Below are 144,179 nucleotides of genomic sequence, written 5' to 3' on the forward strand. Positions count from 1 at the left end.
CCTACACTGCAAACCCCTCAGCCCCAGCCCAGAGCCTGCACCCCCTCCTGAACCCCAGCCCACTACCCCACCTAGTGAAAGTGAGTGAGGGTGGAGTAGAGCGAGCGATGGAGGGGTGTGTGTGTGTGTGAAGTGGGCAGGGATTTGGGGAAGAGGTGGGGCCTAGAAGTGGGGGTAGATTCTGGGTTACCCTTAAATTCAAAAAGTGATCTTGGGCATAGAAAGGTTGGGGGTTAACTTAGACAAACCTACTATAAGGTGGGTGCACAATTGGAGGGAAAACTGTACTGAATCACAATCAAGCTGAATGATAGCATAGAGAGTACATTTATCAAGTTTGTGGATACCAGGCTGGGAGGTGTTTTAAGCACTTTGAAGGACAGGATTAGAATTCAAAATGATCTTGACAAACTAGAAAAATCAATTGGTAAGGATCAGGCAGAAAAAGGTGCCGTGCGTTATAGGAACGGGGATGGAAGAAACTTGAGACCTAGTACAAGCCCCTTACTCCTATCCACCTTGCACACTGGCATGGGTACAGGACCATGCAACAGCCAGAGGCATGTATTTACCCACACCCCTCAGACATGGTAGCTTACTCACCCACTACTCACTTTCAGCCACAGGCTTGTGGGATTTAGGTGTGGTCACAAGGGGGGTTATAGTACAACACATGTACAGCCATAAGTGTAGCCTGACCCGTTGAATTTAAAATCAAAGTATTTTTTTTTAATCAGGGGCCAGACTCTCAGCTGTATGACCTTGTGATGACAGTGAAGTGTCACCAATTCACACCACCTGAGTAGCTGGCTTCTGGTATGTTAAAAGTGCATAAATACTCAAATATCTATCCCACAGCTGCAGATGTAGAAGAAGGGGAATGAACAGCAGGCTGATTCTTTGGCTGACACAGACATATTGGCTTAAGCTGAAGCCACGTAGACATTCTGGGGCACGGGGCAGAGGAGAGGAATCTGTAACAAGTACATAAGAACATAAGAACGGCCGTACTGGGTCAGACCAAAGGTCCATCCAGCCCAGTATCCTGTTTACCAGCAGTGGCCAATGCCAGGTGCCCCAGAGGGAGAGAACCTAACAGATAATGATCAAGTGATCTCTCTCCTGCCGTCCATCACCACCCTCTGCCAAACAGAGGCTAGGGACACCATTCCTTACCCATCCTGGCTAATAGCCATTAATGGACTTAACCTCCATGAATTTATCCAGTTCTCTTTTAAACCCTGTTATAGTCCTAGCCTTCAAAACTTCCTCAGGCAAGGAGTTCCACAAGTAAAGTTGTTTGCAAGTGTGTTGAGTAGAACTTAGACAAAAACTAGATCACTTTATAGCCCCAGAACAGTATCATTTTCAAAGGGGCGTGTAGTGGGATATACAAACCTCACACTGGCTGGGAAAGGTTAATAAGCTGATGTGTGCTCAATCAGCCCCACTCTGCTATGCCCTGCAAGTAGTGTCAGGCTTGGAAGGAGAGATTACAAGGGGAGAGCCCAGGTCAGTTGAGGGTGCTGGTTGGGAGGGTGAGCAGACCTCATTCTGTGAGAGGAGCCTGGCTGGGGCCTACCCGTGCCTTGCTCGTAATGCTCGAGGCATTGCAGCCTACCCGTGCCTTGCTCGTAAGCATTGAGCACTACTGCTGAAGGTGGTGCTGTGCCTGAAGGGGGTGATAGCTAAAATAAAACCCATTAGTCCTGTGCACCCGACCAAGGAGTCAGCTGTGGTTGGCCACGAACCTAGACGCGACCCTGTCATTGGGCACAGTCAGCTTCTCTGGACCCTAAATGAAGGTTTGAGATAAGAAAGGGGTTTTGTGTAACTCCGTATGAAGAGCAAATGTTCATCTTATTAATTTAAAGAACACTTTTTGGGGGGTGGAAGGGCATGACTTGAATCCCTCACCGTTGTATTGCTTCATAAACACAACAGCCTGGCGCGAGGGCCAGCAGAAACTGAAAGGCATTTTAAGTGACAGAAAAATCCATCCAAATGGAATGCAAGTGGCAAAGTTAACATCTAAGATAAACTGGAGAACAAGTCGTGTTTTCTCTGAATAAGTCTTCTAGTGTTAACCCTCTAAGGGGGGGGATCTGAATCAGTATTTTACCTAGCACAATGAATTCTGGGTCTGTGACTGGGGCTTCTAGATCCAACCGCAAAATAAATAATAAAAGAACAAGCTGATTTTTAAGTTGTTAGTGGGCATGCAACATGGCAGCAATTTATGCGGAAACCTTTGGAAAAGAGAAGAGAGGTAGTTATAGCAATTTGTGGACAGTAAATCATGTTCCAACTTGGGCCACCACTGCACCATTTTATAAGGGGCAGTCGTGCATCTTATTTGTCTATAGGAATTCAGGTAGCACCTTGTATAATATATCCATTATTAATCCTATGGATTTAGGAGACTCAGAATTTAATGTGTCTAGATATCCCTCTTTTATCAGGGATGAGTGACTTCATTTACCCTGGGGAAAGGTAATGAACATAGTGAAGTACCTGGATGTGTATCTAGATCAGGGGGTTTAATCGTTTTTCATTTGTGGACCCCTAACAAATTTTGAATGGAGGTGTGGACCCTTTTGGAAATCTTAGACATAGTCTGTGGACCCCAAGGGGTCTGTGGACCACAGGTTGAAAACCACTGATTTAGATGAAGGGGAAAAAATCAAATTTCAGTTCTGTGCACTGTCAACTCCCTGCAGGGGGTGTGCTGACTTGAGCAGAACCAGTTCCAAACTGTGCATTGGAAAGACTGTGAATATTTCAGGAGCTGTCTGTAGGGCAGGAATAATTGGCATGTGTGCTGCTCTGTCTGCAGCATATTCATATCTGCTGCCAAACGTCCCAGGGTTTACACTTCTTGTCGTGGTATGTTTATTATCTTTTGCAGACTGAGCTTCATTCCTTGCACTGGGTGACTCATACCCTCAAAAGAAAGTAGTCTCGGCACATGTAAATATGTGCTGGGATGTTGGCAAAGCAACAAGGGAGTTATGCCAGTCATCTTAACCAAAGGCCAAGAAACCCCCTCTATACCTTCCTCCACCACCACCACATTCTGTTTTACCTAACAGCTGCTTGAATCCTTTCACTAGCACTGTGGTTTTTTTGTACATCTCCTTTTGTAAAGTGTGATTACCTTGAGTCGTGCTCTACAAGGCTCAGAGGGGGAGGCCCTATAACCCATACATTACAACTGCCAAAAATATGTAAAATAGCTTTCCTCCACCTAGCTGTACGGTGGTGATTTTAAGGCCTGGGACCTGCCAGATCTATAAGCAGATGCAAAATTTTCATAAGTGGCTGCTTAACATTAGTCACTTCAATCCATATTTACACTCCTATATAAACAGGCCAATTTTCACTAATGCTGCCTGAGCCGACTGGACTTCCCATTGTTTTCAGTAGGACTTGTGACTGGGCCTCACCTCGGAAAATCAGGCCACATAAGTGTGTAAACACAGCCACCCGGGGCAGGCTTACAAATGTTAGCCCCTAGGTCTGGCTCTAGCAGATCAACTGAGCACATGCAGTATATCCTGTAGTGGTCATTTCGGCGGATTCCCTGAAAACAGAGTTGTCATGCCAGCCCATGTTTATTGACATGAAAGATCCCACAACACTCCCTGTATAAGAGAGAAGGGTTTGCACCGATATCCTTGGCCAAAACTTCACTTTGCCATGCAACATGATGCACTAATTCCTCCCCAAGCTTAGCTGGTAGATGTGTGTTATACCAATTAAATCAGACCAGTAAAAACCAGCAGGATCTTATTGAAGGGGACAAGACAAAGATGCCACATTTATTATAACAATTTGATTTATGACTAATAACTGATATCTTAATTCTTATACACACACATTATACCTAATACCTATACACACACACACATTCACATACACACACACACACACATCCATCAGATGTTCTGCAGCTGCTGCATAGTTACCAGTCCTGAAGATAGCTTAAGTTCATAGCTTGATTTTGTAGCTTGGGTTCATAGCTTGTGGCGGCTAACTGGCCAGGAAAGCCAGGCACAAGGACAAGCTGGATCTCTGTTGGACAGGCACTGATGTCCTTCCATGTTGGCAGCAGAATGTTACCCAGAGTCTCTCATCTCACCCTTCTTTTTATAGGCTTTTAGTTTGGATTCAAAGTCTATAGGTCTTGCTGTGTCACGCTGCCTCTGGGTTTAGATTGCAGGCGTGACTTTCAGCCTTGGACCTGGCTTTGATCTTCCTTCTGTTGTTCTGTTGTCCTTTTCTTTTTAGGGTGGATGCTTCTTACTTTGTTTAGGGCTGTTGTCTAGGTCTTCAGCCGTTGGTATTTGAACTTTATCTCATCAGGACAGGCTGGGGGTGGAGGTTGATTCCGTCATTCATACATACCTCATTCACACATCTAAACTAAACTAATAAGATTACAGCAGGGTTTGCAAAAATGAAGGTTGGAGGAAGCTTTTACAAAATGGGGTGAGTGTTTTAAAATGGGGTTTGAATTACAATATGGAACAGAAGTTACAGTGTAGGCAAGTGTAGTGAATGGTGAACAGAAGTTAAATTAATAAAGTGAACAATTAAAAACAATTTCATTTATCAGTTCTACATGTGTAGTTCGTCAAGTGCTCTCAAATGAGCCACAGTGGCAGCGGTGATGAGGCAAACCCTGCATCTTGGCAGGGGGTAGATTTGATGACCCTTGCGGGCCCTTCTAACTCCTTTTGGAGCCACAGTAGAGTTAACTGCAAGAGGAGGCTGACTTTGCTCCAAGTCTATCCAGGTGCTAGAAGGCTGGGAGGGAAGATGGGCTGGGGACAGCTTCTGAGAAATGGCTTTTTGTAGTTTAACAAGCTGGAGGATTGCGCAAAACTTTATCTGTGGGAGGGGTGATGCATTTGAGATTAAACCCGAGATAGTTCTGAGGTGGAGCCCCTTGGGTGCCAAACAGGGGCAAAGAGTAATTAGTTTTGCAGCAAGTAATGTTAACCTGAGAGGGAAGTTCTTGGTTTTTCGACATTGGCACTTGTAGTTGAGCTGTGACACATCCTGTTGCCCCTCAGAGTGAATCATGCTCTGTTTGCCATACCAATAGCCTCTGTCATTGAGGGCTTGTCTACATCAGAAAGTTGCAGCGCTGGTGAGGGAGTTACAGCGCTGCAACTTTGAAGGTGTACACATCTGCAGGGCATCACCAGCGCTGCAACTCCCTGTTTGCAGCGCTGGCCGTACTCCCGTTTTGTCTCGGGTGTAGAGGATCCAGCGCTGGTGATCCAGCGCTGGTAATCCAATGTAGACACTTACCAGCGCTTTTCTTGACCTCCGTGGAAGGAGGAAGCCTCTGGTAATCAAGCTGGTCTCCTTTCCCGGTTTGCTCTCTCGGTCCCGGAGCCACCCAGCAAACCGCAGGGAAGGAGACCTGCTTGCTCGGGGTTCCGGGACCGAGAGAGCAAACCGGGAAAGGAAACCAGCTTCGCCGCGGTTTGCTCTCGCGTTCCCGGAGCCACCCAGCAAACCGCAGGGAAGGAGACCTGCTTGCTCGGGGTTCCGGGACCGAGAGAGCAAACCGGGAAAGGAGACCAGCTTCGCCGCGGTTTGCTCTCGCGTTCCCGGAGCCAGCCAGCAAACCGCAGGGAAGGAGACCTGCTTGCTCGGGGTTCCGGGACCGAGAGAGCAAACCGGGAAAGGAAACCAGCTTCGCCGCGGTTTGCTCTCTCGGTCCCGGAACCCCGAGCAAGCAGGTCTCCTTCCCTGCGGTTTGCTGGCTGGCTCCGGGACCGAGAGAGCAAACCGCGGCGTTCCCGGTTTGCTCTCGGCGAAGCTGGTTTCCTTTCCCGGTTTGCTCTCTCGTCCCGGAACCCCCCTTGAAGCCGCCCAACAGCGCTGCAGTGTGGCCACATCTAACACCACTTGCAGCGCTGGTTGCTGTAAGTGTGGCCACTCTGCAGCGCTGGCCCTATACAGCTGTACTAATACAGCTGTAACAACCAGCGCTGCAAAATTTTAGATGTAGACATGGCCAGAGTCTGTTATTCACCACTGTGCAGTAGAATCACTTTACCCAGCAGCTCGCCCAGGGTAATATGCTTTCCGTATCCTGGAGGCATGTGAATGAGGCATGTAGCAATCTAGCAGCCAATAAGAGAAGCAGCTGCTGCACAGTGGATAACCTTACAGAACTGAATCCTTAAACTGCTAGCATTCTCCACCCCATCCCCACCCTCTCCAAACCTCTGAGAGGAATCCAAATGACTGCTTAGGAGGACGGTGTCATAAGCACACGGATCTAAAAATGTTCAAAGGACTAGGCAAGCCTGCTGGAGTAAAGGGTTGTGCCCGTTTATACTGGCTGAGACGTATTTCTGTTGTGTAGAGGGGATTGCATCAGGTTGGGCGATCAAGGAGAGGATTGCTGCAGCTGGAAATCTGGCTGTGTGAAAATGTCACCCACTTTCTCAAGGGATCAACTTAGGCATCAGCAGAGGCCTTAGCATTTCACTCCCAGCCACTCGGATTCCTGTGCAATTTTGTTGCCTCGGAACTAATAGTGGGAGCGGTTTTGTAACCCCACAAAATAAAAACAGCCCTTTGAAACCGTTAAACAGACGTGGCAGGCGCTGTCCCTGTAGAGCAGTGGTTCCCAAACTTTAACAGCCCGCGAACCCCTTTCACTAAATTGTGAAATCTTGTCAACCACCCTCCTAAAAATGAATATTTCCAGGATTTAAGTTAAAATTTCCTCAGTGTGATGGATGTGCTTTCTTTGCTCTGCATAGGTCTTGGAAGCACTGGAGAAAGATAAAGTCTCAGGTCTTGGTCTGGCATCAAGTCTGTTTCTGCATTTGGTTTTCAGATGTGCCTACAAGGAAGATGCTTTCTCACATAAGTATGTTGTTGAAAATGGTGACAACACTGCAGCAGCTTTTTCTGCCGGAAGGGGGTACTCGTTTCTTAAACTCAGCCAAAAGTTGATCAATGACAGATTTCTGATACTCCTTTTCAGTTCATAATCACAGGAGATCTCGATCAATTTCTCGTTTTCCTCAGTGTTCAATATCTGTGTTGAGAAAATAGTATCATCAAAAAGGTTGTGAATCCAGTCATTATCGCCTGGCATAGCTGGAGAGTATTCCCTGAAAGTTGTGCAAAGTCCTTTTAGGTGTGCAGTTATATTGGTTTTAGTGCACTGATCCATCTGAAGTTTAGGTTCTGCCAGGAAGTCTTGAAGATTACTGAAACACTCCGTTTGGTTGTTTTCCAAACAACTTTCCCAGAACTGCAACTTCTTTATCATGGATTCAGCTCGCTCTTGCACATTGAACACTGTTATACTGAGGCCTTGAAGAGATAAATTTAGGTAATTAATTCTTAAGAAAATATCTGCTAAATAAGTTAGGCTCTGGAGCCAGATATTATTTGCCATACAGCTAGCAAGGTGGAGAGGGTGGCTGTTGAAAAAATCTAGGATTTCCATTCTAAGCTCAAACTAGCGCACAAGGATTTTGTCCCCTGAGAGCCATCTAACTTCGGTATGGGTCAACAGACAATTATGTACAATACCCATTTCTTCACAAAGTACGTGAAATATTCTGGAATTTGTTGGCCATGAATTTATGAAATTCACAATTTTCACTGCATCATCCAGCACTTCCTTCAGTCCCTCAGGCGTGTGTTTTGTTGAGAGGCCTTGTCTATGGATGCTGCAATGAGTCCAAGAGGCTTTTGATGCAGCCTTTTTTGTTCAAGCTGCAAATCCAGTATACTTCCCCGTCATTGATGTGGCCCCATCAGTGCAAATGCCTAAGCAATGAGACCAATCTATTTCCTTTTCTTGAAAATATGCATTAGTCAGATTGAAGGTATCTTCTCCAGTTGTACGTTCTTCCAATGGTCGGCAAAACAACAAGTCTTCTTCAACCATCCCTTCATTCACATAACGTACAAACAGAGGCAAAATAGCTGGATTAGCTACATTAGTTGATTCATCCAACTGTATAGCATAATATGGACTGTTTTTCACTCTATGTACAACTGAGGTCTCTACATTATTTGACATTAATTCTTTGTGACAACATATTATTGGACAAAGGTACCATGTCAATCCTTTTTGCAGCCTTTTCTCCCAGCATGCAATGAACTAACGTCTTTTATACATGGACCAATCAAGCTGTCTGCTGTGGTATGGGCTTCTGATGCTTTTGCTATTCGGTAGCTCACACGGTATGATGCTTGAAGTGCATTTTCATTGTAAGTACTTGCTTTGGATATAAAACTGGTAATGTCACTTTTCCTCTCAGCTTATTTTCATTTGAAAAAATCAGCAGGGTTGTCGAGTTGTGCAGGATGCCTTGTGTCTAAATGGCGCCGAAGTAGAGAAGGTTTGAGGTTGCTGTTTGCTAGAACATCACCACAAATCACACACAATGGTTTTGGACGTTCTTGAACAATTCATGTAAAGCCATATTTCATGCATCTGAGGAAGTGGGTATTCACCCACGAAAGCTCATGCTCCAAAACGTCTGTTAGTCTATAAGGTGCCACAGGAGTCTCTGCTGCTTTTACATATTTTATATAATCATTGTCATATTTTCTTTTCTTTGTAAGTGACTTTCCAGGACCATCATGATCATTAGACTTAGATTTTCCACAGTATGGACTTGAGGAAACACTAGCTGATTCTTGCGTCTTTATACTTTCCTTTTTCAGCCACTTATCCATTGAACTTGTGTACAAAAGTTCTAATAAAAGTAACACAGAAAGACTGCTAACAACCAACAAACTAGAAAATGAGAAGATTCACTCAAGTCTCATTGAAGCAAAACAGCACTCCAGAGAGAATGACAATTACTGAGGCACCTTAACACTGCTATACGGGCTACAACGTGCTTCCGGTTGGTTTGGCTCGCAAATAGCTTTTCTTCCACCATGAGGTCTGTCCCTAGGAGGGTGTCCTGCGAGTGACAAATTAGCTTGGACCACCCCCCACGTGGCTCCTCTCACTCTGCTCTTGATACCAACTTCCTCTGTCTGACAAGGACAGGGATCTGAGCTGCCACCTGCACATCTGGGGTCTCAGCTGCCGCCCTGCCCACCACAGAGCTCAGGCTACTGGCCCCGTGCCAGGGTCTGGGCTGCCGGCTCTGCACTCCGTGGGGCTCAGGCTGCTGGACCCTGTTGACCGCCTTGGTCAACTTAGCTCCACTAAGCTCGGGCTGCCGTCCCCAACTGCCCGGCCCCCTCTTCCTGGGGCTCGGGCTGCCAGCCCCGTGCAGAGTGCTGGGGTTTGGACTGCCGGCTCCCACGTTGATGGGGGGCAGGGCTCGGGCTGCCAGCCCAAACTGCCCGGCCCTGCTCTCCCTGGGCTGTCTGCCCCACAACCGGGTCCCACCTGCTGCCTCCCATGCCCAGGGTCCTCTGGCTGCCATTAGGGAAATTTTTCTGGTGAACCCCCCGTAACATTCTGCAAACCCCCAGGGGTTCACGAACCCAGGTTTGGGAACCACTGCTGTAGAGCGATGTTAGATCTCCAGTAACTCAAGCAATTTAAACTCATGTAAAAGCTCATTTTGACAGGGCTGCAGGCAGTTCCCAGGAACAATAGATTTAATTCTATCCTATTCTTAATCATTAAACCCAATTGCTCCCTTTTCCTTAACATTTAATGTGATTTCAGCATTTTATGCAGTTATGACTCCACGAATGTTACTAAACCAGGGGGTGGCTTCTATTTTTTTCTTTTAAGCAGCTCAGGCTACCAAGAAAGAGCTAAAGGCTTTTCATTTGAGAATTCTTAGACCATCAGGATTCAAAGATTTAATGCCATAGAAAGGTACTAACAAGGCATTACATGTAACAAGCTCTAGACCAGGGGTGGGCAAACATTTTGGCCCGAGGGCCACATCGGCATTGAGAAACTGTACAGAGTAGCTGGGTAGTGAAGGCTATGCCTGGCCCCTGCCCCCTCCCACTTCCCGCCCCCTGACTGCCTCATGGCGGGCCATGAACACTCACCAAATTAACAATTCAGAGGTATTCAAATAAACTCTATTTAATAAAGACACATTTCAGTGGAAATAAACATAAAACCATACTTATTATAAATATACCATCATAACAATGTATTACAATAATTAAACAAAATTTAACCCCTTTCCACACCCTCTTTGATTAATGTGAACAATGCAGCTGGTCACCCTTTTTTACAATGGCATCAAAGTCCGAGTAATTCTTGTTGTGGAAATCCACGATACCGAGCTGAAATGCTGATCAGTTAACTGGGATCTGTAGTGAGATTTGTTGTAATTCACCAGGGAAAATGTTTGTTCACAAACATAGGTGGAACCAAACAAAACAAGGATTTTCTGTGCCACCTTGCGGATATTTGGGAACTTTGTTTCACTCAAGGAGGCATAAAACTCATCCAATTATTCCTTCAAGGTGGAATCGCACTGGAGATCAATGAGCTCCGGTTGTAATTCTTGTGGGGCTTTGTTGTTGTCAAGTGACAGTGGGCATGACACCAGCTCCAGTGTCTTTTCTATCTTCTCAAAGTCAGAGAATCGATGAGAAAATTCTCTGTGCAAGTCACTCAAAATTTTGCTGTACTTTTCTCTCTGCTCTGGTGACACTTCCAAGTATTTCAGAGTTGTAAAGCGAGCAAACACTTTGTCCTTCATTTGTTTTGAAAACAAGACTAACTTGGCTTTGAAAGCTGTCACACTAGAATACAAAATGTGTACAAACATATTCTTTGCTTGCAGGTTTACATTAAATTCATTTAAATGTGCCAAGATATCCACACCAAAAGCGAGGTCGCACACCCAGTCTGAATTCTTTAATTCAAGGAAATCATTTTCTTTCCACTGCATCTCCAGAAAAGTGTGAATTTCATCTCTGAGCTCCCACACTCACTTCAATACCTTTTCTAGGCTGAGCCAGCAGCCATTTGTGTGATAAAGTAAGTCCTGGTGTTCGGCGTCAGTGTCTTCAAGAAGGGAAATGAATTGCTGATGATTAAGTCCCCTTGCTCATATGTAGTTCACTATTTTCACTACTGTGCAAACAACATGATCAATTCCCAGGACATTTTTGCAGAGGGCCTCCTGAGAAAAATCACCTCTTTATCAGGGTTGTCTTCTTTTACTTTGTCCTGAATTCTTTTTAAAAGTCCTACATTTTTCCCTGTTAAATTTGGTGATCCATCTGTGGTTATGTTTGCCAGTTTACTCCAGGGGAGCTTCAGATGTTCAAGGCACCCAGACACCCTCTCATATAAATCCAGTCCCTTAATTGTGCCTTTCATTGATTCCATTGATAAAAATTCCTCTGTGATTTCAAATTTGTCGTTAATTCCTCTGACAAAAATCAGTCACTGTGCTGTGTCCTTAATGTCAGTGTGGTCATAGAGAGCTAATGAGAACAATGGAAAGGCCTGTGCTTTCTTGTTCAGCTCAGAAGCCAAATGTTCATCAATCACTTCTACACAGTGAGTAACAGTTCTTCGTGACAAAGTAATGTTCTCAAACTTGTTTGGTATTCCGAGCACAGCATGCCAGAAACATTAACCGTGCATTCTTTAAAAAACTCCCCTTCAGCGAAAGGCTTATTTTGTTTAGAGATTTTAAAGACCAGAACGTAACTTGCCTTAGTAGTGGTTTCCTGAATTGCAGACTGTTGCACATAAATATTTTGCTGAGTTTTTAAGTTTGTGGCAAGTTGCTCAGCTTTTCTTGCCCTTTCCTCAGTTGTTAAATTGCTGCCATAATTAGGATGTTTCATTGAAAAATGGTGATTCAAGTTGTACTCCTTGAACACTGCAATGCTCTCCTGATAAATCAGGCATACAGCCTTTGAGTTCATGTTTGTGAAAAAAATATTTTGTATTCCATTCTTTGTTGAAAACCCGACACTCATTGTCCACATTTTTGTTTTGTTTTGTTTTTGTTGCAGCACTCATTTCTGAAAGGGAAAAGAAAATCTTAACTGCTGCCCTTATTTCAAACTGCTGTTTTACAAGATGGCAGCACTGTGAAAAAACTGGGCCCTCTCTCTAGCCTGGATTTGTCGGGCATCAGTGCCCCTGACAATTCTGAGCCATGTCACTCTATCCCAGAATCCATGTAGACAAGAAGAGACAGGTGTAAACTCATCTGTAACTTTATGCCCCAGCCTCCCCCCAAAAAAGTTCTTACTGTTGTACTTTGAGTTCTGTTTGCACTGTTGTGTTCATTAAAAGCTTGTATATAATAAAGGATTTTACTACGGTGTGGCGAGAGGATTCATGAGGGGTGGCGCGCGGGGGGCTTCACAGGGTGGTACCAGGAACTCCTATAGGCCCTGCTGGCAGTGTGACGCCAAGACAGCTGTGCCACATGCAGAAGAACCCAGATGGGAGCAGCTACAGCCCTGGGTGGTTTCCCTCTACTCAAGGCTCTCGAGGGTGGAGCCACAGGAAACAGGGATTTGGCACACTGCTGCTGTGTAGGGGTGGTGAGGTCATATCTGAGGAATGTGGCATTTTGCATGCAGAATCTTCCCTGAAGATGGTGCTGAAAATGACTGCACATCACTGAGGAGCGTCGGGCAGAGCACAGCAAGCCCCCGCTCCCACTCCATCGGAGCCCTGGGCGAAGAGCAGCAAACGCCTGGCCCCACTCTCCTGGCTGGAGCGTGGTGAAATCCCCAGCCCTGCTCCCACAGCCAGAGTGCCAGGCGGAGCTGGACAGAGCTCACGGGCAGGATAAAAAGGGCCGGCGGGCCGCAGTTTGCCCACCCCTGCTCTAGACAGCCTGGGACCTGCCTAAGTGCAAAATGTCTCTCTCCCTCTGTGCCATACCGCGGAAGATGCCAACACCTGTTGCTCATTTTGGAAGTAACGCTTGGTTTGAAATAGGCAAGGCGCCTTGGCTGGGTGTTCTCCATCGGGACCCTCAATCTTGGAGTTAACCCTTTCCACCCCCCCACCCCCATACTGTAAGCGCCAGTGTGAAAAGCAGGGTGTCGCTCCGTGAGTTTGTCATGTAGGGGTTGCTTCTGGCAGGCTTGCCTGTTTATTACTGTCTTGTATAGTCATGTGTGTGCATGTTAATACATGAAGACCATAGTGCTTTGGATGAGGCATGTTGTGGCAAATCAAGAGAAAGACGGTAAGTAATTACATGTGTCTAGGTCAGAGATGGGCAAACTATAGCCCGCGAGCCACATCCAGCCCGTGGGACCGTCCTGCCTGGCCCCTGAGCTCCCAGCTGGGGAGGTGCGCCCCCAGCCCCTCGCCTGCTGCTTCCCCTCCCCCGCAGCCTCAGCTCGCCATGCTGCCAGCGCTCTGGGTGGCGTGGCTGGCTCTGGCTACGCCACGCAGCTTTGAGCTCCTGCTGAGCGGCTGGTAAGGGGGTGGGGAGCGGGGGGGTTGGATAAGGGGCAGGGGATTCCGGGGGGCAGTCAGGAGACAGGGAGCAGGAGGCGATTGGATGGCGTGGTTTGGGGGGGGCGGTCAGGGGATGGGGAACAGGGGGGCATTGGATAGGCATAGGAGTCCAAGGGAACCTGTCAGGGGGCAGGAGTGTGGATAGGTGTCGGGGCAATTGGGGGGATGAGGGGGTTGATGGGAGTGGGGTCCTGGGGGGGTGGTTAGTGGTGGGGGGTCCCGGAAGGGGGTGGTCAGTGGACACAGAGCAGGGGGGTTGGATGGGTTGGGGAGTTCTGAGGGGGGCAGTCAGGATGGAAAGTGTGTGGGGGCAGATAGGAGGCAGGAGCCAGGCTGTTTGAGGAGGCACAGCCTTCCCTGCCCGGCCCTCCATACAGTTTTGCCACCCCGATGTGGCCCTCGGACCAAAAAGTTTGCCCACCCCTGGTCTAGCTGGTTTAGGTTCCGATCCCAAAAGATTCATAGATTCATAGACTCTAGGACTTGAAGGGACCTCGAGAGGTCATAGAGTCTAGTCCCCTGCCCTCATGGCAGGACCCAATACTGTCTAGACCATCCCTGATAGACATTTATCTAACCTACTCTTAAATATCTCCAGAGATGGAGATTCCACAACCTCCCTAGGCAATTTATTCCAGTGTTTAACTACCCTGACAGTTAGAAACTTTTTCCTAATGTCCAACCTAAATCTCCCTTGCTGCAGTTTAAGCCCATTGCTTCTTGTTCTATCATTAGAGGCTAAGGTGAACAAATTTTCTCCCTCCTCCTGATGACACCCTTTTAAATACCTGAAAACTGCTATCATGTCCCCTCTCAGTCTTCTCTTTTCCAAACTAAATAAACCCAATTCTTTCAGCCTTCCTTCATAGGTCATGTTCTCAAGACCTTTAATCATTCTAGTTGCTCTTCTCTGGACCCTCTCCAATTTCTCCACATCTTTCTTGAAATGCGGTGCCCAGAACTGGACACAATTGAGGCCTAACCAGCCCAGAGTAGAGCGGAGGAATGACTTCTCGTGTCTTGTTTACAACACACCTGTTAATGCATCCCAGAATCACGTTTGCTTTTTTTGAACACTATCACACTGTTGACTCATATTTAGCTTGTGGTCCACTATGACCCCTAGATCTCTTTCTGCCATACTCCTTCCCAGACAGTCGCTTCTCATTTTGTATGTGTGAAACTGATTGTGTTCCTTCCTAAGTGGAGCACTTTGCATTTGTCTTTATTGAACTTCATCCGGTTTACCTCAGACCATTTCTCCAATTTGTCCAAGAGGCTCTGTCCTGCGAGGTGCTGAGTACCTACAGTGCTTTGTGAGGCTCTTGGCACTTTGTAGGATCAAACCCCTTAGGGTTTGTCTACAGTGAGGCTTGGAGTGAACCTCTCAGCACGGGTTCAAAAACTAGTGCTAATGGGACTTGTGCCAGTGTGCTAAAAAGAGCTGTGCAGGCGTTGTGACTTGGTCTGGAGCTCAGGTTCTCAAGCCGGGGTGGGGAGGGATGGGATTTGAGAGTCCGAGATTCAGCCTGAGTTGCAATGTCCGCACGCTAGCAGGAGCCATCCGTGAACCCAGGCTGGGTGGGGCTCACTCCCAAAGGTAGTGTAGACATACGGAAAGAGACACAGGGGGGTGTCTTCAATTACAGATGGACCTGAACCAAAACTCCAGAGCCCAACGCTGGGAATGCTTTGCAACTGTGAACCCGTTTCTTGTTAGAATAATTAATTCAATCTTAAAGCTAAGCCAAAATGGCCTTGCTGTGGTTTATAGGCAATGCGCTCTAAACCCCTAGCGCTGGTGATTAATTACTGTCCCTAAAATGGTCCTATAGGACAGACATCACTTGTGGCTGGTACCTTTGTGTGTTCATATAGCACCTCGCACAATGGGACCCTGGGCCATGACTGGCACTCCCAGGTATTACAGCAATACAAGTGAATAATAATAATCTGTGATATTGTATTTGTAGAGTGTCATAACTATAAAGAGAAGGGCACAGCCCTCCTGTGTACAATACTATAAAATCCCTCCTGGCTAGAGACACCAAAATGCATTTACCTGTAAAGGGTTAAGAAGCTCAGGTAACCTGGCTGACACCTGACCCAAAGGACCAATAAGAGGACAAGATACTTTCAGATCTTGGTGGAGGGAAGTCTTTGTTTGTGCTCTTTGTTTTGGGGGTGGTTCGCTCTTGGGACTAAGAGGGACCAGACATCAATCCAGGCTCTCCAAATCTTTCTGAACCAGTCTCTCATATTTCAAACTTGTAAGTAACAGCCAAGCAAGGCGTGTTAGGTTTATCTTTGTTTTCTCAACTTGTAAATGTTCCTTTTTGCTAAGAGGATTTACCTCTGTTTGCTGCAACTTTGAACCTAAGGCTAGAGGGGATTCCTCTGGGCTCTATGAATCTGATTACCAGTTATTTTCCATCCTGATTTTAAAGAGATGATTTTTAACTTTCTTTAATTAAAAGCCTTCTTTTTTAAGACCCTGATTGATTTGTCCTTGTTTTAAGATCCAAGGGGGTTGGATCTGCACTCACCAGGAACTGGTCTGGGGAAAGGAAGGGGAATGGTTAATTTCTCCTTGTTTTAAGATCCAAGGGTTTGGATTGGTGTTCAGCAAGAAATTGGTGGAGAAGTCTCTTAAGGCTACCCAGGGAAGGGTTATAGTACTTGGGAGGGAGATATTCTAGTGGGGAGGTAGACAGAGTTTCCCAAATAACTCTTAAATGGTTTGGGTGGTGGCAGAAAAACCAAATCTAAGCTGGTAATTGTTCTCATGCAGGTTCCCCTCATCTGTACCCTAGAGTTCAGAGCGGGGAAGGAACCTTGACATAGGGCACTTATGGCCTTGGTACTGTATCAAAGCTCAAAAACATTCATACAGCAAAATTATCTCAGAATTACAGTCGCCCCCCCCCCAACCCACTTGGAATCTCTTCAGTTCACAAGTCATTCCTGCCTAGCCTACTGGATAAAGGGTTAAAAAAAAACACCCCAAGATTGTGCCTATTGTGCTACTTTATGGTGTATAAAGGAGGGTTGAAAATTGTCTTTTGTTCGTTTTTCCTTCTCGCACCCCAAAATTGCCATTTACTTAGTACAGCGGTTCTCAAACTGTGAGGTAAATCCTCTTAGCAAAAAGGAACATTTACAAAGTAGGCTGGTGTATTGAGACTCTATTACTTTTAGCTATTCCTGGAGACTGTCTTCCTTGATCCGGATTAATAATTTCTCTATCTGCGAGTGTGCATGGCATAAAGGGACCCATGGACTCAGCTCTGTGCACTGATTAACCCCAAACATGTGCTTCTGAGCCCTCTCCCCCATTTGACTATACCACTATTTACAAACTCCCCAGCCCGTACGCCAGCTAGTCTTACTAGAGATGTTGAAAAAGGTACAAGGTGGCAGAGACTGTCTATAAAAATATTTATTAGATTCAGTGGTGCAAAGCAATGTGTTAATGTATTGTACAGTATGAGGGATTGGCTGAGGACTAGTCCAAGGTGGAGTAGGGGGCTATTTGAAAAGGAGCCCCCCAGAATATAGGTACGTGCTCTGCCTGGGAGGGAAAACGGCAATGTAAAATATTTCCATTACAATGGCCATTGTGTAACATCTGTAAAAGTGCTATGCTGCTGGTGCGGGTGTGGTCCAAAGGACATCTGTCTCTTGTCTTCTGGATGCACCTGGAACTTGCAAGCATCTGGGATCAGATTCTAACGTGTTTCTGCAAGATTCCTGAGCAAATGATCATGGCTGACCCCAAAATAGTTAGATGTGAGTTTTCGGATTCTCAGACTTGCTCTTTACTCAGGATTTTGCTGGTAGCAGCAGGAAAACAAGCTGTGTTCTTCGCTTGATGGCTTTGTAGGTAAATGCCGTCTGAAAGAGAATGGATAACAGAGGTCATGGAACTGAGAAAAGGAAAGACTGTAGGGTGTGTGTTCAGTCACTGCTGGATGAAGTTAAAATGTGCTTTAATAAATTATTTAGGTCCATGCACATTGACACATGCAGGGAACAATATGTCTTGTGTAATATTGTGGGGCAGCTCCAGAGTCAGGTGGGGATTGCTGTGGGGTGAGATGCATGAAGGTTTGGGCAGGCAGCTGGAGGAGAGAACACTGGACATGCTTGTGTGATTGTATGTCTATGCTATGAAATTAGGTCGGATTTATAGAAGTCGGTTCTTTAGAAATTGTTTTTATACAGTCGATTGTGTGTGTCCCCACACAAAATGCTCTAAGTACATTAAGTTGGTGGACTGCGTCCATAGTACCGAGGCGAGCGCCGACTTCCGGAGCGTCACACTGAGGGTAGCTGTGAGTAACTATCCCACAGTTCCCGCAGTCTCCGCTGCCCATTGGGATTCTGGGTTGAAATCCCAATGCCTGATGGGGCCAAAACAGTGTCGCAGGTGGTTCTGGGTAAAGGTCGTCAGACCCCTCTCTCCCTCTGTGAAAACAACGGCAGACAATCGTTTCACGCCTTTTTTCCTGAGTTACCTGAACAGACGCCATACCATGGCAAGCATGGAGCCCACTCAGCTCACCGTCACCGTACGTTTCCTGGGTGCTGGCAGACGTGGGACTGCATTGTTACACAGCAGCAGCTCATCGCCTTTTGGCAGCAGACAGTGCATTACGATTGGTAGCCACTGTCGTCATATTTCTGGGTGCTTTTTTAATCGACCTCAGTGAGAACAGTTGGGGCGCCTGGGCTCAGCCAGGTCATTCCCATCTTCTGCCGAGCACCCTGGAGATGATGATGGCTAGCAATCGTAATGCAGCATCTTCTGCTGAGCACCCAGGAGCTGACGATGGTTAGCACACTGCACCCATCTGCTGCCACCCTAAAGATGTAAAAAATAGATGGAGTGGATCAAAACAAGGAATAGACCCGATTTGTTTTGTATTCATTTGCTTCCTCCCTCTTGCTGTGAAATCAATGGCCTGCTAAACCCAGGGTTTTGAGTTTGATCCTTGATGGGGCCATTCTGTGTGTTACAGTTGTTTGTGTTTCTCCTTGATGCAAAGCCACCCCCTTTGTGGACTGTAATTCCCTGTAAGCCATGTCGTCAGTCGCCCCTCCCTCCATCAGAGCAGACAATCGTTTCGCGCCTTTTTTCAGCCCAGATGCCATAGCACTGGGATCCTGGAGCCCACTCAGATCACCACGGCAATTATGAGCACTGTAAACACCACGCGCAGTATCCTGGAGTATATACAGAACCAGAACCTGCCAAAGCAAAACCAGGTGAGGTGACGGCAGCATGGTAATGAGAGTGATGAGGACATAGACATGGACATTGACTTCTCGCAAAGTACGGGCCCCGGCAATGTGCACATCATGGTGTTAATGGGGCAGGTTCATGCCATGGAACATCAATTTTGGGCCCGGGAAACAAGCACAGACTGGTGGGACCGCATAGTGTTGCAGGTCTGGGATGATTCCCAGTGACTGTGAAACTTTTGCATGCATAAGGGCCACTTTCATTGAACTTTGTGACTTGCTTTCCTCTGCCCTGAAGCGCCAGAATACCAAGATGAGAGCAGCCCTCACAGTTCACAAGCGAGTGGCAATAGCCCTGTGGAAGCTTGCAACGCCAGACAGCTACCGGTCAGTCAGGCATCAATTTGGAGTGGGCAAATCTTCTGTGGAGGCTGCTGTGATCCAAGTAGCCCATGCAATTAAAGATCTGCTGATATCAAGGGTAGTGACTCTGGGAAACGTGCAGGTCATAGTCGATGACTTTGCTTCAATGGGATTCCCTAACTGTGGTGGGGCGATAGATGGAACCCATATCCCTATCTTGGCACCGGAGCACCAAGCCAGCAAGTACATAAACCGAAAGGGGTACTTTTCAATGCTGCTGCAAGCACTGGTGGATAACAAGGGACATTTCACCAACACCAACGTGGGATGGCCAGGAAAGATACATGACGCTCTCATCTTCAGGAAGTCTGGTCTGTTTCAAAAGCTGCAGGAAGGGACTTTCTTCCCAGACCAGAAAATAACCATTGGGGATGTTGAAATGCCTGTAGTTATCCTTGGGGACCCAGCCTACCCCTTAATGCCATGGCTCATGAAGCCATACACAGGCAGCCTGGACAGTAGTCAGGAGCTGTTCAACTACAGGCTGAGCAAGTGCAGAATGGTGGTAGAATGTGCATTTGGACGTTTAAAAGCGCGCTGGCATAGTTTACTGACTCAGATAGATCTTAGCGAAACCAATATTCCCATTGTTATTACTGCTTGTTGTGCGCTCCACAATATCTGTGAGAGTAAGGGGGAAGATGTTTATGGCGGGGTGGGAGGTTGAGGCAAATTGCTTGGCCGCTGATTATGCGCAGCCAGACACCAGGGCAGTTAGAAGAGCACAGCAGGACGCGCTGTGCATCGAGAAGCTTTGAAAACCAGCTTCTAACTGGCCAGGCTACGGTGTGAAAGTTCTGTTTGTTTCTCCTAGATGAACCCTCCCCCCCTTGGTTCACTCTACTTCCCTGTAAGCTAAACACCCTCCCCTCCCTCCTTTGATCACAGTTTGCAAAGGCAATAAAGTCATTGTTGCTTCACATTCATGCATTCTTTATTAATTCATCACACAAATAGGGGGATAACTGCCAAGGTAGCCCGGGGGGTGGTGGTGGAGGGAAGCGCTGGGTGGGGTGGGGGAGGAGGGAAGGACAAGACTACACCACACTTTAAAAGTTAAACTTAAAAACTTTAAAACTTATTGAAGGCCAGCCTTCTGTTGCTTGGGCAATCCTCTAGGGTGGAGTGACTGGGTAGCTGGAGGCTCCCCCACCGCGTTCTTGGGCATCTGGGTGAAGAGGTTGGTTGGTTACACAGGGGCTGTCACAGTGGCGGTCTGTGCTCCTACTGCTTTCCTGCAGCTCAGCCATACGCTGGAGCATATCAGTTTGATGGTCCAGCAGTCAGAGCATTGACTCTTGCCTTCTGTTAGCAAGCTGACGCCACCTATCCTCTTCAGCCCGCCACCTCTCCTCGCGTTCCTGTTGTGCTTTCCTGCACTTCGACATCGTCTGCCTCCACGCATTCTGGCGTGCTCTGTCAGTGTGGGAGGACAGCAGTAGCTCTGAGAACCTCTCATCCCGAGTTCATTTTTTTCACCTTCTAATCTTCGCTAGCCTCTGCGAAGGAGAAACATTTGCAGCTGGTGGAGGAAAAAGGAGACTGGTAGTAAAAAAGACACATTTTAGAGAACAATAGGATCACTCTTTCCCATTAAACCTTGCTGTTCACATGACACAGCACATGTGCTTTTGTTACAAGGTAGCAATTTGCCTCTTATATTGAGGGCCTGCCGGTGTGGTGTGAGAGGTCACTCATGCAGTGCCAGGCAACAGAATTCGGCTTGCAGGCAGCCATAGTAAGCCACAGTCTTTTGTCTTCCTTAACCTTCACAACATGTGGGAATGGTTTCAAACAGCAGCGCCCTCGTTTCCCACACCAAGCGGCCGTTGGGTTGGCCATTTAAAATGGGTTTGCAATTTAAAAGGAGGGGCTGCGGTTTGCGGGTTAGCGTGCGGCACAAACCCAAATACGCTCTCATGCACATGCTATTCTCTGGGATGATCACTTCACCCCCCCGCACACACCGTGCGGCTAACAGCGGGAAACATTTCTGTTCAGCCACAGGCAAACAGCCCAGCAGGAACGGGCACCTCTGAATGTCCCCTTAATAAAAGCACCCAATTTCAACCAGGTGACCACGAATGATATCACTCTTCTGAAGATAACACAGAGAGATAAGGAATGAATGTTTTCTGAATGCCAGCAAACACCAGGATTTCTGCTCCATCCCCATGTAGCTGTACTGGCCACGAATGCCAGGGCAGATGAATCATTAAACACGCTTGCTTTTACACCGTGTGTAATATTTACAAATGTACGCTCACTAGAGGTCCCTTCTCCGCCTACAGAGGCCTTGGGTGGGTTCAGGGGGTACTGGCTCCAAGTCCAGGGTGAAAAGCACATCTTGGCTGTTGGGGAAATTGGTTTCACCACTTCCTTGCTGTAAGCTATCTTCAATCTCTTCATCATCTTCCTCATCCCCAAAACCCACTTCCTTGTTGCACCGTTCTCCATTGATAGAGTCAAAGCACAGGGTTGGGGTAGTGGTGGTTGCACCCCCTAGCATGGCATGCAGCTCAGCATAGAAGCGGCATGTCTGTGGCTCTGCTCCGGATCTTCCGTTTGCCTCTCTGGTTTTGTGGTAGGCTTGCCTTAGCTCCTTAATTTTCACGTGGCACTGCTGTGCCTCCCTGTTATGGCCTGTGTCCTTCATGCCCTTTGAGACTTTTGCTAATGTTTTGGCATTTTGTTTACTGCAACGGAGTTCAGCTAGCACGGATCCATCTTCCCATATGGCGAGCAGATCCTGTACCTCCCATTCGGTCCATGCTGGAGCTCTTTTGCAATCCTGGGACTCCATCATGGTCACCTCTGCTGATGAGATCTGCACTCACTTGCACCTTGCCACGCTGGCCAAACATGAAATGAGATTCAAAAGTTCGCAGGTCTTTTCCTGTCTACCTGGCCAGTGCCTCAGCGCTGTCCACAGCGGTCACAACGGAGCACTCTGGGATAGCTCCAGGAGGCCAACACCATCAAATTGCTTCCACACTACCCCAAATTTGAAGCAAAGCCAATTTCAGCACTAATCCCCTCGTTGGAGGTGGAGTAAAGAAATCGATTTAAAGAGCCCTTTAAGTCGAAAAAAAGGGCTTTGTCGTGTGGACGGGTCCAGGCTTAAATCGAGGTAACACTGCTAAATTCGACCTGAAATCATAGTGTAGAGCAGGCCTTACTCACCGAGCTGCGGGCCTTCGCTGTCCATCTTTCCCAGCAGCACACCCCACCTCACTTTATATGAGACTCACTGTTCAGCCTTAGTACGCCCTACAGCAGGGGTGAGCAAACTTTTTGGCCCGAGGACCATATCTGGGAGGGGAAAATGCATGCAGGGCCATGAATGTAGGGTCGGGGCGGGGGGTAGGGGTGCAGGAAGGTGGGCAGTGTACAGGAAGGGGCTCAGGGCAAGGGGTTGGGGCACAGGATGGGTGCGGTGTGTACAAGGGGGCTCAGGGCAGGGGGTTGGGTGCACGATGTGTGCGGTGTGTACGAGAGGGCTCAGGGCAGGGGGTTGGGGTGCAGGATGGGTGTGGTGTGTACGAGGGGGCTCAGGGTAGGGAGTTGGAGTGCAGGATGGGTGCGGTGTGCAGGAAGGGGCTCAGGGCAAGGGGTTGGGGCGCAGGATGGGTGCGGTGTGTACAAGGGGGCTCAGGGCAGGGGGTTGGGGCGCAGGATGGGTGCGGTGTATAAGAGGGGGCTCAGGGCAGGGGGTTGGGGTGAAGGAGGGGGTACAGAGTGTGGGAGCAGGCTCAGAGCAGGGGGGTAGAGTGCAGGATGGGTGCAGGTGTACAAGGTGGCTCAGGGCAGGGGGTTGGGGTGCGGCAGGGGATTGGGTGTGGGGTACAGGAGGAGTTTGGGGCATATGAGGGGGATCAGGGCAGGGGGCTGGGGCACAGGATGGGTGTGGGATGCACAAGAGGGCTTGGCAGGGGGTTGAAGTGCAGGAGAGGGTGCAGAGTACAGGAGGGGGCTCAGGGCAGGGGGTTGGAGCACAGGATGGGTGCGGTGTATAAGAGGGAGCTCAGGGCAAGGGGTTGGGGCGCAGGATGGGTGTGGTGTGTACGAGGGGGCTCAGGGCAGGTGGTTGGGGTGCAGGATGGGTGCGGTGTGTATGAGGGGGCTGTGGGCAGGGGGTTGGGGCACAGGATGGGTGTGGTGTGTACGAGGGGGCTCAGGGCAGGGGGGTTGGGTGTGGCAGGAGATTGGGGTGTGGGGTACAGGAGGGGCTTGGGGTGTACGAAGGGGCTCAGGGCAGGGGGTTGAGGCAGAGGATGGGTGTGGGATGCACGAGAGGACTTGGCAGGGGTTGGGGTGCAGGAGAGGGTGCAGAGTGCGGGAGGGGGCTCAGCGCAGGGGGTTAGGGTGCAGGAGGGGTGTGGCAGGGGTTTAGGGTGCGAGGTGCAGGAGGAGTTCAGGGTGCGCAGTGGGGCTAAGACAGGCTCCCTGCCTGCCCTGGCCCCGTGCCGCTCCTGGAAGTGCCTGGCACCACATTCCTGAGGCCCCTGAGGGAGGCGGGGGGCAGAGGGCGCCGCGTGCTGCCCTCCCCTGTGGGTACCTCCCCTGAAGCTCCCATTGGCCGTGGTTCCGCATTCCCAGCCAATGGGAGTTGCGGGGGCGGTGCCTGGAGGCGACGGCAGCACACGGAGCCCTCTGCCCCCTACCAGGAGCCGCAGGGACGTGGTGCTGGCTGCTTCCAGCGGGTGGAAATCCTGCAGGCCAGATCCAAAGCCCTGACGGGCCAGATTCAGCCTGTGGGCCATAGTTTGCCCACCTCTGCCCTACAGCACTATCCAAATTATGTTTCAGAATAAGAACTGCTCCAATACCTGGAGCTGCAAACTGGGGTCTGATTTTGCGGGCAAACTGGCTGCACTCAGTTACCTAACAACTGATGGTACCCACAATAACAGAGGCTGGTTTGGGGCCCTCTTCAAAATGAGACCCGAGACATGGAAAAGAAACGATTCACAGAGTCTCTGTATCTAGAAGACTCCAAGATTTGTTATACGATAGGCACGTTCCCTCGATATCAGTGGTACGAAATAAGCTGGGTTGGTGCCCTCAGTAATATTGGATACAGAGGGCTACCAGTGTCCTGCTCCTCTGCATGCAGCATAGTGCTCTGGCAGGAGGTTACAGATAATATTTTTCAGCTACCTGATTGTTTCCTATTTGTTCCCCTGAATAATCCTGCCTGGGGATGGTGCAGCTCAGCTTTTTCCATACTTTGGAAGCTTTTGCCACCAGCTTTACTGTTTGCTGTAGGTTACAGAGGTGAAATACATACTGAAAGAAAAAGAAAGGAACATGAATGCTGCTCTGGTGCAACAGACCAAGGTCCATCAGACTTGGCCCCTGTCTGAGACAGGTACGAACTCCTGGCACTGCAAAGAGAAAGTGTATAATATACCTAACTCTGCATTACTGTGCCATAGGGTAAGAGAGGAACTTCCTTCTGACTGCAACTAGTGATCAGTTTATGTCCCTGAAACACGAGGATGGCTATCCCATATCATGGTCACCCTGTCTAGAGCATCTGCAGGTGCTATGTATACGGAGAGACAGCGCTAATTCTTTTTCCAGTTCTTACTGCGCATTTTTCTTCATCATCAACCCAGGAACTCAGCGAGGAAGGATGGTCTACTGCTTAAGGCACTCATCTGGGACAGGAGAGCACCCGGCTCTGCCACAGACTTCTTATATGATCTTGGGCAAGTCACTTAGTCTTTTGGTGTCTCAGTTCCCCTTCTGTAAAATGGGGGTAATTAGCACTGCCCTACCCCACAGATGGGTTGGGAGAAATATATATATTAAAGATTGTGAGGTGCTCAGATACTACAGATGGTGGGCAAATAAAGTACCTAAGATACACCCAAATCATGTATGACAACAAAGGTTATATCCTTCCATCTGTTTTAAACTTGTGCCTTTGAATTTCATCAAGCTCACTCTTGTTTTGGATTTATATGAAAGGGCCTCAGTGCTTGACTGACCTTCTCTGTTATTTTAAATACCTCCATCATATCTCTTCTTATTCTGCCCCTTTCTAGACTAAGGACTTGTCCTTCTCTCTCTGTGTAGGAAGGCAGCTTCCTCCCCTCTCTATGCTTCCATTAATTTTTTCTTTCCCTTTTCAGGACCCTTCTTCTGTTCCATTTAGAGATAAGGTCACTTAGTTCATCTCTGTTTGGCAGGGCCAGATTGCTCCTAATGCCTTGTGCAGTCTAGTTTCAAATGACTGAACAGTGGGGATTCCAATACATTCATTGGAACGCTATTCTACAGATGAATGGACCTACCACTGTCAGGCACTGGGGCGAATTTCTAAGCTTGCTCAAACTGATTTCAATTTATTTTAGGAGTTTTTTTTTTTTAAAAATCCTTATTTTAAATGTAAAAATAAAACTACTTTTTAAAAATCCAAGTAGATGCAGCAGCACTCACTTAAATAAAATCCCATTAAGTCTGATTTTCAGAAGTTCTGGCCACCCCCAACTTCAAATGACAGCAATGGAAGTTGCAGGATTTCTGGGCATCTGAAAATGAGGCCCAATGTTTGTTTCTTTATGAATTAAGTATATCCAAAAGATGTTTTGCAGCTCACCTTTCTGTTCTCTCTGTCTGGGTCCTAGGTGGTCCTAAGCTGTGTTCTTCACTATCAGATCACCAAATGCTTCTTCTCTGGCATCGTCTTTACACTGCATATAAGAGGCCACCTGAAGTTTTTTCAGAACTTTCCACATGGACGGTTCTCCTTGGGCATTTAAATGCCTGCGTGATTTCTCTTTAGAAAGCAACCATTCATTAAAATAAGAATTAAAAGATATGTCCAAGTTATCTAGACACTCTCTTATGGGTACAGGATGTTCAGCTCAAAGAACAGAGCAGGGATGCAGTAAGGTTTATGAGACCATTCCTATCCTCTCTTTGAAACGATGGTGGGCCAGGAAATCAGATCTTCTGCACACTTGCCACAGCTTAGAAATGAGGCTGTATTTCCAATCTCAAATTGAGTAGCTGACATGTGGTAATTGACAAGTCAGCACCTAATCCAACTGGCCTGTTGGTTTTAGTGAGCAGCAAGGATCCCTTCCCCTTTCAAGTTTAACGGATACATTGATTTCACTAAGTGTTATTGTTCAACCAGTCGATGTCACACAAGATGATATCATCTCTGTCCCTTCACTTGGTTCTTCTGGACCGTTTGAGCCACTGTCTTCTGGTGGTGTTCCATCCCTTTGTTCTGACTCTTCTGTAGTCATGGGAATGGCTATCACAGGTATTGTGTGTTGTCGCCTCATGTGGCTGCAAAAAGAAAAATTCACAGGATCAGCAAATGTTGGAGACTGCACACTAAAGGCATCTGCTATGCAGTCTGTGGGCTAAAATGCTGAGCAGGAGTGCGAAATGTCAGTAGGGAAACACATCAATCACAGACGGTCTCAGTCTTTGATTATTGACTAATTAGATACCAGGACATGCTTCTGGGCTTCTTCGTTACACTAGGGCTTTGTCACAGCTCCAGCAGCATAACGGTGTTTTGAAGTGGATGTAAGTTATGACATTTGTGTGTTGTAAAGGACCCTGAGTGTAAAGGCAAGGGGGGAGGGATAGCTCAGTGGTTTGAGCATTGGTCTGCTACACCCAGGGTTGTGAGCTCCATCCTTGAGGGAGCCATTTGGGGATTTAGCTGGGGACTGGTCCCCCTTTGAGCAGCAGGTTGGACTAGATGACCTCCTGAGGTCCCTTCCAACTCTGACATTCTATGATTCTAAATGAGAATGAAGCCCATAGACATTAAAGATGGGAAAAACCTAGCTGAACAGCTTAATCAGGCCATCTACAATCCCTTCAAGAAAGCACAGATCTCAGTGTACTGTATTTGTGAGTGCTCCACCTTATCTAACCCGGAGCTGTAGGGTGGGTTTCCGCAGGAGCCAGGTGCTCTCCTTCCTTCGGGAGGGTGGGTACTCTGTGGTTTTCCTGCAGGAGACCCACACGGATCCGGCCGCCGAAGCCAGCTGGCGGCTGGAGTCGGGGGACAGGGTCTACTTCAGCCATCTCACAACCCGTCGGGCTGGAGTAGCTACCCTGTTCTCCCCACAACCTATGGCCCGAGGTGCTGAGGGTCACCGAGGCTGTGCCAGGCCGCCTTCGAGGAGCAGTGGGCGCTGTCCAGGGTTCTCTGCTTGGTGTCCCCGTCAGGTTCCCTCCTTATGACCCTTTGACCGCACTCCTGTCCCTGTTCTTTTATTAGTTGTCCCCCAAAATCAGTGGGGTTCTGAAGTCCTGTGAGTCCTCCCCTTAGGCTGGGGGGGATCCTTTAGCAGTGGGCGGGCTTCCGCCCGCCCACTTCCCAGAAACCCAATAGATACAATGACATTCTAGAAAATGTCAATTTCTCTTCATTATTTCTATTTGCCAATAAAGATCAAATACATATGCTCAATGTCTTTCAGCTGAAATCCTTTAACATAAGGAACAAGGTCAGTGTTAAACTAGGGTATTTTTTCTTCCTAAAATGGCATAAAAAATATTCATTGGCATGCAGGAACAAGATGGCCACTCAAAAAAAAAACAAAAAAAACTTTAAATGATTCATGCCACAGGCCTCCTACCACATTCCTTTGGAGGCTATTTCACAATCTCAGTAGTTCAGTAACTTCTTGTGAGCTTCCTGATGCTCTTTTGGCTAAATCTTCCCTTCTAGATATCATCTAGTTTCACCTCTTGTAGCACCTAAATAATTCTCTTCCCTCTGTCATGTTTACACACTACAAATACGTGATGGTTACCATGACAACAGCTAAGCCACTGTTGGCAAGAATTATCTTTTAATGTTTGCATTACAGAACTCTGCTCCAGGTTTCTGTCACTCTAGTAGATGTAGGACTCAATTTTGAAAAGTGACCTCCAATTTTGAGGGCACATTTCACTTACACCTGTGTTGACTTGCCTACATTTGTGACTGGGTTCACAAATTGGACACTTAGCTCTCTCAGTGACAGCGTTTATTGCCGCAGTTAAGTATGGATGCAGCTATTTATAGGCACAAAAATGGAGGCAGGTTAAAGTCCTCTTTAAAAATGGGATCTTTGGCCTTTCATTATTAATGAATACTGACTGCCCCTTAAATAATGATTGCTCTTTTGGACTCTTTCCAAGTGTTCTGCTAAAAACAATGCTGATGCTGTGGTAGGACTCCTTGTAAGTAGGTTCTGTTTTAAAATTTTAAATAATAAAACATAAAAGACTGATGATAAAATAGGAGAATATTTAAAAATACAAGAGATGGCCCCAATGTTCCAGGTATCCTGCAATTTGGAAACTGTCTTCATAGCATCAAGGTGAATTTCACCCATGTGTAGAGGGCTAGTACCGAGCTTGTTCCCTGGTTAAATTCCAGTTAAACCCTATTTTGAGGATGTAAGCAGAATTTAAGAGCTGCATAGGACTTAGGATAACCCTCAGCGCCGAGGGGAATTTCACTCGTCAGTGCTTATTGGCAGCTTAACTGATGTGTCCCCAGTGAAAATTTAGTTGGGGAAACAGATGATGATTGGGATTGTCAAAGCTGCCTAGGGGATTTAGATGCACAGTTTCACAATTCTTGTGTGAGTTAATGGGAGTTGTGCGTCTAACTTCCCTGCATGGTTTTGAAAAATCTCAGGCTGCTGCTTTTCTGCAACTTAGCAATACTGCATCATGATGTAATTACATGATTGGAATACTTACACTCGCTGTCTCCAGACACAACATAATGCAACAGCTACAAAGGTCAGCAACATGGGAAACCCTGCCAGAGAAGAAAACAAAAACTTAATTCTTTTGCATTTAAAATAAAGACCAATGATGTGACAGCTACATCTCAGAACCCTGGGGTCCTGGCCAAATTTGAGTTCTAGTAAATGCCTCTGGTCTTGGGGAAAAAGTGCCAAAAGGATCTTTATTTCATTAACCAGTGAGCTGGTACCTCAATTTACATCTCATTTGCAAGATGACTCTTCCAGTAGATAGTGCCCCTCCCACCCTGGTTGGACCTTGGCTCAGCTATGATATGGAGCTAAGATGACCACCTGTTACCCTGACAGCACTGCTTTCTGCAGCACCCTGGATTTTCTTCCTAGATCAGGGGTGGCCAACCTGTGGCTCTGGAGCCACCTGTAGCTCTTCAGAAGTTAATATGAGCCTCATTGTATAGGCACTGACTCCGGGGCTGGAGCTACAGGTGTCAACTTTCCAATGTGCCGGGGGATGCTCAGTGTTCAACCCCTGGCTCTGCCCCCTCCCCCGAGCCTCCTGCATGCCAGGAAACAGCTGACTGGGAAGTGTGGAGAGGGAGGGGGAGGCGCTGGGAGTGGGATTGGGAGGAGCTTATGGGGGGGTTGCTGACATGTTATTGTGGCTCTTTGGAAATATACATTGGTAAATTCTGGCTCTTTCTCAGGCTCAGGTTGGCCACCCCTGGCCTAGAGGGTCTCCCATCCAGTTATCATGCAGATTTCATGCTGCCTAACCGGAGGGATTAGATGCAATCTCAACCTGCGCTGGATTTGGCTGCTGACATGTAAGAAACAAACCAAACCACAAACCACATGCTCTCAGATTTATAGACTGTAAACCTTAATGTAGCAGAATAGTTCTTACCCACAGAAGAGAGCATAACTCGGGTGGAAACTGTAAAAGAATATGGAAGAATGTATGTTTACAGCTGGATTACCGCTCCACACAAGCAGTGAGCAACACAGTCCTCCTGCCCACATCGCCAGCCCCTCCAAAAGCTGCAGATCAACATTGTAAGCAAAGCAAACCCAAATGCAGCGCTACAGTGACTGCCTGCGTGTGACTCATGGCAGGGGGGTGAGAAGAGAAAGAAGGGGGGCAGCCTTACATTAGTGTGTAATTTCTGAGAGCCTGGAATTAATGGGCTAACGGCCAAATTAGGCCTCGGTGTACGTGGGTGCAACTCCAGTGACTCCAACAAAGTTCTGACCCCGACACTAAGGCTAGATTTCACCTTCTGATTCTGCATTAAGGAACAAATTAAGGCAAATTGTGCCTGGCCCCTACGGAGGTACTCAGAAGACAGAGATGCTGGCAAGAACATTTCCACCCCATTCTTCTGCAGCTCCCCTCCCCTGAGCACAGGAGTCACTTCCTCCTCATGGCCTTGGGCTGCTAGCACCCCAAAGGAGGTTGGGAAGGGGGCAGAGACGTGACAGGCCCTGGCTCCCCCACTGCACTAGTAGGATACAGGACTTCCTGGATCATCAAATCCACCATATAATCCTATCCATAGTAGAACTGGCTGGACAGAGAGGGAGAAGCATGCTGCACCTCTGGAGGGGGGCAACAGAGAATGCACTTGCTCCAGAAGCCATGCAGCTCCTCGCTGGCCCCATTGCAGAGCTTACCAGGCACAATCTACACCTCTGTGAATGCATCCAAACTGCAGATCACTGGGCACAGCACTTCACCTCCTTGCCCAGCATGTAGTGGGGCTCATGCAAAACCTGGGATGAATTCTTCAGGGGATATTTCTATTTTGGTGGTTTTAAAGTCCTGGTAAGGCTATGTACGTAGCTCTCCCCAGAACATTAGAGATTTCCCTTCCCCCCGCACCCCTTTTAAGAATTTCTCTGTGAGTATTACAGCTGTTCAAAATAATCTGTGAATTTCAAAACTGGGAAAAATGTCAATGATTTTTGTGATGTTCCCCCCTGATGTTTTCTGATCACTTTTGTACAGTGAGATGAAATTTTTTAAAACTTTGAGAAATTTTGAAATTTTTTGACCTTTTATTTAAAAAAGGGGAAATATGCCTATTTTTTCAATGACAAAAATGTTTCCCTTTCTTCCTCTACCAGACTGAGGTTGAGAGAATATTTAAATGAAAATTTAGTAATGTCCTCTTTAAAACCATGGTCCAGTGCTGCCTATTTGTTTTATGTTACATTCCATTTATTTTAATATCATTTATATTTTTAATTTCTTCAGCATTAAACTCAAACATGGGGGACCTAAAGATTAGCCTGGAACATATGTACTGTGACAAAGTTCCTCCTCTGTGTTGGTAGGTTCTGCGCTTATTGGTGGATTTGCTCACCTCAGAGATTCACCGCAGCCCTCAGTTTGGCCACTTTTGCTAAGGCCTCAAATCTGCTGTTCACTCAGCTAACCTCATCCCTGGCCGCCATGGGGAAAGGGAGGAGAACAATCCCTGTGGTCTCGGCTGACCCACCTAGTGGGTCCGGGGACAGGGCAGGGACCTTCCCCTCCGGTGGAACCCACAGTCCAGGTCAATTCCTCTTGTATCCAATAGGGAGTTTGCAGGATGGGAGGAACCCGGGCCCGCCATCTACTCCGGGTTCCAGCTCGGGCCCTGAGGATTGCAGCTGTCTACAGTGTTTTCTATAACAGTTGTGTGACAGCTGCAACTCCCTGGGCTACTTCCCCATGGCCTCCTCCCAACACCTTCCATATCCTTACCCCAGGACCTTCCTCCTGATGTCCGATGACGCTTGTACTCCTCAGTCCTCCAGCAGTATGCCTACTCACTCTCAGCTCCTTGCACCCTCTTGCTTCCAGCTCCTCGCATGCACCTCGCTAACTGAAGTGCGGTCCTTTTAAAACCAGGTGCCCAGATTAGCCTACCTGCCATAATTAGTTCCAGCAACTTTCTGATTGTTCTGGAACAGCCCATTATCTTACTCAGGGAAAAGGGACCTGCTTAATCTGGGGCTAATATATCTACCTTCTATCACTCTCCTGTAGCCATCTGGCCTGCCCCTGTCACATATTCCACCCCTCCATCCCCGTGCTCAACCCCACGGGTTGGGCAACTTGGGACATCAGGCAGTGTACCGGCAACAAGCCATCTGCATTGCCATGGTGGCTTCCAGCCCGGTGTCGTATGATGAACTGGAAAGGTTGTAGGAATAGGAACTATCTGGTCACCCTTGCGTTCTTCTCTTCACTTTGCTGCATCCACTGGAGGGGTGCATGATCTGCCACAAGGGTAAACTGTCCTCCCAGTAGGTAATAACGTAGTGTTTCCAGGGCCCATTTCACAGCAAGGCACTCTTTCTCAATCACGGCATACTTCTGCTCTCTCGGGAGCAGTTTTCCGCTGAGGTAGAGGATCGGGTGTTCTTCATCTCCGACCATCTGTGATAGGACAGCTCCCAATCCTACTTCAGGTGCATCTGTTTGTAAAATGAACTCTTTGTTGAAGTCCAGGGCTATAAGCACAGGGTTACTGCAGAGGGCTGTCTGTAGATCCATGAATGCTTTCTCTGCAAAGTCTGTCCACTTCACCATGTCTGGACCCGGGGCTTTTATCAGGTCCATCAGGGGATTTGCTCTGGTGGCAAAATGGGGAATAAATCGCCGGTAGTACCCCACCACACCCAGGAATGCCCAAACTTGCTTTTACCGATTTGGCTGGGGCCAATTTTGGATAGCCTCCAGTTTTTTCAGTTGGGGCTTGACTATGCCTCTTCCTACAGTGTAGCCAAGGTATTAAGCCTCAGCTAGCCCTATAGCACACTTGGTTGGGTTGGCTGTGAGGCCAGCCCATCTTAGCATGTCCAGAACTGCTTTCACCTTTTCCAAGTAGGTCTCCCAGTCAGGGGTGTGAATAATAACATCGTCCAGGTACGCAGCTGCATAATTGGTATGAGGCCCTCAGGCACTTGTCCATAAGACGCTGGAAAGCGGCCCCATGCAGTCTAAAAGGAAGAACAATATATTGAAACAGACCCTCTGGTGTAGAGACTGCCGTTTTTTCTTTTGCATCTTTGTCAAGGGGAATCTGCCAGTATCCCTTTGTTAAATCAAGGGTAGTCAAAAATCGGGCATTGCCCGGGCAGTCAACTAACTCACTGATATGGGGTATGCATTGAAGTTGGATATGTCGGTCAACCAGCGAAAGTCATTACAAAACATAGTGGTGCCATCGGGTTTGGGAAACCAACACAATCAGGCTTGACCATTGACTGTGGGACTCTTTGATGACTCCCAGCTCCAATATCCTTTTTACCTCTGCTTTGATCGCCTCTCTTTTTGCTGCTGGGAGCTAATAGGGCCTTAAAGTTACCTTTGCCCCCAGGGCTATGATAATGTGGTGATACGCGCTTCAGTGGTCCAGCCTGGTTTGGTTGAAAACACGTCCTGGTATCGGTTGATCATCTCAGTTACCTCCTTCTTCTGGTTCAGTGCCAGATCAGTGAATATCCTGATCTGCTCAGGCATGTTATTTCCCTGGATCAGGGTCTCCTGGGCCACTACACATGCCTCTCGCTGGTGCCAAGGCTTTAAGAGGTTAATGTGATAAATCTGTACTTGTTTCTGGCATCCTGGCTGCCACACCTTGTAGGTTACTTCCCCCATGGGTTCAACCACCTCATAGGGCCCCTGCCATTGGGCCAGAAGCTTGCTTGCTGCCCTGGGTACCAGCACCAGCACCCGATCCCCTCCATGGAACTGTCGGACTTTTGCCTGGCAATTGTAATGGGTTCACTGGGCCTCCTGTGGCTTTTCCAAATGTTCCCATAGAATAAGGGTGACACGGGCAATCCGGTCTCACATCTGCAATACATGTTCAATTATACTTCTCCCCTCATTGGGTTCCTCTTCCCAGATCTTTTTGGCGATATCTAGTATACCACAGGGCTGGTGCCCATATAATAACTCAAAGGGGGAAAACCCAGTTGAGGCCTGAGGTACCTCCCGGATGGCAAACATATGGTAAAGTAGTAGGGTGTCCCAATCCTTCCTATCCTGACTTACCACCTTCCTTATCATAGCCTTGAGAGTTCGGTTAAACCTTTCTACCAGCCCATTGGTCTGCGGATGATAGACTGACGTTCTCAGGGTATATATATGGAGCAGAGTACAGAGGTCCTTCATTAGCTTCGACATAAACGGGGTTCCTTGGTCTGTTAATATCTCTTTTGGTAGCCCCACTCAGGCAAAGATCCCCACCAGCTCTTTGACTATCGTTTTAGAGGCCGTGTTCCGCAGGGGGACAGCTTCGAGGTAGCGAGTAGCCTAGTCCAGAACGACACGTATATATTGGTAGCCCCAGGCCATCTTCTCCAGGGGTCCCACTAGGTCCATGGCTATTCACTCGAAGGGGACCTCTATGATGGGAAGGGGAACTAAAGGTGCCCTCAGGTGGGGATGGGGACTGTGCAGCTGACACTCTGGACAGGAGGCACTGTACCTCTGCACTTCTTCATGTACTCTGGGCCAGAAGAACTGTTGTAGGATCCATGCCAGGGTCTTTCCTACCCCCAAATCCTCTCCCCAAAGATGACTATGGGCGAGGCTTAATACAGAGTTCTGGTGTTTTTGAGGTACTAGAAGCTGCTGTGCCTTCTGCCCCTGTACTGGTGTAACCCAGTACAAGACATCCTTTTTCATTATGAAGTAGGGTCCTGGTCCCTGGGTTTTCCCTTCCATGAGGACCTCATCTATTTCTGTCACCTTCTTCCTAATGTTGTCATACCTTGGGTCTTCAGCTTGGTCCCGGCCAACATTTTTTCTTCCGGGACTAATCTGCCTGAGCTCTAGAGGGCCAGTCTCAGTTGCCTCTCCTCGTTCAGAGACATTAGGGTGGGGGTCAGGATTGGGCATTTCCTCCTTTGGGGCAGCCTCCTTTCCAGCTACCCTGGTCCACTTGTCCACAAGGGCAACCCTCTAAGCCTGGGACAGCATCTGGATCCCAAAGGCTTTAGCTGCCCTTCTTTCCCTTTTCGTCTTTCTATCCTGCCTGGGAGTGGAGAACAAATCTGGGGATATTTCAGAGAAGATTGGGGATTGTCAGTCTACTGTGGATGCCTCACTAACTTTAAGGTTTCCCCATTTCTCCAGTCCCCCTACTGGGAGTAAGTCTCCAAATCCTGGGAAGTCCCTCTCTATGAGCATCAGGTATGGGAGTTTAGGGACTACACCTGCTGCTACCTCAGTGGTGTTCCCCTGGACTTCAATTTTTACTGGGATAGTGGGGTAGTAACTAACTGTCCCATGGATGCAGGTCACTCCTGTGCGCTTTGCCTGCAGCAGCTGACTACGCTTCACAAACTTCCCTGAGATAAGTGTGATAGAACTCTCCGAATCAACCAGTGCCATGGTCTCTGCCCCATTTAGTTTCACCAGTCTGGTGTAAATATGTGGGGTTAGTGAGACCCCCACAAGGTGGATTAGGGAGCATGGGTCTGCCCAGTTCCCCAGGTTACACTGCATAGGCTCCTCGGCATTGGGACACTGTGCAGCTACGTGTCCCCACTCCCCGCAGGTGTAACATCTGTATGGGGTCCTAGGTGTTCCCTGGTCTCTCAGTTTGGGCAGTCTAACATCACGATCCTCTCCCCCCTCAGTGCTCCGACTCTTCCTGGCCTCCGATGGGCCTTCAGCCTCTCTCTTTTTCCACCTGTACCCTCCTGGGGGCCCAGTCGCTCAAGCTCTGGGGCTTGTTGCTGCAAATTTAACCCAGAGTGCCTCTTCCTTAACTGGTTGGGTCAGTTCCCTTGCCATCCTTTGCTTCTCTACCAGTGTGACACCCTTGTTGTAGGTGGAGGGTTTGTTCTGGCTTACCCAGGCATGAAGGTCTGGCGGTAGTCCCCTCATGTATCGGTCAATGACCCAGAACCTCTAGTATCTCTTCCGGACTCCGGGACTCAGTTCATATCCACTTTTGTGCAAGATGGATGAGGTCATACAATTGGGAGCATGGGGTTTTGTCTTCTTGGTATCTCCACTCGTGATACCGCTGGGCCCGCACTGCAGTCGTTACCCCAGATCTGGCCAGTATCTCTACTTTCAGCTGGGGGTAGTCAGCTGCAGCCTCTTCAGGCAGATCATGGTAGGCCTTCTGGGCCTCCCCACACAGGAATGAGGCAAGGATGCCAGAGCACTGATGTCGAGGCCAAGCCTCCTGTAGGGCTGTCCTCTCAAAGACCAGGAGGTATGCCTCTACATCACCCTCTCGCGTCGTTTTCTGCAGGCAATTGCTAGCCTGTATGATCCGAATCTCATCATTGCTGTGGTTCAGCTCTGTCAGGGCCTTCACCTGGTTTACCAGTTCCTGCAACACAGAACCGTCTTGAGCGGCTTGGTCCATCAACAGGCAATTGGTCTCCTGCTGCAGCCACCCTGCCTCCTGTTGGGTGGCTGCCTGAACATGGGTAGCCTCCTGCTGGGCAGCCGTGGCTCATATCAGTGTCATCCATTGCGGTGAGGGAAAACAAACAAACAAAAAAAACCCCTCTTCCTTTTTTTAATAACACCCTCCTTCTTCCGCCGTGTTGTGCACACCAAATCCCACTTCTCATATCAGTTGTGACAAAGTTCCTCCTCTACCTTGGTGGGTTCTGCACTTATCGGTGGATTTGCTCACCTCAGAGATTCACCGCAGCCCTCAGTTTGGCCACTATTGCTAGTGGCTCAAACCTGCCGTTCACTCAGCTAACCTCATCACTGGCCGCCATGGGGAAAGGGAGGAGAACAATCCCTTGGTCTCTGCTGATGCACTTAGTGGGTCGGGGGACAGGCCAGGGACCTTCCCCTCTGGTGGGACCCACAGTGCAGGTCAATTCCTCTTGTATCAAATAGGGAGTTGTCCCTCTCTTCCCTCTAGTTCTCTTTTGCACCAGAGAAGATGTTGAATCCCTTATATTCCTGAGTGGAGCTAATGAGACCAGATGGATGGGTTGTCAGGGTGAGTCAGCCAAATAGTTCTGCATCATCATACTGATTCTAAAGCCTGATTCCAGTCACACCATATGTCTGTGCACAACACAATTCATTCCTAGCATGAATGGATTACTATGATTGAAAGAGAAGCAGGGAAGTCTTGTGATGAAACTACTGGACTGAGCCTCAGGAGATCTGGTTTCAGTGGTGCTCAGATACTGTGGTGAGGGGGTCTATATCTGGATCTCCTACGTCTCCTCCATTTGTTTCAGAATAAAAACTAGATCAAACCTCCCCTTGCAGAGCCATATTCTCTGCCTGTTATTCATCCCTTATAAGCTAGGAAAACTGACAGTACTCAGACACATATCAAGGAGACGTGCTGTTTCTGAGACTTATGATTCAGAAGGACTTAGCCCATTTTTCCTGCTGGCTCTACCTAGAGACATACTTTAAAAAACAAGCTGGTGTAGCGATGGGGAGGCCCACAGTGCAATGGGTCAGCACTATGGACAGGTGTCTTTAGATCATAGCTGCTGGACTTGAGTTTAAATCTCATCCAAAGTAACAGATGGACAGGAGTTGTTTTGATGTTTCATCCTAGTCCCCGGGATCTGTTTACAGACCACCTCGGAGTCTGGCAGGCTTGAGAGGGCCGGAGCTGGAATGGCTGCAAGTGTTGCAAGTCAGGAGGGCTGAGATGAACTGGGAGAGTGCCGTGGAATAGCAGGGGAACTGGGGGTTGTGACTGAGGTGAACTGGCAGAGCTGGGGACGTGAGGGAGCAGGATGAAAACAATAGGGGGCACTGCAGATTAGCAAACAGATATGAAGGCGAACAGGTGAATTTATTAATGCGCTGGGTTGGGGCTGAGGTATCTCCACAGGCTTTGTGAGGTAAGATTTAGTGTGCCTCACTCCTACTCAGCTGAGGTGCCCTGAGCCCCCTCCTGCACACCAAACCCCCTAGTCCCAGCCCTACATTCATGGCCCTGTATACAATTTCCCCACCCAGATCTGACCCTCAGGCCAAAAAGTATGCCCACCCCTGATCTAGATCCATATTCAGGTACCTAAGTTAATGGCCTGATTGTCAGAGATGTTCCCATAAAAACAAATGGGACCTACAAGAGGTCCAGCCACTCTGAAAGGAGGCTTCACGTATGCACCCAAGTTTGAAATGCAGCTGCCATGTACCCAGGTTTCATGTGAACGTTTGCATAAGTGCTTTGCATTTAGTTTTGTATTGGTATTACAGAAGCAACAGTAAGAAAGGAAGTGAGCTGGGCTTGGTTTCCTCCTTTGCCTGGTTAGCGGAAGAACAATTATATCCCCGATATAATGGAGCATTCATGCTTTTCTTTAGTGGCTGTATCAATCCCAACAAGGAAGAAGTGGCTGGAACAGAGCTGTCTGCATACAGAAGTTGCATCAGTTTAGTTAACCCGGTGCAAAACCCAGTGATGATATTCTTACTGTGGACTGAGTGGCTTATTTCATTTTAGTGTAATCCAATTTTCTTTTTAACCGATTAAACGAACTGAAATAAGACATTCTTAAACCAAAATAAGAATGATGTAAACGTGCATTGGTTTGAGCATTATTATTTCTATTGTGGCAGAGCCAAGGGACACCAGTTGTAGCTCACTAACAGACCTCATTGTGCTATAAAAACACTGACCCAAAATACGGTTCCCTATCCAGCAAGTTTAAAATTTAAGTATAAAACAAGGGCAACAGGGAACAATGAGACAATACTGGTCAGCATGACAGGTAGGGCTTTTCAACCAATTTAGTTAAACTGGTACAACTTTGTGTGTGGACATTTACACTGATTTTAAAATGGGCTTAATTTGGTTTAGACTGCACCTGTAAGGGTTTGTTTATATGCAAACTGCAACCAAAATAACTAAACTGGTTTTAATTCACAGCTTTAATTATTTCAGTGCAGATCTGTGTGTGGACACTTATTTCAAATGAAGAGTATATGATTTCAGTGTAATGTAAGTTGGTATTTTTACTGAATTTAATTTATTGGAATAAGATGCTTTTATTTACATTTTAATTACAGGTGCTGGCTATGCTGATATAAATAAGATTTAAACTGAGATTAGTGTGTCCACACTGGGGTTTGTATCAGTTTAACTCAATTGTATTTTAAAACGAATTTAAGTTAAACCAGCGCAACTTCTGTGTGTAGACAAAACCCGAGTTAAACTGGTGCCATATGTGTGTGTGTGGACAAGGCAGCAGGTGCATGTAGTTCCTGTTAATATTCTGATGTACTAGGTGATACTGAAGTGATTAAGCAGGGTGCCCAGCAGGTAGCGTCGTTAGCAAGTTAGTTTGGTCCATGCAGTTAGACTACTAGGGATTGGCTGGTGACAAACCTTTAGTGTTATGGGTGACTGCTGTGAGAAGCTGTGTTGAGTCTCCTGTGGTCACACTGGCTGGCACTGCTGTTGACCAATCTCCTTCTGTTGTAACTGTTTTCAGCAATGGCTTATCCGTCCAGAGCTGGGACGTGTGTGTGTCCTGGGTGGCTGTGGTGCGCCGTTGTGTTGTGTCTTCCATGGTCACACAACCAGGCCCTTTTGATGACCTGATCTCAGTTGTTGCTGTTGCAAGTGTTTCCCGTGAAGGCTTGTCAGTCCTGAGCTGTGAGACAGGGCCTGCTAGTGGTGAGGTGGTCTCCCTTTCATAGGATGGTGTGGAAGCCATGACTGGGACTGTGATAACCTCTGCAGTTACTCTGGTTACTGGTGGTTTAGATGGTGTAAAAGTCTTTGATTCTGGCAAGTGGTTAAATACATTCTTAGGCACATTTGAAAGACAAATGAACTGTTGTTTTTATTTTAGTTATTTACGTCCCGATTCAAGCAGGTGTATAAGCAGCTGCCTAACTTTGAAATCAATGGGATTGCTCACATGCTTAAAGCGAAGCATGTGCTTAAGGACTGTCCTGAACTGAGACCTTAAAAACTAAACATGTAAATGTGTCTTACCCAGCTTAATTCTTCCCTGGGTGGATATCTCATTTGAGCACTCTTGTCTCTGGGTTACAAGGTGAAGAGGTGTAATGACAAAAACATATTATTTTATAATATAGTCAACTAATATATTTAACTTTTTAATAGATTATTTTATATTGTTGTTGTACTAGGTGCTAGTAGTGGAGCTCCCAGTCAGGGTCAAGCCCCATGGTGCTAGGTGTGGTATAAATGCATTGTGCGAGACCATCCCTACCCTGAAAGCCGACAATCTCACTTAAAATGAGGCACTACAAAGGAGTGTGGTAAACAACAGAGAAGGGCGGAGGAGGATGAGATAATAGAGATCAGAATCAGGCACTGCGGCCAGATTTTTCAAACGCTGAAACCCGTATTGAGGCACTGTGAAAAATGGTCTGGTTTTCGATTCTGCCCATGGGAGATGAGGTTACTCAACACCTTGGCAAATCAGGCCACTCGGATGAAGGATATAAGTGCCTAACTTTAAACACCTGTCTTTGGCAATGATGGCTTAGGTATGCTTAAGTACCACTGCAGCCACAACCATCAAGGACAGGGAAGGAGGCGGAACAGTGAACCAGATCCTCTGCTGGTGTAAGTCAGCCTGGTGTGGCTGATTTCAGTGGAGCCACACTGATTTACAGCAGCTCAGGATCTGGTCCACTGTATCTAATTGAAAAATCAACACCTGAATTTCAGTCTCTCCCCCCACTACCCAAAAACTAAACTAAAATAAAAGCTTGGATTCTCTTTAGTAAAGGGAGCTTACCTCTGCTGACAAGATTGGTCGCCTCTGTCCTAGGTGCTGATGTGGTCTGTTCGGAGCTGGAAGTTAAAGGAGGTAGAGCGGGGTCCCCTGGTGAAAGAAGACACAGTGATATGGTTGTAAGGAGTGACAATACCTTGCCCTTCCATGGTGCCCCTCGCCCACAAAGCTCAAAGCACTTTTACAAATAGACTAAATGAAGCCTCAGGTAGGGAATTATTAGCAGCAATCAGGGAAAGTGAGTCAGAGAGTAAGCAAGGGACTTGCCCAAGACGACGGTTAACGTAGAACCCTGAAGTCCTGACTCCAGTCCCTGCTTTATTCACTAGATCACAACGCTCCAACACAACAACCGGAATTATCTTTGCCCTAGCAAGGTAGAACTCCTCAACCTCGTCTCTCTACCTAAAAATCGAAGATAGCTAGCAGGCAGCTGGTACTGTTCTGCCATTCAGTCTTGAGAGCCGCATGTAACACACGGATACCTTTCTTTGCAGTGTGGGGCTCCATTAAGTCAATGGAAAGACCCCAATTATCTCCGGTGGTCTTTAGACGGGGCCCCACATGAGTGTTGAGGAACTTGGGGGAATCAGGCATGCGGCGACCGTGTGCAGAGGTGCAGAATAGGGAGCCCACGGCCTTTCAGATGGAGTCCAATTTTTCAGGTGCCTCACAAACCAGCAGTGGTTTCCCCACAACATGGCGTAACTGTCTAGGTGCATTTCTGGAGGTGTTTTTTGCCTTTCTGACATCCAGATGCCGGCCGCTGCCAGAGTCAGGACACCATATCAGACTGGCCAGTGCTTCAATTTCCACGGCAAATCCTAAACCTGCGCTGGATCTCTCCTTGTGTCCCAAGCACAAACATTTGAGACCACTTTACACTGCATAGGCATCCCTCTCACCTACATACAGAGGGCCAGGTTCTGCAAATCCTGCTCGGGTTGAGTGCTTACTCCCCTGAGCGTTGAGATCAATGGGACTATTTGCATGAGTGGGTGGTACTCAGTGTCCGTGTTGCAGAATTTGGCCCTTAGTTCATATTTTGCTGAACACAATGGACCATACGCATCCTTGGTGTAAGTGAGCATAGCCACATTTAAATCCACCCAAGTGGACCCAGTATCATCCCAGTGCAGCACAATTATAGAATGATCATTGTCCTCTAACTGAGAGTCACTTCTGTCTACCCTTCTGCACATAATTTTCTGACATTGCATTCCTTACATTTCGTCATAGCATTAAGCACAGCAGCATCATACCACACTGACAGCAGTTACTTACTAATACAACGTAGATTTGGCTCTGTCCAATGGAGCGTTTTGGTGACTTCGTCCATTACACACACAATGAGGCTGGATGTCCCAGCTTTCCTTTTGTAACCATCTTTGCACGTGTACCGGAGGCTGGCATTCAACAAATTATTATTGCCGACCGTAACATCTGCGTTGTTGACCTCCTTTGGCATGCTGCATCTTTCTGAAATGAAAAAAATACAAGCTGAGAGGGAAAAATATATAACGCTAAAGATCACAGCATAATATTTTAAATATTGCTGGTTAATGCAAAAAATGTCTCTGGTTAGTGCAGTGTGTGTGTGTGCATGTACTCCTTACTGCCCTCTACTGGGTGCAATATATCTGACCTGGCCTTTAGGTTTGCTCTGTCAGAGAGATGCCCAAACTTTACAATGCTAGAGGCCGTCCTGAGAACTTGCTAGGAGCCTTAAGTGTGCTCTGGTGGTCAGAACACAAGTATGGAGCTCCTAAGTTCTCTTCCCAGCTCAGCCAATTGCCATGACGCCTCGGCCATGTCACTTAAACCCACTGCCTCAATCTCTCCATCTGTACAATAGGAATAATGATACTTCCCTTCTGCCCAGAGTTGCTGGGAGAAATAGTAGTTAATGGCAATCTAATGCTTTGAAGATCATTAGGAATATGTCAACAACTCAGCTGCACAACCTTATTCAGAAAAGGGCTCACTGCACTTAAGCATGTGTTTTGGAGATATACCTATCTCACAGACCTGGAAGGGACTCTGAAAGATCATTGAGTCCAGCCTCCCCCCTTCATTAGCAGGACCAAGCACTGATTTTACCCCAAATACCACAACGATCCCCTCAAGGATTGAACTCCTAACCCTGGGTTTAGTAGGCCAATGCTCAAACCACTGAGCTATCCCTCCCCCAATAAGTGCTTTGTGGAACAGGGATGGATTTAAGTACATACTTTAATACATTCCTGACATGGGCGCCTACGTCAAATATTTCTGAAATGGGCATGTTCACCAGTAGAATGTTTGCTGTATTATTATTTGTTAAATGCCTACAACAGTGTTTCTTGATCCATGGGTCACAACCCCCACAGAGGGTCAGAATAGGTAATGGGGGCAGGAGGAGTCATGAGGTGTTGCACATTTTATTTCTCTAAAGCAAAAGAAAATCCAGCTTCCCTCATTCGCTGCAAACTCTTACCCTTCAAGGTCAAGTATTCTCTATCAACCTTTCAAATCACACTCACAAATAAGTTACACAGGCTAATTGTTACCATGGATACATTTTTTTACTCTTACTTTTACAAAAGTTTCAGAGTGGTAGCTGTGTTAGTCTTTATCAGCAAAAAGAACGAGGAGTCCTTGTGGTACCTTAGAGACTAACAAATTTATTTGAGCATAAGCTTTCTTGGGCTACAGCCCACTTCATCAGATGCATGCAGTGGAAAATACACACACACACACACACACACACACGCACAGAGAACATGACAAGATGGTGGTTGCCACACCAATTCTAAATGGGGGTTGCCATACCAACTCTAACTCATTAGAGTTGGTATGGCAACTCCCATTTTTTCATGTTCTCTGTATATATATCTCCTCCTACTGTATTTTCCACTCCATGCATCTGATGAAGTGGGCTTTAGCCTAGGAAAGCTTATGCTCAGATAAATTTGTTAGTCTCTAAGGTGCCACAAGTACTCCTCGTTCTTTTTAGTAAACATAAGCTGGTCCAAAAATTGACTCAGAGTAAGGCATTGCCAAGCTGAAAAGACTGAGAAACGCTGCTCTGCAGAGCCAATAGAGGACATGGTCCCTGCTTTAAGTTTCTTACGATCAAAAACAGACAGACAACACAAATTGGACACCAAGGGTACTGGGACCTAGACCTAGTGGAAAGTTCTGAGTTTGTGTGGGTGTGGGTGTGAGTGAGAGAGGAGTGGGGTTCTTGTACCTCTCTCTGAAGCATTTGGTTTTGCCAGCTGTGAAAATGCTACACGGGTACAATGGTTCTGATTTCCTTTGATCATAGCCCAGTTTTCAAATATTTTCCATCCTCTTGCTTAATTCTACTACTATAGCAAAGAAACTTTGAATTGCTCTCAGACTGGAGCAGGTTCGTTTCACAGCCTTGACTGTCACCATTGTTTTTAATCTGCAGGTTCCGGGCCGGATTCTGATCTGGTGTAAATCAAGAGTAAATCTATTGAGGGCAATGGAGTTACACTATTGTAAAAACTGTGCACGATCAGAACCAGGCCCTTCATGTGAGCAATAACACACTGAAGCTAGATGTAGCCATGCAGAGAGCCAATATTCTCCAGCTTTGTGTGGGTATGGACTGCTAATGAACGCATATCCCAAAGTGCTGTATTAGAGTTAGGTGATATTATAATTATTATACAGGTTTGCTTATAAGATGCTTTAATCTAAAAACCTAAATAATTTCATTTTAGAACAAAAATATTTTAATATATCTGTGCTGCTTAAACCAGTCTTTATTGAAAGCCCATGCTTTTAATCTTCTTATATTTAATATCATTAATAAACAATATTTAAAAGGCTTAAATCCCTGTTTTGGCTATCTTGGCAGTTCAGCAAGTATGCCTTATAGTCCAAAGGAATGAAAACAACTGAACCCAGCAGCGACAGTAAAAACAAGAGCAGATACTTTTAACAAAAGCGGGTAGTATTTTAGGTCCTGGCCTCTTTAAACACATCCACGGGGGTGGATCAGATTGAAGACATTGGAGCTCTGTGTGGGTACAGAGGCCTTTCTGCACGGATCCAACTGCAGCATCAGGGCCTTAGGCTTTTACAATATCTTTTCAGACTGTATATACTTTATGCAGTGGCATAATGATCTGGTTGGTGAAGATGCTTTGTATCCCTACTGCATGTGTGTTCGTTAGGGGACGATTACTGGGTCTTACAACCCTCTTCCACCGCTAATATGAATAATGATATTTGGCTCATCCAGAGCAGCAGATCTCCAAGTGATTTACAAACATGAATGAAGCCTCAATATTGCTGAGTAGTTAGTATTATTTACCCTACTTACAAACAGGGAAATTGACACAGAAAGACTGAGTTGCCCTAAGTTACACAGGGTGAAATTCACCCCTCGGAAGAGGACTAGCACAAGAGTCATGCACCACTTAAGTTTCATCCACATGGAGTCCATGGCAGAGCTGGGGAAAGTACCCAGGAGTCCTGACTCCTTGTTTGATGCCTTCACTAGAAGATCATCCTTCTTCCCCTGGATTTTGCTCGTTATATGATAGGTTTACACAAATAAAGAGAGGCATCTGTTTCGGATCGGTTCAGCATTTTTGCTTTGTGACTAAAAAGAGAAAACATAGCCAAAATCATCTACTGCTATGGGGTGGGGTGTGGGGGTGTGTAGTATATTGCCATTCCTAATATCTGTTCCTGTCAGCTTGTATTCCATCTGTGTGGGGGATGTTTGTGTAGAGAGCCTCCACATCCATGGTGGCTAGGATGGTGGGTCAGGAACAGTATCCCTGATGATGCCACAGCACAACTGGTTGCTGAACTCTGTGACTTTATCCTCACGCACAATTATTTCAAATTTGGTGACAACATATACCTCTAGACCAGGGGCACCGCTATGGGCACCTGCATAGCCCCACAATATGCCAACATTTTTATGGCCGACCAGGAACAACGCTTCGTCAGCTCTCGTCCACTCACGCCCCTTCTCTACCTACGCTACACTGATGACATCTTCATCATCTGGACCCATGGGAAGGAGACTCTGGAAAAATTCCACCATGATTTCAACAACTTCCACCCCACCATCAACCTCAGCCTGGAACAATCTACACAGGAGGTCCACTTCCTAGACACCACGGTACAAATAAGTAACGGTCATGTTAACACCACTCTATACCAAAAACCCACCAACCACTATGCCTACCTTCATGCCTCCAGCTTCCATTCTGGACACACCACATGATCCATCGTCTACAGCCAAATGCTGAGGTACAACGGCATTTCCTCCAGTCCCTCAGACAGAGACCAACACCTACAAGATCTTCACCAAGCATTCTCAAAACTACAATACCCACACGAGGAAATAAGGAAACAAATCAATAGAGACAGACGTGTACCCAGAATCCTCCTGCTGCAAGACAAGCCCAAGAAAGAAACCAACAGAGCTCCACTGGCCATCACCTACATTCCTCAGCTAAAACCTCTCCAAAGCATCATCAGTGATCTACAACCCATCCTGGACAATGATCCCACGCTTTCACAGGCCTTGGGAGGCAGGCCAGTCATTGCCCACAGACAACCCGCCAACCTTAAGCATATTCTCACCAGCAACCACACACTACACCATAGTAACTCTAACTCAGGAATTAATCCATGCAACAAACCTCGATGCCAACTCTGCCCACATATCTACACCAGCGACACCATCACAGGACCTAACCAGATCAGCCACACCATCACTAGTTCATTCACCTGCACGTCCACCAATGTAATATACGACATCATGTGCCAGCAATGCCCCTCTGCTATGTACATTGGCGAAACTGGACAATCCCTATGTAAAAGGATAAATGGACACAAGTCAGATATTAGGAATAGCAATATATAAAAACCTGTAGGAGAACACTTCAACCTCCCTGGACACACAAATAGCAGTTTTAAAGGTAGCCATCCTGCAGCAAAAAAACTTCAGGACCAGACTTCAAAGAGAAACTGCTGAACTTCAGTTCACTTGCAAATTTTACACCATCAGCTCAGGATTAAACAAAGAGTGTGAATGGCTTGCCAACTACAAAAGCAGTTTCTCCTCCCTTGGTGTTCACACCTCAGCTGCTAGAAGAGGGCCTCATCCTCCCTGATTGAACTAACCTCATAATCTCTAGACTGATTCTTGCCTGCATATTTATACCTGCCTCTGTAAATTTCCACCACATGCGTCCGATGAAGTGGGTATTCATCCATGAAAGCTTATGCTCCAATATGTCGATTAGTCTATAAGGTGCCACAGGACTCTTTGTCACTTTTTACAGATCCGGACTAACATGGCTACCCCTCCGATATCTAGGAATTTATATGTCCCACGCCGTTCTAGTATCAGAATGCCTATTACAATGAAGTGAGTAACTGGGTTTGCAGGCTTTTGAAAGTGTAGCTTTATTCTGAACCGTGGCTGTGTGAAACCAGAACATTATTATTAGCAGAGCGTCTCCCTATGAACACTTAGAATCATATCTGCTAACTGTAGTGACTAAAACAAATATTTACCATTATTGACATCTGTTAGTGCTGAAGAGCCAATGGGAGAATGAGCTGGATTCTTGGGCATCATCAATGTTAACAACATTCTGATGATGGAATCTTTGTTGTTGTTGATGTGAGATCAGAAGGGGCCCAGCTGGACTCCTCTATTCCATGAGGAGTTTGCAGGGCCAGCGGTTAGGAAACCATTTTTGTTACGTGCAAACTGAGAATGTCTGATTTGGAGTCACTGAGACCTCAGTTCAAGAAAGCACTTACACATGTGCACACATTTAAGCACGTATTTAAAACCCAATGAAAGCAATTGGAATTAAGCACACACCCTTTAAAAGAGGTGATCTCTGTATTAACAAGAGTTAGAAAACCTATGGGGGGAGGGATAGCTCAGTGGTTTGAGCATTGGCTTGCTAAACCCAGGGTTGTGAGTTTAATCCTTGTGGGGGCCATCTAGGGCAAAATCAGTACTTGGTCCTGCTAATGAAGGCAGGTGGCTGGACTCAATAACCTTTCAGGGTCCTTTCCAGCTCTGTGAGATAGGTACATCTCCATATATATATATATGTGCTTTCTAGTCCAAGGGCTTGTCTACATGGGATGATTGTGCAGGGCAAGACAGGATCTGACTGTACAGCACACTAGCTTGCTGTGCACCATCATCCCATAGACAAACTCTTACCCAACTGCTTTGTGTAGCTGCCTCTAGAGCAGGGATGAGCAAACTTTTTGGCCCAAGGGCCACAACTGGGTGGGGAAATTATATGTAGGGCCATGAATGTGGGGTTGGGGTGTGGGAGGGAGTGTGGGGTGCAGGAGGAGGCTCAGGGCAAGGGTTGGGGTGCAGCAGGTGGCTCAAGGCAGGGGGTTAGGGAGCTCAGAGCAAGGGGTTGGGGTGCAGGAGGGGACTCAGGCAGGGGGTTGGGGTAGAGGAGGGGTGTGGGGTGCAGGAGGGGGCAGAGGGCAGGGGATTGGGGTGCAGGGTGCAGAAGGGGGTGCAGAGTGCAGGAGACAGCTCAGGGCAGGGGGTTGGGGTGCAGGAGGGGTTTGGGGTGGGGGTTCCAGCTTGGCGCCACTTACCTCGAGCAGCTCCAGGGTGGCAGCAATGCGCAGCAGGGCTAAGGTAGGCTCCCTGCCTGTCCTGGCCCTGTGCCACTCCCGGCATGTCCAGCAGTGGCTCCTGGGGGTGGGGTGGGGCAGGTGACTCCACCGTGTGCTGCCCTCACCTGTGGGTACCATCCCCGAAGCTCCCATTGGCTGCGGTTCCCTGTTCCCAGCCAATGGGAGCTGTGGGGGGCAGTGCCTAGAGGAGAGGGCAGCACACGGAGCCCTCTGCCCCCGCTCCCCATGGGCCATAGGGACATGGTGCCAGCCGCTTCTGGGAGTGGCGCGGGGCCAGGGCAGGCAGGGCGCCTGCTTTAGCCCCACTGTGCCACAAATCGGCTTGAAAGCCCTGATGGGCCAGATTCAGCCCGTCGGCTGTAGTTTGCCCTCCCCTGCCCTAGAGGGAGGATCCCGGATACTTAGACTACACGTCGCATGCTTAATGTAGCAACATGTGACACAGCAACTAGAATATAGTTAAATATTTGCTTTAATTAAGAGTGTATTACGTTCTTTGTTTGTTCAGGACTGACACACTGCATGCAATAACATCTTCCCTATCAAACAATGAGACTACAAATAAAATCCTCGCTAAGGTTTGAAGAAAATTATCCAGCTTTCTTTGAAGATAGAGACAGAAGGAGAGAACTCATGACGCTTTGGATATTTCAGTGAACTCTAAGGTATTTTTTCTCTACCTTTGCAGACAGAAACACTCTATTTCAGATCCAATCTGTGTTTGTTCTCATAGCCAAAAATGTTTCTTGTCCTATGTGAATGTCTGTGAAATATTCTCCTGGGAATCTGGTGGGTTTATCTGAGATTGGAAATGTGCATCAGGACCTCACACGCTTAATACTACCTGACACACTGGTGGCAGAATCAGGGCAGAGGAGGTGGATGGGTTATTGGCCCCCCGCCTGCAAGATAAGTTTCCTATCTATAAAGCCCTGCGTGGATACAAAATTTGTATCTGCATAAGGTGACCAAATGTCCCAATTTTATAAGGACAGGCCCAATATTTAGGACTGTGTCTTATATAGGTACCTATTACCCCCTCCTCCCCCACCCCAAACCCAATTTTTCACACTTGCTATCTCGTCACCCTATATCTTCATCTAATCTGTGATCTGCAAACATGGTCCACGGACATCCACAGCTGCGGATACCCGTGGTTATAAAGTGGATATCTGCAGATTTGCAGGGCTCTACCTATGTAGAGGCACTGGACTGGAGCTTTGGTGACTTGGGCCCAATTCATGGCTTTGTCACAAAGTCACTGGATGACCCTTGGAGAAATCGCTTACGTAAAATTGTCAAAAGCACCTAAGTGACTTAGGAACTGAAGTCCCACTGAAAGTGAATGGGAGTCACATAGGTGCTTTAATTCCCCCCCTCATAAATCAGAGTTTCTCAAACTGGAGGGGGGAGAGGGCTGAGGGGGTGCGGAATGTATTTTGGGGGTGTGTGAGAAGCTTTAGAGGGGAAAAATGTTCTGTGCACATTTTACCCACAGCAGTGAATAGCTAGCAAAGCTGATTCCTCCAGACAGATCAGGTCCTCAGATGGTGCTGTGCATTTGACTCTAGGGGCGCTGGGCATTTTGATGGATTTCTGTTAAGCTTGCTTAGCAAGATACAAAGTCGTTGACATCTGTATGTTAATCCCTTTGCTATGACTAGGGTGACCAGATGTCCCGATTTTCTAGGGACAGTCCCGATTTGGTTTTTTTTTTCTTATATAGGCTCCTATTACCCCCCACCTCGTCCTGATTTTTCACACTTGCTGTCTGGTCACCCTAGCTACAACGCGGTCTGCACACTGAATTCTAAGCATCAGTCAATCCATCGCACTTCTGCTTTTGCTCTTATTACCACAGACTGATGCCTCTGAATCAAGGCCTTCCTGATTTTACCATTTGCTGCGAGTTGCATGTTGATTTTTCTTTCTCGGTATCTGTACGTGTGTGGCGGGAGTGAGGTGGGGCGTAAACTACTCCAGACACAAAGAAGGGGAGGGGGCGTGAGCAAATCCATTTGAGAACCACTGCCCTAAATGATTAGACCAAAGGTCACAGAGCAACTGAGCTAGGAAATGAATCCAGCTATTATTATTGTAGTGCCTAGGAGCCCTCGTCATGGTGCTAGGCAACGTATAAACACAGACTCAAATGATAGATAGTAAGCTCTTTGGAGCAGGGCTATGTATAAGACAGGAGACAACAGATGGAGACAGACAGCATGATCAGCAGTGGTCTCTATACCAGTAGCTTAATTTTAAGGCATCACAACAAAGGAGAGTTTTAAGGTGGGTTTCGAAGGAGGCTAATGGGTTACTCTTGTGGAAAAACACACTGAGAGAGTAGTTACCAGTGGTTCACAGTCAAGCTGAAAGGGCATATCAAGAAGATGCCCTCAGGGATGTGTCCTGAATCTGGTTCTATTCAATATCTACATCAATTATTTAGATAATCATAGAATCATAGAATATCAGGGTTGGAAGGGACCTCAGGAGGTCATCTAGTCCAACCTTCTGCTCAAAGCAGGACCAATCGCAGCTAAATCATCCCAGCCAAGGCTTTGTCAAGCTGGGCCTTAAAAACCTCTAAGGATGAAGATTCCACCACCTCCCTAGATAATCCATTCCAGTAATTCACCATCCTCCTAGTGAAATAGTGTTTCCTAATATCCAACCTAGACCTCTCCCACTGCAACTTGAGACCATTGCTTCTTGTTCTGTCATCTGCCATCACTAAGAATAGCCTAGCTCCATCCTCTTTGGAACTCCCCTTCAGGTAGCTGAAAGCTGCTATCAAATCTCCCCTCACTCTTCTCTTCTGCAGACTAAATAACCCCAGTTCCCTCAGCCTCTCCTGGTAAGTTATGTGCCCCAGCCCCCAATAATGGCATAGAGAGTACACTTATAAAGTTTGTGCACAATGCCAATTTGGGAGAAATTGCAAGCACTTTGGAGGACAAGATTAGAATTCAAAATGATCTTGACAAACTGCAGCAATTGCCTCAAATAACAGGATGAAATTCAATGAGGACAAATGCAAAGAACTCCACTTAGGAAGGAACAAGCAGTTGCACACATACAAAATGGGAAATGACTGCCTAGGAAGGAGCACTGCAGAAAAAGATCCGGAGTCATAGTGAATCACAAACTAAATATGAGTCAACAATGTAATTCTGTTGCAAAAAAAAGCAAACATAATTCTGGGATGTATAGCAGGAGTACTGTAAGCAAGACACAAGAAGTAATTATTTTGCTCGCCTCAGCACTGGTAAGGCCTCAACTGCAGTACTCTGCCAGTTTGGGGCACCACACTTTGGGACAGATGTGGACAAACTGAAGAAAATCCAGAGGAGAGCAACAAAAATTATTAAAGGTTTGGAAAACATGACGTCTGAGGAAAAATTGAAAACAACTGGGTTTGCTTATTCTGGAGAAGAGAAGACTGAGGAGGGACATGCAGAGAGAGAGCTTATTAGCTTTCTTCAAACCATTGTGAAGGTTTTATTTGTATTTCCATTGACAGCAAGATGTGTTGTTTTTGTAATGGCAAGACAAGAGAAGTCATTCTTCCGCTCTACTCTATGCTGGTTAGTCCTCAACTGGAATATTGTGTCCAGTTCTGGGCACCGCACTTCAAGAAAGATGTGGAGAAATTGGAGAGAGAATGGTCCAGAGAAGAGCAACAAGAATGTTTAAAGGTCTAGAGAACGTGACCTATGAAGAAAGGCTGAAAGAACTGGGTTTGTTAGTTTGGAAAAGAGAAGACTGAGAGGGGACATGATAGCAGTTTTCAGGCATCTAAAGGTGTCATAAGGAGGAGGGAGAAAACTTGTTCATCTGAGCCCCTAAGGATAGAACATGAAGCGATGGTCTTAAACTGCAGCAAGGGAGGTTTAGGTTGGACATTAGGAAAAAGTTCCTAACTGTCAGGGTGGTTAAACACTTGAATAAATTGCCTTGGGAGGTTGTGGAATCTCCATCTCTGGAGATATTTAAGAGTAGGTTAGATAAATGTCTATCAGGAATGGTCTAGACAGTATTTGGACCTGCCATGAGGGCAGGGGACTGGACTCAATGACCTTTTGAGGTCCCTTCCAGTCCTAGAATCTATGAATCTATGAAAGATATTATTGCATGCAATTTGTCAGTCCTGAACAAAGAACATAGTCAACTCTTCATTAAAGTAAATATGCGACTATATTCTAGTTGATGTGTCACAGCGTTAAGCGTGCTGTGTGCAATCTTGATATCCAGGGTCCTTCTTCCAGGTAGCTGACACCACTTCTACAAAGCAGTTGTGTAAGAGTTTGTCTACAGCCGTGATTTTCAACATTTTTTCATTTGCGGACAACTAAAAATTTCGAATGGAGGTGCGGACCCTTTTGGAAATCTGAGACATCATCTGTGGACCCACAGGGATCCGCGGACCACCGGTTGAAAACCACTGTTTTATGGTGAGGACAATCTTTTGTGGATCCCTTAGATGTAGTCTGCGGACCCCCAGAGGTCTGCGAACCACAGGTTGAAAACCACTGGTCTATAGGACATCAGTGCATGGCAAGTAAGCGCACTGTAGAAACACCCTGGCTTCACATATGTTATAAAGAGGAGGGGGATAAATTGTTCTCCTCATCCACTGAGGACAGAACAAGAAGCAATGGGCTTAAATCGCAGCAAGGGGGATTTAGGTTAGACATTACAAAAAACTTCTCAACTGTCAGGGTAATTAAGTACTGGATTGTGAAATCTCTGTCAATGGAGGTTTTTAAGAGCAGGTTAGACAAACAACCTGTCAGGGATGGTCTAGAAAATACTTAGATCTGCCTCAGTGCTGGGGACTGGACTAGAATTTCTATCAAGGTCCCTTCCAGCCCTATGTTTCTATGATTCTGTGTTTATGGGGAGCTCCTCCCAGGCATGAGGGGTAGTATGGGAAAAATCATGAAGGTGTTTATTTGTCAATGTAACAAGTGGGCAATGGAGGCTGACATTACGGGACTATCAGAGGCAGGAGTCAACATCTTCATAGTGAATGAAAGATCACAGGTAGGGTGGGGCTATGCCATGAGGGGCCTGAAAAGTGAAGACCAGTAACTACTGTTTGATGGAATAGACAAGGGGAAGCCAGTGGAGGGCGCAAAGTGAGGGGTGACATGGTCAAAGCGACGGGTCAGGAAAATGTTCTTTGCAGCACCATTCTGACTAGATAAGGGTGAGGCAAGATTGCATTTATCAAGGCCAGAGGGAAGGACGTTGCAGTAATCAAGACATGAGATGATGACACATGTATGAGAGTTTGAACTGTGTGGATGGCTAGGAAAGAGAGTATGTTAGAGATGTTAGGCAGAAAAAATTGGGCCTATAGGTTTACAGCTCCAGCTTCAGTGTCAAGCCACATAAATTCTTGGCATGTGTATGTTTGTTCTACTGCAGAGGTGACTGATATGCCGGGAAGACTTTCTTTTAATTTCCCTGTGCATCAGGGGATCGCCCTGCTCAGCTCTCTTTCAGGTTTCCTGCGCAAAAGGGAGGTTTTAATTCTCAGTTTCTCTCAGCTTCCAGACCGAGGAGCTCAGCTGTGATCATCATCATTATTCTGCCTACAGCAGTACCAGAAGGGTGCTCAGTATATGGCAGAGACCTACGTGCTCGGATCTTTGTGCCAAGGGCCTTGCAGTCAAACTTGAACCATTGATATGTGGAAAGATCAGGCTGGGACGTGAAAGAAGGCAGGGCAGTTAAGAGCCTGACACGGAAAGAAGTGATTGAGAAGAGGAAAGAGAGGGCACTTGGCTAAAGGAAATAGGAGAGCTGTCCCAAGCACAGCAGCTTTCTCTTCTTTGCCCCCTCTCCTCCTTTCTATTTCCTTATCTCATCTCCTTGCTTGGCTTTTGTCAGTCCCCTCTTCAACTCCCCCTGCTCTGTTGTGCTCAGTCCCGTATTCACCCATTACCTCAGCATGGCCAACCTCAAGAGATCAAAAATCAGGAGTCAGATTCCCCCAAAGTCACGAGCTTCGCCCCAGAAATCATGAGGGTTTAAAAACCTCATCAAGCGATGTGTTTTTTTAGTCTGTCTTTGGACTGTTAACGCCCCTCTACTCCTCTGGCTACTGGTGTGTCATAATTTCAGGTTGAAAAGTCAATCTCTAATGCACCCAAAAATGCACGTCTCCCCTTGGCTGCCCAGAGGAAGACTCTGCTTACCCTGGCCTCATCCCTAAGACAAGAAATGAGTGGCAGTTCCTCTATCACTGTCTTGAGTCCCCTACCTCTGACTCCCCTCATCCCTAAGACAAGAAATGAGTGGCAGTTCCTCTATCACTGTCTTGAGTCCCCTACCTCTGACTCCCCTCATCCCTAAGACAAGAAATGAGTGGCAGTTCCTCTATCACTGTCTTGAGTCCCCTACCTCTGACTCCCCCTGCTTCTGAGGCTGCTCCCCTTCCCTGGTCCAGCAGGACCACTGCCCAACTCCCCCCACTTCTGGCCAGATCCCAGGTACAAGACAAATCCCAAGGCAGTGGGAAGCAGAGAAGTGTTGCTGCTGGGTTTCCCCAATTCCTCCCATCCACTGCCCCGGACCCTCGCTCTGCTCTGGGGCCAGACCCAAAGGCAGAGCTCAGTCACAGGGCAGGTCTGTGTCCTCAGCCCCAAGGCTCTCACATAGAGCTCTGCCCTGCTTTGACAATCATGGGCTTAGAGGAACTTCTCACGTCAATGCAAGAGCTCCTCCTGCAGGCTCCAAAATCCCAGGACTCGCGATCAATTTGTGAGAGTTGGCAATAGTGCAACGCAGCCTTTCCCAGGCTGCTGGAAAGGGGACTCCCCTACCCCCCCCACCCCCCCCAGGCTGGGGGAGCTGCAATCTGATCCCTCCATCTTCCACCCCCTCACTATCCTTCCTGCCCCCACATCTCCCAGTAATGGGAGATGGTGACCATTCTGAATAAGGGAAAATTCATGAGGTGGTGCCTTTCATCATATTTTCATGAGACTGGAAAAAAAAATACCCCCAAATCTCTTGAGTTGCGATAAAATCTCAAGACTCGGCAACACCGTAATAGTGGGGGATCTTCCAGGCTCCTGGGTTTTCACCCTTCACCCACAGGCCACACATCGCAGCAACCCATTCATTGGCTGAGGCTGGCTGAGTCACACTCCCTTGGGAGCCAGCAGAAGCCATTCCAGGCACAGAATCCCTTAGAATCAGATGTGGGCATTTTCCCGCTGCCATGATCTGCACTAGCTTCTGTCTCCAGGTGGTCCCAGTGCATGGCCCTGTGTACAGTGTGCCACACAGATCCAATCAAAAGACGACAATGATGTGGATAATTGTAGCAACTTCCACATCTGAAAAGAGAAAAACATGCTCTTCTAGCCACGCACGGATGGTAGGGTGACCAGACAGCAAGTGTGAAAAATCGGGATGGGGCGGGGGGGAATAGGAGCCTATATAAGAAAAAGACCCAAAAATCGGGACTGTCCCTATAAAATCGGGACATCTGGGCACCCTAATGGCTGGGGAGATAACTATCTAGGCACAACTAGAAATAGAAAGACAAGGTGACTGAGGGAATCTCTTTTATTGGACCATTTACTGATGGTGAGAGAGACAAGCTTTCACGTTTACCCAGAGCTCACTCCCACAGACCTTAAGAAGAGCTCTGGGTAAGCGCAAAAGCTTGTCTCTCTCCATCTTGTCTGTGTTGAGCTGATCCTCATCCAGCCCACAGGCTCATCTGTACGCTGAGTAATCCATGGCAACGTAGAACTGGGGGTCATCAGCACATCTGAACACGACGCCCCTGTCCCCACGCTAATCCCAGACACACACTGAGCAGGTTTAGAGGAGGAGGGTAGGAGGCATACTTTGCCGGTCAGAGAGCTTCTATGGACACACCTATGCATAGCAGCAGACAGACAGTCATTGCTTTTATTATGCGTGTGTGACTAAAGGACACAAAAACCACATTTTTATAAACTACAGAAACAAACCACTTCCTCAGTGTTACCAAGAAGTGAAATGCAGCCCTCACAACAGTTGCAACATGCTGGACTTCTCCTTTCCTTTTCTAATTTCACAACATTTTATGACAATTTTTTAAAATTCCCAAACCAAAGAATGTCATTTCCAAACCCAGTTCACATTGCTGAGTGACAGTGCTGCATCTGACACCAGAAGCCACTGGAGCTGACCCCATAGATATAACTAAGGGAAAAAAAATTGGCACCTCAGGGCCTGCACACCTACACTGGAATGGACAGGTGCAAACCATCTCAAAGGACAAGTTACAGAAAGGTTAAAAACAAAATTTCCCCATAAGGACACACACTTCCTACAAGACAGGTGTAATTTTAAGGCTACAGAATTACACTCCATTATTCTCACCAATAAGCACATTGAAAAAATACTGTTGATTGATAAATATAGTCGAGAACAGCAGTCAGCTTTAAAAGAAAGTACTTGAATACTGGAATCAAGTTGACAAGAATTAAAACAAAAGGAAAAATATATTTCAGATGAACACAATTCAAAAGGTAACACTTTTAAAAACTGTCTTAGTAATCCAGAGTCAGTTAAGATGGTGCTTGTTGCAATGAACTAGGCATTTCTTTGATGAGAGGAACAGAGGCAGCTCTTCAGCCTTGGATCAGTGCCCAGAAGCACAAAGGGAGAATAAAACTGCCTCCGCAGAAGCAGTCGGGGATTACCCTTAGGTAGGGGAATTCTCCTGTATAGTGGAAAACAAGCCATTCACTTCAGTCACTGCTTAGGGGAAATGCTGAGATGTTGGTGTGATGGAGCAGGACTAGAGTACATTTTGCTCTGACAAACACGGGCCAGTGGAATGGCTTTTACCTCGCGGTTGCTCAAACTTTTTCTGAGGGCCACTTCATCCCCCAGCCAGCCTCCCTCAATCAGGGTGACAGAACGGTGTTTTAACTTCCCCTCCACCAGCTGCAGGAATTGGCCCAGGGTCAAGGAAGCTGGACTGGCTGCAGCAGACAAGCTGCTACTTCCCTCAGCCAGCCAGACAGGACCAACAGTGGAGAAAAAGCAGGAGGGTTAGGCACAGACCCCGTCCCCCATCATCCTTGGCAGATCCTGCTCAATCCACATCCAGACACTTGGGATCTTCAAAGCACTCATTTTGACATGACAGCATTGAAATCCCCTGTGCATCAGATCCAGCTCCCTTGTTCTCCAGCTGCTTTCACAAAAAAACTCTCCCTTCACAAGAGTGTCAGGGAGCTCAGGGCAGTGTGTCTAGCCTGCAAAGCATTTCTACCACACCTGATGGGCAAATCCATTTAGTTCCTCATGGACAATGTGATGGCTATGTTCTACATAAACGGACAGGGTGGCATGCTGTGTCAGGGAACAATCTGCCTGTGAGAGCTCTGCATTGCTCATTCCATCCGTCTAGAGACATCCTATCTTCCAGGGACACAGAACCAGCTAGCAGATCACCTCACTATGTCTTTCGCCTCTCAGCATGAGTGGTCTCTCCACCCAGACATAGGGAGGGTTATCTTCCAATGGTGAGGAACTCCCCTTCTAGGACTGTTTGCCACCCGCAACAGCAGGAAATGCCATCCGTTCTGCTCCCTGCAAGGTCAGAGTCCAGGGTCCCTCACAGACACGTTCTTATTAATACAGAAAAGACACCTTTACTACGGATTCCCTCCCATCCTGCTGATTCACAAGGTTCTGATGCAGCGAGACCGGGCGCAGGTCATCCTCATAACCCCGGCGTAGCCCAGGCAACATTGGTTCTCCACCCTCTTAGCATGTCCATGGAGACACCACTATGGCTTCCATTGCACCCAGACTTGATATCCTGGGATTGTGGTCAGCTGCTGCACCTGAATCTCACCTCTCTTCACCTGATGGCCTGCACGCTCCATGGCTGAATCCAGAAGAGCAAGCTCAGAGCCAGTCCATGAGGTCCTACTGAGCAGTAAAAAGCCCTCCACCAGAGCCACCTACCTCGCAAAATGAAAGTGGCCTAGCACAGGCCTCACTCTCTCTCTGTCTCCTTTGGCCTTCGGCACTGGAGACTGGATCTTCTCCTGGTGCTTGCAGTGTTTCTTCTTAAGCACCGGGGAAGATGAGCAATGGCTCGGGACTCTCAGCATCAGAGGAGCGCTTGCACCGAGGCTGAGGTGCTCAGTGCCGAGTCCAAGTGTAGCTCCGAGGCAGGTCTTAAGGCTGCCTCCATGAGAAGGACCTTCAGTCGTACCACTCGGTCCTTCTTGGTCCGGGGGGTTAAATCCCTGCAGATTTGGCAAAGGTCTTTCCTATGAGCTACCCCCAAGCACTTGAGACAGCTCAAGTGCGGGGTCGCTCAAAGGCACAGACTTATTTCAGGAAGGGCAGGGCTTAAAACCCGGCGACCGAGGCATGCCCCAGGACCGGGGAAGCGGACAACCCTTCTATCTAAGTGCAGAGGCATCCGAGCTGTCCACGATCGAAAAGCTACTAAAAAACTAAACTAGCTACTAACTACAAGAACTATTTACACCACAACTGGAGAAAACCTAAGGCAAACGATGAGGGGTTCCAGCCACTGTCATGGGCGGTAAGAAGGAACTGAAGGAAAGCAGGGTCAGCAGGGCCACTTATACCAGCGCTATGAGCGCACGACACCAGGGAGCGCTGGAGCCGACCCAAGAAATACCACTAAGGGAAAAAATTCCAGCAGCTGTACTCAGGGTGTGCATACACTTACATTAGAACGGGCATGCACAAGCACTCCAAGAAGAACTCACTGTTCTTCAGTGGGAATTTGCTCCGCCAGGCAGGAAATTGTTTGCAGGCTAGAGTTTTGGATGTGGAGTTTAATAGGCCTATAGGCACACACGTCCATGTTTTATCAATATAGTTCATTAATGGGGATGTACATAATTTTCACATTTTTTTGCTAAAAGGTGGTTGGTATTGTAGGGATATTAGACAAGGTTTATATTAGACATGGTTTATATGGAAAATGATTTATTGATAAGAAATGATTTATTGTTAGAAATGATTTATTGTTAATTGATACTTTATAAATAAAGGTTTATATTAGAAATAAATGTGAATCCCGAGATTTAGCCTCTAACCTGCAAGCCACCAGCTGTGTCTGTGAAGCCTGCTCAAAGAAATCCTTTGTATAAAACTTGTTAAACGTTAATTGACTCTAAGTGCCTGTTCTCTAAGTGACACTTTGTAGTCGCTACTTTACTTTGTAACGGCTGCTATAAGCTGTTAATTGGTTAATTGACTCAGCACACGAGCCGTCAATTGACTCTGTGCCTTAGGCAAAACTGTGTAATTGCTACTTTGTAATCACCGCGGTAAGCCAAAACAGTAGCTGTTATAGTACATAGATAGAGACCCCCACTCTCTGTAAGTTTTCATCTCACTTTATTTTTAAATGATAAAAGATAGGGAGTTCCACATAAATTGGTAACACCCCGAAAGTTAAAGAGACAGTAAAATAGATGGGATTAAGATAGAGAATGTATGTGAAGGAGTGCCTAGTTTAAATGATGAATGAATAAATGGTTAGGGAGTTACCAGCCTGAAGAATTCAGTGTTGGCCGAAGAAGGTGTCAAGTGGGATCAAGCAGATGACCCCCGGAGGGCGAACTGGAATCCACCCCACCACCTCAAAGGAAGGGGAAAAAAAACCAAACATCTGACAACATGGAGCCAGCCACCTGCTGATTGATTTAACAACAGCAGAATGAAGCAACTCTCATGGACTGACATAGGGATAAATTCCTATAAAACTGGACTCTGAAGAATAAGTCTTTGAGTCTCTGGTTCTGCTGCCACCCTCCAGGAGCATCAGGTGCACCTGACCCAGACTTGGCTCCACTCTTGTGTACAGGGTACCTGGCCAGTATTCTTTCACAAGCAACTTTAGGCTGGTAACTATAACATCTACACAGAACTTGTAAGAATGATTGTGCGAATGAGAATATATATATAAGTGTATAAGAAATAAGTAGTAATAGAAGTAAGTAGTAATAGGAATAAGTAGACAAACAACGTTGTTTACTGTTATCTTTTGTTTTATTATGGTATTGACAATAAATGTGACAAGTGTCTTGTCCCCTTTAATAAGACCTTGCTGGTTTTTATTGGTCTAATATAATTGGTATCACAGTATTTGTATTGTGAGATTACTGATGAAATAACTGTATTAGTGTTGGGTGAGGTTTAAAGATGTGCGGTGGTGAAATACGCTCGCGAGAAGAGAAGAGAAGAGAAGAGACTGAACAGAACGCAGGAAGGACTGAGAGCTGAGCCGAGCCAGAGGGCAGATAGGAGTGTTGATGAGAAAACATCCTCAAAAAGGAAAGGCTGTGCCCAGCCTGAGACTGGGGTGGAAGACTACTTTTGCTTTTTGTGTGTTTGGACACTGATACCTGGAGAGGGTGGACTCTTTGTCCTAAGACGGAAGGCCTGTCACTGACCTGTGCTGGAAGGCTGAAAGAACAAACCAGTGTGAGGGGAAACTAAGGCAGTTGCTTAGGTAGATGTCACTGCTACAATGTCCAATCCTACTCCCACTGAAATCTGCCTACCACAGGTACTTCTATAAGCGGCTCATACTCTCTTCATCCCTGTGAGCTAAAAAGTACTATTACATCCCCATTTTACAGACTGGGCGCTGAGCCACAGGGAGTTATGCTGTAGTTGCTAACATACAAGTCTGCTCTTGGCAAGTTTCATTCTTAAGTTAGTGTCTCAGTGCTGAGACTGAACCAGGTTGCTGACGTGCATGCCTCTGCCACTGACTTCAGCGGGGTTTGTGTTTGCATATCTGGGAGTGGAATATGACCTAAGGTTCTAGGCACCATGTAGAAATCAGAAATGCCAGGCAGGACAGGAAGGCGTCTATACCTGCATTCAATATTTTGCAGAGATTTAGTGTAGTATTGTGACCTATATATCTGTTTGTGCCTATGAGCATGTTGACTGATCTGGCTAAGACAACGAGTTCCTATCACTGTCAGCAGAACCAGTGCCTTGAAAAGAGACCATAAAACTACCATTTCCTTACTGCCTTTTTCATAGAGCCATAAACTCATAAAACCATTGGTTTAAAGGGGCTGCAAGGGTCACCTAGTCTAACCTCCTTTCAGCACTGAAAGGAGCTGGGAGGCCAAGAAGATGAGCCCTTTGCTGTTGTGGGTTAAAAACAGAGAGGCAGTTTAGCATGGGCTTCCCCCGCCCCGCCCCCCACCCCGTGACATGGTAGCTCTGCTGTCAGTCCTGTGCCAATGAGCAGGCTGGGCTTGAAGTGATTTTTAATCACCGTCTAGCACAACAGCTATTTGGCAGGTTAGTAACAAAACTTGAATCGTATGCAGACATAGGCTACCAGGGTTCAACAGCACACATCAGGATTGCATACGGCTCTGTACCGTGTAACTTCTCCATCTCAGAGCACAGGGAGAACCGGGGTTTTTTTAAGCTTATCAGAATGTAATGACCCAAACTGTAGTTACCAGGGCACTAGATTGACCACCTAAACCTTTGCAAAAGCCCAATATTCTGTAAGAGCTTTTGCCATCACGTCTGTTTTATCACCCTTTTACAATGTTCCTGTCAGAAATGACTGTAGCCAAATGCTAGAGGAAGTGGACTTGGAAGATAAATATTCAGATAAACAATGTACTTATTTTTAGCATCAGTTTCTGCTTCTTTCCCATCACAGTTTCCTCTATTCTTTCTAAACACTTGAAGTAAGTTCTAGGTAAGACGCTAATCACTTTGAGCCTGATGCAATGCCACTGAAGTCAATGAAAAGCCTGTCTAATGACAAAGAAGAGCAATTCACTGATAAGCAAAAACAAATCCAGGGTCTCAGACATAACGCTAACCTAGCCAATTGGAAGCAGCCATCATTTTGACAGTGGGATGATGTAGGGTAGGACCGAGAAAACTGACACATTTAAGTCCACAGCAAAGCAGCGACCTTCAAAGATATAAGGTAAGTTCTATAACTTTTTTTAAAAACGTGGTTGATTTTAAAATGGCTCCACTAACCTTAAAATAACCAGAAATGTAGTTAAATTACCATTTAACTGTAAAGTAACTTATTTTTAAATATGGAACTTAGGACTTTGAAAGTCCTTGCTTGCCCATGAATTTAAATAGGAACTAAATTCACTCAGTCCTACTCCGCAGCGTCTCTCTGCACAACAGCATCTTCCACTGACATTATTCTGAGAGTTATTCTGGAGAGAGTGAGCATTTTTTGACGGGGATCTGATGGCCCAGATGGATCAGTGTGCTTCCCATCAGCAGCTTGCATCATGCACACTCTAGCAGTGACCAAACGTTTGCATTGTTCAGGTGAACACAGTGGTTAACAGGATTTCTCACCCACTGCACTCCTTTCTCAGTAACTCGCAGTAACACCGCTGGCCTCTCTGTCATCCAAGTTTGTATCCTCAGTGACAAGGTTTATGGGTATGTCTACATTGTAGATGGGAGCAAACCTCCCTGCCCAGGTTGACAGACACACTAGTTCTGCTCGAGCTAACGTGCTAAAAAGCATAGTGTGGATGTGGGTCAGGCAAGTCCACCTGATGCCCTGGGTCCAAGTTCGGGTGGCTAGCCCCTGTCTGTGCTGCAACATCCACATGGCTGTTTTTAGCATGCCATGTATCTCTCTATCTGGCAGTAGTGGATATAGGGTGGTACTCTCCAGTATGCAGTACCGGCAAGAGATTTTTAGCGGGTACGGGGTACCAGAAAGACTTGGTTTAAAGCACAACACAGGTTTTTAGGTTTGCTAATCTGTGAACCTGTGCCTCTTTGAGATTTTTTTTTTTTGCTGGTCATAATGTGGGAGGGTATCCTTTCAACCCCCTACAGGACACATACACAACCTCATGAGCAGGAGGAGAGGATACCCTCCCACATTATGATCAGCAAAAAATTAAATAAGAATAATAAAATCTCAAAGAGGCAGAGGTTCACAGATTTGCAAACTTAAAAACCTGTGTTATGCTTTAAACTACCTCAGCACATACCAGGTGTATGAACATAAAAAGGTTAACTGCAAAGGAACACTGAAGCCCATTAACCTGAATGTGTGCCAGGCAGTATGCCTTCACTGACTAAAGGTGCAGTCACACCTGAACAGCTAAAAATTAACCTTGCCCTCTTAGGCTAAACAGAGTCATGTCACTGGCTTCATCTCTGTTGTTACATAACAGATAACAAAACTCCAGTGGGGCATGGAGCTGGCACATAGGGTCTCAGGTACGTGGTGTGATTTTTCAGAAACTCTTTTGGGAATAGGCATGTAGGTGAAATACCTGGTACTTATGATTATGCTATTTCTGTGCATGTATATTCAACTTGGTATCTGAAGTTATGAATATTAGAATCATAGAATCATAGACTTTAAGGTCAGAAGGGACCATTCTGGTCATCTAGTCTGGCCTCCAGCACAACGCAGGCCACAGAATCTCACCCGCCCACTCCTGTAACAAACGTCTAACCTATGTCTGAGCTACTGAAGTCCTCAATCATGGTTTAGAGACTTCAAGGGGCAGAGGATCCTCCAGCAAGTGACCCGTGGCCCAAGCTGCAGAGGAAGGTGAAAACCCCCCAGGGCCTCTGCCAATCTGGCCTGGAAGAAAATTCCTTCCTGACCCCAAATATGGCGATCAGCTAAACCCTGAGCATGTGGGCAAGACTCACCAGCCAGACACCCAGGAAATAATTCTCTGTAGTAACTCAGATCCCACCCCATCTAACATCCCATCACAGGCCATTGGGCATATTTACCGCTAATACTCAAAGATCAATTAATTGCCAAAATTAGGCTATCCCACCATATTATCCCCTCCATAAACTTATCAAGCTTAGTCTTGAAGCCAGATATATCTTTTGCCCCCACTGCTCCCCTTGGAAGGCTGTTCCAGAATTTCACTCCTCTGATGGTTAGAAACCTTCATCTAATTTCAAGTCTAAACTTCCTGATGGCCAATTTATATCCATTCGTTCTTGTGTCCACATTGGTACTGACCTTAAATAATTCCTCTTCCTCCCTGGTATTTATCCCTCTGATATATTTATAAAGAGCAAATATCTCTCTCCTCAGCCTTCTTTTGGGTAGGCTAAGCAAGCCAAACTCTTTGAATTTCCTTTCATAAGACAGGTTTTCCATTCCTCGGATCATCCTAGTAGCCCTTCTCTGTACCTGTTCCAGTTTGAATTCATCCTTCGTAAACATGGGAGACCAGAACTGCACACAATATTCCAGATGAGGTTTCACCAGTGCCTTGTATAACGGTACTAACACCTCCTTATCTCTACTGGAAATACCTCACCTGAATTAGCTATGTTTACTACATGTTTGCTCCTGTGGTAATGCCCACCAGATATTTAGTGAGCATATGAAGGGACAAATCAAGTCGAATGGCCCATTAAGGAACACTTAGCTCACAATGGACCCTGGAAAATGCCTGTCTACACTTAATGGACTTTTTGTGAATGTTCCAGCTAGAATATGGGTGGGGGTGATGAACATGAAACTTGCCCATGTGACTCCAAACACCATCTTTCACAGTGAGAACACATTTCCCTTTATGTGGCACTTGGCAGAAGCTAAAAGGCCCTGGCCTGGAAACATCTCCATTTTGCCTCTTTCCTGCTCCAGTCTCTGGACTATGAACATATACTAATGGGAGCATTCTAACCAAGGAACCGAGGACTTTAAGGCAGTGTATCAGAGGGGTAGCCGTGTTAGTCTGGATCTGAAAAAGCAGCAAAGAATCCTGTGGCACCTTATAGACTAACAGATGTTTTGGAGCATGAGCTTTCGTGGGTGAATACTCACTTCATCGGATGCGCGGGCCGAAGGACGTACTGGTTGCCGCTTCCAGCAGCTCTCATTGGCCTGCAGCAGCAAACCGCAGCCACTGGGAGCCGTGATCGGCCAAACCTGCAGATGCGGCAGGTATACAAACCGGCTCAGCCCGCCAGGGGCTTTCCCTGCACAAGCGGCGGAATAAAGCAGTGAGAACCACTGCTTTAAGGTAATCTGGAACCTTCGTATTTCCTTGATCCTTTGCAGATAGACTTATGAGTTGGATATGGTACAGAGACTGTTCTAGCCTTATTGATTGCTGATTTCTCCCTTGCAATGGACAAAGATCAGATCTCTGCTGACTTTCTCACATGAGTCAGCAGCCTTTGATACCTGTAGTATAAACAACACAGCCCTTGCTTGAGTGGTTTTGTTCTTTCCTCTCCAAATGTCAAAGCCTGTTCTCGTTGAACTCAAAAGCAAAGCTCCTTTTGATTTCAATGGGAACAGGATTTGGCCCCAAGAGATCAGAGAATGTGATTTTGATCAACTGCTTATCTGTCCAGAGACAGTTCTCATGCATGTTCTGCCAGGCTGATTTCGATTGCCCTTCCCCCTCGTATGTCATGCTGAGGAAAATAATAAAACAATGTGGGCTGTAGTTCTATCAAGATGTACATGGCACACACAGTTCTTTGCCTCTTTTCCATCAAACGCAGATGGTGCAGCATCTTTGCTTTCCTAGTGCCTGGCAGAGAGCAATACTTAGATAAAGGCAAGCTGGCAGAAGCTTAGCTTGGACATAAGGGAGGCACTGATAGTGCGTTAAGGGAAAGTGGGGTGATTGTCCTTCCTATCCTTCTTTCATTGAAGAAGTTTTCAGTCTGGGGTGCTGTTGGATCCTCAGTGACACCTGGAAGTACAGGTGGCAGAAGGGGCCCAAAGCATCATTTTACAACTGCATCCATTTAACAGATGCAGTTGTAAAATTTTAGACTGGTAAGGGGGGGGGCGTCAGAGGGGATGGGGAGAACATGGGGGCCCCGGGCTGGGGGTGGGGAAGAGTCACCTGGAGGGTCACGTGAGAAGGTCACATGCCCTCCCTTGTGTCCCTTCCATGAGTGCAGTACCAACAAGAAATGATTTCTATTTGCACTATTGCTACCCGGGCTAGGAGGCACTCTTCTAGTTGCACTGTAGATCTACACTTTCTCTTGCTCCTCCCACTATATTCCTGCACCAGGTCCCAACCACACAGAACAGTCTGCTTGCATGTTAGAATGCTGACTATGCTGCCAGAACAAGGGATGTGTAATCTGACACTTGGCATGCCAGCGCTAGGGAGTGTGTACTGCTAAGAAAGCTTTCAGTTTCACATTGGAAAATTCAATGACCGGTTTTCTGAACGGGCTGACATTATATCCCTGGTTGTCAGGAAACATCTAATTTGTTTGTGGAAGGCAAACAAGAGCACAAACAAAACCACTAACAATGTTCTGCTTTCTGAAACTGTGTAGCAAAAAGACTTCATTGTCTGGGACACCCTCAGCTTGATAAGGATTTATTTATTCTTTCACCAATAGGTCTGAATCCAGCTAAGGTTAGCAGAGGTGAAAGGTTTTACCATATGATGGTGAAATGATACTGGTATTTCTTTCAGTCCAGTTCCTGGTGCAAGGATTGCTACTTCAAATGGCTTTCACTAGTCCCCTTGTGGGCAGCTTCAACAGACTAGCAGTGTGGATTGATTTAAATCAAAGCAATTTTAATCATGATTTAAATCAGGCGGCAGGAAACTGTGATTTAAATAATTGATTTTAATCTTGTTTTGCATTTGTACTTTTTAGTTATTTTCCTAAAGAAAGGTTGATTTTCCCCCTCAGAGTTTGGTAACCATTAAAATATGCTGATTTGCAATTAAACATAGCGTTAAACATAGCGTTAACCACAGCTACTTTTTGCTAAGGAGGATGATACGCTATCTCCGTACATGTTTATTTAAGCAATTATATACCGCTTAGAGTGCACTTATTCAAATTCTGAAGCTTTAGTTTTTTCATTACATTAGAAAATGGTGAGTCGTTTTGTTTTTTTTTACTCATGAGTTGTGGACAAGCTGCATTGGGATGGAAATTGAAATCCCATTAAAATGCATTAAATCAGCACTTTAAAGTTGTTCATTGCTTAAATAAAACTACTTTAAATGTGCTGCATACATACACTTTTTTTCTTATGAAAACACCTTTAAATGAAGAACTGATTTATTAAATAAAGGAAGTTTTTATCTGTAGTTAGTGAATTGAACTGATTGTGTCCAGTCACTATGTCCTTCAGAATTCGAGAATTAGTAGATCTCATGCTCTCACATCTAGTTCATATTCACAGACTGAAAGAGGAAAGGAAGCTTCCTGCTTTTCCATCTCCCAATCAGTTCCTCAACCTTGAACGAACTAGTCATTGAACTGAACTAGTTTATACTGAAATGAAGAAAATGTTTTTCTGTATTTGCAGAAGGGGCTTATAATTAGATTGTAAGTTCCTTGGGGCAGGGATTGCTGGTTTTGTTCTGTGTTTGCGCAGCGCTTATCACAATGGGATCCTGGTCCGTGACTGGGGCTCCTATGTGCTACAGTAACACAAATAATTGATGATCTAGGACTCCAACGAACTCTCTTTTCAGGTGCTTGACTAATGACTTCCACCAGTTCAGTAGCTTGACTTTCTTTAAAACTTCAGCAGCAAAAATGTTATCTTAAATATTTTTAATTTAAATTATTTGAATAGATTATCGTACTGTTTAGACCTTAATATAGGTTGTCATAATTTCACATTTAAAATTAAATAGTTTTTTTAAGTACTCAAATGTAACAATCTTATTGCTTTGGTCGTTTTTTATCCACTTTGCAGAGGGGGCAAGGACTGAGTGTGCCATCATGTCTGAACTAACCTCATTTCTGACTGTGTTCACTGGAGAATGGTGATAAGGGTAGCGTGTAGAAAATGTGTACTGCTGCTGCGTATGCTGTACCTATTATCCTGAACTTTGCTCGGCAGGACTATCAATCTGGCATCTTCCACTAGCATTAATTTCACTTCCTCTTATTATATGTAAAGGGCAGCCTTGTACTACAAGGGATCGAAACTAGATCACAAGTTTTGGAATTAGGATTCCTATGTTCTGTTCCTGACTCTGCCACAACTTCACAAACTCTGAATCAAATTATGCTGTAGCAATGGTGTATGTTGTGACTTCATACACAGATTCTGGATTGTAAAACACTGTGTGAAACAGGATGAATATAACAGGGGACAAGGCTTCTATTTGTACATGGCTATACTGTTGATAGAAAAAGAGAGGCAGAATTTTTTTGAGAGATGATTTTAATTAGATTCTGATTTAACTAAAATTTTAAAAAGTCAGAATCCAAAAGCAAGATTATCCTACTGTCATAAAACAGTATTAGAGATATTATTGAAATGTTACAATAACAAGCTGCTCTGGGCCAAACCCAGAAAATATTCTTTCTACACTTGCAGAAGACGGTAATGCACTGTTAAAAGCTGAAGTATTAAAATCAATTTTTTATAAGTGCTTAGCTTAATTTTTTTAACAATTAATTTGTTTTAATTTAAATCAGATTTTTAGCACTTCCCTGCTATCAAAGCTGGTCTAGCACGTCACTAATTCATTCCAAGTTGAAAAATCAGGAAAGTTCATTTCCCTCTTTCAATCTATGAATAAAAACAATATGGGGACAGGATGAGATCTATTAGTTCTAAAATCTTGAAGTACATGGTGACTAGCAACAATGAGGTAAAATCACTTCCTATAGATAATACTTTTTGTTGAATAAATCAGTTTTAAATGCTAAACACATTTTGATAAACTTACTTTTTCCCCCCATTAACCAGAACATTTAAGGTAGTTTTATTTTAAGTTTTAAAATGCTATTTTGTGTATTTTAATTGAATTGCTGCTTTCCCTCCTGCTAGTCTGGCACTTGTCCCCTCTGCACTTAAACCAGATGGTTTCCTCCACCACATTCCCTTTGTGACAGCAGTAGTGTTACTGAGAGCACAGGAGATTGTCATAATCTTAGTCCCAGATTTGGACCTTAGCGTCCAAAATATGGGGGTTAGCATAAAAACCTCCAAGCTTAGCTACCAGCTTGGACCTGGTACTTGCTGCCACCACCCAAAAAATTAGAGTGTTTTGGGGCACTCTGGTCCCCCTGAAAAACCTTCCCATGGGACCCCAAGACCCAAATCCCTTGAGTCTCACAACAAAGGGAAATAATCCTTTTTCCCTTCCCCCCTCCAGGTACTCCTGGAGAGATACACAGACACAAGCTCTGTGAATCCAAACAGAGTGACTCCCCCTCTCCGTTCCCAGTCCTGGAAACAAAAAGGACTTTCCTATTCCCCCCAGAGGGAATGCAAAATCAGGCTAGCAAATTCAATACACACACAGATCTCCCCGATCTCTTCCTCCCACCAATTCCCTGGTGAGTACAGATTCAATTTCCCTGAAGTAAAGAAAAACTCCAACAGGTCTTAAAAGAAAGCTTTATATAAAAAAAAGAAAGAAAATTACATACAAATGGTCTCTCTGTATTAAGGTGATACAACACAGGGTCGATTGCTTAAAAGAATATTGAATAAACAGCCTTATTCGAAAAGAATACAAATCAAAGCACTCCAGCACTTATATTCATGCAAATACCAAAGAAAAGAAACCATATAACTTACTATTTGATCTCTTTGTCCTTACACTTAGAAACAGAAGATTAGAAAACAGAACTACTTCTCCAAAGCTCAAAGAAAAGCAGGCAGCCAGAAAACAAAGACCTCAGACACAAACTTCCCTCCACCCAAAGTTGAAAAAATCCAGTTTCCTGATTGTTTCTCTGGTCAGGTGTTTCAGGTGAAAGAGACATTAACCCTTAGCTATCTGTTTATGACACGCCCCCCCAAATTGCAGACAGTGGGGAAGCTCACTGGCGGCAATTTCCTTCTAGAACTTATAGACTCATAGACTCTAGGACTGGAAGGGATCTCGAGAGGTCATCGAGTCCAGTCCCCTGCCCTCATGGCAGGACCAAATACTGTCTAGACCATCCCTGATAGACATTTATCTAACCTACTCTTAAATACCTCCAGCGATGGAGATTCCACAACTTCCCTAGGCAATCTATTCCAGTGTTTAACTACCCTGACAGTTAGGAACTTTTTCCTAATGTCCAACCTAAATCTCCCTTGCTGCAGTTTAAGTCCATTGCTTCTTGTTCTACCATTGGAGGCCAAGGTGAACAAGTTTTCTCCCTCCTCCTGATGACACCCTTTTAGATACCTGAAAACTGCTATCAGGTCCCCTCTCAGTCTTCTCTTTTCCAAACTAAACAAACCCAATTCCTTCAGCCTTCCTTCATAGGTCATGTTCTCAAGACCTTTAATCATTCTTGTTGCTCTTCTCTGGACCCTCTCCAATTTCTCCACATCTTTCTTGAAATGCGGTGCCCAGAACTGGACACAATACTCCAGTTGAGGCCTAACCAGCGCACAGTAAAGCGGCAGAATGACTTCTCGTGTCTTGTTTACAACACACCTGTTAATGCATCCCAGAATCATGTTTGCTTTTTTTGCAACAGTATCACACTGTTGACTCATATTAAGCTTGTGGTCCACTATGACCCCTAGATCTCTTTCTGCCATACTCCTTCCTAGACAGTCTCTTCTTGAAAACTTGAAAATAAACAGGTTAATACAACACATGCACCTTTACATATACTACTAAGTATATAACTAACAGACTTTTACATTTTAAGAACACTTTTTAACTACTGGATTCTGGGAAACTTTCACGGGAGAGTGCATCAGCAACTTTGTTAGAAGCTCCTGTGATGTGTTGAATTTCAAAATCAAAATCTTGGAGAGCTAAACTCCAACGAAGAAGTTTCTTGTTGTTCCCCTTGGCAGTATGAAGCCACTTTAGTGCAGCATGGTCAGTTTGTAGTTGGAACCGCCGTCCCCAAACATATGGGCGCAGCTTTTCCAGGGGGTACACAATGGCATAGCATTCCTTTTCACTGACTGACCAGTGACTTTCCCTCTCAGACAGTTTCTTGCTGAGAAACACGACAGGATGGAAGTTGTGATCTGTTGCTTCCTGCATGAGCACTGCTCCTATACCACGCTCAGATGCATCTGTGGTTACTAGGAATGGTTTGTCAAAATCCGGGGCCCTAAGCACAGGGTCAGACATGAGCATCGCCTTAAGCTGGGTAAAGGCCTTTTGACACTCATCAGTCCACTTAACTGCATTTGGCTGGGTCTTTTTGGTCAGGTCGGTCAGTGGGGCAGCGATTTGGCTGTAGTGTGGTACAAATCGCCTGTAGTATCCGGCCAAGCCTAAGAAGGATTGGACCTGCTTCTTGGACCGTGGGACAGGCCACTTTTGGATAGCATCCACCTTGGCCTGTAGGGGGTTTATGGTTCCTCGACCCACCTGGTGCCCCAGGTAAGTCACTCTGTTTTGGCCTATTTGACACTTTTTGGCCTTAACAGTTAGTCCTGCCTGCCTGATGCGCTCAAAGACCTTTTCCAGGTGTAGTAGGTGTTCGGGCCAGGAGTCTGAAAAAATGGCCACATCATCGAGGTAGGCAACTGCAAATTCTCCCAGTCCAGCTAGTAGACCATCTACCAGCCTCTGGAAGGTGGCGGGTGCATTTCGAAGGCTGAAAGGAAGGACATTGAATTCATACACCCCCGCATGGGTGACGAATGCTGACCTCTCCTTGGCAGGTTCATCTAGCGGTACTTGCCAGTACCCCTTGGTTAAGTCTATTGTAGAGATGAACTGGGCACGTCCCAACTTCTCCAATAGCTCATCAGTACGTGGCATTGGATAGTTGTCCGGACGAGTTACAGCATTTAGCTTACGGTAGTCCACGCAAAAGCGTATTTCCCCATCTGGTTTGGGTACCAGAACCACTGGAGATGCCCATGCACTGGTAGATGAGCGGATTATACCAATCTGTAGCATGTTCTGGATCTCCCGTTCTATAGCAGCTTGGGCATGAGGAGACACCCAGTAGGGTGGGGTTCTGATTGGGTGAGCATTACCTGTATCAATGGAGTGGTATGCCCGCTCAGTTCGTCCTGGGGTGGCTGAGAACAATGCGGCGAAGCTAATGCACAGCTCCTTGATTTGTCGCCGCTGCAGACGTTCCAGGGTGGTTGAGAGGTTCACCTCTTCCACGCCACCATCTTTTTTCCCGTTGTAGTAGACACCGTCAGGCCACTCAGCATCATCTCCCTGGACTGTAAACTGACAAACCTGTAAGTCTCTGGAATAAAAAGGCTTGAGAGAATTAACATGGTACAGTTTAGGCTTTAGTGAGGAATTGGGAAATGCTATGAGTTAGTTTACAGTTCCCAGGCGCTCTTGGACCGTGAATGGCCCTTCCCATGATGCTTCCATCTTATGGGCCTGTTGCGCCTTCAAGACCGTAACCTGGTCTCCTACCTTGAAGGAACGTTCTCTGGCATGTCTGTCATACCAGGCCTTTTGCTCTTCCTGAGCATTCTTTAGGTTCTCTCTAGCAAGGGCTAAAGAGTGTCGGAGGGTGCTTTGTAGGTTGCTTACAAAGTCCAGAATGTTAGTTCCTGGAGAAGGCGTAAACCCCTCCCATTGCTGCTTCACCAACTGTAATGGCCCCTTAACCTCGTGACCATACACAAGTTCAAATGGTGAAAACCCTAAACTGGGATGTGGTACAGCCCTGTAGGCAAACAGCAACTGCTGCAACACTAGGTCCCAATTATTGGAGAATTCGTTGATGAATTTTCGTATCATGGCCCCCAAAGTTCCATTGAACCTTTCCACCAGGCCATTGGTTTGATGGTGGTATGGGGTGGCAACCAAGTGATTCACCCCATGAGTTTCCCACAGTTTTTCCATGGTCCCTGCCAGGAAATTAGACCCTGAATCTGTAAGGATGTCAGAGGGCCAACCTACCCTGGCAAAGATGTCTGTTAGGGCCAGGCACATAGTGTTAGCCCTGGTGTTGCCTAGAGCTATTGCTTCTGGCCATCGGGTAGCAAAGTCCACTAAAGTCAGTACGTACTGCTTTCCTCTGGGCGTCTTTTTTGGGAAAGGGCCCAGAATATCCACAGCTACTCGCTGAAATGGGACCTCAATTATGGGGAGTGGCTGGAGAGGGGCCGTGACCTGGTCTTGAGGCTTTCCCACTCTTTGGCATACTTTACAAGACCGGACATACTTGGCAACATCCTTGCCCATCCCCTCCCAGTGGAAGGACTTCCCCAACCGGTCCTTGGTTCTGTTCACCCCAGCATGGCCACTGGGATGATCATGGGCTAAGCTTAAGAGCTTCCCCCGGTACTTAGTTGGAACCACCAACTGTTTTTGCGGCTGCCATTCTTCCCGGTGTCCACCAGAAAGAATTTCCTTGTATAAAAGTCCTTGGTCTATAACAAACCGGGATCGATTAGAAGAGCTGAGAGGCGGTGGGGTGCTCCGTGCCGCCGCCCAAGCTTTCTGAAGGCTGTCATCTGCTTCCTGCTCAGTCTGGAACTGTTCCCTTGAGGCTGGGGTCACCAGTTCTTCCTCAAACTGTGGACTTGGGCTTGGTCCCTCTGGAAGCGATGTAGGTGATGGGGTTGTTTCCGTTGCGGGTGAACCGCTCTCCGCTGGTGCACCTGAGGTTATTTCAGGCTCTGGCTGAGCCTTTTGGGTATGGCTGTCTGTTGTTTCTGCCAGTTCTGGCTCGCTGGCGCCCTCTGGCATTGAGTTTGAAAATGTGGTTGCACTTGCTGGTGCTGGTTGCTGTTCCAGTTCCGGGCCTGGGACTGGAGATGCTGTGGCTGTTTCAGTGGTAGGCATGGAATCCGGGTCCACTACCTCTGTCTGGGTCTCTGGTAACACAGACGGGGCCTCTGTGGACGGCTCAGGAATAGGAATGGGTCTGGAAGCTTGCCTGGTTTGGCTACGGGTAACCATTCCCACCCTCTTGGCCCGCCTCACCTGGTTGGCCAAGTCTTCCCCCAGTAGCATGGGGATAGGATAATTGTCATAGACTGCAAAAGTCCACATTCCTGACCAGCCTTTGTACTGGACAGGCAGTTGAGCTGTAGGCAAGTCTACAGCTTGTGACATGAAGGGGTAAATTGTAACTTTGGCCTTTGGGTTGATGAATTTGGGGTCAACGAAGGATTGGTGGATAGCTGACACTTGTGCCCCCGTGTCTCTCCACGCAGTAACCTTCTTTCCGCCCACTCTCAAATTTTCCCTTCGCTCCAAGGGTATTTGAGAGGCATCCGGGCCTGGGGATCTTTGGTGTGATGGTGGTGTAATGAATTGCACTCGCATGGTGTTCTTTGGACAGTTGGCCTTGATATGTCCCAGTTCATTACACTTAAAGCATCTTCCATCTGATGGGTCACTGGGCCGAGGTGAGTTACTGGAGACTGGTGAGGTGGAAGGGTAGGGTGTCTGTGGCTTTACTTGGGTGGTATGTGGGGTCTTTGGCTGTCCTCGGTTGTAGGGTTTATGGTCTGTGTGCCCCCTGGGGTAATCGTTCCCCTTGACAGTAGCTTTCTTGCTTTCTGCCAGTTCCATCCATTTGGCTCCAATCTCCCCCGCCTCAGCGAGATCTTTGGGTTTTCCATCTTGTATGTACCGTGTGATGTCTTCAGGAACACCATCCAAGAACTGCTCCATTTGTATGAGGAGGTTCAGTTCTTCCAAGGTTTGAATGTTGTTTCCTGTTATCCAGGCCTCATAGTTTTTTGCAATGTAGTAGGCGTGTTTCGGAAATGACACCTCTGGTTTCCACTTTTGGGTTCTGAAGCGCCGACGGGCATGATCTGGGGTTATCCCCATTCTGTATCTGGCCTTGGTTTGAAAAAGTTTATAGTCATTCATTTGCTGCTTAGGCATTTCAGCTGCCACCTCTGCTAAAGGTCCACTGAGTTGTGGCCTTAATTCTACCATGTACTGGTCTTCGGGGATGCTGTACCCAAGACAGGCTCTTTCAAAATTTTCCAAGAAGGCCTCGGTGTCATCACCTGCCTTGTAGGTGGGAAATTTCCTGTGCTGTGGAGCAATAATTGGCGCCGGGTTGTTAGGGTTGGCTGGCACATGCAGCCCAGCTTTTGCCAAGTCCAGTTCATGTTTTCTCTGTTTTTCCTTCTCTTCATTCTCTTTTTGTTGTTTTTCCATTTCTTTTTGTTGTTTTTCCATGTCTCGGCGGTGGGCCGCCTCTTCTTCTTCTTGCTTCCTTCTGTGGGCCAACTCTTCTTCTGCTTGTTTCCTTTGGTAGGCCACCTCTTCTTCTTCTAGTTTTCTTTTGTAGGCTGCCTGTTCTCTTTGGTAGGCTGCCTCTCTTTCTCTCGCTCTTATTTCCATCTCTGTTTGTTTTATTTCCAGTTGTCGCCTGTGTTCAGCTTCTCTGAATTGGTCTTCGGCCTCAATTTTTGCCTTGGTAGACATGGTTCCTGTTTTCTTGTGTTTGGGGTGCCCTCCGGTGTTTCTCTTCTGAACTGCAGGCTCTCTGTTGCCTCCTGAAGTCTGCCTAGCAACAGTGCCTTTAGCTAATCTTCAATGTTAAGTAAACCTGAAAAACCACTTTATTTGCATTTATATAGTGCTGGTAATGACTCTCAATGGGAGTGCTATTGTGTGACAAAAGACTCGTGATAGCACCTTAACGACTTCTTGCTTAACATGCAAGCCACAAACTGCCAGAGAGAGCAGAAAAAAAAATTCTCTCTGGTTCCCTTTTAAAACCAAACTGTTTCTCTCTGCTAAAAAGCCCTTAGCAGAGAAAAGAAAAATATAATATTCCTACTGGCTTCTGGATTCTGTCTATATCCCACCACTGCTACACTATGTCATAACCTTAGTCCCAGATTTGGACCTTAGCGTCCAAAATATGGGGGTTAGCATAAAAACCTCCAAGCTTAGCTACCAGCTTGGACCTGGTACTTGCTGCCACCACCCAAAAAATTAGAGTGTTTTGGGGCACTCTGGTCCCCCTGAAAAACCTTCCCTGGGGACCCCAAGACCCAAATCCCTTGAGTCTCACAACAAAGGGAAATAATCCTTTTTCCCTTCCCCCCTCCAGGTACTCCTGGAGAGATACACAGACACAAGCTCTGTGAATCCAAACAGAGTGACTCCCCCTCTCCGTTCCCAGTCCTGGAAACAAAAAGGACTTTCCTATTCCCCTCAGAGGGAATGCAAAATCAGGCTAGCAAATTCAACACACACACAGATCTTCCCGATCTCTTCCTCCCACCAATTCCCTGGTGAGTACAGATTCAATTTCCCTGAAGTAAAGAAAAACTCCAACAGGTCTTAAAAGAAAGCTTTATATAAAAAAAAGAAAGAAAATTACATACAAATGGTCTCTCTGTATTAAGGTGATACAACACAGGGTCGATTGCTTAAAAGAATATTGAATAAACAGCCTTATTCGAAAAGAATACAAATCAAAGCACTCCAGCACTTATATTCATGCAAATACCAAAGAAAAGAAACCATATAACTTACTATTTGATCTCTTTGTCCTTACACTTAGAAACAGAAGATTAGAAAACAGAACTACTTCTCCAAAGCTCAGAGAAAAGCAGGCAGCCAGAAAACAAAGACCTCAGACACAAACTTCCCTCCACCCAAAGTTGAAAAAATCCGGTTTCCTGATTGGTTCTCTGGTCAGGTGTTTCAGGTGAAAGAGACATTAACCCTTAGCTATCTGTTTATGACAGAGATAAACTCCCTGTTCTCAGTTCTGGTCCCTGGGCTGGAGCAGCTGGAGGCAGCCTGTATGGGGAAAAACTGGCTTTGATCCTGTAGCCTTGGGCTGGACCATGCTTAGTCATTCTGAAGGTGGCACACACACAGTCTGGTCAGGGTGGGGCCTGTGAGGGGAATGCAGTATGCTCAGTCCATTTATGGATATGGCATATGTGTAGTCTGGACCCCACTAGGAGCTGTAAGGACTCTTTGGAGATCTTAACAGTTGAAATCTTGATCTTTAATCTCTCCCCCCCACCCTGCCCCAAGCTCAGAAATTTAGGCAGATTTTCATGGTGATGGCAACAAAGCACATCCCTGACGCAAATGCCACCCCCTACCATGTTTCAAGTCCTTGCTCCAAAGCAGGGGGGCACTAGAACTTTTCAAAGAAAAGGTCATCCGAGTTTGTTTGTTTTTTACCATGGATACTTTTCTCTCTAGCCTTGTGCTTGGAAATGGTTCAGCCACTTTGGCTGAAATTTTCCATTCAGTGCAACTGGTTAAAAACTGGCAAGGTTATAGGTAACTGAAAATAGGGTCTTATAATGGGAAATATTGGGCAACTTTAATAATTCCAGCCGTCTACTGCTCCTGATTATATTCCTTTTAGGAGTGGGCTTCATGAAATACCTGACCAAATATTTCCCAGTCCAGGTCAGTACTATTGATTCCCTTGCCAAGACATGGGATTGCTGAAAGCCTACAAAATGTCTAGTGGATCACATACCATGCTGTTCTTCGATATCTTCCTTACATACTATGAAAGCGACTACCTAGACTTTACCCCAGCTCTCCACCAGAGTCTATCTGAGCCCATCAAATCCAAACAAAGCTGAAATCCAAATAAGAGAAAACGCTTTATACACAGCCATCGCCTGGCACTACAGAACTTGAAATGAAGGCAGGGAAGAATTGTAATCACTGGGGTGGTGCTCACAGTAGTTTCCAGAATAAGTCAGAGATAAAATAAGTTTATGCAGCCTGAATCAAACTGGGTATTCCACATTGTTTGTATTACATTTTCCAAATAAATTCCCGTTACTGATATTATGGGGAACAGAAAATATACTGCAGGATGATTGCATGCAGGCAGAAGAGATATGACTCATTACCAAGTGCTGATTCCAGACACCACCACTCCCAAACTGCTCCATACCCATTTTCCAACACATGTTCTACTAGCCCTAAGTTACAGGAAAAATTGCAAAAAAATATTTTTGATAACACAAGGAATTCATGACAAATGAAATAAGTGAAGTGTATTGGCCTGCATCAATTCTTGGTCAAGCTAAACAATGAGAAAAAATAGAACCAGAGTAGAATTTGTCATTTTATTTACAGGAAAACTGTGCCAAAAATCCAACATGGACAGCCAAACTGTGCAGTGACACACCCCATCAATGGGAGTTGGAAGGGTCACCATGACCCACTCATCCTCAGTCTGTCAGCTGAGATTGTCAACAAAGATGCAAATTACTGACAACTGTGGTGATGGTTTTCATTATATGAGGTCTTGTTCACTAAAGTCCGTCAAACCCATTCCACATATGTTACTGAACAGCCTGCAAATGATAAGAGCTTTCAGTGACTGGTGTGCAGAAAGTAAATAAGGAAGTGTTATTTACTCCTTCTCATAACATAAAAACGAGGGGTCACTAAATGAAATTAATAGGCAGCAGGTTTAAAGCAAACAAAAGGAAGTATTTCTTCACACAATGCACAGTCAAGCTGTAGAACTCCTTGCCAGAGGATCTTGTGAAGGCCAAGACTATAACAGCATTCAAAAAAGAACTAGATGAATCTGTCCTCAATGAATTTATCTATGGCTATTAGCCAGGATGGGCAGGGATGGTGTCCCTAGCCTCTGTTTGCCGGAAGCTGAGAATGGGGGACAGAGAATGTATCACTTGATTATCTGTTCTGTTCATTCCCTCTGAAGTATCTGGCATTAGTCACTGTCAGAGGACAGGATACTGGACTAGATGGACCATTGGTCTGACCCAGTATGGCCATTCTTACGTTCTTATGTAAATCCAGATTTTGGAAAAATATTTTCAAGCAGCAATGGCTACAGATGTGCTAACTGGCTCCAGTAGACTCCCTCAGGACCTAAAACAACTGTGTGCGAAGTCCTGACACCAGCAGTGTCTGATGAATCATACTTCTGGTGCATACCAAGTGGATTGTTCCTGCCCTGGAATAATTCATTTAAATAGCTGGTGTTGTTTATTCATGTTTAAAACTATTCGTTATTATTCACTTCACGTCATTCACTTATTCTGTTTATCCACAGGAGAGGGACAGCATAGGTAGTGGCAGTTGCGCCTTAGGGAGGGATCTGCTGGGATTGAGAAAGACCCAATGACCATTCAGTCCTTGGTATCACTGTTGGAACTGCTAGTTCTGGTGATGTTTTTCTGGGAACTGGTCACCTGCTTTCTCAGAATGGGCTGAAGCCAGTGTCCCATGATGACTCACCCTTATGGATTTTAGTCTGTGTTTCTCATTAGGGACTGACTGCTCTGAGTAGCAGTGGGAAATTTGAAATGCTGACTTTGGCATTATTTCTTCCTGCTGAAATCCTCAGTCAGCTGGTTATTTCTTCCTGTCAGTTATTGCTAGATCCTCCTCTACCTCCTCCCCAAGCCCCATCTCTCCCAATTCCAGTCCATACAGCTTGGAAATTAATTTGCAACGTGCTCTCCAAGGAGAACAGACAATACACTGTACATAACCATACTTCGTTCTCCTCTGGCTCCATCCACCCAATGATCTTAAAGTCCTTAACAAAGATGGATAAATTGAGTGTCACATATCAATGCTATGAAGTAGGTAAACGTGTTTATTCCCGTATTACAGACTGGGAAAATGAGGCAGAGGGAGTCAAGTAACTTAAGCCAGTGGCAGGACTCTGGTTTCTGGATTCCTTTTCTAAAAGCAAGCCATTGGGCCAGGTTGATTCTAAACTGTAAGCCCCCATGGGCTGGAAAGGGAGATGGTTTCTGGAGACATAGAGTCTGCCTTGATTCAGGACGTCCACAGCCTCTCCTGGTTCAACTCCTAGGTTGGAATTCAAAGCTGCCCTCCCCCAGGATGGACACATCAGTTATCTGGGAATCCCTCAGGGCCACAGCAATTTGCACAAATTAACCTTCCTGACCTGGGAGAGGCCTAAATCTGACCTGTTCTTATTTTATCTTAAACACCCAATGCTCAACATCAGTGTGTTGTTTGGCCATTTAGCACCGATATCAAGGCAACACAGCTGCTAACTTCAGAAAACACAAAAGCATCTGAATTTGGTTGTTTATGTCTATGAGTCACTGATATCTGAATTCCCCAAATGAGGCTGGGACTCCCATTGTTTTTACAATAAGAACAAGGATTCCTTTTGGCACCTTAGTGTCATAAACAGAAAGTTAAGGGTTAATAGAACAGGAGTACTTCATGACTCTTTTGCCTGTAAAGGGTTAACAAGTTCAGTGAGCCTGGCTGTCACCTGACCAGAGGACCAATCAGGGGACAGAATACTTTCAAATCTTGAGGGAGGGAAGTTTTTGTGTGTGCTGTTAGTGTTTGGTTGTTGTTCTCTCTGGGTTCTCAGAGGGACCAGACGTGCAACCAGGTTTCTCTCCAGTCTCTCTGATACAGGCTCTTATGTGCTCAGAATAGTAAGTACTAGGTGATAAAGCGAGTTAGGCTTATGTTTGTTTTCTTTATTTGCAAATGTGTAGTTGCCTGGAAGGAGTTCAAATTTGTATTTTGCTAAAAGGATTTTAATTTGTACTTGTATACTTAGGCTGGGAGGGTATTCCCAGTGTCTATAGCTGAAAGACCCTGTAACATATTCCATCTTAAATTTACAAAGATAATTTTTACTGTTTTTTCTTTCTTTAATTAAAAGCTTTTCTTGTTTAAGAACCTGATTGTTTTTTTTATTCTGGTGTGAGATCCCAGGGGACAGGGTCTGGATTCACCAGGGAATTGGTGGGGAGAAAGGAGGGAAGGGGGAGAGAAAGGTTAATTTTCTCTCTGTGTTAGTATTACTTTCTCTCTCAGGGAGAGTCTGGGAGGGGGAGACAGAAGGAGGGGGGAAGGTGAATTTTCCTCTCTGTTTTAAGATTCAAGGAGTTTGAATCACAGTGATCTTCCAGGGTAACCCAGGGAGGGGAAGCCTGGGAGAGGCAACGGTGAGGGAAAGAATTTACTTTCCTTGTGTTAAGATCCAGGGGGTCTGGGTCTTGGGAGTCCCCGGGCAATGTTTTGTGGGGACCAGAGTGTACCAGGCACTGGAATTCCTGGTTGGTGGCAGCGCTACGAGTACTAAGCTGGTAATTGAGCTTAGAGGAATTCATGCTGGTACCCCATCTTTTGGACGCTAAGATTCAGAGTGGGGAATTATACCATGACACTTAGAGACTCTCAAATTTATTTGAGCATAAGCTTTTGTGGGCTAAAACCCACTTCATCAGATGCATGGAGTGGAAAATACAGGACGAAGATATATATATACACAGAGAACATGAAAAAATGGGCCACCCTGCTGATAATAACTTACTTAATAGCCCACCCTAATTCACCACCCATTTTTCATATTCTCTGTGTATATATATATCTTCCTACTGTATTGTCCACTCCATGCATCTGATGAAGTGGGTTTTAGCCCACAAAAGCTTATGCTCAAATAAATTTGTTAGTCCCTAAGATGCCACAAGTACTCCTGTTCTTTTTGCTGATACAGACTAACACAGCCACCACTCTGGAATATTGTTTTTACGGTGCTCTTGTTTTCTTCCTTTGTAACTGGCAACTATTTGTAGGATACGAAAAACATTTTCAGAGCTCCTCTTGACTTCAAGTAGAGTTGTGGGTGCTCAGCACCTCTGAAAACTGGAGCCCCAGGTAGAGATGACCAATGCCTATCGATGAGTGTGGGGAGAGGGAGCAGAGTGAGGGCAGCTGGCTTCAACACTAGCACTAGAAAAGGTTCAGAAAAGGGCAACAAAAATGATTAGGAGTTTGGAGAGGGTCCCATATGAGGAAAGATTAAAGAGGCTAGGACTCTTCAGCTTGGAAAAGAGGAGACTAAGGGGGGATATGATAGAGGTCTATAAAATCAAGAGTGGTGTGGAGAAAGTGGATAAGGAAAAGTTATTTACTTGTTCCCACAATACAAGAACTAGGGGCCACCAAATGAAATTAATGGGCAGCAGGTTTAAAACAAATAAAAGGAAGTTCTTCTTCACGCAGCGCACAGTCAGCTTGTGGAACTCCTTACCTGAGGAGGTTGTGAAGGTTAGGACTATAACAGCGGTTAAAAGAGAACTAGATAAATTCATGGTGGTTAAATCCATAAATGGCTATTAGCCCGGGTGGGTAGGGATGGTGTCCCTAGCCTCTGTTTATCAGAGGATGGAGATGGATGGCAGGAGAGAGATCACTTGATCATTACCTATTAGGTTCACTCCCTCTGGGGCACCTGGCATTGGCCACTGTTGGTAGATAGATACTGGGCTAGATGGACCTTTGGTCTGACCCAGTATGGCCGTTCTTATGTTCTTATATTATCTTCTTAACAGTGTTACTGAGCATGCTCATTTTGTGTGAACATACTCAGTACAAGCCAAGCCGCAAATCTGGTGGAGGGGAGGGGCATGTAACCCGCATGCCTCTCCCTAAATGTCGGTTCTAGCCCCGGGTGTCTATAATGAGGTACCCAAAAATCCAGGCACCCAAAATTAGAGGCCACTTTGAAAAATCTAGGTCTTGACCATGCTAACCACTCCCCATTTCGTCCTCCCAGAGAAGCTCTGCTATCTCGGTGGGGCATGAATGCGGAGGAGATCTCCCAAAGAGAAAGACTTGCAGTTATGTTTCTCCCCAGATGTAAACTCACAGTTCATGCTGCAGGCAGCTCAGAATCCTGGGCACAGGGAGGCATTCCTTAAGCTGTGTAAGTAATACTCGACCAAACCAAGGTGCACATATGTAAGGATATGAACTTGGAAAATAGTTCCAAGGACTAACTATTTCATAACAGTTCCACTGATATCTTATCAGTTCCAAAGGATTCCACATAATCTCAGTGTGCTGCATCATTGCAGTGATGGCCACTTTCTAACAATTTTCCTTTCCTTCTTGAGAGACTCAGGGCCTGATCCAATGCCCGCGGGCCTGGGATTAGGCCCGAAGAGAGAAGGAGGAGTGGAAAAAGAAAGAGGACTTAGGCTGAGTTAACTGGTTCAGCTGGAAAGGAAACAACCTCACACCTCATTGCCAACGCCTGGTTTGAATCCAGCCAAAGCCTTCAAGCTTTGATGCTAAAGCACTGAGATGCACCCGGGCCATGGTGGATTCTGCTGGATGCGTATCTAATGTGCAGTGCTTTTTTTAGGGGTGCCATAAGGAGAAGCCCACAACTGCACAAAATAGGAACAGAGATGCATGGAGGCTGGGCAGAGTGTCTTCTCATGTGTCTGAAGCAGGTGAAAGTAAGCCGGTCCGGTCCATTCTGGCTTACTGGTAAGAAAGTGGCCACCGGTACACAGCTGACCTTACCAGCAGGCTGCTGTTGGAGGGGAGAGGGGCAGCTGCCCCAGAGCCCAGCGATTTAAAAGGGCCTGGGCCTACCCTCTGGCTCTTTAATTTGCCACCAGAGCCCCAGGGCTCCCAGCCGCCGCCGCTACCCCAGGACTCCAGCGATAATTTAAAGGGCCTGGGGCTCTCGGACACTGCCACTACACTGGGGCTATGGCAGCGATTTAAAGGGCCCAGGGCTCCTGGCTGCTGTTGCTGCTACCGAGCCAGCAGCTGGAGCCCTGGGCCCTATTAATTGCCGCTGGAGCCTTGGGAAGCACGGGCCAGGCAGCTCTGAAGAGCTGGCTGGGGGAGTCTGGCCCCAGCCTCACCCCTTCTGCCTGAGGCTCTGCCTCTTCTGAGAGCCCAGAGCCCCACCCCCATGCCCAGGACCTCGACTGCCCTGCATACCGGTAAGTCTGTTAAGTTACTTTCACCCCAGTCTGAAGTCCTATAGCTTCATTAGATAATAGGGGGACATTGGGTGCATGTACACTGGGAAAATCCATAGGAGTTTTTTGTACCCATGCAGCTGTACTGATGGAGACAGATATTTTTACCACGGTCAGCATGTACGGGTGCAGAAAAATGTTTGTCAGTATTCCTAGTATTGATAGGGTCTCTGAGGGGAAATTGTAGAGGAGGGAACTAAAGAGACAGAGCAGTGAGTGGATCTGGCCACAACAGGGAAGCAGTGCCAGGAGCTACCAAGATCCTGCAGTGTGGGAGGGAAAGACTTTGTGAAGGGAGGGTCACAAGTTGCAGTGGGTTGCTGGAAGGGAGGGGTGTGCCGTGCTGGGACTCGGGGGATGAAGGTGATTCCAGAGAACTGTCAGGATGATTGCACATTGGGAGGGGACATGAAATACAGGCAAAGGAATTTTTGGATGCATAACTGAACCAGTGCAGTTCGTGAGGACTTCACATGGGTCCTTGGGAGCCAATACAAAGCATATTTCAGGCATCACCAATTCCTCATCTTCACGAAGTGTATCTTGCGAACCTGAAGTTCGTTATCATGTATCATTTCAGCTTGCATTTTACAGGCTTTCTCATGGCTATCCAGGTGCACAAACGTCCTTGGAGCGCCACAATAATTCATTTGCAAAAGACTGGACTTAGTCTTAAAGTGTATTTATCACACATTTCTTCTGCAGGACAAGACCTCACTTGATCTTGGAGCTACAATCAAATAGTTTTAACTGCAGTAAAACAAATACTGCAGAAAAGCATAAAGGAAAAAATTCCCATTCTCCTTCTCGAAGTGTAATTAAAAAAATCACAGTGTATCATCTATACCATGTAAATGCCCACTTTGCCCTTAGGCAGAGCCTTTCACGCAATGATCTCAAACCAATTTATAAAGGTTAATGAATTAAGCCTTAGCAGTCCTACAGGATAATATTATTACTTCTATTTGACGGATATGTAAATTGAGTGACAGAGAGGGTAAAGCTCAAATTTTTAAGTGGCCTCTAATTTGGGGGTTTTGTGTCTGATTTTCGGAGGAGATAAACACATCACACCACTGGGAACTACACATGCACCTTTCTGAAACTTTCTGTATCTGTGCAAAATAGGTTCAAAACACTCCTATTTGTATCAGTGAGGGGTGAATTCTGAATTGGTCGTGTTTTATATCCACTGTGCACGGGTGTGAATGATTATGTGAAGTGCCAGACAGGGGCAAATCAGGTCCGAGGGCTGAGATACACAAAGGAGTCCTAAAGAGTTAGGTTTCAGAGTAGCAGCCGTGTTAGTCTGTATCCGCAAAAAGAACAGGAGTACTTGTGGCACATTAGAGACTAACAAATTTATTTCAGCATAAGCTTTCCTGGGCTACAGCTCACTTCTTCGGATGCATAGAATGGAACGCACAGACAGAAGATATTTATACATACAGAGAACATGAAAAGGTGGAAGTATGCATACCAATTGATTGGACTCTTAACAGTTGGTACGCGTACTTCCACCTTTTCATGTTCTCTGTATGTATAAATATCTTCTGTCTGTGCGTTCCATTCTATGCATCCGAAGAAGTGAGCTGTAGCCCATGAAAGCTTATGCTGAAATAAATTTGTTAGTCTCTAATGTGCCACAAGTACTCCTGTTCTTTTTTCTAAAGAGTTAGGTGACTTTCCCTGGGAGTTGGATGCCTAACTTCATTAGGTCCCTTTGAAAATCCAAACCTCAATGTCTAAAGGTGGATATCCAAAATTAAGAGCCACTTTTGAAAAACTCACCCTTGATGAGTTGCCCAAGATTATTTTGTAAGTTACTGGGAGAGGAAGGACTAGAAAAAATGGTTACTTTGGTTCTTTGACATGGTCTGTCCATGAGATCCCACTCATGGTGTGCAGGTGCCCTATGCACTGGAGATGGGGCAGGGAGGGAAGCTGGAGTAGCCCATACGTCGTTGGCTGGGTCCAAAATTTCCTCATTTATGGGCATGCAACCCTGAGAGACTGATTGTAAGATATCAAATAGTTTACATGCTTTCTAAAGAGGATTTCAAGGCTTCTGACATCTTTTTGAGGAAGTCTTGAAATGCCTTACAGCCCTCAGTGGTATCAGGAACAGATAAAACCACATCTTCATCCAAAGAGGAGGGTGCAAAATATAAAGGCCTTGATGGGTCCTCTTGTCGACCCATGTCCTCTCCTTCATTCTGCAGTTGCTGCTCCTCTGGAATGGCATCCTCTCTGAGGCTCTTGAAGGAGAAGGCTAGACGTGGCCAAGAGACTGAGTGTGCCCCTGAATGCTTGTATGACCAAGTCTAGAAGCCATAAGAATACATTATATTTGACCAGTGAGGTGGCACCCAAGAAGAATGGGAATTTCAAGTACATGACCTCTGTGGAAGTGGATTGTGGTGAGAATCTTTTTTATGATAGTCCCTGTCTCTGGAACAACCAGGAGAAAAGGTTCCTGCTGGAAGCGGCCAAGGAAGAGGATGATGAAAATCCCTCAATCAGAGGATTCATTTATTCATAGATTCCGAGTCCAGAAGGGATCACTGTGATCATCTAGTCGCTCCTCCTGTATAACACAGGCCATAGAACTTCCCCAAAATAATTCCTAGGGCAGATCTTTTAGAGAAATATCCAACCTTGATGTAAAAATTGTCAATCATGGAGAATCCACCACAAGACTCAGTAAATTGTTGCAATGGTTAATTACTCTCATTGTTAAAAAATCACACCTTATTCCAAGTTCCAGCCATTGGATCACGTTAGACCTTTCTCTGCTAGATTGAAGAGACCATTGTTAAATATCGGTTCCCCATGTAGGTACTAACAGCCTATAATCAAGTCACCTCTTTGTTAAGCTAAATAGGAGGAGCTCAGATCTTGGAGACTCTGAGGTGGGCTCCCAGATTTTCTCTGAGTCTCAGGTGGATGAAGAGAGATCTGCATTGCCAATACCCAAGGTGGATTTTGAGATTGTAAACAGTGAAGATTTGATTCCAGTTCAGGCGGTCTCTGAGTTCCGCTGGGGCAGTGCAGGACACCTCTATTGAAACTGTCAGTACCAGAAACCTGTGCACTGTGGGAAGTGGTACCAAATGAATTGGCACTGGGTGAGTCAGTGCCAGTGTGCTGGCTGATGCCACGGGATTTTTAAATTATCAACACCCTAGATGCCAATAGTTGTTCCAAGGGAACCATTTTTGTTCGGTGAGGATTGGTGCTGAGTTCGACGACATATCACGTACCGGCTTCCCCAATGCAGAACTAGTCGAGTCTATGGTGATCTATGGCTTTTTCTTGCTCAGTACCAGAGGTGTGGACTGGCGCTGAGAAGCATCTGTGGTTCTTTCTTCCACAAACAACAGGGGTGCCTCACTGCTCCGAGGGCTTCTGAGACACAGGCCTCGTCCAGACTAGGGGAGGAAAATCAATCTTAGATACGCAACTTCAGCTACGTGAATAACGTAGCTGAAGTCGAATATCTAAGATCGAATTACTCACCCGTCCAGACGGCGCGGGATCGATGTCCGCGGCTCTCCGTGTCGATTCCGGAACTCCGTTGGGGTTGATGGAGTTCCGGAATCGATATAAGCGCGCTCGGGGATCTATATATCGCGTCTAGACTAGACGCGATATATCGATCCCCGAGCAATCGACTTTAACCCGCCGATACGGCGGGGTAGTCTGGACGTGGGCACAGTCTTAGAGCTCTTGGATGAAGCATGAGCTCTCTTCAGTCCCGAAGAGCCCAGAGCAATGTCTCTTGTAGATGGAGAATTAGAAGCATAAAGTTTTTAGGAAGGGGCAGGCACCCTTTCTCTCCAGATCACTCCTGAATCACACGCTTCCTTCACAGACTTTTCCATACTGAAAAGTCTCAGATGGGTCTTCCTTGATTTTTGGGTGCATTTTGGGCATAACAGATTAGTCACATACTTTGTGGGGATAGGGCTCTCCCTCAAACAAAAGCGACACTGAATGTGTGCGTCAATCAAGGGAATTGCAGGGTCTCATGTTGGGGAGACCTAGGTTCAGCCACGAGGCTGATAACCCCGGTACTACTCTAACCTAACTCTTATCGAAAACCATAGATACTTTTTTCCAGCAGACTAAATGAGTAAACTTTAACCAGTGACAATAAAATAAGTACAGTCACAATGGTAAACAACTAGGTCGCAAGCATACCTCGAGCATCTGTGGGGACACTGAGGTTGTTCCAATTCACTGCCAGTGGTGGAAAGAAAGAACTGAGATGCATCTGGGATCGCTCTGCCTTTCATGCCCTTGGGAGGGGGAGGAGAAGGGAAGGTGGGGCACACACAAAGTCCCTAACTGACAATGCTGGTGAAAACATTATCAGCTCCTGCCCATAGGATGCCTGTGCACCATGAGTGGGATCCACCCAAATACTTGAAGAAGAACCTAGAAATCCTGACTAGAGTTGCAATTTTGGTTGGATGTACTCCTGGAGATTTTATCACATGACATACTCTTTAATTAAAGATTAAACTTTAATTCCTGGAGACTCCAAGCCAATCCTGGAGGGTTGGCAATCCTAATCCTGACTTCCAGTCCCTGCTTTAGACACTCTAATAGACTTTAAGGCCAAAAGGGAACTGTGATGCGGCATATGTCCTACACTGGCAAATGACGGGTTAACCTGGGGTGGGGGTAGCTGTGGTGGGGTCAGCCCCAGTTGAGGAAGAGGACAGGGCTCCATGAAGACAGGCCTGAATCAATGTAGAGGGAAGACTCTGGAGCCAGGGGGGTGTAAGAGAGGCTGTTAGGGGATCTCCTTAGTACTGGGTTAGCGAAGAAGCTGCACAAGGAGACAGAACTCCAGAGCGGGAGTAATGGAGGCTGCAGCCCTAACAGAGACGCTGACAACCAGGGGGAATGCCTGCAATGCTGTGTCCTGGCTCCAGGGGGCACACTAGCAATGAGTTCCTCCCATTACCGGACCATTATGATAATTTAGTCTGATCCTGCATAACACAACCCCCCCACACACACCATTGACTTTCATCCAGGTGTTCCTTCTCATCACTTCTGGTTGAATGTTCCCAGACAGTATGCAATGTAAAACGTTGGCCACTGCGAACAAGTCTGAACATCCAGGACAACAACTGGAGTCGGCTCAAATGCTTTATTACTTAGCTCAGTTTCAGGATGGAAAGTCATCTGCTTTGGCTCCCATCCCATCCCTTCTCTGCCTACCATGGGTTGCAAGCAGCATAATAAGTCATCCTTTCTGCTGACGTGCCAATACTGCTCTTTCCAACCATTCACTCCCGCATTGTGGCAGAAAATCTATTTGTGTCTAAAGTGTTTAGTCTTGTGCCTGCAGTAGATTTTAAACAACTTAGGGCACAGACTGTCTAGATATTTGTGAAGTGCGGAGCACTCTCTTGATGCTCAATAAATTATACTAATTAAGCCCTAATTATCTTTTCAAAGACAAAAAAAAAACCCTAAAACAAAATACAGCCCAAGTGAACATTAGGGCTCTGAGCGGTCTGTTTAATATTTGATCAGCTGAGTGAAACACGCACCCTGCCATGGCTAAAAGCTTGTGAACTCTGATTCCCTGGAATGGTTTCCACTATCTGACAAGGACAGGCATGAAGCTGGTGTAGCTAGAGCTTTTCTGTCAGACACAACCTGGCATGCCGTGCAGTTGATGTTCTCCCTGGTGCATGCTGCAATGATACTATTTTAGGCAGGTTAGCCCTACATCTCTGCCTGTGCTTTAACTGCCAATCAGGTTAACCCAGGGCAGTGGTCACAGTGCTGATGATGGCTGGTGACAGCACGGGAAACATTGTAAATGCCTTGTCTCCACTTAGGATTTAGCAGCAAGATAACTAGAGCACATTTGCTATCTCCGTGTTAAACATACCACACTTTCTGTGTCACCGAGGACCAAGCGCTTCTCTCTCACTTTCTATGGATAATGCTTAGCAGAGGCACCAACTCCATGGGGGGAGCTCTAGGGCCCAAGCACCCATGGAAAAAAAACAGCAGGTACTTAGCACCCACCAGCCATAGCTGTTTGGTGGCCCCAGAGCTGACCACCTGACAGCTGTTCAGTGGCTGGTGGGAGGTGCTTTGGGGAGGGATGAAAGGAAGGAGCAGTAGGCATGGGCGGGGCCTCAGGAGAGGGGGCGGAGCAGGGGTGGGAAGAGGCGGAGCAAGGGCGGGGCTTCTGGGGCAGAGCAGTGGCAGGAGTAGGCGAAGCAAGGGCAGGACCTCGGGGAAAGAAGTGGAGTGGAGGTAGGGCCTTGGGCGGAGCCGGGGTGGAGCACCCATGGGGGAAAAAAAGTCAGTGCCTGTGATGCGTGGGCACACACCAATGGGTACTAACACGTTTAATCTGTAGAAAACTGGCTAGTTTTCAGGTGCAGACAGCTGGAGGCTGTCAGTTTTCAGGGACTCACAACTACAGCTGCTGCTGAGACTAGTCTGAAGTTGGAGATGGTTCCCAGAACAGGCACTGACTCAGTGGGTGCTCCAGGGCTGGAGCAGCCCTAGGGAAAAATTAATGGGTGCTCTGCACCCACTGGGAGCCAAGCTCACCGCCCCCCGCCTTGCCTCACCTCCTCCCAGCGCGCCACGTTTCCATTCCTCCCTCCCTCCCAGCCCTTGCCGCCGTCAAACAGCTGTAGCAAGCTCTGGGAGGGAAGGAGGAGGAGCAGGAACGTGGCGTGCTCAGGGGAGGAGGCAGGGCCGTGGCGGGGATTTGGGGAAGGAGTCAAATAGGGGCAGGGAGGGGGAGAGGACTTTGGTGAAGGGGTTGGAATGGGGGCAGGAGGGGGCGGGGACTTTGGTGAAGGGGTTGGAATGGGGGCAGGAGGGGGCGGGACAGGAATGGAGTCAAGGCAGGGCCAGGGGTCAGGGGAAGGGGGGTTGAGCATCCACTAGCGCCAGAAAAAGTCGGCACTATGGTTCCCAGCAGCTTTTCCGGAGCAAGTCTCACTAAACCATCCCCTCCGCTGCTGAAAACACTCTTTGGTCCTCCGCCTGTGCTCCCTCTTCCCTTTCCCCACTACTAGTGCATTCTGATGTCCATGATAGATCACATGGATGGCAGCACAGGTCACATGGATGGGCTTGCGGTAGCTTCTGCAGTCACTTCATAGAGAGGCAGTATATCCATTTCATTGTGGCCTTAAATCAAATTCCACTGCCTCTCTATAAGCATGGGTTGTACAGAAATCCCTGGAGATGCTCTGAACATAAGCATTGTGGCCTCTAGGCACTAGCAGTGCAGGACAACCGGACCAAACAGCAGTTCGGTGCCTATGGGCTTGTCTACACTCAAAATGCTACAGCCACACTACTTGAGCTGACCAGAAGGGGTCTCCCATCGGCGTAGGTAATCCACCTCTCTGAGAGGCGGTAGCTAGGTTAACAGAAGAATTCTTCCATTGACCTAGCACTGTCTACTGTAGGGATTAGGTCAGTTTAACAACGTTGCTCTGGAGTGTGGGTTTTTCATGACCTAACTTTTTAGTGAAGAGCAGGCCTCAGTTCAGTTTCTGCCTCTGCCACTGATTCCTTTTGTTACTTAATCTCCCTGGCCTGATCAGGGAAACACTTAAGAATATGCTTAACTTTAATGGGATTTAAGCATGGGCTTAAAGTTAATAATAATAATTCTGTCTGGTCTACATTAGACTGTAATCACTTCATACATGCAGCCTGTGGCAGAAGAGGGTCCTGATCTTGGTGATGCTTCCAGTCTCTACTAGAAACTCCAGAATCACAAATACTGCAGCCTATACAGTCATATGTATTTAAATTGGAATTCATTGTCAACAATGCATATTGTTGACCAACGGGGATGTACAGGCCTTTAAGCCCATTCCCAAGAGAGTCTGAAAGAGCCATGTCTGTGCTGAGCTCAGAACACTGACACCTCATTGGTAGTCACCTGAGATTTCCCACCAACCCACTTGTGCATTAACTCTCTCTCCGTGATGTGGCATTTTGATCAACTTGAAAATATTTATACATCACAATTGCAGATGTTTTCCTCACAAACACAGATTCTTATGGTACAAGCAGATACAAAAAGGATCGGACACATTATCTCCCAGGTTAATGAATATTCCAGATCTGACCCAAATACACGCTACAGCCAATTCTTATTAACTAAACTAAACTTTATTAAAAAACAAAAGAGAGAGAGTATGCTTAAAAGATCAATATACATACAGACATGAGTTCAGATTCATAGCATAGATGGTGAGCTTTGTAGTTGCAAAGAGTTCTTTTAGAAATAGTTCATAGGTTACATTCCAATGTCCAAATTTCATATTCATGGCATACCAGCATAACTGGGACCTCAGTCTTGTGACTCAAATGTCTAAGCAGTTCTGAGCTGACAGAATCAGGACCCAAGAATATTTTATACAATTTCATGTCTTTGGACAAGTTGAAGTTCAAAAGGTAATTAACATGACTTTGAAGGAGGTCCATCACTGGTACTTAGCTATAGAATTAACATAAGGCCATTTGCTTGTTCCTCCATCATTCACAGTACATTTCAAAGAGATGAATATGGAGATAGCCTGTGTTTACAATTCATTGAAATGCTAGGATCTTCTTTTGACCTCTGAATTATCAGAATACAGCACAGACAGGGACTGTTGATTACATTACCCACCTTACTCATACATATGTAAATACACAAAAACACAAATATTATCTCCCCACATGTCTTTTGAAGGTTATTTATTTTGCAGGAGGTTTAACCTTTTCTAGGCATGCGTCACAAGCGTAAAATGACTGAAGTCAATGCAGTAATGCTAGTAATATGAGTGCGAGTTGAGATTGGAATCAGTCCTTATATTCCTAGAGGAATCCACAGTCTTACCACAACTCTGCACGCTCATGAGCAATCTCAGCAGAATGGGCCAGTGACTGAATACGCCTAGAGCCTGAACTATTCTCACGCCAGAGCTGGTCCACTGCAGGCAGAACAGAGGCATGTTGCTAGGGCAATGTGCAGGGCTAGGCCTGTGCAGCTGCTAACACTCTGTTGCATAGTTCAGTCACAGAGGTTGTCACTGTTTTCTCTCCTACTGCTTGTATTTATATGTTTGGCCAATTGCCAATTATTTGCCCGGGGAAGCTAGACCTAATAGCATCCCCAGTTTAAAGATGTCCAGTAAAGGGGAAAAAATCTAGGGGCTTTGACCCTCTTTGATATATAAAGATAGTCTGAGCACTGTGTGTATGGCAGGGGAGAAGTGGGCAGTTAAGGGGTTTTGGTGGTGTTTTTCCCCTGTGTTTTTTTGTTTTGTTTTGTTTTGTTTTAATACTAGAAATTCAGAGCTGGTCTACTCTGGACAACTGAAGACTCATATATTTTTGACAGCAGAGATACTGTCTGCTTCAGTTAAATCTGATGAATTGAGAAGGGGCCATGGTTTTTATTTACACTATATAAAGTTCTTTAGTTATGTTAATACTTATTTAACTAAAACACTTAGGAGAAAAGCTCTTTTGTTAATGACGCAGAACCCTCGCTCCTTCCATTAAGGGCTGAAAAAGGATTCAATACATACAGTTGTGGGTCCCAATCAGTCCTCTGGCAAAACCAGGGATGACCAGACTTAATAATCCTGGTATTTTTAAGATTAAAAAAGCAATAAGAAGGGAGGAAAAAATACTCTATGAGCCATTTTTATATATAAGCAAAATAGCACAAACTCAATTTTTAATCCTTTGCAAGTCACCTTTGAAGGAGGCGCTTGAGAACTTCTCCAGGAAAGTTCCTCAACTATAGAATTGGCTTTTCTCTTTGGTCTGACATTTCCTAGTTATTCTGAGCTCCGGGACATATTAAAAAACTTGATCTTGTTTTCTCCAGGATTTTCTGGGCAAGGTGGATTAAGAACATTTATGCAGTCTGCTAGAGTCATAGATCCATAAGGTTAGAAGTCACTCCTAGGGTCATCTAGTCTAACCCCTTGCCAAGATTCAGGATTTGTTGTGGTATATTTGTTTGTGTTAAGGGCTGTTTATATGACTATTGTACAGAGGCTCTGGCAGTAAAGACAATCTATTCTGGATGTTTATCTTTGATCATTTAAAATTGTTGTTTAAGTGTCTAGAGTCCAGGTAGCTGTCTTTTATAAATGGAAAGAAATGAATGAATTTATGCCAGTGGCCTTGCCCAGGTGTGAGTGAATGCAGCATTTGAGGCCGTTAAGTTTTCAAAGTATGATTTAATTACAAATGCCTAAAAAAAGTGTTTAAAATCACTTCCACGGGGAGGAATGGAGGAGTGTGCAAATATTTCCTTTTGGCAAGTGGCCCAACTTGGTTTCAGCTTCCTCAGGCTTCCTCCATCCCCAGTTTGAAACATTTATTCACAGCCAGCTAAGTCTTTCAGCTAAACTCTCTATTTCCTCCACTGTTTGCTCCCTGAATATTTCCCTCCTCTTCCCACTCCAGTAACTAAATATCAGCGTGAGAAAGCTGCACCCACTGTTCTCCATGGATCTATTCTATTCGGATCTACAGTGGTTCTTATACTGTTCTCATCACCCGAGTAGCTGACTATCCTTCTGGTAATGCATCATACAAACAGACTAACAAGGCTAAAGCAAATGAGCAGGAGCCACGTTGCAGTGACAATTCTGCCACCCTTTTGCCCAACGCAGTGTGAGCTCAGCTCTGCACCTGACTGTGGTGGGGAAGAGAAAGTAGCAGGATGGCCCACACTTTCCCTCTCCCTCCGCCTGGAGAAGAGCTTCTCTAACCTCACCCAGGCCAGTGCTGCCCACTCATACTATGGTTGGCTCTGTGTAGGGCACAAGGACAATCAGAGGTGAAAGTAAGCTGGTACGTCCCAGTATGGCGTACCGGCAAGAGCCTGTGTGCCTTACTGGGGCAGATTAGCTTCCCCTGGCAGCAGTTTAAAAGGCCTGGGGCTCCCAGCAGCCACTGGAGCCCTGGGCCCTTTAAATTGCCACCAGAGCCCTGCTGCTGGAGCCCTGGGGCAGGACCCTCCTTAGGATTTATGGTGCCCTAGGCGAGATTATTAAACTGGTGCCCCCGTGCCTGTCTTGCTCTTAGAAACATAAACATAAGCTTACAGTACTGGAAAACTTGCCACATGCATGTTATTAAAACCAGTTTAACTTAATTAAGCACACTATAATGCTGATGGACTGGCACTAAAGAAGTAGCACTATAGAAAAAATTCTGATTTGACAGCATTTTATTTGTCAAGCAAATTTGTCAGCATTTTATTGGAAATTTCTATGAAGAGGTATTGAAACAAGGATTAGTTTTTAATTAAAAGCAATCTTTCTGGCTTTTTTGGCTGCAAAATCAGTAATAATGTCATCGTATGACAAAGACAAAGTGATGTCTTGTTCGATTGCAAGAACAGCAAGACCAGTCAAGTGTTCCTGACTTATGGTAGTTTTTAATGAGCTTTAATTTTGAAAAACTCCATTCTCCTGATGCTACTGTTACAGGAATTGTTAGTGGAATACGAGTGGCAATGTACATACACATTAGGATATATGTCAACAAGTTTGCTGGTATGAATAAACTGTACAATGTCCATCATCAATTTTGCATGTGGCAACAACTCAATTTTTCGTACAGTTCAAGTCCATTTAAATCAAAACAATCATCGTGCTTCAGAAGGCTCTTTAGGTCAGGGGTCCTCAACGCGGTGCCCGCAGGGGCCTCTCAGTGCACCCACGTACTGGCCGGAGGACGAGCATCTGCTGAAATGCCAGCGAAATTCGGCATCATTTCGGCAGATGCTTGTCCGCCGCCATGGTCCTTCATCTGGCGCCCGCCAGTCGAAAAAGGTTGGGGACCACTGCTCTAGGCTCTTGCACTTTGTCATTAGTTGCTCTTGTTGTCCTATTTCGTTGAATTTAGTCCCGTCATCCCGCTGCCAGCTGAGTGAATGGAACCCCAGACCGACAGTGGGTTGAGTGGTTCAGCCGGGGTCTCAGCCGCCAGCATGCTCAGCCGCTGCCAGCCTGGGGTTCCTTGGGGGTACCCAGGCCAGCAGTGGGTGCTGAGTGGGGTCGGCGGCTGGGACCCTGGGTGCCAATGGGGCAGCAGCTGGAACCCAGAACAGTGGCGGGCTGCGCTGCTCAGCTTGCCACTGCGTGCCATCAAAAATCAGCTCGCGTGCCACCTTTGGCACGTGTGCCATAGGTTGCCGACCCCTGCTCTATACATTATTAAGGAGATGAGCATACTACAGTTGTTGGAGGGCTCTATTTAGCAGTAACAGGGCTATAGGAAAGTCAGTCAACACTTTTTGTTTCTCTGATGAAAACTGGTCCACTCTCTTCCCCATACCAAACTTGTCACAAATAATTGTCAACAACTTAATTTTCTTTTTTTGGCTAAGATATTGATTTAAAAAAATATTGAAATTGAATTCAGAATTGTTAGCAAGCATTTTTGGCAAACAAAGTTGTTAAATGACACTTTAAATGGCAACACAGTACTGCTTTCATGCTTGGCTCACCCCCTAGCCTGCTGGTCCAACAGCTGCAGTAGAGGAGGAGATAGGTGGAAAACTGCAGGACCCCAAAATCCACTTCTTGGGGTGCAAAGTGGCAACAGCAGCAGCAAACCCTCAGGTCCAATCACACACCAATGGGCACCACCGCCAGCCCAACGGACCATGGTGAAGTTAGCACAGCATCTGATCTCAGGGACGGGGAACCCATGGAGCCACAGCAGCTCATCCTGCCCTGTGCAGCTCCCCGCAGATGAGATGGATCACTGCCAGCCCTGGGGAGAGATGCGCTCCCAGCTAGGGTGATCAGATCCAGATGTCCTGATTTTATAGGGCCAGTCGTGATATTTGGGGCTGTCGTCTTATATAGGCACCAATTACCCCTATCTAGGCTGACCAGACAGCAAGTGTGAAAAATCAGGACGGAGGTGGGGGGGAATAGGAGCCTATATAAGAAAAAGACCCAAAAACTGGGACTGGCCCTATAAAAGTGAAACATCTGCTCAGCCTGCCCCAACTCTCTGTCCTGATTTTTCACACATGCTATCTGGCTATCCCCAGCCCAGCCCTGTGTGACCCTTCCAATCCTGGCTGCCTGCCGAGGAAGAGAGTTACTTTCACTTTCATTCCTCAGCAGGCAGCCAGCCAGCCTCCCCTCTCCCCTAGCACATCACCAACCCAGCCCTGATGGAGGGGAGGGGGAAGAGAGGGGTGCTTCATGGGGGGAGGGAGAAATGGGGGGTGTGCTATGTGGGGCAGAGGGCAGAAGAATGGACGTTATGGGGGACAACAAAGGATACTGCCAGAGCCGCAGAGCCTGCCTCACCTCACGCCAGGGGAAAGAGTCACACTCACAGGTGATTTCCTTCCCCCACCTCTTCCCAGAGACCCCAGCAGCCAATCCCCTCCCTCAGACTGTGCTGCATTCGGCTCTCTCTAGGACCCAGCAGCCCTGCTCTTACATGCTCCACTGCTTCCCATCTGTTCAGGCTCTGGCAGAGCGATGCCCCCAGAGCTAGTGGTGCCCTAGGTGGCTGCCTGTTCTGCCTATGGCTAAGGACAGCCCTGCCCTGGGGAAGTGGTGGGGCTCAGGCAGTGATATAAAGGGCCCGAGGTGTCTGTTGCAGCTACTGCCCCAGGTCCTTTAAATCGTCCCCAGAGCCCTGGGGTAGCAGCAGCAGGGCTCCAGCAGCTATTTAAAGGATCCGGGGCTGCGGTAGCTGTTACAGCCCCAGCCCTTAAAATAGCCACCGGAGCTCCGCCGCCGCCTCCCCAGGACTCTGGCAGCAGGACTCTGGGGACGATTTAGAGGGTCCAGGGCTCCAGTAGCCGCTACCACCCCGGGCCCTTTAAATCGTCCCCGGAGCCTGCTGGAGCCCTGGGGTAGCTGCGGTGGGGCTCTGGCAGCTATTTAAAGGGGCCGAGGCTGCAGCAGCCCCTACTGCCCCGGCCCTTAAAATAGCCGCCGGAGCTCCGCCGCCGCCTCCCCAGGGCTCTGGAGATGATTTAAAGGGTCTGGGGCTCTGGTAGCTGCTACCGCCCCGGGGCCTTTAAAATCATCCCTGGAGCTTGCCAAAGCCCTGGGATAGTGGCAGCGGTGATTTAAAGGGCCAGGGACTCGGCCATCGCTACAGCCCCAGGCCCTTTAACTTGCCGGCGGAGCATCATCGCCGCTACCCCAAGGCTCCAGCAGCAGGGCTCCGGGGATGATTTAAAGGGCCCGGGGTGGTAGCAGCAGCCGGAGCCCTGGGGGAGCAGCACTGGGGCTCTGGCGGTGATTTAAAGGGCCAGGGGCTCCCGGCTGCCACTAGTACAGGGGAGCCGTAGGCCCTTTAAAGCTCCGCCAGAGGCCGGGGCCCACTCTGATGGTGATTTAAAGTGCCTGGGGCTCCATTGCGGTACTTGCAGCTGGAGCCCCAGGCCCTTTAATCATGCCGGGACTCCCAGCCACCTTTGCAGCTGGTAGCTCTGGGGGTGATTTAAAGGGCCCGGGGCTCCCAGGTGCTGCTACCACAGCCCCAGCCCTGGGCTCTTTAAATCCTGATTTAAAGCACCTGGGTATTTAAAGGCCCTACCTCTTAAGGATGCCAGAGTACTGGTAAGTCCTTTAAGTTACTTTCACCCCTGAGGACATTCCTCTCCCCTTTGCGCTGTCACACAGGGCCAACCACAGTCTGACTCCCCTTATTCAAAGTTTCATCCAACTCATCTCCTTTTGGGTGGGGAAGTCATTACAGGGGGCTCCTAAATGTATTCCAGAAAGAGGATTCTCTTCTCCCATCAAATTCTAGAAAATATGCAATGCGCGCAGTGCCCGGTGGCTCTGATTTCAAGCCAGGTTTCATACAGTGAGAGGTAATTACAGTAAATGCCCCTTATATACAGTCCACCAAAAAGCCGGCTGCACATTTAACCAGGGGAATCGGCTTCCAAGTGAAAGATCTTTGTTAGGTACAGTACAAAGGTTAACGCTGATGGCATCAACAGAAGCTGGCAGAGTGTCACGAAGTGTGAAAGAGAAAGGAATGCAGTTAAGATGTTGTAAAATTACATAACTGCATATTTGTATTAGATATCCTGCAAAATGTGCTATATTTGGTAACATATTCAAGCTATACATCAATTACTTTTATGAATGTTTTTCTTGGTTTCTTTACGAAAATTAAGTTTAAAAAAAAATCACCAATAAATAAAACGTCCCGCCAGGCAGTCACATAGCACAGCTGAGGAAAGTTTGAGGGGTACAAGCAGAAGTCAGCAGATTGAGGAGTGGACGTGCACAAAGACGGGTGCTAAATCTGATGCGGAACAGTGCTCCTCCTGCACTGCTGCATCCAAGAGCATGGGCTGCTCTGGAGCATTGCTCTTGGCAAGCGTCATCAGACGTTACTGTGCATTTTTACAGTAACAAAGTCAACAACAGAAGAAGAAACAAGAACCCAAGTCAAAGCAGCAAATACCCTAGTGGACATAGTGCTCCCTGAATGCTGAACAGACCCTAGCCCCAAGCCTGCAAGTTCCATATGGGGCATGCATGAGGTCAGTATCATATCAGTACGTCATCTACAGCACAGATATAGGTTACAATATACTGGTCACTGGTTCAATGTCGAGTACCCAGAATCCCCCAAGGCCCCCACACCAGCACCCACATCTGAGTGCATGGCATGGAAAAAAATGCAAGATAAACTTGTTCATTTGCAAATTTAACACCATTAATTTGGGCTTGAATAGGGGCTGGGAGTGGCTGGCTCATTACAAAAGCAGCTTTGCCTTTCCCGGAATTGAGACCTCCTCATCAATTATTGGGAGCAGGGCCAGCTTTATGACCCGCCGGGCCCAATTAGAATACTCAGCGGCAGGGCACCCACTCCAGGTTTGCCATGGCACCAAAGGACCCCTTGCCACTGAAATGCCACTAAAGACCCCTGGAGCAGACCCCCCCACTGCCAAAATGCCACCAAATACCCCCAGAGCAGGGAATCCGTAGGCACGGGGCCCGATTTCAGGGAATTGGGTAAATCGGCTTAAAGCCGGCCCTGGTTGGGAGTGGACTACGTCCACCCTGATCGAATTTGCCCTGTCAACACTCATTCTCCACTTGTGAGGTAACTCCCTTGTCTTCATGTGTCATTATATAAAGCCTGCAGCTGTAATTTTCACTCCATGCATCTGAAGAAGTGAGGGTTTTTGACCCACAAAAGCTTATGCCCAAATAAATGTTAGTCTGTAAGGTGCCACCGGACCCCTTGTTGTTTTTTAACCTAAACCTGTGGCTTTTCAGCCCTTTGGGAAGCACTTTCCTGGGTGCTAGCCTCCTTAAAAGGGCTCCCCCAGAATTCCTACAAAGGGCTCCTGCTGCCACCCAGGGTCGCTGCAACCATTTAGGCAAACTAGGCGGCTGCCTAGGGCGCCTAGTGGTTGGGGGCGCCTAAAAGCCCCCTCAGGCGAGGAGGTGGAGGTGAGCTGGGTGGGGGGGCGCGTGGAAAGGGTTGCCTGCAATAACAAGGGGGGGGCACACCAGGGAACCACTCCCTGCCTCAGCTCACCACCACTCTGCCTCCTCCGCTGAGCACACAGCCCAGCTCTAAGTCTCCTCCAATCAGCGCCACAAGCCTGGGCAGGGAGGAGAATTAGAGCAGGGCCAGTGTGCTCAGTGGAGGAGGCAGAGCCGAGGTGAGCTGGGGCGGGCTACTCAGGCAGGCTTAGTTTCCGCAGGAGGTCTCCCCAGGCAGGGTTAGCTGCCGGGGGCAGGGGGAGTCTCCCCAGGCAGGGTTAGTTGCCATGGGAGGATGGGGGAAGAGGGGTTAGCTGTCACGGGTAGGGGCAGCTGCTGCGGGGGGGCTCCCCGGGTGAGGGGCTGATTTAGCTGCCATGGGGGGGGTGAGGTTAGCTGGAGGGGGTGCAAGGTGGAAGTTTCGCCTAGGGCACAAAACTTCCTTGCACCGGCCCTGCTGCCACCCCTGGAGGCAGGGCCGGCTTTAGGCCAATTCAACCAATTCCCCCGAATCGGGCCCCGCGCCTAAGAGGGCCCTGCACCCAAGTCCTGCCGGTGCACTGTACCAGGGTGGCCCAGCTTCCCCAAGGGGCAATTTAAAGGGCCTGGGGCTCCCAGCAGGGACAGGGGTCTCAGGCCCTTTAAATTGCCATCAGAGCCCCACTGCTGAAGCCCTGGGGTAGGGTTGCGGGGCTCTGGGGGCTGTTTAGAAGTCCGGGGCTCCCGTTGCTTCTACCTCCCCTGTATCCCCTGTACCCGCACCCCTGCCCGCACCCCTGCCCGCAGCCAGCCCCTGCTGCACCCCCTGCTCTGCCTGCAGCTAGCCCCACACCCCTTGCCCTGCCTGCAGCCAGCCCATCTCTGCAGCCAGTCCCGCACCCCTTGCCCTGCCCGCAGCCAGTCCCGCACCCACTGCCCTGCCCGCAGCTAACCCTGCCCACACCAGCCCCGCACCCCCTGCCCTGTCTCCAGCCAACCCCTGCCGCACCCCTCTGCCTGAAGCCAGCCAGTCCTACATTCCTCTGTCTCCAGGCCTGCCAACCCCTGCTGCACTCCCCTGAGGCCCTGCCTGCAGCCAGCCAGCCCCACACACTCCTGTCTCCAGCCAGCCCCGTACCCCTTGCCATGCTTGCAGCCAGCCCCGGCCTGCAGCCTGCCCCACACCCCCTGCCCTGTCTGCAGCCAGTCCCGCACCCCCTGCCCTGCCTGCAGTCAGCCCGTCTGCAGCCAGCCCCACACCCTTTGCCCTGCTTGCAGCCAGACCCTGCCTCCAGTCAGCCCCTGCCCTGCCTCCAGCCAGCCCCATGTCCACTAGTGCCCTGCAGTTCCCAGGGTAGTAACCCTGGGCACCTGCTTCAATGAGAGGGGCAGGGAGCAGCTGGGACCCACACATGTGCACACCCTAGGATGACCAGACAGCAAGTGTGAAAAATTGGAATGGGGTGGGGGGTAGTAGGATCCTATATAAGAAAAAGACTCCCAAATCGGAACTGTCCCTATAAAATCGGGACTTCTGGTCACCCTAGCACACCCCCAGGGAGTGGCGGGGACCCACACATGTGAAACAGAGCTCATTTCTAGTCCAGGCCCATCTTTTTAAAAAAGAACTTTAGGTAGGGTTAACTTACATCCGTATTTTTCCGGACATGTCCAGCTTTTTGGTTCTTAAATCGCCATCGAGAGGAATTTTTAAAAATATGGACGTATGGTAACCCTATTGGTACAAAAAATACATACTGTGGAACATCCCTTAAATCAGAACTTTTTACAGGGAACCAGCTGCTAAGAAATGAAAGGCTTTTTTTTTAACATGGTTTTTTTTTAGTCAGCCCTGCCAGGGCCCTGCCGAAAATGTTCGAATTGGGCCCCGCACTTCCTAAAGCCGGCCCTGCCTGGTGGACCCCTTTTCCACCCCACTAAGGAGGCTAGCACCCAGGCAAGTGTTTCCTAAATGGCCAGCCCTATCCCAGTAGGCATTTTAGAGGACAGTGCCTCAGCAGGGGACAATGGTTCCCAAAGCTCCCTGGTGCACAGAAGGAATGTTCCCACTGTGCCACCCTCTGGAACAGTGTAGCGTGGGCTCCCCTTGCAGATGATGCCCTGTTAGGCTGGCTGGGGAGAAGGTGCGGGAAGGCTGAGGGCTCTGTCTCCTCTCCTCCCTCAAACACACACTTCTGGAGTGACCCAATGCAAAGATGGGTTGGCAACGAGGCTGGCCCAGGTAACAGGGTACAAGGAGGGGCACAGTCCCGGTGCCCTGTTCCTTTTGTGCAGCCATGAGCTGGTCCTTTGGTTCCCCTCCCGGTGCAGCGGCCCGGAGGACCGCACGTGGGACAACAGCAGTCTCGCCAGCTCTGCAGGAAGGGCGTGGGCCTCCCCGCTTGTCCCCAGGCTCGGAGCTGGAGCTTAAGCGGCGCGCAGGGGATCCTCCTCTTTCGGAGGCGCGCACAGGCTCGTTCCGCAGCGCACGGCTTGGCTACAGGTGCCCCCGGGGCTCGCCGACTCCTCCTTCCCCTGGAGCGCACATGGCCCGAGCGCACGGAGGTGGCTCCTTCCCCGGGCGCTCCCCTTCCAGGGCGCGCCGCACACCTGAGCCCCCCAGGCCGGCGGGGATGGGCTCCGCTCGGGACCGCAGGCTGGTGGGGCGGGCTCGTCCCCTGCCGGGAGCAGCCCCCACCCCCTTTGCCTCCCCCCCCCCGCGCTCCGGGGGACCAGGAGGAGGAGCGGCTGGCAGGCTGCGCTCTCTCGCTTACCTTGCAGCGCGGCCGCGCTGGTGCCGGCGGACAGGAGCCCGACGATGCCGCAGAGCAGGAGCAGCAGCCGGGCCATGGCATGGGAAGCGCTAGGGAAGGGCGCCAGCCTCTCCAGGGCGGGGGCGCAGGGTCAGATCCCCGGCGGCGGCTGGGGCCGGGACAGCGGCAGCTTCATCTGGGCACGTGGCAACCCCGAAAGGCACCTGAAAGCGGGGAGCATGTGAGTGAGGGCGCAAAGTCCCGGCTGAGCGGATCCGCCCCAGGCGCCTGGAAAAGTCCGCAGAAGAGTTTGGGGAAACTTAATTCGAGTGGACTCGGCGCCTTTCGCTTTCGGTTTCGCATTAAAGTCGCAGCAATCTGGTCAGGGGCATTTGCAAGCGAGGGGGGGAGGGGACAGTTTGACTCTCAGCAGCCCGAGGGATAGTGACACCTGGCTCCAGCCCTGCGGCACCTGGGTGAATCCAAGTCACCTCCCTTCCAGCACCGAGAGGGGAAGGTGACACGTGGAACCAAGCGGCTGGTGCGCAGAGGGAGGGCACTGACACCGCTAGCTCTCTTGGGAGCTTGTTCTAGGGTCACGCTATTAATTGCTGTGTCTTGTTCTCTCACCGCCCCCCCCCCCCATCAAATTACTCAGTTGAACCCTCCACAAACTGGGCAGCCTCTATGGGGGATAAAAAAAAACCCTGTGAGTGGCCTAGATCAGCTGATTCAGGCTCAGGGGACTCGCTTCTGGGCTGAAAAATCACTGTGTGTAGGTCAGGGGTAGGCAACCTATGGCCCGTGTGCAGAAGGCGGCACGCGATCTGATTTTCAGCAGCACTCACGCTGCCCGGGTCCTGGCCACCGGTCCAGGGGACTCTGCATTTTAATTTAATTTTAAATGAAGCTTCTTAAACATTTTAAAAACCTTATTTACTTTACATGCAACAATAGTTTAGTTCTATATTATAGACTCATAGAAAGAGACCTTCTAAAAACGTTACAATGTATTACTGGCAGGTGAAACCTTAAATCAGAGTGAATAAATGAAGACTGGGCACAGCACTTCTGAAAGGTTGCCGCCCCCTGGTGTACATGTTCAGACTAGAACTGGAGCCCAAGCTCTGGGAGTTGAGACCCTGTGAAGGGGGAAGGTCCCAGAGCTCGGGCTCTAGCCCAAACTCAAATGTCTATGAAGATTTTTAGCTCTGCAGCCTGAGCCTCTAGGGTCCCGAGTCAGCTGCCTTGAGCCAGACACGTGCTGATTCTTTGAGCTAAGTGTGCCCCCTTCACTGTTTAGTACAAGCATTTGCAATGGGAGGAGTCCTTCACGTGTGCACTAATTTGAACAAGGTTTTAACTCAACCCCCTACCAAGGTTTCACCCAGCTCATAACAAAACAAAAAGTTAAAGCACATGTTACCCTTCTGCCAAGTGGAGCCTGCAGCAACTAGGGCTGGGTTCAATATCTAGAGCAGGGGTCGCAACCTTTCAGAAGGTTTTTAGAAGGTCTCTATAAGACTATAATATAGAACTAAACTATTGTTGTGTAAAAGGTAAATAAGGTTTTTTAAATGTTTAAGAAGCTTCATTTGAAATTACATTAAAATGCAGAGCCCCCCGGACTGGTGGCCAGGACCCGGGCAGCATGAGTGGAACTGAAGATCAGCTCGCGTGCCACCTTTGGCACGTGTGCCGTAGGTTGCCTACCCCTGCTCTAGAGGTTTATTTTCAACAATACAACACAGAACCAGCTTGAGCCCCCACCTAGTAAACTGAGGAAATTACACACATACCACCCCTTGGCATACGCACCAACTTTCCCCGGCGCCTGTGGGTGCTCGTGTCCCCCCCGCCCTGCCCCGTCTCTACCCTTTCCCCGCCCCTACCCTGCCCACATTCCAACCCCTTCCCCAAAGTCCCAGCCCCAACTCCGCCCCCTCTCTGCCCCTATTGGACCCCTTCCCCAAATCCCCACCCCAGCACTGCCTCTTCCCCGAGCGCGCCGCGTTCCACCTCCTCCTCCCTCCCTCCCAGTGCTTGCCACGCAAATCAGCTCTTCACAGTGCAAGCACTGGGAGGCAGGGGAGGAAAACGGTCATGTGGTGCACCCAGGGGAAGAGGCGGAGGTGAGTTGGGGTTGGGGAGCGGGGCGGGGAGCTGCCGGTGGGTGCTAAGCATCCACTAATTTTTCCCTGTGGGCAGGGGCTGCAAGTTATATGGACTTGTTGTGCCTGTAGTAAGAGGAGGCCCTAAGATGTAAACCTTGATATCAGAGGCCCGGTATGAGGCCTGAGGCCTGAACTAAGGTAATGGTCAAGACTTTGCTAACATAAAGCAAAGTTAAGCTGTGAGCCAGAGGCAGGCCCTGCTCACAGAAGCTGGCAAGGAAAGGGCTGATGCTGCAAGAAGATACATACCTAAAAGGTACTGAACATTAGGGATCAGAACATTCACATACTTGTACATTCCATACAGATAACAAGGAACAGACTGACCCATCCCAATGACGGGCAAAAGGATAATATGATGGATAGAGTTGTTTTGTTCGAACCAACAGGTACAAGGTGAGAGGCGGCACCTTACTACGTAGAGGGGTTGTACCTTGCTGCATAGAGGCGTTGCACCTCAATACGTCAGGAGTGATGTGTAACTTGTTTGTACCAGTGTATAAGAATGCATCCCTGGGGCGATGTCTTTTCCGGCCTAGGTGGCAGTGGAAAGTCCCTCCACTTACTGAGGCGAGTCCATTGACCGGGGGCACATACTCATAGTATGTCCTGTAGAGTAACAATCTGGAGGGAACTATTATGTGTCCAATATGACAATAAACCTGGCCGACGTGTCTTCGTACCTTACTAGAGTCTGTGGTCATTGGGGGTTCTCTTCGGGTCTGCTGTGTCAGCTATCTGCGCAGAGCTGGGGCAGCACACAGAGGGAACACATGCACGCAGCCGAGTGATACCAACAAGGAGAGAGCAGAGCAGAGCACCATACCGGTAGCGCTTCTGACAACACTGGTGACCCTGACCGCCAATATGGTGAGTAAGCGAGCTGTCCGGTGTAGGAATCGCGATCTAACATGGCAGAAAACCTCCAGCTAGTGAACCCCCTGATCCCCTCCCTTTTGATCCCCACGGAGTTTGATAACTCCTGAACCCGCTGGATTGCCAGTAAAGGGGGTCCATATGAATTTAAAAAAGAGAGTGGGGAAACATGGACTGGCATATGTAGAGCAATGGTAGAAACTAAGACTCTGAGAAATAGTAATAAGAGTAAAAAAGCAAGAATCTTGCAACTCATGTCTATGGCAATGACATGGCTTAGACAGCATGCTGGCATGCTGGCCAAACAAGTAATGGAAAAAGCAGGGCAAGTAACAGTAACAAAGAAACAGTTAAAAAAATCAAAAGAAGCTACACAGCCCTGGAATGCTCCCACCGCCCTTGCATGGTAGCAAGCAGCCCAGAGACAACCAGTACAGGAACAGAGTGAAATGCTGTAAACAGCTGTAAGGGACCTACAAAAAATACATGTGCTGTCCCCTGTTATAAATATTGGTGGTAAACAGCAGGCTTCAGGTAGCTACCCTGTGCCTGAAGAATGGGGACAGAAGTGGAAAAAGGTGGTCCTAGTAAAATTAAAAGATGAAACTGGGTCCACTGCGTTGCAACCATCACCTTATGATAAAAAACAGGTTCCAATTAAACTTAAACCAGAACCTAGACTGGTGCCTGTCAGAACGGGACAAGTAAGTGCACAGAAGGAAAGAGTAGCAAACAGTACTCTCACTGAATTGTTAAATCAAATGAAGGAAAAAATGGAACAGTTCACAGAGCACATTAGGAGACAGGAGCTGCGACTCGATCGCAGGGGAGTGAATAAAAACTAATTTCAAAGTAAAAAATGAAATTAAGCGGGTTAACACTTAGAATTGATGCATTAACACATGGAGCTGCCCAAAAATCAGTTAACTGCAGCAAAAAAGGGCACTCCCACTATCCATTTGGCATGCACACAAAAGCAACAGATACTGGGGGAACAAATTCAGGTTTTACAAGAGCAAGTAACTACCCCCAATCTCCTCTCAGAGCCAGGATAAAAACCAAGGGCGCAATTCCCAACTGTGCAGGTTCCCAATTGCTCTGACCCACGGAACCACACTCCGCGCTCATATCTAAAGATAGAACCTTCTTTCTCAAATATTTTTACATACCAGTTAAGTTTTGTCTTTTATATGTTTTTTCAGTTTGCTAAACTTGCTGCTGCTGTCTGTACTTTCAAATGCCTTGATAGAGTTAATCTCTCTTGGCTCAGGTCTGTCTACCTATCTAGGGGTACGTCTTCACTACCCGCCGTATCGACGGGTAGCAATCGATTGCTCGGGGATCGATATATCGCGTGTCATCTAGACGCGATATATCGATCCCCGAACGCGCTTATATCGATTCCGTAACTCCACCAACCTGAACGGAGTTGCGGAATTGACGGGGAGCCGCGGACATCGATCCCACGCCGTGAGGACGGTGAGTAATTCGATCTTAGATACTTTGACTTCAGCTACGTTATTCACGTAGCTGAAGTTGCGTATCTAAGATCGATTTTCCCCCATAGTGTAGACCAGCCCTAGGTTGCTCTTCACTCTCTCCCTTTCCCCCGCCTCTCCTCACTTCTACTTTTTCTCTTTGTTTTAAAAGTTAAAAGTTATAGTTTTTACAGAAACCTCCAAAAGATAAAGCAATTGAAAACAGAACAAAATAAGAAACAAAAAGAAAGCAAGGTAAAAACTTTAAATCCAGTAAATTAATTATTTTAACCCTTCAGGAATGCAACAGCTGGAATTATTCCTAACTTTCTTGAAGATATGGTTGCCAAGCAACAGAAATGCACTCTGCTTCTAATCCTAACCACTAATATTTGAAACATGGACTTTTCTTATTTCCATATAGCAGAGTTTTAAAATAATGTTAAATATAAAGTAATGCAAAATTCCTTGTTACCAAATTAATACAATACATTTGGCAAATATTAATATATTTTTATCAAATTCATGCTACAAGTTTTAAATAAAGTAATAACTTGTTTATTCAAATGTTAAATCCTTTTTACTTTTTATTTTTGATGGTGTTATTTTGTACAGTTATGAATAGAATTCTGGCGCCATTTGTTTTTAATTGCAAGTTTGTCCTGTATGTCATCAGTGTGTGTCTTGTGTCTATGTTGTGTGTGTCACGTGACTATTTTTAAAAAAAAATTATTTTAATTTTTTTTTTGTTGCAACAAATGTCAATTTTATACCCTTTTAAAAAAATATATATATAAGTATATGTGGTACCACACTATTTTAAAATCATGGTTGGGGAATAATCATATTATTATTAACACCAATTTGTTGTGCAAAGTTCAAAAAGGTTTCAGTTACAAATATATGTACATATATTTCTGCCTCAACAAATAATGCAATTGGAAACAAAAAGAATTCTCTTTTATCAATCACAGTTTTGTTTTTTATGTTTTTTTTTAATTGTTATTCAAAGAAAAAATGTAAGGGGAAACCTCAACATTAAGGTAAACATAATATTAACAAAATGTTAATTTCTTGTTTGAGCTTTTTATAAACTTGTTTGCACTTTTAAATATAGTTAAAAGAATAACCAAATGTTTTAAAATAACAATTTATGCATAAAGCTAACCAAACAATTTCAACAGGTTTCCACCTTTGGCTCCCAAATATAACAAAGCATCATGAAAATATACCCTCAAATACCCTCAAAGTATTTGCATGTATCTGTATTTAAAATTTATTTTGGTTTAATGTTATAGTTGGTTTAATTTTATATGCTTTTCTTTTGTTATGTTTTGTTAATGGGAAGCAGTGGTTGTTAAGGTTTGTGCTTCTAAACAGTTAACAAAAGTGAAATTGGTATCACAAGCAAATTAACTCTAAAAAGCTTGTTAAAATTATGTTACTACCTCTTTTGCTGAAACAAAGTGTTCAGCAAGGGAAAGCAATACCCCTTCTCATGGAAGATTGTGAGCATTTATTTTAGCCGTTAAACAGTACATTTAGTATTAAATATTAGTAATGCACCCCAAATGAAAATGAATGTCTATACAACAACTGCAAAAGTATAGCTTGTGTTATAAAAGGCTCAGTCCCGATTACATTGTTCTTATTACCTTGTAAACAAGCTAAGTTAAAACTGTGTATTAAGTTTGGGTTACTGAAAACAAACAAACAAACAAACTTTATTATGTTGACTAACAAAAGTTGTTGCATCCCATAGACCAAAGATGTCAGAAAATATCACACCCTGAAGACACCAAATAATACTGTATACAGTGAAGAAACCCCCAAGCATCAAGAAAAGAAAAACGAAGTGCTTTATAAATAAGAGACTGGTCAAATACACCTCTACTTACCATATATGGACAATTAAGGTAACAATCAGCTTAAAAACCACTAGCTGGACCAGAAAAACTGTCATTTAATTTCAACTTGGTTACTGTGTAAAAACAAATGTATTATTGCTGTACTACTGTATTATCATTGTACTGCTGTATTATTGCTGTATTGTATGATTGCTGTACAACATGTACAATGTGCATAACCTTGCTAAACTGTTTAACCAACACACAGGTAAAAATCAACAAACAAATGGAAGCCAACACCATGAAGGCAAGGAAAAAAACAAATTGGTAAAGAAATTGTTACATAGTAACTATAAATTGGGTAAACAAATTCCCTGTTAGTACCAGTCATAATTTGAGTCAGTGACACTACATCCTAACTGACGCACATGTTATTCAAAACAATCTTGTTCAGTGTCTGGGTACCAATATTAAATCCTGACACAGCAATATTTGATAAATTGGTTACTGTCTGTTCAGTAGGTTATCTGGGAGACAGCATCCATAAAAAACAACTGAATCTACATCAACTACTGGTGTATCACAGAGCAGTTCAACCAATGGAACAGAGAAGCTACCCACTTCTGTTTCCTGCCCAGTAAAGCTTACCCAAGGGTGACAGCCAGCAGCAAGGGTAACCTATAACATGAATGGACAGTACTGTGTAGTAATTAATTACAATATATTTATATATAAAGGCCTCAGTGGTAGTGTCACTACTCCAAATTTTTGTTTTACTTCTCATATACACTGTGGGACACATTGTAACAATCCCTATCCCAGTATTTTAACACATTCAGCCTACTACTAATAATGAGAGGGGTGGTCACGGGAATTGCCCTAATAAGAGTGCGTTTCTATCTGTGTCACCAAAGTAAAAGGGTCAGAGTACACCAGCAAACTGGAAAAACATGGTTATGCTTGGATATAAGTTGGTGTCATATGTACACATACATACTATACATATATGCCATATCCATATAATTCATATATATTAATTATTTGGGAGTGCCTCTAAGGATCAATCATAATATTACATTCCTCAGTCATGGTCCCGGGCCTAACATTCCCAGGCCCACCATAAGGGACTTAAAATAATTGGATAATACAATCTGTCTCTCAGTCGTACGAGGGAATGTGCAGACCAAAAAGACAGATGGGGCATGAGTGTATGGATGGTAAAATAAGGTAACCACATAACAGTGTTTAGCCCACTGGGTTATCTTTAGTCCATGCATTATGTGTTATTAACGCATCATAAATCTCCTTTATGTCTTCTAACTATCTCAGGCACTTATATGGTCTTTACTATGTAAGCAGAGTTTGAATGAGCTCTTCCCTGATATCTACTGGTGAGCTATGGAAAAGGACTTCAGGAGCTGATCTCATTTGCATGAACACACCCACCCTGCCTACGTGCTCAGCATGATGGGATTCCTTACATAAGAATGGCCATACTGAGTCAGACCAAAGGTCCATCTAGCCCAGCATCCTTTATACCGACAGTGGCCAATGCCAGGTGCCCCACAGGTAATGATCAAGTGATCTTTCTCCTGCCATCCAGCTCCACCTTCTGACAAAACAAACAAAGTCTAGGGACTTGCCCAAATGATCACTTGTGACTGGTGTTGGATCCCCAGTGTCCTTGTTATTGGGACAGGAGTAATAAACCATTGTTATCTTTGTTGTGTGAACTGAGGGCAGCAGAATTGTAGCTGGCATACCCCAATGGAGCGACTCACCCTCAACAAAATAGCACTTGCTAGGCAGGGGACATGAGCCCTGTGAGTTGTGAGAGAGTGGGAGTAGGTACATATGTGTGGTGGACATAGACACCATTTGACCCTTTTGCTCTTCAGGATATAATAAAAGGGCTAATTTAGACTTAGTTGAGAGTTTTGTTATTACTGCAGAGTTGAAATCATTGATACCTAGGTCTAAGTATTAGACCTAGTTTTGGACAATGTCTCTATTGTAAGAGACTGCCCAGTGTGCACCAGCAGTGAGGCTCCTCTGCTAACAAGCTGAAATCACTGAGAACTGTGTTAAGTGAGGGGTCCTGAAGACATCTTGGTGAGTGGCCAGCTGGGAGAGAGGTGCAAGCGTGCAGCTGGTGAAGAGGGCCAGAGCAGAGCTCTGCAGAGGAGGTGCAGTAATTGGCCTTTGAAGGTGACGAGCAAGTGCCTGAACAGTGGAGTGTGTAAGGTGCCTCCTTCCACTCAGGGTGGGAGGTGAACTCTGCAGATGAGCCTCTGGACTCTGGGGCTGCACTGGCCAAGGACAGCAACTGTGAGTGGGGTCATAGAAGGGTCGGACACATCAAAGGGACTTTTGGATTGCTGGATTTAAGACCCTGAGGGGAAAAGGACACCGCCCAACTTACTTGAGGGGTGGGTCTTTTGCTCATGGTTTATGTTTATGAACCCTAGTTGTAGTGTCTTCCCAAATTAATGCTGAGTTACTTCCCTCCTTTTATTAAAAGTTTTTGCTACACTCAGACTCTGTGCTTGCGAGAGGAGGAGTAGAGCCTCTTACAGGCACCCAGGGGGTGGTGTGTAATTGTCCCAGGTCACTGGCTGGGGGCTCAAACTGGTTTTGTGTTGTATTGTTGAAAAGGAACCCCTAGAGACTGAACCCGGCCCTTGTTGCTGCTGGCTCCACCTGGCAGAAGGGTTGCAACTATTTAAGCTTTACTATATCTATTCTCACAACACTCCTGTGAGCAGGGCCGGCTCCAGCTTTTTTGCTGCCCAAGCAGCGAAGAAAAAGAAAAAGGAAACTGATTGAGCTGCCACTGAAGTGCCACCAAAGAGGAAGAGACGTCATGAAAGACACGCCGCTGAAGTGCTGCCTAAGATCCAGACGTGCTGCCCCTTTCTATTGACTGCCCCAGGCACCTGCTTCCTTCGCTGGTGCCCGGAGCCAGCCCTGCTTGTGAGGTAAATGCTATTACCCTCATTGTACAGATGGTGAACTGAGGCACAGAGTTACTAAGTGACTTTTCCAAGGTCATGTAGGAAGTCTGGGGCAGAGCAGGAAATTGACGCCAAGGCTCCCAAGTCTCAAATCAGTTCCCTAACCCCTGGACTGTCCTTTCCCTCTAGTTCATCTATGCAAAAAGATAAAGATGCCTGAATGCAAGTATCTATGTTATCTCTGTAACATAACCACAAACCCCATCCTCATGGTATAACCTATCCTCATTCACTCAGTGAATATATATAATAGAGCAGGTCAAAAAAACTCTCCTCCCTGCCCTGCAAACATTTTTTAATTAAAACATTGTTTTTTGGACCTTCTAATATTTTCCACATAAGCAGTTGCTGTAGCTGCTATAGGGTTGCTATATCATTGCAAATGGAAGAGAAAGAGGTTCACACATAAGTGGAGGGGCAGGGAGGTGTTCGCAAAACAAAGTTGTTCTCAAGATGTGGATTATGCTACAAAGATTCTGGTTCTTAATGGTTGCAATGATCACCAAGAGCATGATTTTACAGAAGTGGAAGAGTGGGCTTATGCCCGGAATAGAGCAGTGGTATTCAGACCTGTCTGTGTTAATAGTCCAAAGAAAGAATAACTTATCGCCGTAGAGAACAAGCATATGAATTCAAAGAAATGTGGACCCTGTTTCTAAATACAGTTGGATAAAAAAAATATTAAGATAGCTCAAATAATGCCAGACCTTCACTGCACCTAACTCCTCTTTCCCCTACTCCCAATTTCCTCCTTCACTCTTCTGTTTATTCAGGTATATATTCTCCTATTTTATTACTGTTTTCCCCACCTTAACATTTTATGTCTGTGTAGTGTTGTCTGGTTTTGTAGTCTAGGCTTGCAGCTTTGACTAGTTGTAAAACTACATAATTCTATTGGATAGTGAATCCTGTAGTATTTGGTGAAGGGTTAAAAATCTATGAGCATTTTATATAACAACCTGGTATATGGATTGTGCCAGCTCTTTCTCAGACCCAAAGTCCAGAGTTTGGTCAAGAGACCAGAGGCCTGGCAAATAGTGATTAGCTAAGAGAAAGCTGGGATAAACAGATAATCTTGTTTTGCTAAAACAGGCCTGGTCAGCAAACTGCCAGGTGTTGGAGCTAAGAACTAAATAATTGTGTCTTATTCAGAATTGCAAATTGAACAAAGGATCCCTGTTCCTATTGTGTCAGTCTCTTCTGTAGGGAACGTTCTTCCCACAGATCCAACCTTGAGTTTATGAAAAGTTGGCATATGTCAGTATAAGATATGGCATCCTCCCGCCACCCTTCCCAGGGACCAATGCCTGCCTTAAGACATAAAGGGGACAATCTTTGCTTTAACCCCTAGGAATGTACCTGGTGGACAATCAAAAGAGTTGCTCCATTCCTATGGACCCCAAATCAGAATTCAACATATATATTTTATACTAATAACATTTTATCAAAGTATTAATTAAATGTTAACTTGCTAAGTTGAGACGATGGGCGGAGACATTATGTAACCTTTTAACCATTGGCTAATGTGCTATCTTGTCTTGCTGCAAAACCTATCCCGGGGAGTGGAACTGTCTCCCCCGTCACTTTCCCCCGCCCATGGGAAATATATATATTTTATTGTAATCAATTGATTGACAGTGTCTCTGAGCCTAATAAGCAAGGTGACACTCCGCCAGCGCTGTGTGTAATAAACTTCTATGCTTGGCCTCTACACGGTGTGGATTTATGTCCTTCATTTGGAAATATACATAAGCTGTACTTTTTCATTGTGTGTTTCCTTATGAAAACATTAATCACAAAAAATATGAGGATCGTACTATGAAAACATCTGAGACCTTTTGGCACTAACAAGGCTGAACTATAGCACCAAAACTTCATCTACTTTCTTTTCTTCTTACACAGTGACTTTTAGATACTCTTTTTAGATACTCTCATGCAAAAACACTCATGAGAGTTAAGGTTCCTCCTGTGATTAACACAACCCCTACACAATCTACAAAACAATAACAATCAAATAAAAACTAAGTATTAAAAAGTAGGGAAATGACCAGATAAGTATTTTACCCCCACAAAAAAAAACAAAAAAAAACCCTATGGTAAAAGAACACTAAGGTTGCAAAGTCAAGTACTCAAATGTTAGGCAATGCCAGAATTAAGACTGCTTGTGCAACTGTATAAATTTGACCCCTCTGTGCATATGCATTGTGACAGTCTTTAATTACACGTTTTGTTATTTTTTTAACAACGGCCAAAATATCTATTTTTCACTTACCCAATTCTCAAAAACTGCCACACTGTTTCTGTTCAAATTTACAAAAAACAAAAGCAACCTGAGCCAGGGACTAAACATGGAGTATTTCAGCCTACACAGTTGGTGTTTGTCAAACTTATACACAACTGAAAACAGTTATAAATTGCGATGAAAAGTTGTGGGGAACATCAACTGTAGGCATCATTACTTCTCCTCTGATAATTCTGTTACCATTACAGGACTAGACTCAGTGCTAGAGTCAGAGAAAAGCTGCCTCCTGAGTCGCACAACCCTTTAAAATCACCCTTGTACCACCCAGATTCTGTATGTGCACGGGACTGCTGGGACCCCCAGCTAGGGTGACCAGACAGCAAGTGTGAAAAATCTGGACAGGGGGTATGGGTTAATAGGTGACCATATACGACAACCACCAAAATACCGGGACAGTCCCTATAAAATCGGGACACCTGGTCATCCTACCTGCAGCAGAAGTTGGAGCAACTCTGGGACAACTGAATAAATTTAGGCTGGAAATTAGAAGGTTTTTAACCATCAGAGGAGTGATGGTCTGGAACAGCCTCCCCATAGGAATAGTGGAGACAAACAACCTAACTTGAGATGGAGCTTGATAACTTTATGAGCAGGCAGGGCCAAGTCTAGGTTTTTTTGCTGTCCCAAGCAAAAAAAATTTTGGCTGCCCCCATCCCAGCTTCTTCCCCACCACCTGCACCCCAGCTCTGGGCCTCCCCCTACCTGCACCCCCTGCCACCCCAGCCCTGGGTTCTCCCACACACACACCCTATGCTGCCCCAGCTCTGGGCTCCCCTCTTCCTCCCCCACCAGTGCCCTCCCACTCATACACCCCCTGCCACCTCAGCCCTGGGCTCTCCCTCCCCCAAACCTGCACCCTCCTTCTGCCCCAGTCCTGGGTCACTGATAACTCGCTCCCAGGGTGGGTCATTCTGCAGGAATTTTGGATGTGCACAGAACACAGAGAGGCTTGGTTCCCATATGGTTACAGAACTGCAGTAAAGTGGAACAATTTTCAGCTTGTGTAATTAGACGATATCTGGATGCATATGATAAGACTGTCCTCCATAAATGAGGAAAAGTTGAGGTACCTTTATTATTCTTTTGTTCCACTCTTTATTTCTATGGGGAATATGCCAATGCAATATCACTGTCTGTCTTCCTTTTAAACAAACACAACTAAAAAAAAAAAAAAAAAGGCAATGGCTGTTGAAAATAGCAATTCCAGTCCTAAAAACCACTGGGAAGCATTTCTTGCTGAATTTTATCTTACTTTTTCTACAGCAAATTACAGTGGATCAGTATATTTAATTTGGGAGAAATGAAGTAACAGCTGCCCAAAATGAGCTTGAGCGCTCCTGAATTTTGAGGTGTTCAAATCTGGAAGGCAGATGCCAGATTCTCTTTTTGAATATTAGCTAAATCTGGAAGGAAAAGTCAATTTCTGCTTCCATGGCTCAGAAGTGGAAATCTTCCTGCGTGCCTGGTACTGTATCTGAAGCTGCCCAGGTCCAGCAGAGCCTCCCCTCTCTTACCTTTCATTTTAAATTCTAGTGAGATCCACATTCCTCCCTTGCTAGGCTTCAGATAGAAGGGAACACTGTCGATTTAGTCCACCCAATTCCTTCTTTGGGGGCTGCAAGTTGAGGTCACACCAATATCCCTAATCCAGTCTGGGGATGTCTTCTGAATGGGATATCTGGGCCAAAGCCTTCTACTCCTTGGGCACATTTGTTCCCCATTCATAGTGCCATCCCGCTCTAGCAGTGAGCTCTCCATTCACAGCAAGCTGCAGCATGAGGTTTCAGCTACCATACTCCCTCCCCCTCCCTTTCCTGTTGATAGCGGCCAAGGGAATGCTGGGAAATGTAGTTCTTTCCCTGCTCCAGGGCTGGCTCTATAGGCAGGGAGTTAACCAAAGAACTACAGCTCCCAGGGCCCCCTGTTGGTTCTCAGCTCCCAGGCTGGATCCCTGCCGGCTGCCGCCCCTGCAGATGGGCTGCCCCAAGCACCTGCTTGCTTTGCTGGTGCCTAGAGCTGCCCCTGTGAGCAGGTTTACATGATGGGGTTGCCTGCCATAGTAGGGGACTGGACTTGATGTAGGGGACTTGGACAGGAGGTCCCTTCCAGTCCTATATCCTATGTTCCTAAATCTTGTACTGTAATTCATGGCAGCCTGCCTAGGACTGGCTTTTGGCTGCTCTGTAGTTCAGAATAGCCATACGACTGAGCACTATAGCTTCTCCTCTTTCTGCCTCAGCACATCCTTGTCCACCGTGGCATATCCCCTCTCACTACCAGGGATACAACAGTATGCCAAAAGTTGCATGCAGAGCAGTATATAGCTGGGTACATTGGACTGCTGTGGTTCCTTAATGGCGCCTATAATCAGGCAAAGTGAAATACAGCAGGGACCAGAATCTGGCTCAGTATTCACGTGACATTTCACCTGGTGGCTTGCACAAATTTAAATCTGACCCATATCTGTCAACATAGTCATCATTAATATATGATCCCTTAGACAAGGTTAGTCCCTGGGTCACCCAGCTGCCCCACCAGCTCTCACTACTCTGTGAAGTAAAGGGAAGAGTGTTAGACACTCCATAAGGTATTGAGAGCTAAATCTATCTCATCTAGCCCTTGGCATTTGTAAAGTGTTAATCACAATAATGCTGTTTCTGAATAGAGTACATGGATTAAATAGCAGTGAGGCTGCCTGGGAGAAGTCAGTAAAATCAATTATTGTTGTTATTATTTCTATTGCAGTGGTGCTTAGGGACCCTGGAAAAAGATTAGGGTCCCCTTTTCCTAGACACTGCATGCACAAATAATACAAAGACAGTCCCTGCCCATAAGAGTTCACAAGAGAGGATTTAGACAATATGGGTTAGATGAACAAACAGAAAAAGAGGAGTGGGTGAGAGGGGCAGATAAAGGTATATAGAATTAGGTGTGTTTTAATAGTTTAGTCATAAGACTGATCTCAGTAAACACAAGTGGTTAACAGCCTAGACAGACAGTAGCTGTTTGTAGGCATCCCAGCAAAAGCAGGTTTGAAGTGGAGATTTAAAACAGGGTGAGGTGGTGGCTTCGCTAATTTTGACAGGGAGTTTATCCCAAATATAAGGGGCATCGTGGGAGAAAATGTGAAGGAGGTCATGGGAGCAGCAGGTGATCAAGGGTAGCTTCATTGCCAGGGATTGACTTGGAAGGCTAAAGGTGGGGCTATATGCCACTTCTGAGTTGACTGGTGTGATGTAATGTGATGTAATTTCACTGGGCTAACAGGAGGATACAAATGAATGTTTTACACTTTGCTGACATTTCAAAATGGTGGCTGTGATGGATTGGATTACAGAAACCACCTTGGGAGCTGCGACCCCATGTGCCAAGACTACTACTACCCCTGCCTTCCTGGGACTCCAGCACAGTCTTGCTGAGCCAGACACCCCTGTCTGCTCCAGCACAGACCTAGGGTTGGAATTACTTGCCCCAAAGCTGCAGGCTTCACTGAAAGCAGGTCACAGAAGTGTTCCTGTCTTTAACACTCAGATGCCCAACTCCCATTGGGGTCTAAACCCAAATAAATCCTTTTTACCCTGTATAAAGCTTATGCAGGGTAAACTCATAAATTGTTAAAGCAGCAAAGAGTCTTGTGGCACCTTATAGACTAACAGACGTTTTGGAGCATGAGCTTTCGTGGGTGAATACCCACTTTGTCAGACATGCATCTGACGAAGTGGGTATTCACCCACAAAAGCTCATGCTCCAAAACGTCTGTTAGTCTATAGGGTGCCACAGGACTCTTTGCTGCTTTTACAGATCCAGACTAACACGACTACCCCTCTGATCATAAATTGTTCACCCTCTACAACACTGATAGAGAGATATACCAGTTGTTTGCTCTCCCAGGTATTAATACATACTCTGAGTTAATTGATAAGTAACAAGTGATTTTATTAAATACAGAAAGTAGGATTTAAGTAGTTCCAAGTAGTAACAGAGAGAACAAAGTGAGTCACCAAGCAAAATAAAATAAAATACACAAATCTATGTCTAATCAAACTGAATACAGATAAGATCCTCACCAGTACCAGCATGTTCCCTTTTACAGACTAATCTCCTTTTAGCTGGGTCCAGCAGTCACTCACACCCTTTGCAGTCACTGCCCATTGTTCCAGTTTCTTCAAAATATCCTGGGGGGTGGAGATGCTCTTTCTTTAGCCAGCTGAAGACAAAATGGAGAGGTTTCCCAGGGATTTAAATATACTTTCTCTTGTGGGTGGAGATCCCATCCTCACTCCTATGCAAAGTCTAGCTCCAAGATGGAGTTCTGGAGTCACCTGGGCAAGTCACATGTCCATGCATGACATGACTCATACTCTTTACAGGCAGAAGCCATTGTCCACATGGTATCTTGTATGTCTCTAGGAAGACTTCTTATGTGGATTGGAGCATTCCAAGATTCATTGTTCCCCAAGTGCTTCCTGATCGGGTACTTAACCTTGTGAATTCCTTCCTAAAGAAGCTGACGAAATGCCTCACAAAGCTTACTAAGAAATCAAGCGTACAGCCAATATTCTTAACCTCAACTACAAAATGATATATGTGTATAAATAGGATGAATAGATATAGTAGGCCGTAACCTTTACAGAGATATGTTACATGACACAGGCAGCACAAAACATATTCCAGTTATATCATATTCCCATAAAGCCTTATGGAAGGTACTGTCACAGTGGCATTTTAAATTCTTTAGTACAACCTAGTTATGTCATATCTGTCAACATATTCATCATTAATATATGATCCCTTAAACTAGGTTAGTCCCTGGGTCACCCAGCTGTGAGGCTGCCTGGGAGAAGTCAGTAAAATCAATTATTGTTGTTATTATTTCTATTGCGGTGGTGCCTAGGGACCCTGGGAAAGATTAGGGCCCCCTTTTCCTAGACACTGAATGCACAAATAATACATAGACAGTCCCTGCCCATGAGAGTTCACAAGAGAGGATTTAGAGAATATGGGTTAGATGATCAAACAGAAAAAGAGGAGTGGGTGAGAGGGGCAGATAAAGGTATATAGAATTAGGTGTGTTTTAATAAATTAGTTGTAAGACTGATCTCAGTAGACCAGGGGTCCCCAGCTTGGTGCCCACAGGTGCCATGGCACCAGTGGGGGCATCTAAGTCCGCCCGTGTACTGGCCAGTGGACGAGCATCTGCTGAAATGCTGCCGAAATTCGATCAAATAGGATGAATAGATATAGTAGACCATAACCTTTACAGAGATATGTTACATGGCACAGATAGCACAAAACCTATTCCAGTTATGTCATATTCCCATAAAGCTTTGTGGGAGGTACCGTCACAGTAGCATTTTAAATTCTTTAGTAAAACCTAGATTTTTACTAATTATTTGTGCTTCAATTTCCATTTTCCTGGACCAGTGCTCAAGGTTTCCAAGCCATTAAAAATAAGCACAGTAATTCAAAAATGATCTGATTCATTGACCAACCCACTTAAAGTTAATCTCTTACACTTCAGAGACACTTAGGAGATCACCCACTGCTAGTTATGTCTCCTTAGTGATTCGAGGGTTCACTTACTTTTCTGTAAGGATCCTCTGTGACCTACTAATGAAAAGTTATCCTCAAAATAGTGCTGTCTTTTCCTCCTCTCTCAGCTGTCATTAATCTACTTTCCAACATTCACCGTCAAGATGGAATCACTCGCTATAACTAGCGACAAAGAATCCCGTGGCACCTTATATTGAAGCATAAGCTTTTGTGGGTGAATACCCACTTCGTCAGACGTACGAAAGCTAGGACTCTTTGTCACTTTTTACAGATCCAGACTACATGGCTACCCCTCTGATACTTCACTGTAACTAGTTGTCTAGTTCAGCATAGTTCACTTAGACTGTGTATATAGATTGCAGAAACTTACATAATGCATAGGAGATACACTTGTGAAAATAAACTCTGGCAAGCTCTCTGGGCATGGTTAGTTAACAGAGATGCATAAATCCAGGTGGTTACAATCAAGTAGGTTAATAAAACTCATTAGGTTACCTAAAAGATTGCTACACTTCAGATGCCTGTAGCAGTTATCTACTATTTACATTTCTGGATACACAAAACAGCCACCATGTGCACTAGATGCGTAAACTGAGCAATTGCAACCATCACCCTTCTTCCCCCATGTCCTCCCTACTCTTTGTCATGGTCACTTGCGTCTCATCTTTAGATGATGAACTCTGCAGGGTGGGTGCAGTGTCTCTCTTTGCCTTCTGTGAAATGGCTCATACATTTGGATAGTGGATAGTATAATATCTAGGTCCTACAATATAATAATTCATGCAATGATCACTTCTTTCAGATGAGCAGCAGCATATCTCATATCAAGGCTGTCTCTGCACTGTACTGATAGAGCTGTAAATTCATCACAACACTTTGAGCTCAGCTGCGATGCCCCCACTTCAAGAAGAGCTTGGTCAGGCAGGCATTAAGCTGCACAGGTGCATTGAACCCAACTTCAGAGGGCCCCACGCCCCCGGTCAGCGTGTACAAAAACCTCAGATGTGATTCCTTGCTCAGCTTGCAGGAGGCTCCCAGTCCACCCAGCACCAAAATCCTGGCAGACCACTAGCAGCTGTTGATTTGTCCAGCAATAGGCCCCTGGCCTTATGTCGGTTAGCCAGCCCCACGTATATTTCACCTTTAAATCTCACCTGCCCAGACGCTGGTTTCCACAGTGTAGCACACCCAGTGGTGGGACTGGAGAAATCACTGTAACAAATGTGTGGCATGCAATAGCGTTGGGAAGAGGCATCTGAGCTTTATTTCCTGGGGCCTGCCTGTCCCATCAGCTGGGTCAGGAGTACAAAGCTTAATACCCCTGTTACTATTGAGTGGAACTCTGCCCCTGCCCAGGAGGGATCGGAGTGGCTCTCTGCTCCCCAAGCCTGCAGCTGCTACTCTAATTGGGGTGGGGGGTAATTAAGTGATTCTCCACAGCCCCCCACTGTGGCTACTTCTCTCAATGGTCAGGGGACTGTTAAGCAATTCTCTGCTCTGCCCCCAACTGCTTTTCTCACTGGACCCAGGGAATGATTCTCTCCTCTCAGTCACTTCCCCCATGGGGTAGAGAGGGGGAGTGGATGGAGTGTGCCACTGAGTGACTGTTGACTTCCTACCTCCACTCTTGAAGCTGGTTCTCTTCCTAGTGGGGGGCATTTACTGTTGTTCTACTCCTCTTAACTACCCCTCATTTCAAGGGACAGCCCTCATTTTAGTTCCAATGTACCTGGGTTCCCTTGGGGTTCCCCCAAGTTCTTTTTTATTTGGTTTTCCAAGAACTTAGTTTGACTCAAGTTTTGTCACTCTGGTTCCTTTATGTGGCTTACAGCAAAGCTAATCTGAGTTGATCACACCCAAGCGCAGGGAATGGGCATAGGATGAACCACACATCCAAAATTACACAGCAAACCTCTTTATAGAATCATACAATCATAGATTAGGGTTGGAAGGGACCTCAGGAGGTCATCTAGTCCAATCCCCTGCTCAAAGCAGGACCAATCCCCAACTAAATTATCCCAGCCAGGGCTTCATCAAGCCTGACCTTAAAAATCTCTAAAGAAGGAGATTCTGCCACCTCCCTGGGTAACCCATTCCAGTGCTTCACCACCCTCCTAGTGAAATAGTGTTTCCTAATATCCAATCTAGACCTTCCCCATTGCAACCTGAGATCATTGCTCCTTCTTCTGTCATCTGCCACCACTGAGAACAGCCGAGCTCCATCCTCTTTGGACCCCCCTTCAGGTAGCTGAAGGCTGCTATCAAATCCTCCCCCACCCCACCCTTCTCTTCTGCTGACTAAATAACCCCAGTTCTTCTTCGAGTGATTGCTCATATCCATTCCAGTTAGGTGTACGCGCCGCGCGTGCACATTCGTCGGAAAACTTTTACCCTAGCAACTCAGTGGGCCGGCAGGTCGCCCCCTAGAGTGGCGCCACCATGGCGCTCCATATATACTCCTGCCGGCCCACCCGCTCCTCAGTTCCTTCTTACCGCCCGTGTCGGTCGTTGGAACAGTGGAGCGCGGCTTAGCTGACCTCCACTTCCCTAGCTACTCGTTTTCTCGTATATAATTATGCAGTTATAACACTTTTATATATATATTTGTATGTTATACGTGTTTCTTTGCTAACATGGTTAGTTTAGTTAGCGGGGTTCAGGAAGTAGCCCCTTCCATGAGCCCAGTGCCGGAGCCATGCATGGCTCACCGGGTTTTAAAAGGGGCCCGGCTTGCCAGAAGCCGCGGCCGAAGAGAGATCTACATGACTCCTGTTTGAAGTCACACTTGACAGATAAGTGCCCCATTTGCAAGGCTTTTAAGCCGAGAACAAAAAGGTGCGGGACTTTCACTTACCCCTCCACCTTGGGCGCCGAGCGATGTTCAAGCGGCGGGCAGAAGCGCCTCCTCGGCACCGGACCCCGCCGGTACCACCAAGGCCTTTCGGCACCGACCGTCGCCGGCACCGATGTCGACTCGGCACCGCTCCCTTCTTCCGAGGTCGAGAGAGTCTACGATTCCTGCTGGTGCCTGGCGGCTCCCCGGCACGCGCCGTGGTTGAGCCCCCTGCTCCCGCTACTTCCGTGCCACCTGCATCGCAGACAGAGAGCTCGCCTAAGTTGCGTTATCCGTCACCGTCACCTGCAGAGGCACCGATGACTTCGGCTCCGTCGATTCCAGTCCCCCAGAACCATGGAATCCGGTGCCTGGCAGCTCCCCGGCTCGCGTCGTGGTAGAGCTTACTGCCCCTGCTGCTTCTGTGCCAGCTGCACCACAGCTAGACAGCTCGTCTAAGATGGCTCGCCCGGCACCGACGACGTCGGCACCGTCGATCCCGGTCCCACGAGGGCCGTAGAATCCGGTGCCTGACGGCTCCCCGGCGCGCGCCGTGGTTGAGCTACTGCTCCTGCTGCTTCCGTGCCAGCGGCACCGCAGCCAGAGAGCTCGTCTAAGTCGGATCGCCCGGCGCCGACACCTGCTACGGCACCGATGACGTCGTCACCGTCGATCCCGGTCCCACAAGGGCCGTAGAATCCGGTGCCTGACGGCTCCCCGGCACGCGCCGTGGTTGAGCGTATTGCTCCTGCTGCTTCCGTGCCAGCGGCACCGCAGCCAGAGAGCTCATCTAAGTCGGATCGCCCGGCGCCGACACCTGCTACGGCACCGATGACGTCGTCACCGTCGATCCCGGTCCCACAAGGGCCGTAGAATCCGGTGCCTGATGGCTCCCCGGCACGCGCCGTGGTTGAGCGTATTGCTCCTGCTGCTTCCGTGCCAGCGGCACCGCAGCCAGAGGGCTCGTCTAAGTCGGATCGCCCGGCACTGGCACCTGCTGCGGCACCAATGACGTCGGCTCCGTCGATTCCGGTCCCACAAGGGCCGTAGAATCCGGTGCCTGACGGCTCCCCGGCGCGCGCCGTGGTTGAGCTACTGCTCCTGCTGCTTCCGTGCCAACGGCACCGCAGCCAGAGAGCTCGTCTACGTCGGATCGCCCGGCACCGACACCTGCTGCGGCACCGATGACGTCGGCACCGTCGATCCCGGTCCCGCAAGGGCCGTAGAATCCGGTGCCTGACGGCTCCCCGGCACGCGCCGTGGTTGAGCTCCTGCTCCGGCTGCTTCCATGCCAACGGCACCGCAGCCAGAGGGCTAGTCTATGTCGGATTGCCCGGCACCGAAGCCTCTGAGGCACCGACAACATCGGCACCGTCGATTCCAGTCCCACAAGGGCTATCGAATCCGGTGCCCGACGGCTCCCCGGCACGCGCCGTGGTTGAGCGTATTACTCCCGCTGCTTCAGTGCTGACGGCACCACAGCCAGACAGCTTATCTAACTCGATTCGCCCGGCACCGGCACCTACCAAAGCTCTGATGACCTCGGTACCGTGGATCCCGGTCCCACGAGGGCCGTCGAATCCGGTGCCTGACAGCTCCCCAGTACGCACTGTGGTTGAGCCTGCTGTTCCCTTCACGCCGGAGATGTTACCAACGGCGAGGGCTCTCAGTGCCATGACAGAGTCAGTGCTGCCTGACCCGGGCACCGCCGGTACGGGTAATACGGTCTCTTCAGGGGACTGTCCCCTGTCAGTACAGCAGAGCGGCACCGTTCATGATCACGGTCCCGCAGACACTCCAAGTCCTGTCGGCACGCCGGACACCACTGGCAGTCCCGGTGCTGTTTTCCTCGGTACTGGTCACACTCGCTGCACCGGTCGGTATCCCGTTCGCCGACCCGCTATCGGCACCGTTCCGACATCTGACACCGGGGCAGGTACCTTGACTCCTGTAGCTCTTCTCCGAGCCTCGAGATCTCGGTCGACCTCCCGACACCGTTCTGGTTGCGGGTCTGGATCTCGTTCCAGGTACCGATACGCCTCCCGATGCCGGTCCCCGGTGCCGAGTTGGGCAAGGTCCGAGTGAGTCAGAAACTCGGCCCGTGCCTTCTTTTAGTACCTCCATGGCCGTCCGGACACGCATCCGTGTCATCCCATATGCGCAGTTTTTATGCTCAGGACCACGATCCTGATATGATGGCCAGCGGGCGCCAGCCCCGAAGCAGAAAGAGCCTTGGCGAATGCAAGGTGTACTCTGCAGGGGCCCTGCAGCTCTGGGTAGCAAAGCAACAAGCCTTGCTTAGCTGCGATAATTATAGCACCTGGGTGAAGGAGTTTCTCCCTCAAAACTCCCACCTGGAGTTCGCTGCCGTCTTGGAGGACGGGGGAAAGAATTTACCCTTTGTTGGTAAAGGCATCTTCGCGGCAGAGACAGCCCCAGACTGCGAAGCCTGCTGGACAATAGGGTCCTAATGCGTCTCAGCATGTATACGCCAGCGACCAAATGCAGGCCTTTATGGCCCCAGCCGCCATACTCTGTGCCTAGCCAGAGGCAAAACTCTGGAAAACGGCAAGGCCAAGGAGGTCGCAGACAAACGTCAGGCCCCCTAAAAAGCCAAAGTCAAGGTCCCTCGCAATTACCACTGGGACCAAAGACGGACCTTCCAAGGTTCGCCGGAGGGCGGTGTACCAGTCGCAGGACGGGATCCCGATCCCGCTTTCTCCTGACATGGCCCCAGTTACTTTTAGATCGCTGGGTCCTGCGCACGATGGAGCATAGGTACCACCTTTAAATTGCTCCAGCCCTGTCCCCCTTCAGCGGACGAAAGGGGCAAAGGGTTTTACTCCCGTTATGCCCTAGTCCCCCACTCGAACACAGGTCTCAGACCTCCCTGGTCCTGCATGGACTCAACCGGTTTGGGATAAGGTTGAAGTTCTGCATGGTATCCCTGGGAACCATTGTTCCATCCTTGCCTCCTGGGGGCTACTATCCCGCCCTGGATATGAAGGACGCGTACTTTAGCAATGCCATCTTCCCTCCGCACGGGAGATGCCTCCGCTTTATAGCCAGCGGTGAATACTCCCGGTTTACGGCCATAGTCGCCGCCTACCGTCGCTGATGTCGGATATGCGTTTTTCCGTATTTGGACGATTCGCTTATCCGAGGAGACTCTGAGACACGAACCACTCAGCCCGTGGGCATCGTCACGGTCTTATTCACAGGTCAAGGCCTGCTGTTTATTATAGAGCAATCCACACTGGTTCCCACGCAGAGGTTGGGCTTCCTAGGGGCTGTCTTGGTCTCCTACCTAGCCGGAGCCTGCTTATCACAACTGCGGTTTTAGGCGATGGCAACAATCATCTGAGGTCTGAAGGCTTTCCCAACGACCTCAGCTCGTTCTTGTCTCAGTCTCCTGGGTCCATGGTTGCCCGCAAGTTTGTAACCAAACACGCCAAGCTCCGCCTCCGTCCTTTCCAAGTCCGGCCCACCTCGGCGTACCGCTTGGACAGAGAGCCAATGGTCATGGTAGTCACCGTTCCCTCGAACGCCTTAGGCTCCCTAGAGTGGTGGCTAACTCCCTCCTTGGTGTGGACAGGGATGCGGTTTCATCCGCCCCAGCCCTCACTGCCCCTGACGGCGGACGCATCATCTCTCTGCTCGAGTGCTCATGGTCACCTCCGAGCTTAAGGCCTTCGGTCTTCTAGGGAGCTGGCATTCCTCATTAATGCCCCAAAAATGAGAGTAGTCCGTCTGGCATGCCAGGGGTTCCAGCGGCAGCTGCGAGGCCATTGTATCTCGGTGTTTACAGCCAACACAATGGCCAGGTGCTTCATAAGTATTCGGGGGGACATAGTCCTCCCCCCTTTTTTGTCAGGAGGCCATCCATTTCCGGGTCTTTTGCATGGCCCACTCGATGGAGCTGGCGACGTCCTTTCTCCCAGGCGTTCGGAACGTCTTAACTCTTTGACTCAGCAGGTCTTTCCTGTCTTACGAGTGATCACTCTGCCCCATGTGAGGCGTCCCGCTTTCCGGAAGTGGAGATGGTTCCTCACACAGACCTGTTCGCTCACCGCGAGAGCAGGAAATGCCAGGTGTTCTGCTCCTTCCAAGGTCTCTCCTCGGAATCGATCTTGGACGCATTCCTGATGCCGTGGAACGGCCAACTGCATTATGCCTTCCCACTGTTCCCACTGGTTCGTTAGGTCCTGCTCAAACTCCGCAGGGGCAGAGCGCGCATCATCATGATCACTCCAGAGTGGTCCAGGCAGCACTGACATACCACGTTGCTCGGCCTGTCAGCCCAGACCTCATCACTCAGGGCAATGACAGGCTTCGTCACTCGGACCTGCAGCCTCTTCGCCTCACGGTGGCTCCTGCGTACCTGAGTCGGGGTGACAGGCCGCCTTCCACCTGGTCAACGTACCGGGCCAGGTGGAAGCGTTTCCTTTACAGCTGCAGTACGCTCGATCTTGCTCCTGCTGAGGTCTCGATCCCCTCTATTTGGCCTGCCTCTGGCCTTCAGCGGCAGGATCTGGCGGTATCATCGCTGAGGATACTCTCAGCAGCCATCCCTACCTTCCAGCAGGCTAAGATGGACGTTCAGTGTCCCACGCTCTATGGGTTCGAGGTCCCTCAAGGGCTTGGAGCGCTTGCACCCTCGGGTACGCCGCCCAGCCCCGCCCTGGGACCTCAACCTAGTCTTGGCCAGACGGGTCTCTGAGATCAGAACTCTTACGAAGGTTCCACAAAGACAGGGTGCAGTTATGACCGCACCCGGCTTTCCTCCCTAAGGTGTTTTGGCCTTTCATGTTACCCACAGCTCAACGCAATGGGCATAACCGTTGCACTCCTTGGACATCTGTGGAGTGCTCGCATTATATTGTGCTGACAGAATCATTTCCTAAGGGGCCCCAGCTCTGCCCCGGTAGCGGGCCAAAGGGAGGGCTTGCTTGTTTTCCTCTCAGAGGATCTCATCTTGGGTGATGGCGGACATCCCCACTTGTTATGATTTGGCTCATATTTCCCCAAGCCACATCACCGTGCATTCTACCAGGGCTCAGGCTTCATCTGCCGCCTTGCTGACTCGTGTTTCTACCCACGAGATCTGTCGCGAAGCTCCATTGGTCCTCGGTCCTTACCTTTGCTTCGCAGTATGCCCTGGTTCAGCAGTCAAGAGAGGCTGTAGCCTCTGGCTCAGCAGTTTTATTCTGCCACATTTCACTCCGACCCCACCGCCTTTGTAAGGCTTGGGATTCACCTAACTGGAATGGATATGAGCAATCACTCGAAGAAGAAAAGACGGTTACTCACCTTTGTAACTGTTGTTCTTCGAGATGTGTTGCTCATATCCATTCCACACCCGCCCTCTTTCCCCACTGTCAGAGTAGCCGGCAAGAAGGAACTGAGGAGCGGGTGGGCCGGCAGGAGTATATATGGAGCGCCATGGTGGCGCCACTCTAGGGGGCGACCTGCCGGCCCACTGAGTTGCTAGGGTAAAAGTTTTCCGACGAATGTGCACGCGCGGCGCGTACACCTAACTGGAATGGATATGAGCAACACATCTCGAAGAACAACAGTTACAAAGGTGAGTAACCGTCTTTTCCCTCATCCTCTCCTTGTAAGTCATGTGCCCCAGTCCCCTAATAATTTTCGTTGCCCTCTGCTGGACTCTCTCCAATTTGTCCACATCCCTTCTGTAGTAGGGGGCCCAAAACTTGGACACAGTATTCCAGATGATCTCACCAGTGCTGAATAGAGAAGAATAATCACGTCCCTCGATCTGCTGGCTCGATCTTCCTTTCTATACTTTTACGCATTTTATTGCAGCCCTTTACTATACATTGTATTACGTATTTTTGGCTTGGCTTCATTACTTTGTAAACCAAGCCAATCCCTGTTGAGCATGTTTGTTCCCGCTTGACCTACTTTTTAACCTTTTTACATTTTGTATTTATTTTCTTTATTGTTACAGTAGAAGCAATTATCTGGCACTTTAGCAACTGGAAAGCTCTAGAAACCGGTATTTCTGATATCTCCCAATACAAATCTTCAATCTAGTAACCGGGACTGATGCCAAAGCTATTTGGGACCCAAGTCTTTCCGAGAGCACAAGGACTATGCTCGAGTTAACCAAGAAGAGCTGAAGGCTGTTCTTTCCATTTGTATCTGCCATTGTGATCAGTCAGTTTATTATTTGGTATATTGTCCTGTGTTTATCATAAAATATCAAAAACAGCTGACCATTATGGCATCCAAAATACCAGCGAAAAGCAAAGGAGAGAAGAGTAAGAGAGTTGTTTTGATGTTAAAACATAAAATAGATATTTACACATGTCTTGAAAAGGACAAAAATAGGAAAGTTTATTAATTTTATTGAATTCTAATTCTTTGAAAACTGGTAATCCATTGGTAAGTATAACTCTTAGTTAACCGGAATTTTTGACTAACCAGCACTCCCCATTTCCCCAACCATTCCAGATAACAAAGCTTTTACTATGTTTTGTTTGTAGTAAATGGTTTTCTGAGTGTTCTCCCTCTTATTTTGGCTAGCTTAGACATTTTGGTTTTCAGCTTACTGACCCATCTACTTATTTTAGGGAGCATAAATATTTTGTTTTTAGACTGATAATTAATTGCCCTCCTCGCTTCCGTTTTTTGTTTTTGTTTTTTGTTTTTTTTAAATGAGGCCTTTCCCATGTTGGGACCGGGGTATTATGAGGCCAGCTATGGTCACTCAGTTAGGGTGAACTGCAGAGAATGGGGCAGACAATCCCCATAAAGCTGGTGGATATTCCAATACTTAGATTGACCAAGCCAGCATAAAACAGCTTCTTTATTACCTTACTAGTTACTCAGACATCCAAACAACACAGTTCCCTTAAAGTGATCCAGCCTCAGGCCTTCATCCAGGTACCCATGTCAAATATGATGATTTCTGAAAATCTTATTTCATCATATAAAAGAAAAGGTTCTACCAATCCCAAAGGATCAGGCACATTACCTCCTGGGTTAATGAATGTTTCAGATCTTGCACAAATATATGCTACAGCAAATTCTTATTAACTAAACTAAAATTTATTGAAAAACAAAAGAGAGAGAGTATGGTTAAAATATCAGTACTCATACAGACATGAGTTCAATTCACTGAGGTGCAGATTCATAGCAGGGATGGTGAACTTTGCAGTTGCAAAGAGTTCTTTCAGAAATAGTTCATAGGTTATAGTCCAATGTCCAAATATCACATTCAGGGCATACCAGCATAACTGGGACCTCAGTCTTGTGACTCAGACTTCCCCAATGAAGTCTAAGCAGCTCGGAGATGACAGAATCAGGACCCAAGGATCTTTTATACAATTTCTTGTCATTTGACAAGTTGGAATTCCTCAGGGAACAAAAGGTAATCAGGATGACTTTGAAGGAGATTCGTCACCAGTACTTAGCTATATGAATTAACATAAGGTCATTTGCTTGTTCTCCCACCATTCACAGTACATTTCAAGGAGATGAATATGGAGATATCCTGTATTTACATGTATGATAGACCCAGGCCAGTTGGGAACAGCAGAGTAGTAGAAGGGAAATATACTGGCCACTGGATAAGTAGTTTTCTGTTCCCTGAGTGACCAGAGCAGGGACTGCTCCAGGATAATGAGAACACCTGACTTCAATTAACCTGCTAAGAGTCAGGTGAGGCTGTTTAGCACCTGATTCTAATTAAGGTCCCTCTGATGCTATAAAAGGGCTCACTCCAGTCAGGCCAGAGGAAGCTAGAGGAGAGGAAGTGCGTATGAGGAGCTGGGAGCAAGAGGTGTGCAAGAAGCTGAGAGTGAGTAGGCATACTGCTGGAGGACTAAGAAGTACAAGCGTTATCAAACATCAGGAGGAAGGTTCTGTGGTGAGGATACAGAAGGTGTTGGGAGGAGGCCATGGGGAAGTAGCCCAGGGAGTTGTAGCTGTCACACAACTGTACCAGGAGGCACTCTAGACAGCTGCAGTCCACAGGGCCCTGGGCTGGAACCTGGAGTAGAGGGCAGGCCTGGGTTCCCCCTAAACCTCCCAACTCCTGATCAAACACAGGAGAAATTGACCTGGACTGTGGCTTCTACCAGAGGGAAAGGTCTCTGGGCTGTTTCCGGACCCACAGGGTGAATCTGTGAGGCGAGCAAATCTGCCAATAAGAGCAGGACCCACCAAGGTACAGGAGGAACTTTGTCACACATGATAGGATGTTCTTTTTACTTCTGAATTATCAGAATACAGCAATACAGGGACTGATGACTACGTTGTCCACCCTACTAGCAAAGGGGCCGAAAGAGAAGTGGCCCAGGGAGAGAGGCACACAAGCGGAGAGAAGGAGGGCAGGAAGGCTGCCACCAAATGGTCCCTGGGTTGGGACCCAGTGTAGAGGGCAGGCCTGAGTCCCCTGGCGTCCCTCCCCCTTGCACGAACACCCAGCCAATGGATGAATGAGAGTGGACTGCACCGGCCCCCTGACAATAGGAGTTAGACTTTGGGGTGTGGTTGACCACAGTGGCCGGGGCTCAGAGAAGGACTGCTAATAACACCAGACCCCCGGAAGGGGGTGAGACCGGAGCAGTGGGCATTGCCTGAGGGCAGTGTCCTGCGACGCTGCCAAGTGGGAAGCAACGGGGGTCCAGACAACCAGAAAGGAGCAGAGGATGGATGGGACACCACCGGCAGAGGGCACTCCACCAAGGACTGAGCTAATTCCCAGAGTCACTAGTGGGAGGTGCCACAGTGGTGAGCCCCAACAACGTTACACAGTCTAAAAAAACAAAAGAAATAGTATTTTTCAATTCACCTCATACAAGTACTGTAGTGCAATCTCTTTATCATGAAAGGTAAACTTACAAAATGTTGAACTATGTACAAAAAATAACTGCGTTGAAAAATGAAACAACGTAAAACTATAGTGTCTACAGATCTACTCAGTCCTACTTCAGCCAATTGCTCAGACAAACAAACTTGGTTACAATTTGCAGGAGATAATGCTGACCGCTTCTTGTTTACAATGTCACCTGAAAGTGAGAACTAGTGTTTGTATGGCACTATTGTAGCCAGCATCGCAAGATATTTACGTGACAGATATGCTGAAGAGTCATATGTCCCTTCATCTCTTCAACCACCATTCCATAGGACATGCATACAAGCTGATGATGGGTTCTGCTCAGTAACAATCCAAAGCAGAGTGGACCAATGCATGTTCATGTTCATCATCTGAGTCATATACTACCAGCAGAAGGCTGATTTTCTTTTTTGGTGGTTCAGGTTCTGCAGTTTCTGTATCAGAGTGTTGCTTTAAGACTTCTGAAAGCATGCTCCACACCTCATCTCTCTCAAATTTTAGAAGGCACTTCTGACTCTTAAATCTTGTCGAGTGCTATAGCTATTTTTAGATATCTCACATTGGTATCTTCTTTGCGTATTGTCAAAACTGCTGTGAAACTGTTCTTAAAACAAACGTGCTGGGTCATCATCCGCGACTGCTGTAACATCAAATATATGGCAGAATGTAGGTAAAACAGACCAGAAGATATACAGTTCTCCCATATGGAGTTTAGTCGCAAATTTAATTAACACATTATTTTTTTAACAAGCATCATCAGCATTGAAGCTTGTCCTCTGGAATGGTGGCTGAAGCATGAAGGAGCATACAAATGTTTAGCATATCTGGCACATAAATACCTTGCAACACCGGCTTCGAAGATGCCATGCGAACACCTGTTCTCACTTTCGGGTGACATTGTAAAGAAGAAGCAGGAAGCAGCATCTCCTGTAAATGTAAACAAACTTGTCTGTTTTAGCAAATGGCTGAACAAGAAGTAGGACTGAGTGGACTTGTAGGCTCTTAATTTTTACATTGTTTTGTTTTTGAGAGCAGTTATGTAACCAAAAAAAATCTACATTTGTAAGTTGCATTTTCACGATAAAGAGATTGCACTATGGTACTTGTATGAGGTGAATTGAAAAATACTATTTATCATTTTTACAGTGCAAATATTTGTAATCAAAATAATATAAAGTGAGCACTGTACACTTCGTATTCTGTGTTGTAATAGAAATCAATATACTTGAAAATGTAGAAAAACATCTGAAAAAATATAATAAATTTCAATTGGCATTGTTTAATAGTGCAATTAATCACAATTAATTTTTTTAATTGCGATGAATTTTTTAGTTAATTGCATGAGTTAACTGAGATTAATTGACAGCCCTAAGATATATAGTCAATTGTCCAGGGAAAACACCTCCATCCCAAATTAGGCATAGCAAAATTATTGAAGAAATAAGGCTCTTATCACATAACTCAAAAAAAAAATCTCTCTGCTCCGCTGCAGAGTTGCATGGATGCCACATGACAGACAAAAGTGTAAGAGAGGTCAGCCCATACTTAGAGCTTTATACCAAATGAGGTATCTTGGTTTCTCCATCTAGCCTGTAGGTGTCTCTAAACTCTTAGTATCAGAGAGGTAGCTGTGTTAATCTGGATATGTAAAAAGCAACAAAGAGTCCTGTGGCACCTTATAGACTAACAGATGTATTGGAGCATAAAAGCTTTCATGGTGAATACGCACTTCGTCGGATGCATGCGTGGTATTTACCCATGAAAGCTTATGCTCCAATACATCTGTTAGTCTATGGGCTAGATGGGGGGTGGGAGGGGAATCGATCTAAGATACGCAACTTCAGCTATGCGAATAGCTGAAGTCAAAGTATCTTAGTTCGACTTACCTGGCCGTCCTCATGGCGGTAAGTTGACAGCCGCAGCTCCCCCATCGACTCTGCTTACTCCTCCTGCCGAGGTGGAGTATGGGCATCGATTCAGGGATCGATTTATCGCATCTTGACGAGACACGATAAATCGATCCCTGATAGATCGACTACTACCCGCCAATCCGGCGGGTAGTGTAGACCTGGCATATAAGGTGCCACAGGGCTCTTTGTCACTCTAAACTCATAGCCTACTAAGATTGCCACTAGCATCAAGCACATTACTTCTACTCCCTTCAACAAAGCTCCATTGTACTGTGGGGTGTCCACACAGCATGCACTCATGACATCATTGCCCTGCCCTCCACAAAAAATATACTTAAAGCATGTCACAGCTCCCCGGCTCATCAGCACTGCGGTTGTAATACTAAGGAGACCCTGTTCACCAGCTGTTCCTCCATTGATAGGAAATAATTAGTGTGGTTGTTAAGGTGATTAATCATGAAAGACTGTCTAAAATGAAATCCTTTTCAGCTAATGCTTCTGGCGGACACAAATTCTTTAGACTTGCATTATTGCTGTTAGAACATTACTAGCAGGACCCATTTATTAATTTGTTGAATTAATCAATAGTGTAATTACTTGCATTGACATCAGTCTTCATGCAGTACACACACTCTACTTGATGATCACTGCTATAGAGACAAGGTGGGTGACGTAATATCTTTTATTGGACTAACTTCTGTCTGTGAAAGGACAAGCTTTTGAGCTACATAGAGCTCTTCTTCGGGCCTGGGAAAGGAACACCAACCGTCACAGCTAAATGTGCAGCTCAAAATTTGTGTCTCCCAATAAAAGAATTTGGTCCAACAAAAGACATGACCTTACCCACCTTGTCTCTCTAATATCCTGGGACTGACATGGCTATAACTACACTGCATATATCAGTACTATACTAATTCTGTCTGATGCTTCCACGTTAATTCAAATACTCATTGAGTCTTGAGGTTCTACTTCCAATGAAGTTTGCCCTGAGATTGAAAATCAAACTTTATTCCATTTGTGATTTTAGTAATTCAGTCTCATTGATATGAAATTCTGCATGAACGTTCCTCTTATTAAGGGACATACCTGAAGTGTCATAAGCTTTGTGTACATTTAATTTGTCCTTGGTTTTTTTCAATACAAATACAAGAAGCCTGCAGATTGCCATATAGTGTAGTCCACTTGATGACACACTCAGTGGGTAATGGTCAGCCTTGTTATTGAAGTCAGCATGTTCAAATCTTGTTAAAGTTCTACCTTTATTCAAATGTATATTCACATCCATCATGCAATTATAAGGTAAATTCTTACTTTTCCATAGCAATAAATGATTTCAGTTCCAAATCCTTCCCTTAGTATGAGAAGCCAAGTTTAAAATAAAACAGTGAGGCCCCCAAAATCATAGAATCACAGGGCTGGAAGGGACCTTGAGAGGTCATCTAGTCCAGTCCCCTGCACTCATGGCAGAACTATTATTTAGACCAGTCCTGACAGGTTGTTTGTCTAACCTGCTCTTAAAAATCTCCACTGATGGAGATTCCACAATCTCCTTAGGCAATTTATTCCAGTGTTTAACCATCCTGACAGGAAGTTTTTCCTAAAGTCCAATCTAAACCTCCCTTGCTGCAATTTAATCACATTGTCCTATCCTCAAAGGTTAAGAAAAACAATTTTTCTCCCTCTTCCTTGTAACAACCTTTTATGTACTTGAAAACTGCTATCATGTCGCCCCTCAGCCTTCTCTTTTCCAGACTAAACAAAATCAATTTTTTCAATCTTCCCTCATAGGTCATGTTTTCTAGACCTTTAATCATTTTTGTTGCTCTTCTCTGGACTCTCCAATTTGTCCACAGCTTTCCTGAAATATGGTGCCTAATCAGTGCGGAGTAGAGCGGAAGAATTACTTCTCGTGTCTTGCTTACAACACCCCTGCTAATAAATCCCAGAATGATGTTCACTTTTTTTTTGCAACAGCTTTGTCTGTCCCACTACAGACATTCTTACATTCTTATCTAAGCACGCCCAGGCCATAATCAATATCTACTACTTTTTCCCATGAAAACGTGATGCTGTAAAGGTCTGAAGCTGCTGGCTCCAGGACCAAGTCTCCTCCTAACATCACAAGCTTTGTCCACAATTGCATTATTTTGAGTAGCAGGAAGCAATGGGTGTAGAGAATTAATACATAGGAATCCTTGTGCCAGGATCAGGCAAAATTTTAATCCTAATCAGTTTCCCACACTGTTGTATCAAAGGCTGGAGCTTCTGGGGAAATAGCAATCAGGGACAGCTCTAGCTTTTTTGCCTCCTCAAGCACGGTGGTCAGGCAGCCTTCGGCAGTTTGCCTACAGGAGGTCCGCCAGTCCCGTACCCGCCGGTCCCGTACCCGCCACCAAATTGCTGCCAAATCCACGGGACTGGAGGACGTCCAGCAGTCAAACCACCGAAGGCTGCCTGACTGCCGCCCTCACGGGGACCGGCAGGGCGCCCCCTGCAGTTGCCGCCCCACACATACGCTTGGTGCATTGGTGCCTGGAGCCGCCGTTGATAGCAATGCATGAAGCCTACCACCAGACTGGGATATTAGTGAGCAAATCTTGGCCTGGAAGCCAGCATGAAATAAACTGGTCACAACTATCCCTATATTCTGAGGTAATGTTGCTGGCATTGCACGCCGTGCTGGTGCTAGGTAGACCCAGGAGGAGCAAGCTTGGCTCAGAACTGCCCCCTGCAGGTGGGACTTGAACTGTCACTTCCAACTGTCATAGAAACTTCTGGGTGCAACATTCTGCCTCGGAGTAAACAAGCGAGAGAGTCAAAACACCCCTCCCCCCCCAGGCTCTGAGGTCTCTGCCTTGCGTAATAATATGATACCCCTGGAGGAGGTCCCAGAGGCAGGGATTGAACCTGGGACAGCTGGATCTAAAAGGCTCTTTTCTCCCTCAGCTCAAAGCCAGAATCAAATTCATGAACACTTATGTGCTTCAGCCACTATGGGAAGTCAGAGACGCAGCAGTGACTTATGTTACGCTTGCATTACCTAAAAACAGGATAAATGCACTGGAGATTCTCGTTCAATTGCCTCCAGGCACGTGTCTGCATCCCCAGCACAATGGCAAATATCAGCAACACAACAGACACTTTTTGGCCTCTTTAGTGGCTTTCCCGGCATAAAATCCAATGCCTAGTATGAAATATTTCCTCCTCCCTAGAGGTTGGTTGGGAAATAGTATGAGGAAGCTTGTACCGCTGCGTCCTGGGCCTGTCCATATTCCATGGACAAATATAGGACTTCAGAGCTGGCAATCTGGTACTTTTCAGCGGTGCTCATTTCTGTTTTAAAAATACAGGGTTATGGGAGACTTTAAAAATAAAAGGAGCAGCAAAGTTATTTAAATGTGCCAGGAAAAACGAGTAAATCCAAGTAAGTATAATCTAATTCTGCTGTCAGTTACCCTCGTGTAACTGTTAACTTAAGTGGGGTCTACACTGAAGACAAAATTTGGCCCTCAATAGACATTTTCTTTTTCTGTTCCCCCTTTTCCCTTGGTCTTCCACTGTATTTTCAAATCTCTCTCTGGGCTCTGCACCTTCCATCATCCATGCAACTGACGAAGTGGGTATTCACCCACGAAAGCTCATGCTCCAAAACGTCTGTCAGTCTATAAGGTGCCACAGGATTCTTTGCTGCTTTTACAGATCCAGACTAACATGGCTACCCCTCTGATACTAATCATCCAATTGGTTTCTCAACAACTGAGTTCTCTCTCTTTTTCTTATTTCCCCTCTTAATTCTTTTCCCGTGATCCCCTATTTTTCTCTCTGGATCTTTTGCTCCTCCCTCTGTTGTCTGAACTGCTCAGCTGCTATTTCAAACTGCCATGGAATGAACTTTCAGACCCCAACAGGCCAACTGCTTCTTTTTAAAGGGGCAACATCTGAAATACACCCTTGTTCAATGCCCATTCAGTGTTGTTTGACCAGCAGGTGAGGAGCAACATGTTACTTATTGTTAGAGAGAAGTGGATAGCCCCACCTATCTTGGGAACTGTAAATTGCATGAACCCCCAGCAGCTGGATTCACCCTGAGGGAAAGCAGGTAGTCTTGCTGCTGTCCTCTCTCATGGCTTAGCTTTCATTTTTGATCTGGGCTCCTTGAGCCTTGCCGGTGGATGCTGCTGAGGCAATGCCCTGAACCTGCGTGTTCTCTGCTCTCATCCTAGCCAGTATCACCACTTTCTGGGTCTTGCTGGCTTATTATTTATGAGGAAGTTGCAGCTTCTTTCTACCAGGGAAGCCTCCTTCCCTGTTAGGGTGACCAGACGTCCTGATTTTATAGGGACAGTCCAGATTATGGGGGCTTTTTCTTATATAGGAACTTATTACCCCCCCCCGTCCCAATTTTTCACACTTGCTGGCTGGTCACCCTATTCCCTGTGTTCACACTGGCAGAATCTAGCCCATTTGCACACACTTTAAACTTGCTTGAGGCCATCCCGGGTAATACCAAGGGCTGGCTGGTTTGGACAAGGCCAAAGACTGTTAAAACAGCCATATTGTCCTTTGGTTGGAGCACCTAATGTGGCTAAAATGCAGCTGGTTTTGCCATTGCACGGTGTGGTGGACACTTTGCAGTGCACAGTAAATGCAAAGGGGCCAGTCCCACCCGGTCCTTACTCAGGCACTTCAATGGATATTGTGTGAGCAGGCACTGGCCCCTGCAGCCACTATGCTGGAGCTCAGCTGTGCACCATTTGGAGAAGAGACTATGTACTCTGGGGGTCGGGGAGACAGAAGAAGGGAGTGGACAGGTATGAGAAACAGCCACTCTACAAGTCATGTTTTGCCTTCCTGAGAGTAGTGTAAACTAGTGCTCCTTATCTATCCTCCTTATTGTACATGGTTCCCATCACAGTAGCATCTGAGCACCTCACAATCTTTAATGTATTTATCCTGAAACCACCTATGAGGTAGGGCAGAACTATTTTCCCCATTTTACAGATGTGAAACTGAGGCACAGAGACATTGAGTCATACAGGACTTCTGTGGGAAGCAGGGAATTTAATACAGGTTTGCCAAGTCCTAAACTAGTGCCCTAATTCACTGCATCATCATTCCTCTTCCACAGTTTTTAGACACTGTGGTGATATACTGATGAAGGAAATATGATTTAAGGTCAGTCCATGTCCCTCTCTATCCTCCACTCTCTGCCTGCAGGTTCATGTGTTCCAACTAGTCCTGCCATCAGTGCTTTACCAATCTTAACTAATTATGACACGTTGATGAGGTAGGTATTATCCTCCTACAGATAGAGAGATATGGTGGCAGAGAGGAGTTAGGTGACTTTATCCAAGATTACACCATAAACCACTAGCAAAGCTGGAATAAGAATTCAGGAGTTCTTGATTCTCACCCCTAGCAGATGTTATCTCACCACTGTCCTCAAGGTCCAAAGAAAAGATGGTACAGGAACATCATAATCCCTGATTTAGAAAGGGCACAGGAGGGTAATCAATGTTCCAAGTCACCTCCTGGAATCCAATCTGCATCAGGTTTAGCCATAAACATTTTCAAAATGGACAACTACACATATAAAAGTTAACCAGCCAGATACACAATTGCAAATAGAGTAAAACAATCAAAAAGCCTAAACTGCCTGTTTTTACTTACTATTTGAAAAGAAACTTAGAGAGCCTGTAGTAATATCTGGTGTCTCTGAGACCGTCCAAGAGAACACACAACGGACAAAGAACACACATAAAAGTTTCCCTCCACCCAAATTTAAAAGTATCTTGTCTTCTGATTGGTCTTCTGGTCAGGTGTCCAGTTCCCTGCTTGTAATCCTTTACAGGTAGAAGAGACATTAACCCTTAACAATCTGTCTATGACATCTTCTATCTTGCCAAACCAACTATAAACTACATCAGTTACACTAACTTTCAATGGGATTAAGGCTACTAAAACACTGAGGCACTTTTGAAAATATTAACCCTTATGTGACATGAGATCAGTGATTCTCAGCTATGTTTGTTTCATTGCATCCTGAACTGTGATATGTGCTTCACAGATTTATAATTAGACAATTTCCTGTCCTGAAGATCTTTAAATTTAATCAGTCAAAAAAGGCAAAGGATGGGAGAGGAGATAGAAATATACAAGCAAGCGATTGAGGTGATATTGGGCACAACTCTTGTTAGGTCTATAATTTTTTTCTCCCTCCAGTACAATCTGCTTCCAGTTTCTACATATAGGGATTAATTAAATTCATCCATCAATATGTACCTTCCATAGGTGGGGTAAAACATTGCAACTCTTTAAGAGTGCACAACAGTTGTGATAAATATTTTGTAATTATTTTATTTGGATTTACTCTGTTGGCCTTTTTGCAAGAGCATGCACCTTGATGCTGGTGTCCTGGCCAAATTTCAATTTGGGTAGTTACCATTAGCCTTCAGATATTCCTACTGCATTCTTCTACACTTAGGCCTGGTCTACACTGAGGGGCGGGGGGGGGGGGGGGGAGAATCGATCTAAGTTACACAACTTCAGCTACGTGAATAACGTAACTGAAGTCGACATACTTAGATCTATTTACCACAATGTCTTCACTGCAGTAAGTCAATGGCTGATGCTCTCTCATCGACTCCGCCTGCACCTTTCGCCCTGGTGGAGTACCAGAGTCGACATAAGAGTGCTTAGCGGTTGATTTATACTAAATGGGATAAATCAACCCCTGCTGGATCAAGAGATACCCGTCGATCCAGCGGGTAATGTAGACAAGCCCTTACTGTCCTAAACTGCTATGTGCAGTTAAATAGCTACCACCTTACACCACAGAGGTGGCCATACCTACATGGTGAGTGAAATGATTGTGACATATATAGTTTGTGTAGTGCTTTGAAATCCTTTGAATCGAAAGATGTTATATAAATGTAAGATTATAGTATAATAGGCAGAAGTAGATGAAATGCAAAGAAACAGATCCATTTCCATGTAAATATTGTTTGTAAAATATGATGAGGGGAAAATTTTAACTTTAGACAGAAGATTTGATCACACTTTATATTAAGTTTCCATTTCTAAATAGTTTATAAAGGGTTAATAAATGGTTAATGCACATTTTGAAGTTTGGTACCAACATGAGTAGTGTGTGTGTGCGGGGGCGGCGGTGCGTTAGATGGTTTTATACATCAGTCAAAGGTGTTATAGAGGATGCCTCCAAAAGATATCACAAGGGAAGAGCTTAGATGAGTGAAATAATTTAAATACTTAGGATCAATGGTTGCTGACAATGATGCCTTCCTCAGAGCTGCCCGGCATTATACTAAAGCTTCTTGGTGCAAATGACTTGAGCAGATCACAGTTCTCTGTGACAAAAATGCCAATAAAGTTAAAAGATAGGTCAAATTACAGTTTTATACATTCTATTTTAATGTATGGAACAGAGACTTGGCCAGCTACAAAAGCAATCAGTATGCTCTCCTCTGCTGAAATGGTCAAATGGTTGGACATTCCATAATAGGAAACAAAATGAGGTTTGTAAGGGGCCTAATGCAAGTTGCTCCAACTGAAGACAAGTTGAGGGAAGATAGGCTATGTTGGTAAGCAATGGGCTTAAACTGCAGCAAGGGAGATTTAGGTTGGACATTAGGAAAAAGTTCCTAACTGTCAGGGTAGTTAAACACTGGAATAGATTGCCCAGGGAAGTTGTGGAATTTCCATCTCTGGAGATATTCAAGAGTAGGTTAGATAAATGTCTATTAGGGATGGTCTAGACAGTATTTGGTCCTGCCATGAGGGCAGGGGACTGGACTCGATGACCTCTCGAGGTCCCTTCCAGTCCTAGAGTCTATGAGTCTATGAATATGTCACATCCAGAAGAAATCTAAGAGCTATATCGGTTGGATGGCTTTTGCAATAGTTGTGGACAGAAGACAACCAAGGGGGAGATCAATGACTTAATAGATGGACCAGATATAAATAAACCTCAGAGAGACCAATCTGGATAATAGTCTGGGATACAATCATAAATTTTGTAAGAAGGCTATAAAAGTCTCCACCTCCAGATAGGGAAGTGGAAAGAAGGAGCCAAAAAGTGTAAGCTGCGGTTATAAGCAACCTATTGATCTGTTGGTGTCTATCAATTTATAGCAACTGATTAAACATTTATTTAAATATCTAATTATTTGTCACCCATGTATCACCTTCTTATTAATGGAACCATAATATAAAGTGGTTTTCTTAAACAGAAGAAAAATTTCTTGACCATTGGCAGTAATTTAGGTGGATGTGTTTACACTGCTAGCCTGGCCGGCTGAACACTGTAGCCACAGAGGCTAATGTAGCCTACTGGGGAGTGTGTGTTACCGATCTCCCGCTCTGCCTGATCCACAGAGGATATGAATCATTGCAACTAGCAGCTATAAAATATTGACTATAGCTCAAGCTGTAGTTGCTAATGTTTTCTGTGTTGGAGTCCCTGGTAAAATCCACTGTCTGTTCTCTAAGATAGTGGCTATCATACTAGCACTGCTCTGCCTGATGGGAAGAGGGATTTTGAGATCCAGATAATAAATGATGTTATTTAATTTCATAGTTTGATTTAGAAGAACATGAGCCAGTTTTTTCTACAAAATGAGGAGCAGTATTGTTACCATCCCAAACTGGTAAGTGAACCACTTTGTAACCAACACTACTTTCTATACGAGCATTAAAATTCAAGCCTATTGCTGTGAGTCCTATTCTCCCTGGGCAAGTGTTGACATCATAAAAAAGAACAAGGAGTCCTTGTGGCGCCTTAGAGACTAACAAATGTATTTGGGCATAAGCTTTTGTGGGCTAAAACCCACTTCATCAGACGTATGGAGTGGAAAATACTGTAGAAAGATAGATATAGATATAGATATAGATATAGATATAGATATAGATATACACACACAGAGAACATGAAAAAATGGGTATTGCCATATCAACTATAATGAGACTAATCAATTAAGGTGGGCTATTAGCAGCAGGAGAAAAAAGTGTAGTGATAATCAGGATGGCCCATTTCCAACAGTTGACAAGAAGGTGTGAGTAACAGTAGGGGAATTCCCCTACTGTTACTCACACCTTCTTGTCAACTGTTGGAAATGGGCCATCCTGATTATCACTACAAAAGGTTTTTTTCTCCTGCTGCTAATAGCCCACCTTAATTGATTAGTCTTGTTATAGTTGGCATGGCAACACCAGAGGAGAAAGTAACTGAGGACACTTACCGGTACAGGGAGGTGGCTTTGGCCCCCAGAAGGGGCAGGGCCTCAGGTGGAAGGGGAAGGGCTGGGGGGGGGGCGTCAGCATCCCCCAGCCAGCCCTTGGACCACGCTGCCTGCGGCTCCTGTCTTGATTTAAGGGCCTGGAGCTCTGGACACTGCTGCTGTGGTAGAGGCAGCAGTGTCTGGAACCCCAGACCCTTTTAAATTGTCGGCTCCAGGGCAACTGCTCCCTTTGTCTTCCCCCCTTTGCATGCCCGTCAGCAGCTGGGGGGGGCAAAAGGGGCAAAGACGTTAAAGCGCTGCAGCTTTAACATTTAACCCTTCCCCCTCCCGCCACCGTTGGCAGCCCTGCTGGTACGGAGCCTACCGGCAGGGCCCCGAACAAGAGAGGCAAAAGGGGCAGGGACATTAAAGTGCTGCCACAGCAGCGCTTTAATGTGGGCTGGGTATGGGCCGGTGCGGGTTCTTACTGGTAACGGAGTACCGGCCCGTAGTGGCTCACTTTCACCCCTGGGCAACACCCATTTTTTCATGTTCTTTGTGTATATATATCTTCCTACTGTATTTTCCACTGCATGCATCCAATAAAGTTTTTAGCCCACAAAAGCTTTTGCCCAAATAAATGTTAGTCTCTAAGGTGCCACAAGTACTCCTCATTCTTTTTGCTGATACAGACTAACAAGGCTGCCACTCTGAAACCTGTTGACATCATGAACATCATCATCACTGTTGATACTAAGTAGCCTCTTTGTTGGCATTTTTAGCATAGGCTCCAAGTTCTGAGGGCTTATTTCATTGCTACTTCAGAGGTTTTCCTCTAGCTGTAAGCCAGGGTTTGGGCAAGGGAGGGAGCTCACACTGCCACTGCCTATGATATTCCTCTTCTGT

At 46.6% G+C, this 144,179-nt stretch overlaps 2 protein-coding genes across 5 annotated transcripts in view; one reads left to right on the plus strand and one right to left on the minus strand.

Moving 5' to 3' along the window:
* Positions 1 to 16,861: 16,861 nt before the first annotated feature.
* Positions 16,862 to 103,998, minus strand: IL15RA (interleukin 15 receptor subunit alpha). Of its 4 annotated transcripts, none has more exons than XR_004002442.1 (8): positions 103,206 to 103,998; positions 41,866 to 42,060; positions 40,585 to 40,671; positions 39,195 to 39,563; positions 29,756 to 29,785; positions 28,844 to 28,904; positions 25,713 to 26,413; positions 16,862 to 17,332 (listed from the first exon to the last, which is right to left on the minus strand). XR_004002442.1 is itself a non-coding variant. In XM_030578892.1 (7 exons), exons 1-7 carry the CDS (start codon positions 103,279 to 103,281, stop codon positions 17,257 to 17,259), a joined length of 927 nt encoding a protein of 308 aa, XP_030434752.1. In that variant the 5' UTR covers positions 103,282 to 103,998; the 3' UTR covers positions 16,862 to 17,256. The 4 variants fall into 4 exon arrangements, 1 of the variants encoding a protein (XP_030434752.1); XR_004002437.1 differs by having other exon boundaries at positions 39,195 to 39,596; XR_004002452.1 differs by lacking the exon at positions 39,195 to 39,563.
* A 38,651-nt stretch (positions 103,999 to 142,649) lies between these two features.
* The window catches only part of TSGA13 (testis specific 13), an 11,858-nt gene continuing 10,328 nt past the window's right edge, over positions 142,650 to 144,179 (plus strand). The window contains exon 1 of the mRNA XM_030554413.1: positions 142,650 to 142,703. Coding sequence (XP_030410273.1) covers positions 142,650 to 142,703 — 54 coding nt within the window. The remainder of the gene's footprint in view (positions 142,704 to 144,179) is intronic.

This window comes from Gopherus evgoodei, chromosome 1 (genome assembly GCF_007399415.2).
Source record: "Gopherus evgoodei ecotype Sinaloan lineage chromosome 1, rGopEvg1_v1.p, whole genome shotgun sequence".
Lineage (NCBI taxonomy): Eukaryota > Metazoa > Chordata > Testudines > Testudinidae > Gopherus > Gopherus evgoodei.

Bases quoted from the DNA above. Each gene is read 5' to 3' on its own strand.
- IL15RA (XM_030578892.1), bottom strand. From the start codon at position 103,281: ATGGCCCGGCTGCTGCTCCTGCTCTGCGGCATCGTCGGGCTCCTGTCC. The intron at 42,061-103,205 runs GTAAGCGAGAGA...TTTTCATTTCAG, and splicing joins CAGCGCGGCCGCGCTGCAAG to AAAGATGCAGCATGCCAAAG. The intron at 17,333-28,843 runs GTAAGTATTCCA...ATTCTCTTTCAG, and splicing joins TGTGTCTGGAGACAGCGAGT to ACGGCATTTACCTACAAAGC.